Here is a 144,179-nt window from a genome sequence, read left to right on the forward strand (position 1 = left end):
AAATGGCTCTACTGGAATTAGTGAGAAAGGTACTGAATATATTTCTTTTGCTCTAATATTATTCTTAAAAAGGCAAATCTAGTTCAGGGTTTTAATGTTTGCCTTTTTAGATATTTAAAACGGATAGAGGGTGGAGTCAATTTCAGGTAACGCACAGAGCACGCACCTGGATATGGGGGGCCAGGCAAATAAGGTGCTTACTGCCACCTAGTGGCAACCTATGCTTATCGCAGCGAGGCCGCCAAGAATACCAGGCCTCCAGGCGCAGGTGCTGCAAAACCAAAACTTGGGAAGGTGGAATCTATCAAATATCCCAAGTATTCACTCCTATTTGCAGAGGTTATTGCCAAATCAGTGTGATGTGAGAAGTCAAGACAATTTTTCAGTGGCTCCACCTTCCTCCCTCATCCCTGCCTTCTTGGGACAGTTTGTGGCTTCTTGCTTCCACACTCGCAGGGTATGCTCCTCCTAGGGTACACACATTACTGATGGCAATCTGCTTATCTGTACCCACCCAGAGGGGCTGTGAGCATCCTGGCCAGGGGCAGAGGCTTGTCTTACTCATCTTTATGAATAAGCCAGTGAATGTTTGTTGAACAAATATGAGCGGATGCTTTTGGCCCAAACTTGTCATCACTCTGTATGATTCAGGCAAAGATTAAGCAAAAGTTTATTTGAACACTCTAAATAATAAACATTTGAGAGGGGTGGGCAGAGGAATGGTAGGAGCTGCTCAGGGAAGTGTCCAGGGCAGGGCAGGGGGTCTGGCCAACTGGCCCGCTCACAGGGCAGTGGAGAACCAGAACTTCTGGGTCAAACAGAATACAGCAGCTGTGAGGGCCGTACACTGACGGGCCAAGAGTTTCACACTCAGGTCATGGTAGCCTCTCTCACAGGTGAGCTTAGCGGCCTCCACAAACTGGTGGTAGGTGTACACCACATCCCTCAGGTTCCCCGCTGCCTCTCTGTGTCGGGTGGAGCAGTGGCTGCAGGCTGTGAACTGGAAGCACAGGCCGGCCAGCTGGACCAGGTGCTGGAAGGTGTCGCGCACAGCACCCTGCATCTCCTCGGGGGACTGGTCCATTCTGATCACGTGCTGACAGCTCAACAGGAGCTTTTGGGAGCCCATGCAGAGGCGGCTCCGGCTTTCAGAAAAGTGCCAGGTGCACTTCTCGGGAGGGTGCGTGTTCCCATTTCCCCAGGAAGCTTCTAAAATGTTCTGTAATTCCAGCAAGCTCTCCGTGAGTTGGCTGAAGCCCTCCGGGGTGCTGGCAGGGGCAGCTTTCAGCTGTCTCAGAGCCCTGGTGCAGTACTCTGGCCAGATGTGGCTGTTCCTCGACAGGGGCTCAGTGCTGCAGCTGTGGACCCGGGCAGGCCTCCAGGGCAGGGCCAGCTGGCCTCCTGCAGAGGGTGGTGAGGTGAGGGGGGCTGTGGGGTGTGCTTCCAGGCCCCTGTCTTCCTCCTCCGTCTCTGGCTGCAGGCCACGGAAGCACGTGGCATAGGAGAACTGGCAGCTGCACTGCTCCATCCCAGTTCTAGGGGCCACAGTCTCATTCACGCCTGCAAACCCCGAAGATGTGGCCGTCCTGAGACTGGCAGAAACTTTAGGATAGCTTTCTGGGGCAAAGCACAGGAAAGACTTCTCATTAGGAAGGCACATGCTAGGGCTTTTGTCTTTGCTTCCTGGCAGTGAACAATGATTTGAACCTTCTAAGTGGGGCTCCTCTTGGGAACACGGTAGTGGCTCTGGCAGAGAAGGCCCTGGATTCAAACAGACCTGCTGAGGAGTGTCCCTAGGGGTGGTATCTTCCCCTATCACATGGTTAGGTGGCTCTGCCTTGACCTCCTCCAGAGGGAAAGCTGATGAAATGGTCTGGTCCCTAAGCAAGAAACCCAGGTCTAAATCCAGCTCTGCCAATAGTTTTTGTTCTTGGGCCTGGCAGGCTTGGCCTGGGGTTTCTCTGCTTTGTCCTTGGGGGTCTCTGGGGGAATGTGGTGGGGTCTGTTCAGTCCTTGTTACAGGAGCCTCCAAGGAGAGGGAGGCTACCATGCCACCAGATGGAGCACTGACACCAACAGTCTGTTGAACAGCATTCAACACGTCACCCTTGGGGTCACCTGGATCCTTCTCAGATTCATCATGAAATAAGTTGGTGCCATTTTTGTTTGTAACTTCTCTGTCATGTTCCAAAGATAGTTGTCCTTGCTGCTCCTCCTTCGTAGGGAAAGAAGCCATCTTCTCTTCTGAATTTATTCCACATTCACCACTTCTAGGCCTGTCTCGAGGAGACAACAGAGACCCTGTGTCCTGGGGGGCAGTTTCTTGCATATGATTTGTAAACAGAGATCCCAGTCCTCTTTCTATCTGGACTCCTCCCAGCTCTAGTGTGTCTCCTTGAGAGATATTATGTGGCCCTGGGCTGATGGTCAGGCAGACTCTGTCTGGGTTCAAGTCAGCACTGGAGAGGGAGGAGGTGCTGTCCCCAAGCTCCATGGCAAGTTCTCGGGGGGCACTGCCATCCGAGTCTTGAAATGGAGATGAGGTCTGGGGAAGCTCTACCTGAGCCGTATCTGGGCCAGATAAGCCTGCGTTGGGACTGTGAGGAGTGTTTGCTGGGGAACTGGCAACACTGGCGGTCAGAGGGGCAATCCCAGAATTCTCTTTATGGCTGGGGTCAATCCGGAGGCGAATGGCAGAAATAGAAAACACTCGAGAGTCGATGACCGACTTGGTTTCCATGGTCTCAGGCTCCATCTCCATGGCCCGGGAGGCTGGGTTTTTGCTCTTGGTCTCCCTCAGGGGAGCCAGCAGCCCCAGGGCCTTGGTCTCCAGGAGGCCAGGCTCACCCTGCACGTCTTGCAGACAGGACACGGTTGGGGAGGGTGCACTGAGGGCCAGGTAGGGCTCCCGGTCATAGTAGCACACGTCGTCCACGCTCTCCAGGGAGGCTGATGGCATCAGGGGAAATGAGACCTGACAGGTGTAGTCGGTCTTTAGGAAAGACCTTTTTTTCCTCAGGGTCTTGGCATACTTTTTCACCCCTCCCCTTCTGCTTGGCTCTCTTCCCCCTGGCTCAGGATTCAGGCTGTCCTCAGGGCTGCAAGTGCTGGCCTTATTCTGTGAGCTTGTGGCACTGGTTTCTGCAGCAGAAGCAGCTCTGAGCCCTGAGAACCAAGAGAGAAAAAAGAACATGAAAAGCACAAAAACAAAGAGACTTGTAGATCTTGGGCTCAGGACTCAGGATTGCCTGGGTTCAAATCCTGGCTGGGCTGTGTAACCGTGGGCATGTTAAATCTTGAGCTCCTCAATTTCCTCTTCTGAAAGATGGGGATGATCACCGTGGTAGACCTTTTTTGGTTCTTGGTTGCCCAAGATCCATTGCCTTATCTTTTGGTCACAGTACCCCAACTTCCTTTTGGGGAATGACATCTCCCCAGTAGTTACAGTCTGCTGGAACTATTAATGAAGGGGCCCTATCCACATCAGCCAAGTGGTCAGATTTATGACCTAGAAAGTCAGTCACAAAATTTCCTAAAATTTCAAACTCAAACACATTGATTAAAAAAAAAAAAAACACAAAAAACAGTAGAGCCCGTTCTTCGCAGCCACAGTATCCTGACAGTACAATGAAGAATCCTGCTACCCCACCCCCGATCTGGTTGCTGCCTGTGTCTGAACCAGCTCTTCACCTCTGCTGGCAATTCTCTAAGCTATCTTACATCCTTTCAACACTTTCTCTCTGTGCTTACATTAACCCAAGTCAGTCAGTACCAGTGGTGTCGATCAGCACTGCCATGCCGGTTAGATGACTTAGTACGTATCAAGCTCCTGGCACAAGGCCTGTGCCTAATGGGTGTGCACTAAAGGGAGCCAGTGCTGTCATTGTTATGATTGTCACTACATGGGTGAGGGTCCCAAGCGAGCTTTCTTTTGACAAAAAGTGGCTGTGACTCTCAGTCATGGGCATGAGGGGTCTTGCACATACCAGGATGGATCTTTCTGCAAGGAGATGCACTTTTGTGAAGAAGTCCTGGGAATCAGCCAGAAGGAATTAAGATCACAGGCTAGCACCTGAGAATCAGAGGGCTCTTAGACTCAGACCAGTGTTTTGCACCCTGGCTAAACTTTATTAAAAACTTCATCAAATCCTAGGCTGCTCCTCAGACCTCCTAAATCAGAAGCTCTGAGGCTGAGATCTAGGAATATACAGTATTTTAAACAGGTCCCTTGGGTGATTTCGATGTTTTGGAATTCCAGCCACGTTTTGGAATTGCCGCTCTAGGCCACCTACAGCCACTGACCAAGGGTGTTTCTGAAGCCTAAAAAGGGAGAGGCTCCCACACTGAGTCAGGGGCCAGACCAGACCCCAGGCTCAGGAGTCCCAGGTCTGGGCTGTCTCCCCAGCACCTCACTGGCTCTCTGTAAAAGAGGGAGTGTCCAGTGTGGACCTTATATCCCTGACTGGACTCCCATAAAGGAAGGCCTTGACTGATGGTCTGTCTCATGCCCATCTTGCCTCTAGCATAATGGCTGAGCCAGAAGGGCAAGGCTGGGGGCATGGATGGCAGTTGGCTGGGTTCTGTGGGAAGCAGGGCACAATCTGGCCATAGGTTTCTAGGTCAATTAACGAAGTCAGGGTAGATGGTGGAGAGTGCATTCATTTATCCATTTAGCAGCAACCGCCAGGCACTATGTGCCAGGACACAGAGATGAGTGTGAAACGCACAGTTCCCACTCGAAGGAGTTTTCGGTTTAGTGAAGGAGAGAAACATCAATACAAAAATCACACAAATAAATATGCAACTACAGGCAGTGCTAAGTGCCAGGCAGGAAGCACCCAGGGTGTGTGACAGGGATGGGGAGACCTGCCCTAGTCCTGGCAGTCTGGTTAATATTCCCAGAGGAAGTGAATTTGAGGCCTGATAGATGGATGGGCATCAGCAAGCAAAGATCAGGGTGAGGAATGTTTCAGGTGGAAAGAGCAGCATGTGCAAAGGCTGGAAGTAGAAAAGAACTGGGCACTTTCAAAGAATGGCAAGGAGGTCTGTGTGGCAGGAATGCATGGAGAGGGCTCAGGGGGAAGGAGAGAAACAGGCAGAGGCCATGTCACAGAGGGCCTCAAGAAGCCTTGCAGGGGCTGCTAAGAAGCTGGCCTTTCTCCCACGAGCAACGGGAAACCACTAGAGGGCAGGGCGCAACAGGAAAGGGCTGGAACAAAGAAAAGGGCTGCAGCTTCCCCAGCTCTTAGTAGGTCACCCCTAATGTCTGTGTGCTATTTTCCAATTTTTTTCTTCAGAGTTCAGAGTGAGTGAGTGAGTGTGTGTGTGTGTGTGTGTGTGTGTGTGTGTGTGTGTGTGTGTGTGTGTGTGTGTGTGTGTGTAAATGTCCCGCAAGGATCTCTGGTCAGCTTAGGAAGTCATTCTGTGTGGAAAGACACCCCACACCCTTTGTGGAGGAAGGGATGAGGATCCGGAAAGAAACATGATCCCCCTGCCTTATGTCCGGGTCCCTTCGGGGCCACCAACAGCCTGTCAGTTAGGTTCTTTTTGTTTCAAGGCCTCATTTAAAGCTTTGGGGTCAACAATGGCACAGCTGCTTCCCTCTGCTGGGCTGTCAAACCCTTTTCTTTCTGTGTAAATTCTGTCCATCTTACAACGCCTGGCCCATTTGCTGCCTCTTCTGGGAAGCCTTCCCTGATTCCCACTGTTGAATTAATGCCACCCATCTCTGCCTGCCCACAGTTCTCTGAACCTCCCTTGCAGCCCTTACTTGAAGTCGGGATGCCCGTAATGTGATCCACTGAGCCCAGCTGGCCCACCTCAAAAGAGAACAAGGACCGTGCTCTACCTACCTGTTTTCCCATCAAGCTTGGCCCCTGACCCCGGTGGGTACTGAGGAGCTGCCTGCACAGACCTGCGAGGGAGGGCTCACCTGAGAAGGCATCTGGGGGTGTGAGCTTGTCAGCTGCATCATAGTATTCCTCATCCGAACTGCCATCCTCCAAGGCCAGCGGCAGGCACAGGGCCAGCGCTTGCAGCGTGGAGCTGGGCTGGGCCTCAGGCCCTCCCTGCTGGGCCCAGGCTGCCAGGCCCCGACCCTGCCGGGAAGCTGTGCTGTCCGAGCTGTCACTCAGGTGGCTGGCGGGGGAGACATTGGTGCACAGGTTGTAGTAGTCAATCTGGCTGCCCTCGTACATCCTGGGGTCCAGCCTGACCGCGCTCAGTTCCGGTCCCCAGCTGAAGGTCTCAGGAGTGGGACTCTCAGAAAACTCTGTCTTCTGGCACTCAGGGTTGGCTCTCCGAGCCAGGTCCAGGAGACAGAGAAAGCCACTGGTTTCGATCCTGCTTCTCTCCTCTTGGCTGTCAGAATCAAGATTCTCTGGGAAGCCTACTGAGCCCAGGTGGAAGAAGCCGGAGCTGCTGGAGGAGCAGGCGTCCAGGTCATCCTCTTCCAGGGCATCCATGGACTCGCTTGAGCCACTGGTCCTGCAGCCTCGGCTCTCAGCGTTGGCCGAGTCCGATGCCTCAGACTCAGCACTGTCTGTTTTGCTGCTGGCCCCGCAGGTGCTTGGGCCTTTCTCGGCCACCTCAGGCATGGAGCTGTCCCCAGGAGGCTGCTCCTCTTCTACAAGTGGTCTGCAGGGGCCCAGCTTCAGCAGGTGTCTGTCAGAGAGGGGCTCCAACACGCAGTCCACTTCAGAGGACTCCTCGGAGTCACTGCATGCCCTGGATTCGTAGCCTGAAACACAGGAGACACCAAGGGTTACAAGACAGCATTTGGGGACAGGCAGATGCTTATGTATCCTCCCGCCCCCTCTCTGCCTGCCCTCCCAGTTTCCAGATGAGAGGACTGAGGTTCAGAAGGGTGGCAGGCCCAGGTCATGCTACACTGACTGACACAGGGTCCATGGGACTCCAAATTCCATGTTCTCCCCACAGTGTCAAGTCTTCTTTCCCACATCTATCTGAACAACCACTAAAGGAGACAGGATTACCTCCATATCCAAGGAGATCTATCTGTCCATGGAAACATCTGGGTATTTAGTTGGTTTCCTAAGGCCCTCCTAAAACTCTCAGCTCTGTTGTCCTGACTGGGCATCAAAATCAGATAGGGAATCATATTTAAAAAAACAAAACAGAATAGATCCCTGGACCTAGCCCTGATGAACTGAGTCTGATATCTAGGGAGTGCGGCCCAGGAATCTGTATTTTAGCAACTTTATTGGAGGTTCTGAGGCTGCTAGGCTGGCACCATTCTGAAGCCTGGCCTAGGGACCTACTGGTGCCACAGGGCTTTTAGGAAAGTTAAAAGTCATCCACTGCTGGTACTTGGGAGGGATTCATGGTGAGAGTGTTGGGGGGGCATTGAGCCAGGTCTCCAATTTCTCATGTACCATAAGCCTCCAGGTGTGATCCTTCTAAACTTCTCTCTGATCACATTACACTCTATTTAAACCCTCTTTTGGTTTCTCTTGTCTACAGGGAAGCACCTAAGCTCTCCTACTAAGGTTGGGGCCTCTCACAGGATGGCCCTGATCCCCTCAGCAGCCTGGTCACCCTCTAACAGGATGGCCCATACCCCTCCTCAGCAACTTTGTCACCCTGTCACAGTGCAGCCCCCACCCCTTCTCAGCAGCCTGGTCACCCACTGCAGCCTTCCCATGCTCCAGCCACTACAGGGAGCTTCTCACACATCACGACCTTACCCTTCGTGTCATGCCTCCATTGTGTCCCCTCTGCTTCAAAGGATCTCTCCTCCCTTCTTTGCCTGGTTAACTCCACCATGTTCTTCATGACCTCTTTCAAATACCTCCTGCTCTGGAGGCCTCCTGTGACCACTGCCGCCTGCCCTGCGCCCCCAGCAGGCCTCCACAACAGCACCACTCCATGGGGGCGCTGTCTCCCTGACCATATTCAGAAGTATCATCCCTTGTTCATAAATTGTGTGAAAGACAGAGGTAACAAGCACACAAAATCTTCACTTCCTAATTATTTGACTTTAGTCTCATCCAGTATCTATGATTACTTATGCCTATTTTATCCACATGGAGGAAATGCCATGTAATGGTGCGCTACTGAGCACCTCTCCCCACCTTCATGTTCAGTGACAGCACATCGGGGGCTTGAAATTAGTCAGTGGGGAGTGTTTATGCCATGGAAATAGGCAATTGCTTCAAATTAGAATTCTGTTTTGTTTTGTTTTATCCCTGCAGAGACAGTTGCTAAACATTTACCAGCAAACCACTGGGAAAATGCTGCATCAATAGTGCTGAAGCACCAAGGGAGGAAAGGGGGGGGTGGGATGAACTGGGAGGTTGGGATTGACATATACACACTAACTAATATGTATAAAATAGATAACTAATGAGAACCTGCCGTAGAGCACAGGGAACTCCACTTTGCTGCGCGGTAGAAGCTAACACAACATTGTAAAACAGCTATACCCCAATTTAAAAAAAAGTAGTGCTGAAGCAAAGCCTGGTAGAAACTGGGAGTTGGCCTGGGAGAATGTTCATCTCATCTGGCCTCCTCTACTTCATTCCTTACATCATATGATTTTCCCTTCTATCTCCAGGGACCCCCTTCTTCTAAACATGTGAGGTTGAGAATTTTTATTATAATTCAAGAAAATGCAAAAGAGTGCCCAGGAATGGGATGAGAAACTAGGTCAGCTGTATTTTCTGAACAAATAACTGACATCTTGTTTTACTGGCAAAGAAAGATAAAATGCAGTGGATCTTAGAGATGATTTTAGAAAATACTGCAGGGAATCAGAGACCTTCCAAAGCCTTCTTTGGCTTTAGGGGACTCTCAGGTACAAAGAAAGCTTCTCTATTTAGGATTTTGGAAAGATCAACTGCTTACTTCCACTTGGAGTCTCAGCTCCATTCAATGTACCACCTCCTTTTAGGCTGCCCTGACCTACAAGGCAGTGAAGTGGGCCTGTCCTTACTGGGGCAAGCCTCAGCGCCTCACCTTCTTCAGCGGATACCCGGTGCACCTGTTGTTTGTTTCCCGGCCAGAGGAAAACGGAGGTAACTGGGTCGACATATAGCCTGTAGTACCCAGCAATCAGGCAGGCTAGGTCTTTTGCACTGTTGGATTCCAGCAGCAAAGTCAGAACCTTTGAAAGTAAAGAGAGCTCTTATGTTTATAAAGGGCTAAGGGATAGTCTGAAGACTGGCAACAAGGCCATGTGGCGCCAGTGAGAGATTCCAACTAAATCCAGCCACGGTCCACAGGCAGGCCCCCTGGTGTCCCATTTTCTCATCTACAAGACTTGAAATGAGTGTGCACACGTGTGCACACCCACAACCACACATGCATGCACACACACTCACACATGCACAGTGGGATCCTCCCATCCAATCTCCACAGTGTCTCCTGTCCCCCTATCCCAACCACCCTACCCTGTTCATTCATACCATGGGGCCCCTTCAAGACCTGACCTGGAAAAGGAAAAGAAGCAGGAGCGAGTAGAGAAGGAGGAGAGGGGGATAAGAAGAATGAAGCACCAGCCCTGAGCATGTTGGGATTAAATCAAAGGAAGGCAGGATAACTGTAGGACCTTCCAGAGAGGCTCAGGAAGCACCCCACGCCATTTACCCATTTTAACTGCTGCCACCCAAAATTCTGGGCAGCCATTCTGGTCCCATGCATGTAATAAAACCCTCTGGTGCTCCCATCTAAGTTTCTGAACCCATCAGGAAAGTACATGGTCCAGCTCAGTTTATATAAAAAACCTGTCCAGGAAAATGCATCACTTTCCCTTTGGTGGGACAGGATGGACAATTCCACCTCTTAAGCAAATGTTGGACATTAGACTTTCTTAATATCCAAACTCATATAAACTACCCTTGAATATTTAGCCCCAGATTCCAGAAGCTGGATTCAAAAATCTCTTCCCCATGTATTACCTTGATGTTCTGAAGATGCACCTTGACCATGCTCACTTTCTCAGACTCTTCTGTCAGCTCTACACGACTGATGTTTGCGAACTCTGCCAACGTGGACATGATGTTGAGTTTGCTGTTGATAATGTGGCTAATGCCATACTTGGCTCCAACTAGAAGGGCAATGTAGGATTCTCTATCCTGTAACTGCAGAAGGCGGGAAAGGGAATTAGTTTCCATTCACAAGCTAGTGAAAAAATACATTATACATGTAGGACATGATACCTCTCTCTGCAAACCCCTTGATTCTTATTTCAGGTCCTCACCACCACGCCCCTAGACTACCAAGTTAGGTAGCCTGGGCCCCATCTACAGATAAATTAAGTATAACTTTATCTCCCATAATACACTTCACAATAGAGAATCAAACCACAGGACTTTGACCTGTTCCGTAAACACAACCATATAGTTTCACACCTATGTACCTATATTCATGCTGTGCCCTCCTCTTGGAATCCTTTGCCTGTCATCACTATCTACTGAAATCCTGACCCTTCTTTAAAAGCTTCCATCAAAACCTACTGCCTACAGAAAACATTGGCCTGACCTGCTCCTCAAACCACAACAGTCCTTTTCCTCTGTGTTGTTTTCACACCATATCCTCTGCACTTCTCTGATAGCACTGAGGTAAGACTTCTTACTGTAATTTTTTGTATTTAAGTCATATTCCATGCTAAGGTCCCTGACAACAGAGTCTGCATGTATCTACATTTGTAACCCCCAGTGCCCAGCAAGCACCCTGAGCCAATTCAACGTGGTTGGTTTCTCCTCCCACTACCAGCTCTTTCCTTAGACAGGAAAGGTAAAGAGGAGCTGGGGATGGGACCTAGACAGTTGGCAGAGGGCAGGTTTAGCCCTTGGGAAAAGTGGGCAGTTTTTCTTGTACTTTCAAGTTTCCTTGCTGTGATCTAGTCTCTTTTCTACCATTTAGTCCTCTACTTGTACAAAGACTCAATCTATAGTCTCAATCTATCAGACTATCTGATGCTCTTCCTTTCTCTCAAAACACTGGTTCTCTTTTTCCATTTACATTGTTAGGTCAGCAGTCTGATTAAATTGACCCATCACTGCTGTAAATGACTGAGAGGCACACCAAATGCACTGAAAGGAGTTTTGCTATTATAAAATATATATATAAAACTGGTAAATTGTCTGGCTTTGTGCTGGAGAGTTCTGGGGCTGACTGAGTGGTGAGGGAGAGTTCCCTTAGGCCACACCCCCCATCACTGACTGCCGCAAAGCACATAGCTCTAGGCCTAGGCTCCAAAAAGCAGGCCAGGGGAGGAATGGGTAACACAGCAGGGGGCTCTTTTGCTTCTCTTTTCCCTTCTCACCCTTCCACCCCTTACTTCTTCCCTTCTTCTGAACAATCGGGGCCCCAGCATGGCAGTCAGTCTAACATTCTTATCTTTCCTTCGTGATTTCCATTTTTTCCTCTTTACCTTCATATACCCAAAGCTCCAGGGTAAACTTCTTACAGTACCCTGCCCTCAAAACGCCTTTCCTCTGTACTGAAATCTGGCCAAATCCAACCTTCTTGCCTTTCCTTAACCCCTTCTTCCCCACTCAACCTGAAGCTAGCAGTGGTGGCCTCTGTCATCAAACCCCACAGCAATGGTCCTGTGCCTCTTGTGGCTTTGCTTTGTCTTGTTGGGTGCCTTGCTCCATCATTTTAGGGTGGGAATCACATCTCATTCAGCTCTGCCTCCCCCAGCATCTGTCAGAGGGCTGGCTCTAAGCAATGTCTTGACAGACACTCCCTAATGGCATAATATTTAGTTTCCCAAACAAATTCTAGTCCATGACCCAGTCCTCAGGAGTTTTAGGCTAACAGATACATTGATCTTCAGAGAACCTCTTGCAACCTTTATAAGGGTAGGACCCTACAGTTCTTTAATACATACCATTAAAGTAGCATTAAAGATTTTCCCACCATATGTCTTGAGTTCCCCAAGGATCTGTAGATAATTTAAACGTAGCTGGGCAGCAGAAATAAGTTGCTTAAGTAAGGAAAAAAGAAAATGAAAAAGACTGTTGAAGTCAGAGTTTTCATTTGTCTAAAATGCAGTCAATGTTGAAAATTCTTTCCCTGAGGTTTCACAACAGACAGCTGTGTGATCGACAGGGGCCATGGCTACATTACCTTCTGTCTGGGTTCCAGCAAATTCTGGTTCCTCTTCATGTGGAAGCTGATGGCTTTCTTGATGTCTTTTCCTTTCATGTTTCGTAGCAAAGTTGGAGATATAAAGTTCTCTATTCCCCAATCCTTCCTGCCACAAGACATTGGAGACAAGGAGGCCCATTTTTACAGTGTACTTGACTCTAATGAAGAGCATAATTATATTTGATTCAGTACTTAGTGATCTAAGAATACTGTAATTGTAAGCTTCTTTTTCAGCAGAAGATATATATGGCTGGTTTTGTGGAGTGTATGTAAATATATACATGAAGAGTGTGTGTGTGTTTGTGTAATTATCTATCTATCTATCTATCTATCCATCCATCGATTCAAACACACACACACTCCACAAAAACCAGCCATCAGGAATTAAACCCCATGGTCATTCTAGGAGCTCATTACTCATCACACCTGTATAGCACACTCTCATGGGGCAACACATAGCACCTGTGAATCCTTGAGGCCATGCTTCAGAATGATGCCAGCCTAACAGCCTCAAAACCTCCCAACAAACTCATTAAAAATACAGATTCTCAGGTACCACTCCCTAGAGATTTGACCTAGTATATCAGGGGTAAGGCCAAGGATTTGTTTTATTTTTTTAAATATAATTCCCCATCCGATTTTGATGCTCAGGCAAGAAGTTAGCAAATCGGGGTGACACCACACAGAGCAAGGTGAAATTTTAAGCTGAGAATCAGGAGGTATCAGAACCTCAGGACTTGAAACTACCCTAATAGGAATCTAAGGCAACACGACTGGTTCACACCAAATGAATCTTCAAGGCATTCCTGCCCTCAGAAGAGCTTTATGCTGAAGTTGTCAACTGATTTCCCGAGACATCCTCCCAGGAACTGGGAAATTACAAAGGGATCCTGTGTTATTCCATCTGGAGTTGGTTTCTGCCCCAGAGGGAGCAGCCAGGTTCTGATATCTGGGGAAGCCAGGCTGGGTTGGACAGGGTGGAGAGGGAAATGAATGGGAAGACAACAGACAGATGGGTAGGTGGGTGACTATCAGCTTTCTGTGAATCCGGCCATCCTGGCCCAGGGCCAGCCAAGTTACAAATGCAACACAGCTGTTGCTGGCGGGACACAGAAGTCCCCTGCCACTCACTCTATGTATTTCAAAGAGATCTTCTGTGGCTGGGCACATGCGTAGATCCGCTCCTGGATGTGCAGGGCCGCGAGCCGGAGCGCAGAGCTGCATTTCATTTCCACGGCAAAGCGCTCCTGGAGCACATCGCTGCAGCTCTAGGAGAGATTAGATCAGAGGAACTGGGAAACAAGAACAGATTGTGTTCCTTGTTCTCTCAGGTGAAAGGCAGCTTTGAGACCTGGCTCTGCCAATTCTGGGCTGTGTGACCTTGGTTACTTGACTAAGACTATCTGCGCACTGGTGTTTCCCCTTGATAAATGAGGATAGTCGCATCTACCTTACATGGCTTCTCTGAGGTTTAAATTAGATAATGCATTTGAAAGCAGGTATAGGGACGCTGCGTTATTCAAATATAAAGTACTGCTGCTGTTGTTGTTATTATTTGCTGCCACCATTTTTATAAGACTTTGGACAATCAATACACCTAGTTATCTCATCTGTAAAATGGTGATGTCTCCCAAATGATTTTTTCATCAGAATAAAAATGACATAATAAACCTCACCTAAGGAAGTAGAGCAGGTGGAACACCGGGCTAGGAGGTCAAGGAACCCATTTTTGGCTCCACCACCAAATGGGGAACCCAGGCAAATTATGTGACCTTTCCAAGACTCAGTTTCATCATTTCTGAAGTAAGGCTCTGAAGTACTAATGCCCCTTTTAGCAGTAAAAACTGTAACTCTAAAGATCCTAAATGGTATTAGAAAATGTATCATCTACATTGAGGACTAAGTCTTAATTTCATTAATATATTGCAAATCTCCTAACATAGCAACTCAGTAACATTAAAAGGAACGCTGAGGGATAATCAGGCCCACTCTCCCTCAGATAAAGATAATCCCTACCAGGGAGCTGCTTAATTGCCTTGAGCTCATGTTCAAAATAACCCAATGTGCCCCCTTCGAGAACAACCACTGTTATTTTAGGAAGGGCAGACCGGGTCACCTGCAGATAGAGGTATTCAAAGGCTACTGGGTCTTCTTTCAGGAGGTCCAGGGGGTCCTTGGGAACAAAACACACCCTGAAGAGGCAGCGGTAGTCATGTGACTCTTCCCTTTGTACCACCTGGGATGCGTAAGAGAGACACGATTCACCTTCTGCTTTTGTTCTCACAGTTATTCCACAAAACAACTTTTTTAAAAAGACAATGAAAGTCCCCAGAGATTTCAGTTTTAGTGCTTCCCCAGTCAGTGCAGACCTTTGCCGCCGATTTAACTTTCCCATGGGTATAAAATGTAAAAGGCTCAAAAGAGCAAAGTTTCCCATTGATCCCATCAACCCCTTTCCAGAAGAAATCTCTGGGTCTGGTTTCTTATATACTGTTCCAGAGACAGTCTATGTGTATATATGCTCCTATAAATGTACATTCTTTTCTTTTCCACAAATAATAGTATATTATACATTATATATATACATATCTATGTGTGTGTGTGTGTGTGTGTGTGTGTGTGTGTGTATATCTCTCTCTCCTGTACCTTACTTCTTTTTCACTTCAATGATCTTAGTGATTTAACTTGATTTCTTTTTCCAATGCTAATGGAACAGAAGTGATTTAAAAACAGGTTTGTAAGCAGCAGTATTAGAAGATGAGTGACCACGGTAGGAATTCATCTGCAGTGAAGAACGCTCAGAGCGGCTTTCATGAGCTCGTGCCTTGCTCATGCTGTTTCTCTTCTTAAAAATTATGGAACTGACCTGTGTTTGGCTTTAAAAAGCTAGTATGACAAATCACTGAGTGGCTGAAAGATTGAGTGGTACAGGTGGACTGACTGTGTTAGCCCTGTCCTGCCGTCAAGGACGAGCTCAGAGGGCAAGTCTCACAAAAAGGGCTTAAACACAGCAACAGATGCTTCCCTGACATCTCAAAGGCAGCAGGTTCAGAGGAAGGTCATCAGAATTGGAAGCAAAAGATAGAGCTCTATTGGCTGTGTTACCTTGAGTAAGTCACCTTACTTCTCTAAGCCTCTGTCTCCTTGTCTGCAAAATAGGGGCCTGCCTACCTCATACAAAAACCAGGCTGAGTGAGCTCTGTGCCTTCTGGGCACAAGGAAGCGCATCAAACCTGCAGATGCACTCAGCCCTCTACCCAAAGGTTCTGGCTGAGGCGTGCAGCTTGCCCAGCCCAGATCTCCTCACCAGGAGCAGAAGCAGGTGGTACCTGCTGGATGAGCTCCTCCTCGTGCAGCAGGTGCAGCCGTGAGATGTTGTACTGCTCCTCCAGGGCCAGCGCAAAGTACTCCATACTTCGGATCGACAGCTTCTCCTTCACCGTGAGGATGATGTCCTGCAGGCACAGAGGCATAAGGGTCACCGAGGAACAGGCCAGCCCTCACGTTCAGGCACAGAGCAGGGAGGACTCCCTTCACTTTCCCTCTGCTCCTCGGTGCAGCTGGGGAGAGAAAGGCCTACACTGACCGGGTCCACTGCCAACGCAGGCAGCCAAATCTTGACGGGCCGCATGTGGGACTTCTCATTGCCCCTCAAGGTCCTACACCCACCGCTCCCCTTCCCTCAAGGCTCCAGCACCACCCATACGGCCACCCTCTCTGGCTTTACTCGAAAGGCTGAAGCTATCCTTTGGGGCCTTATGCCTCTCTTCAAGGTCTCCAGATTCATCCTCTCTCTGGAGTCTGCATCGTCAACTGCTTACCAGACAGAATCACACCACCTACTCTCTATGTAACTATGGGAAATCAACCTGATGCTCCTGAACCTGTTTCCTCCTATGAAATGGAGGATAAGGATGCCTATTTAGAGGGGCTGATGGGATGACATGATAATTAATACTGTGCCACCAGAGTTGCCATGCCACATTTTCCTCGTTCACTACAGTGGCCGCTTGTCATCACAAGGTCTTTGCTGCCTCAGGGCATTCACAACGCTGTTCCCTCTGCCAGGCACACTCCTCCCACACTCTTCACAAGGCTGTTTCTTTCCCTTCAGAGAAAACTTCTCTGGACGCTGTATCTAAATGGGATTGCCCCTGTTATTCTCTGTCCCAGGTCCTGTTGATTTCCTTCCTCACTACTGGATATGATTTTCTTCAACGACAGCTCTGTTCTCTAGTAATAGATAAGACAGTACAGTAAAGTTAAGTGAATGGGCTCTAGACCTAGACTTCCACTCACTAGCTGTGTGTCCCTGGATGAAGTGCTTACTCTCTCTATGCCTCAGTGTTTTCATCTCTAAGATGGTCATAATATTCACACCTCTCTCAGGGGTTGTGTGCGGTAAATTAATTTCCCCATATATGGCATTTAGAATCGCACCTGGCAGATGGCAAGTGTTCAATACATGCTAGCTGCTGCTATTTGTTTTCTTGCTTATTGTCATTTACGCCGCTAGATGCTAACCTTCCCCAGAATGTGAACCTTGCTTGTCTTGTGCTCCATTATATCCCCAAAGCTTGGCACTCAGTGATGCTCAATAAACTTTCACTCAGTGAATAAATAATCATCACAGACTCATCATAGACGTCCTGCCAGAATCTCAGATTTAGTAAGTGCCACACCATCAGGTGCTACCTGCTCCTCACAGCTCCCGATTCCGAATCCTCTTCCCACTTGCTCCATCGCCCTCCATAACTGACCAGTGACAAAGTCCTGAAAGGTCTATCTGCTTCTGTAACTCAACATTAATTCAATGCCTACTGTGAGCTGGCCATGATGGACAGCCCCTCACTGGACTCTGTCCCCTCTCTCCATTCTCCATTTGGCTTGAGTTCACACATTTCTCCTGGCTTTGTGGAGTGGTGCCCTAAGGACCCCACCCCGCCACCCATCTGACCTCCACCTTGCATCTAGAGCAGGGGTTGACAAACCATCACCTGTGGGCCAAATCTGGTCCACTGCTTGTTTTTGTAATTAAAGTTATATGGGAACACAGCCATGCCCATTCTCTACAATGGCAGAGTTGCGTAACCATGACAGAAGCCCCATGGCCTGCAAAACCTAGAATATTATCTGCCTCTTTACAGAACAAGTTTGCTGACCCCTGATCTAGAGGAACTTGTCTAAGCCTTGTACTTCTCATGCTCTCCCTGGCTCAAGAATATTCAGAGGTCCCCATGGCCCACTAGCCCAAATCCAGACTCCTTAGCTTCATATTCAAGGCTCTCAAGTATCAGGTGCCAGCCCACTTCTCCCACTTTATCTTCTGCTGCTTCTTCCAATGTACCCTGCTCGCAAGCCCCATATACTTGCCAAACTTTCCCATCACTGGATCTTTTGTTTGTTTGTTTGTTTGTTTGGGTTTTTTTTGCGGTACGTGGGCTTCTCACTGTTGTGGCCTCTCCCGTTGCAGAGCACAGGCTCCGGACACGCAGGCTCAGCGGCCATGGCTCACGGGCCCAGCCGCTCCGCGGCATGTGGGGATTTCCTGGACCGGGGCACGAACCCGCGTCCCCTGCATCGGCAGGCAGACTCTCAACCACTGCGCCACCAGGGAAGCCCATCACTGGATCTTTGTTGGTGTCATTCCACATGCCCGGGAAGCTGTCTTCACCTACCACTCCTGACCCATTCCTGTCCATCTTTCCAAGTCGGCCTCATAGGCCATCACATCCTGGGGGCCTTTCCTTGCCACTCAGCTGGAAGCTCTCTCTTCCTAGAGCCCACACCACACCATTTTCATATCCCGATTTCCTGGTTCTGAGCACACTGTACCCACAACAGTCTCCTTGTGAAATAACCCCAGGTCTCATCTCCTCACCCCAGCCCCACCCCAAGACTCTAGGCTCCCTAAGGGAGTGACCTGGCATAAATTATTTCTGTATCATCAACAGCTTTGCCGGCACACACACAAGAGTCACTAAATATTCACTGGGTCAAATGACATGTTATTTTCCTTGATTTAGAGAAAGAGGTTTTCTAATGTAAGAAATTTGCTTCTCTTGATAAGGCAGTGGGGAAGAGAAGTCACTGATGAACTGACAATGGTTTTTCCCTTTTTTACCCATTTGGGGATCTGTTTACATACCCCCCTCTTTCTCTGTCATAAAGAGCTAAAAGACTTGCTTTTTAAAAATTTGGCTACTACAGGGAAGTAAAATTAACCAGTATTATGCCAGCTAACTCCTTGCCCATTTCGCCAACTCCATCTGTCATCTTAGCTTTAATTCCCCTGCGGTGTGTGTAAATCATCTCAAAGTCTTTTTGGCCACCAAAGGGGGACTCACTTTAAATAAAGCATCCCCTCCATTCCAATGCACTTTGCTCAAAGATGACAGAAGTAGACACCTTGTCTAACGCATTTGCACAACCTTCATGCAGAATGGCAGTGTGGCCACCTCCAGTGCAGGGTTCAGAGACAACAGACCAAGTTGGAAGCCAGCTAGGAGCTAGCTGACCTTGACAAGTTTGGGATCTCTTGGGCCAGTGTTCTCATCTGAAAAGTAGGTTAATAATTGTCACTTTACAAGGTTACTGGGGGCATTAAGTGAGACAGTGCATGAGGAAGTACCCAGGGAAGTGCCAGACATGTAGTGAACACTGAACAAATCCATTCCCCCCCTCCCTTCCTCCATTGGGTTTGAGCTTCCCAGGGTCAGACAGGCTTTCTCCAGCTTCTCCTCAGTCACACCAAGATAAGAACGGGATAGAGCATTTGGGGCAGCCCTAGGAACTGCCAAAGGGAGGTGCCAGGGAACACTGGTGTGTGTGCGTGCATTGAGTATGCACGTGTGCACTCAAGTGCATGTGCATGTGCGTGCGTGCGTGTGTGTGTGTGTGTGTATCTTGGCTACTGTCTGGTACCTATAGCTGCACTTGCCCACCTGAACCTGCTCTTCCCCCAGTACCAGAAGAGCTGGGCTCAGTGCTGACTCTTACACGATTTTTAATGTTTGAACAACTCCTTTCTTTGCTTCTTCCCTGGTGCCTCCCTCTAACACTATTTGCTTCCTTGTTCAGAAACTATAGTGCCATCCCTTATTGTCTATGGATAAAATCCAAACTCCGTTGCCTGCCATTCGAGGCCATCCCCAGCCAGCCTGTGCCATCTCCCACTCCTCCCATGAGAAAATGGCCTGTGTTCCAGTCCTGTGGGATGGTTTACTGCTTCCTGGGCAATGCTTGTCTTACTGGCTCTCTGCCTTAGTTCATGGGACTTCTTCAGATTGATGTGCATCCTCTAACCCCTCAAAAACCCTGTCCCCACCTGTGCTTGTTGAAGTCTTAGAAACCCTTCGAAGCTCAGCTCAGGTCTAGCTTCCTTGCAAAGCCTTCTCTGATGTCCTGACAGGACAGAACATGGTCAGATAGAAAGATGGTGCTCTTTCCCTTGCATGCTGGGCACTTCCTTGTCCCTCTCCCTACAGCCCTTACTTCATCCTGCCCTGGACTACTGCGAGTTCCAAGAATGTCCATCTTCCCTCAACTAGACTGCAGGCTCCTGGGAGACAGAGACCACTTTCTACCTCATTCTGTACCACCTGCCTCAGAGTATCTCCTCTGCGGGAACTTGTTAAATGTAAGTCAAACTGACTTCCATCCAGAATAGAATTCACAGGGGCCTGGACCTGCCCGCACACTTTGCCTGGGATTTTAGCGACTCTAGTCTTTTGGGTAGCAGGTGGAGTCCCATACAAGAGGCAGGGAATCCCAGTGGCTAAGGGTGAAAGCTTATGAGTTGTATTGGGTACTTCATCTCTCTGAGCCCTGATTTCCTCCCCTGCAAGACGGTGATTAAAATACCAGCTTGCTGGGTGTTTGTGCAACTAAATGAGATAACACAGTGCTTGGCTTACTGCAGGCGGTCAGACCATGGTGGTTGTGAGATCACCAAGGTAGCTGCCTGGCAAGATGCCCCCGGGGTCCTGGGAGCCAGCAAATTCTCACTGGGAAAGAGATTCAAGTTTATTCCGAATACCTTCACAGTCGTGTGTGCCTCAAACTTGAAAGCTTTGGTCTGTCCATTCTCCAAGTACACCTTGAGCACGTTGGGCATACACAGCAGAGAATTACCCTGGAAAACACAAGAGTAGTGTTGAAACTGTCCCTTCCTGTCCCTGGGTGTGACAGATCCTCAGCTTCCCTGGCCCTGCCTGGTGAAGAGAGCAGGATTTTCCCCAACCTCCTCACCACATTGTAGATTGATTCTTGACATTTGGAGATTTGTCCAATGGATGAGGTCTATGCCACACAGATACAGGCATGCTTTGTTCCAGGGATAGCCACTAGAACTGGAAGACGGTGAAGAGTGAGCCCTGCCACGAGCATACTGACAGCAATGTGTGAGCCTGTACGATGTCACGCGGCCATCAGCTGACACTTCACTGCTGGTTGCCGCCCTTATGGGATGCAATTTGGCAAGTCAGGTGACAAGCATGCACATCGTCTCAGATGGGCCTTCCTGAGATTCTTGCACTGTGCCTTGTGGGGTTGGGTGAAATGGGGGGTAGGTTGCTCCCTCAGAGCCCCCTCAACATTTTACTATTTCATTCCCTACAGTAAAGCAACACCAAAGGGCAGAGGGCTGCTCTCCGTCTCTACTCATCCCAACCATCACTCCGGATTTATGAGAACAACTGCCCCCAATTCTAATCTCTGCAAAGAGTTTGGGTACAAAGCCCACCTGGGTTAGAAGCTTACCATCTTTTTTCAAAAACCTGACAGGCTTTTTCAGATGAGAAGTTTGTATCTCCTAAATATAAGGCCACTTGTATCGTTTAAGCAAGACTCACATTCATCACTCTACATAACTCTTTTTTTTAAACCACAGTACTTTTATGGAAGAAAAAGGAATATGGTCATATCCCAGTGCCATTTCACACTCAGTCAGGGATGAGGGATTTCACATCGCGCATGTTGTCATCTCACTACTCTGGTTTAGGGTATTTAGAAATCTTAATCTTTGGAATTCCCAAGTATGACATGCTTTCCTTGATACTTTATTATTTGTGATTTACCAAAAAATACATCCATAACATCATCACATAACTAAGGCTTTTCTCTAAGGCTTCTTCCAATTTTTATCTATACCTGTAAATAGCTTTTAGAGAGCCGCACTAATAGAACATGCACGATTCTATGTGCATTTTTACTCAACACATATACACTTCTTCATGTGGGTTTAATGTTTATAATTTTAATGGACTTATAAAGAGTCTGTTGAGTTGAAATATCAGAATTTCTTTAACCATTCCTCTGCCCTAGACATTTAACATTTTTTCAAATTTTTTGCAATTTATCTATCAGTAAAACAGATATCTTTAACTACATGGATTTTTGCATTTAAATTATGTTATAGACTTAAATTAATGAGAATGTGGTCCTTGGCCCACTTTTATGGCATTCATTAAGTTTTGTTTTCTTCTACTCCCAGAGATTAAATCAATTTACAAAGCCACCAATTAGTACATGAGTGTAGCTACTTTCTTGGCATCAGGGCTTACATTTTTCTTTATTTGTGCTCATTTACTAAGTACAAAGTAGCAGTTCTTAATATTTTCCTTTGCATTTCTTTAACGGTTAGCAAAGTTAAGCATATTTGAAGTGTTGGTTTCCTTAAGTCAGACAGAGAAAGATAATACTGTATGATATCACTTATATGTAGAATCTAAAAAATAAAACAAACTAGTGAATATAACAAAAAAGAAACAGACTCACAGATATAGAGAATAAACTAGAGGTTACCACTAGGGAGGGGGTGGAGGGGCAAGGTAGGGGTAGGGAATTAAGAGGTACCAACTACTATGTATAAAATGAATAAGCTACAAAGATATATTGATCAGCACAGGGAATATAGCCAAAATTTTATAATAACTATAAATGGAGTATATAACCTTTAAAGATTGTGAATCACAATGTTGAAACTTATATTGTATATCAACTATACCTCAATAATAAAAAAACCCCAAATCCCCAAATGTTGGTTTCCTATTTCAGATTCTTCTAGGGTCTTAGTATGTTTCAAGGGAGAAAGTTTAGCAACTGTTTTTATCATCTTTTAAATACTTGAGAGGATGAAAATGCAAGTCACAATGATGAACTCTCGCTGGTTTGCCTGTCTCTGCCTCACGTGGCTGATACAGAGACTCGGTACCCTGAGCTGCAAGTCTCCCCAGGGGATCTGGTTCACATCTGCAGAACCCTTATTCTCTACCTGTTCTGTTAGTTGGTTCTAGCTTCTACTTCTCTTTACTATGTACTACTCTTTTTTTTTTTTTTTTTTTTTTTTGCGGTACGCGGGCCTCTCACTGTTGTGGCCTCTCCCGCTGAGGAGCACAGGCTCCGGATGCGCAGGCTAAGCGGCCATGGCTCACGGGCCCAGCCGCTCCGCAGCATGTGGGATCCTCCCGGACCGGGGCACGAATCCGTGTCCCCTGCATCAGCAGGCGGACTCTCAACCACTGCGCCACCAGGGAAGCCCTACTATGTACTACTCTTAAAAACACACGTTGAATCAAAATTCAATTTGCTGAAGAGGTTTGATCCATTTTCACAAACATGGACACACAGAGACTCAAATATTTCAGACTGACAGGATCTCAGGTCTTTTCTGATTAATACATTAGGCCTCCCACTAGACCTTCCTGAACAAATCCACCTTTTACTCTGAGGTCTAACTGAAGGTGGAGTCTGTTAAGCAGCAGGACAAGAAGAAAATAAGGGCTCTCCAGATGTGAACCAGATCACCTGAATCTGGTGTTACAATGGCCGTGACTCCCCATTCACTGGTCTCTATGCTAAGAAAACCAGATAAGGACAAGCTCTGATTTGAAAGTTTCAAAATCTATTATTGATCACTGAATTCAGAATGGTAATAGTTACAGATCATCGGGTGGAAAATATTTAAATTATGAATATATGAGTCTTTAACAGTCCACATTGAAAACATCAAACTCTAGCCAACATTTTCCCTTTACAAACTTGTCTTCTGAACCCTCATATCCAACCACACCAATCCTGGGTATTCCCATATCAAAAAGGACTAGACAGCATATCACAGTGGAAAACAGAAGAACTGAAGTCACACAGACCTGTGCTCCTGTATTTCTAGCTATGTGATCTCAGAGGTTAATTCTCTTAACCTCTCTAAGCCTCTGCTTCCTCTTTTGTTAAAATACCTCCCATGCAGGATATGGTGATGACTAAGGATTATGTACCCAAAATTCATGCAGTAGAGGTTCAATAGATGATGGGCTGTTTAAAAAAACCAAAGCCACCCCCCTCCCCCGGCCCCCATCACTACTATCAATATATCACCTTCAGAGGGAATACTAAGTTTGAAGATTTAGAATGAGAAATGAACAATTGGAATCTGTTGAAATTTCAAGGGCAGAAAAATGGAGTCACAGAATGACAGAGCCACACCCAGTGCGTCTCTCCCTGTCCACCGTTTGCAGGTGCCTCACTAAGGGGGCACAGAGCCTCAAGCAAGCCCTCTGCACTCCCTCTGCATCCCCTCCATGCTGCAGATTCCAGAGTCCTCAGGAGATACATTCCAGGAGGCAGCTCACCCACTTGATGAAGAGTCATTTCAACCTCCTGACCAGTGACGCACCTGGCTGTGTCCGCTGACGAGCACTTCCTCTGCAAAGTGCACCTTCACGGGGTTGGTCTTCAGCCTGGCTCGCTTCTCCTCCGTTAGGAAGGAGGACTTGGGGACTCCCTGCAAAACATTAACACGACACACTTTAGAAAAACGTGGGACTTTCATAAAAGCCATGTACATCTTCTCGTTTCTTAAAAACAAAAGCAAAAGCTTGACAGCTGTTGAGAATTCAATTAAAACCCACAGAGAAGGACGACATCCCATTAGAGATCTCTTTTCATAAAATTTAGGGATCTCAACCCAATGTTCTTATGTGTCTGAGGACAGCTCAAGATTCAATACAGTGGCCAAAGGCTGTGGTATGATGAAGACAAAGAGAACTGGCCCGTGAGCAAAGAAACCTGAATTCCAACCCAACTTCAGCTACTCAACAGTTCTGAGAACTAACACAAATTGTTATGGAAGAAAACCAGTTGTGTGTATGTGTGTGTGTGTGTGTGTGTGTGTGCACACGTGTGTGTATGTGTGTGTGTACACACTCCTTTCTTTGGCCTTCAGTCTTCTCTTCTGCACAGTATTGGAACTGGACCAGGAGGCAGAAACAGCATAATTCTAATGAGCATGGGTTCTGGAGTCTAACTACCTGAAAAAAGCCCAGCTCTACTGATTTCTGCATGTGAGACCATGTGCCTGTGAGGCTATGGTGTCCTCATCTGTAAAAGGGGGATAACCAATATATCTACCTTGCAGGATTTTCTTTTGGCACAAATTAAATAAGACATTAAATATTAGTATTAATATTATAATAAATAATGTATTATAATTAATAGAAATACAGATCTATACAATTAAACCAAAACATATTTTAATCATAAAATTCTGTGTCCTAGAGAAGCAGTAATTAGTATTCCAACTTAGGATTTTATAATTCCTAATCAATTTCAAATCATTTGAGGACTCTAAGAATCCACTTGGAGAAAGATGAGCATTCTTGTTGAAGTAAAATATGTATGATCATTTGTCTTATGATCATATAACTTCTGGTGAGAGGCCCGAGTGGGCTAGACGATATTCAGGGCATTTCTCAGGGGCACAGGGGCCATCACCTGGGCTAATATCAGCTTTCCCTGCAGGATTTCCTAAGTACAGTATTCATACTCCTCTTTTCTTGGCAACCTCATAGGAATCTTAGGAATGGTACTGGAACATGTTAATTTTCCTCTCCCTATACTTTTTATTTTTTAAAAGGAGGCAGCTATATGCTACTTCCCTCTCTCCTTACTTAACAAGTGCTATCTTTTGCTATCACTCTTGGAAATAGAGTAGGAAAAGAACTACCTAATTAAGATTAAGATGTTCTCCACTGAGATGATAATCAGCTAAATGCAAAGAATCTCTCAACACCTGCATGATCATTTATAGCGATTACCTTTCAGTATACTGTTTTTTTATGCATTGGTTTCACACTATTTCATAGGTAAATTCTTCTATTTAGAATAGAAGAATCTCCTTTATCTGTGCATAAAACACTTGGTCTTTCATATTTATGGCAAACATCCTAGTCCTATTTAGGTGGGTTTTTTTTCCTGTTCTACTTCTAAGAAACAAACAAACAAAAAATAACACTTCAAATAAGGAGAGGAGGCAACAATTTCTTTGCTTTTTAGTGTTATGGAGTTTTTGGACCACAGAAATTTAATTTTTTTCCACATAATGAAATAGCTGTTTGTTCCACTGTACCTTCTCCCACTCCCTAAATGCTTAGGAATTCTTTCTGCAACTTACGACCGAATAGACACCCATCCATATTGTTGACATTTTTATGGTTTGTTTTTTATATTTAAGTCTTTAACATCAAATGGTGCGAGATATGTCCCAGTACAATTTCTTGAATAATCATCTTTTCTCCCACTGATTTGGGATGCCATATTTATCATATACTTAATTCTTATACTGGTATCTATTCTTGGACTTTTATTTGATTAGATTGATATATCCAACATTTCATCAATATCACACTGTTTTAATTACTGCAGCTTTATTAGTTTTAAAATCTAGTATTTCAAGGCCATCATTATTCCTTTTAAAAAAGATTTTCTTGATAAGTCTCACCTTGATATACTTTGTCAAAATCCAAATAAAAGTCCCACAGGGAGTCTGAATTTTCCTTAAGCATATACATTAACATGAGAAAATCTGACATATTAGTAGTCTTCCCATCAAGGAACATAATAGGTAACTCCTTTTATATTAAAGAAAAATTTTACTTCCTTCAGTATTATTCTAGTTTCCTTCATGTAAGGCCCACATATTTCTTTTCCCTAAAGTTCTCCTATTTTTTAAATTTTTCCCTGTAAAGAACTAGCCCTTGGATTTATCAACTTTCCAATTTTTTCTGTTTTCCAAAGCATCATTTAGATTTAAATTTTTATCATTTTCTTTAATCTGCTTTATGCTTGTTTTATTAGTCTTTTCTTCCTACTTCTTGCACTGAATATTTACTTAACCTGTTTTCTTGTTAAATAATAAAATCACTTTTAAGGTTATGAATGTTACTCTGAGTATAGCTTCAACTGTATATAAGTTCTAAGAAGTAGAGTTCTAAATTTTAATTATTTTCTATCTAGTCTATAATGGTAATTTTTGCTTTTCCATTTGATTCTGTCTTTACTTAGGAGATTGCATTTTTATTCCAAATGACTGGGTGGTTTTAATTAAGTTTTTTTTTTTTTTTTTTTTTGCAGTACGCGGGCCTCTCACTGTTGTGGCCTCTGCCGTTGCGGAGCACAGGCTCCGGACGCGCAGGCTCAGCGGCCATGGCTCACGGGCCCAGCCGCTCCGCGGCATGTGGGATCTTTCCGGACCGGGGCACAAACCCATGTCTCCTGCATCGGCAGGCGGACTCTCAACCACTGCGCCACCAGGGAAGTCCCTTAATTAAGTTTTTGATAGCTATCAATTTGTGTTTTATTATATTCTGGAAAAGAGACTTATACAGTTGTTTCTTTGGGGAATTTAGTTTTTTTGGTGGTCTGGTATGTGGTCACTTGGATTAGATTATTAAATGCATTATTAAAATTCTCTATGCCCCTATTTATTTTCTTGTCTATTTGTGGCCAAGGCTAAGAGGTATGTACTAAAGTTTCAAAATGAGAATTTTCTGTCAACTTTTCCTCCTTGGTAGTTTTCTCTTACAATCTGATTATATACTTTCCCTTGTATCACATATAAAGGACTCCTAGGCTTACAGTGGTTTAGGATGGCTGGTGCCTTTCTGTGCATCATCTGTGCCACACCTTGCCTTGAGGCCGATAAAACACGTTCACATTCAACACCTTGTTGGGTCCTCAGAACAACCCATTAGATAGACAAGGCAGTTACTGTCCTCATCTCTGTTTTACAAAAATCAAAACTGAAACTAAATGACTGCTCCACGGTGATATCACTCAGGCCTGTCCTGAAACTCCTAGTTTGGTACCCTTGTCATCCCACTCTGCATAATCACAGGTCTGTCTCCTTAGCTGGACCATGAGTTCTTGAAGCCTGGACCCACATCTGTGTCCTCCACAATACTGGCACACAGGCTGTTTATTCTACGGGGGATATTCTGCTGGGGGTACAGGGTCTTGGGGCCAAGAAGAGTGAAACTAACACACAAGACATAAAAAGAGATATACCGATGTGCAGCGAACAACTGTGATTGAAAGAGAGTCTTCAGCTTCCCTGAAAAAAAAGAATAAAGGTAAAAAAAGTCATCATTCTGGGTGATACACGTGTGTGTGTGCGTGTGTGTGTGTGTGTTAGGGTCAAAAAGACTGGTAGAATTACAAAGCAGCCTCTCTTGCCTCAGCTTCTTTGGCTCAGCAAAATTGAGGACACTGAGAAAGCAGTGATCTGTGAAGGAACTTAAGCTGTCCCAGATGCCACTGCTACCTTAAGAAAATCTTCAGATACTTCCCTCTACCATCTAGTCCATACCTACAGCCACTAAATTAAGTCACTTATCTTTCTTTCTTTTTTTAAATTTTATTTTATTTTTGGCTGCATTGGGTCTTTGTTGCTACGTGTGGGCTTTCTCTAGTTGCAGTGAGCGGGGGCTACTCTTCGTTGCGGTGTGCGGGCTTCTCACTGCAGTGGCTTTTCTTGTTGCAGAGCACGGGCTCTAGGCGCGCAGGCTTCAGTAGTTGTGGCACATGGGCTCAGTGGTTGTGGCATGCAGGCTCAGTGGCTGTGGCACAGGGGCTTAGTTGCTCCGCGGTATGTGGGATCTTCCTTGACCAGGGATCAAACCCATGTCCCCTGCATTGGCAGGCAGATTCTTAACCACTGCACCACCAGGGAAGTCTGTCCCCACTTATCCTTCATTTAGTCTATATGATGGAAAACTCATCCGGTTGCTATGACCACTAGCTAGGTTTACGTCCAGAAAAAAATTTTAAGAGAAAACAGAGCACTAACACAGATAACTTACGTTGCTATTTCAGAAAACTGGCTAAACATTCATGAAATAGAATAAATGAATGTGGATAACACTGATCAGATAAAAGCCAACAAGTTTACGGTGTTTGGGCACACAAGTTTGGTGGGTCCAATCATTTAATCAAATACTAGACATTTTTGTTTTGTTATAATCTCTTAGGTTCCAAAAGTGATCAAATCAACCAGATAAGTGCCAAACTTCCACTTTGCATTAGAGGACAGAACTGAAAAGTCAATTCATATTTTCCTTTATCTCTGCCATTGCTAGAGAAGCAGTTTGCAAAATAATTTCATTTGATTTCTTGCAATATGAACATTTAGGCCAGCTGCTGCCAGTGTGTTACTTCCTCTAATACATAAACTCAACCTGAGGTTTCTAAGTGCCTGGGGATTGCCTTTTCCATTTTATATAAGAACAGGTCTTTTTCAAGAGAATTCACAACAAACCAACGTCCAAGTACTCTCAAAAGGACAGTTTGGCCTCACAGATAGATAATCAGAGGAATTAGAGAGATTTTGTTGGGTTTTTGTTTGCTTGGGTTTTTACTTTTATAAATGGCAATGACACTGGGAATTAAGCTAAAAAAGTAAGCAGTTCCGGGATTCCCACACAAGGCATGGAGCTGAGAGTGCAGATGCAAGCATACATCAGGTCACATCCCTGCTCACAAGTCTTCAGTGGCTCAGTCTTCCAGGAGGAGAATAACCCCTGAACTCACTGTATCAGCACCAAGACCCTCCATCATCCGGGCCTCACTTACCAGAACTTTTCTCTAGGTATCCAGTGCCTTAGACAAACTGAACCGCTCAGTATCCCTACTCCCCAGCCAGTCACTCCTCCTTGTCACTCTGCATGGATCATCCTTCACCTCCATCTTTGTAGCCCAAATTCTACCCAGCATTAAAGGTAGAACTTGGCCAGCCGAAATACTTCTGTACTCTTCTCTGTTTTGTCAAACCACAACTTCCCCACAAGTTGGAGGAATCTCCAGCATTTACAGCCCCTTTCCCCTGCTTCTCTTGAGACACTGTCTGCCCTCAATCTTAGCGGGGCATACACGAGCTGTCTCTGTACTACCATCCTGTAAGTGTCTAGGGAGTGGAGCCCCTTTGCCCCCCAGGGTTCCTTGCCCATTGAACAGATCAGGGTTCAATGTTACCTAAACATTCAAATTTTGGTCTACTGTTTTAAATTGTGAATACTTTTGTTTATTAGTCAGAGTTTGATCTAGCCTGGCAGAGATATTAGTAGCAGTGAAAATCTAAAATTCATTTGCTGGAATGGAGAAATTCTTTGAGAAAACCACCCAGTAATTGGGAAAGCAAACTTCATGATTTCCATAACCATATTTCATTTTTTAAAATGAAATAATCAGGGCTTCCCTGGTGACGCAGTGGTTGAGAGTCCGCCTGCCGATGCAGGGGACACGGGTTCATGCCCCGGTCCGGGAAGATCCCACATGCCGCGGAGCGGCTGGGCCCGTGAACCATGGCCACTGAGCCTGCGTGTCCTGAGGCTGTGCTCCGCAACGGGAGAGGCCTCAACAGTGAGAGGCCCGTGTACTGCAAACACACACACACACACACACACACACACACACACACACACACACACACACAAAGAAATAATCAAATCCTTTCCTGGCTGCCCCACCCACTCACCTTATTCCCTAGCAATCTTGAAGCAATATTGGGCATGGCTGAGAGGATTCTATTTTCTACACTATGATGGATTCTCTGTAAATCTTATGTTTCTCCACAGCGAGATTGTGGACTTCCTGAGGGTGGAGACTGCATCCTGCATTTTCATTTTCTCTTTCTCTGACTTTGTTATTGTTGCCGGTTATTCAGTGTGTGCTGCACATGATAGGCCCTCAGAAATGAAAACCACCACTCACAAAAAGGCACAGACTAAAGTACAAACTTGACGTATCTTCAAGCTGGCTTTCCTCTAACTCTATTTCTCGTTTCCCTTTATTTATATTAAAGTCATTAAAACAGTGTTGGGTGAAAGTTTTAAAAGACAAAGGACTGCACGTGCCTATAGAACATCTGTCAGGCCTCCTCACTCCTGTCACTCACTTCCTCTGTCTTAAAACCAGGGTCGCCAACTGTCAGTGCCAACCACATTCACTCATTCCACTGAGCACCCACTGTGTGCCTGGTCTTAAGGAGGTCATGGTCAAAGCAGAAAGTGAGACATTTACAAAAATCACCAGGACACCAGGTAGAAGTTGGTAGGTGCCATACCAATGGAACTACGTATATGCCTACAGGCTGCACCAAGAACATTTAGGAAGAGATGTTAAAAGGGTTAAAGAACAATAAGCAGACTTAGTGTCAATTTAGTCTAATTTTGGGCATATGTTACAACAACCCTATACATCCTAAAGGGGTAGGGCCTATGTATTACTCATAATTACATTCCCCGCAGCGCCTAGCACCGTGTTTTGGGCATTGCAGGGGGTTGATAAATAGAGCACCCTGTGCCTCCCCATCACTTCTGTAGGCAGGTGAAAGAGGGCAGATAGTAACCGAGATGGAATTCTAAAACAAGGCTGTTATTGCTGCTTTAAAGGAGCCTGCACTTTACTTAAATCCCAGGGATATCAGTTATGCCCTTTCTGTCTCCCACCCTTGCTCTATAATAATCTGTGCAATATATATAATAATACATATAATAATTCTGTGGATGATGGAAGACAATTTAGTACCTCAGAATATCGACCGCTCGTTCACAGGAAAGGTCTTCAGCAGGCTCGTTGTTTATCTGGAGGATCTGATCACCAGGGAAAAGCTTGCCATAAGCAGAGCTTCCTGTTGAAGAGAAAAGAAGTAACTGATGTTCATGCCAGGAGAGCCAAGACCCCACGTGTCACAGCAGCTCACCTGAATGGCAGCCTGATCCAGTCCCCAGGGCACTGGCTCACCCACACCCCTGGCCAGACTTGGGCTCACATGGATTTCAGTTTTCCTGTTTACAAAGCATGGATAACGTACCTACCATTCATCACCTTCAAGGGATGTTAGGAGACTGTCCAGGGAAAGAAGACTAGCAGAAACTCCCTGAATCAACAGAGCTGGCCAGCCAATCTACTACATTCATTGCTAAAGAACTCTGGTGTGTGTGTGTGTGTGTGTGTGTGTGTGTGTGTGTGTGTGTGTGTGTGTGTGTGTGTGTGTGTGTGTGTGTGTGTGTGTGTGTGTAAATTCAAATTATTAGATTTTAACTAGTCCCAGATCTCACATCAACACATAGCTGAAGTATGACAAAAAACACTACACATTCCCAGCCTGCTCATCTTCACCCTGATACAGCCTATATTTTACAGACTCAAGTGAAAACAAATCAATAATTTCTATTACTGTCTGCCCAGAAACTCTCCCCAGCTCAGAGCATGTAGGGTTCAGAGAGGACGGCTGGTCCCAATACTGTCACTGCCCCTGAGACTGGCCAGGGGGCCACGGGTGGGCAAATCCCTGCCTGAGGCCAGTGGACCTGGGGTGCAGATCAGCAAGTGCACTTGAAGCTCCTCCCTCCCAGCACCACAGGAAGGTGCAAAGCCCTAGACAGAATTAGGTCGAAATTAGATGTGCCCTGTCTAGCTTTCTGGGGTAGCATTTTCTACATTATGTTATAGCACAGATAGATGGGAAGAGAACGAGAGATATTTCTCCCCAAGAAGCCAAAATCCTTTCTTGTTTCCCAGTCATCCCCTACCTGCTGTGACGGCCACCACTGTGAGGGGAAGGGTCTCAGAAATGTGAAATCCATAGTCCTGGAGGAGATCATCTTTGTCTATTTTTACTGTGTGTTTCACAGGGATGATGGTCTGGGTTGGGATCCCAGGGGGTCCATCAGCTGCAGCATCTTTAGCCCTGGAAGAGAAGGAGTGTGTAAAAAAGACAGAGAGGGGAGTCTAGTTGGTCGCCACAAACCAGGTCAGCCCTAGGCATTCTGGAGAGGAAGATGCAGAGCTAAGTGGACACCAACTCTCCTCTTGAGAGAGAGACGACACAAACGCCAGTAGATAAGACAGCGGGACATAGCACCGTGCTCTAAAAGAGAGGTCGTGAAGTGCTGTGGGTACTCAGAGAAGAGGTAGAGCAGTTTTAACTTTGTGGGCTAGAGGAGAAGGAATCAGGGAAGCATTTGCTACCTAGAAGAGGTGGCATCTGAGAGATGTCGAGGGTATATCTATACAGCCCAAATCCTGGCACACAAAAGATATTCAGTAACTGCTGCTGAGTGGATGGATGCATAGATGCATGGATGGGTAGGTGGATGGATTCATGGATGGACGCATGGATGGATGGATGGGTGGGTGGATGGATGGACGGACAGGCATTCCAGGCAGGGGGCACTGCTTCAGCAGAGGTACAGAAGAGGAAAAACATGGACTGTGAATAGGAACAAGGAATTGCTCAGTTTAGATGTCTAATGATGACTAATTTTTATAGATGAGTTGTTTCTTTGGTGATTTTTTTCTTTTTTGCTTTATAATGAACATTGCTTCCCTTCAACTTTGTAACTGTGAGGATTCCAGTATAAAATCCCAGATATTGCAGACTCCCTCTATATTAATTGTTAAAAACATGTATGTTCTCTATATATCTAAAAGCAGGTAAGTTGAAAGTTATATTTTCTATCTTTCAATACCACAAAGCGAATTTATGAGCTATTTTTCATTTGTCTGTGGCAAATGATTTTTTTCCTTCTAAGAGTCAGTGGTTCTTTCTGGGGAAGGTCAAATAGTGATGGGATAAGGTATTTATTGTCATTATAAAAAAACAACAGAAATGTGGAGGAGTAACAGCTCCCTCGGGGCTCTGCAGCTAAGGTTCATCATTTATTCTCATCTATTTACCAAACACTGTCAGGAACTCTGCCCAATGCAATAGGACCTCGGTTATCTGAAAATCACCTCTCTGTCATTTATAATAATCTCAAGTTTCAACAAGGACCAGGAAATATTAAAAAACTGCTTCGTGGAACCAAAATGCAGGTGACAAGTCCAAGCCTTATTACGCACATTATCCATCAAGGAGCTCTCTTAGGAGCGAGGAGAGGATTTCTCCTAGGTGAGCATATGGGTAATACTGAGAAGTGTTAGAAGACAGACTTAACAAGAGGGAAGAAACAGAAAACTCTGATAATTTATACTGAATAAAACCTATAGGTATTCCTGATTTTTTTAAAAAAAAGAAAACTTTAAAGCTCTGAAAGGACCTTTCTAAGTAAAATAAATAATATAGTGCACTGAAAGGCAAAAATCAACATCTGCAGTCCTTTGAAAAAGCAACAGGAAGGACACCCTAGACACTACTCCTATTTAATGTGGCAGGAGAAATGCCTGGAATACTTATCAGAGAAGGAAAAATGATAAGAGGAATAATAGCGTACCTTTTTTTTCCTAAACAGTTGATGATCTACACCTAGAAAATGAATTCACAAAGAGAATTGCTAGTGCTTAAAAAATAGGTTTAGTGGAGTTGCAGGATAAACACATAAAACACAGCCACAGAAAGCATCCAACAATTCATTAAAAACAGAGTAGCTGAATGTGTATTAGGCGCTAGGCATTCTTAATAAGCTGATGCAATAAAGGAAGACACAAGTAAAACTGAGGCTGGATTCCTGGTTGGGAAGATTACATATTGAAAAATGAAAGTAAGTACTGAACGAAAATATAAATTTGATGGAATACTGGTTAAAAATCCTTCCAAATTAAAAAAAAACTTGATAAATTGATGACAGTAATAGTAGCAGTAACGACAACAACGATAATCATTTGTAACATTTATTGAACACTAACTATGTACCAAGGAGTGATCTAACTTGTTTTCATGGCTCATTTGACCCTTACAACACACTTGTGAGGTAGGTATGATTATTATCCCTATTTGATAGATAAGAAGACTGAATCTTGCTTTGAGAAACTTTAACCTGCTTAAAGTCACATAGCTGGGGAGGGAGTTTCAAACTGGGGCTACTTTCTTCAAAGGCACTGCAGCACAGCTGTATAATGCAAACCACATTTGTAAATGTAACTTTTCTAATAGCCACCTGAAAATGGGGGAAGAAATGAAAAAGAAACAAGTGATTTTTAATATATTTTTATTTAACCCAATATATCCAAAATACTATCCTTTCAACATGTAATCAATAAAAAAATTATTGATGAGCTATTCTGCACCCTTTTTTTCATATTATGTCTTCAAAATTCAGCATGTATTTTATACTTACAAAGCATGTCAACTTGGATGCTATATTTTCAGCAGAAATTCTCAGATTTCATAAAATTTACAGTTAAAAAGTAAATTTTCAGGCCCAAGTTCTTCCGAACATACTTAAAAGTTTTCCAATAACTGAATGATCAGTCTTTACATTTAAATTAATTAAAATCAAATAAAATTAAGTATTTAATCTCTCACTCATACTAGCCACGTTTTAAGGGCTTAACAGCCATCTCTGGATAATGGCAACCATATTGGACAGCACAGATCTAGAGCCTATGACAATGTATGAAAAATATACGAGACTCTCATATACAAAAAGAAAATTTCTAACTTCAAAATTGTATTAACAGATGTTAGAGCAAATACCTTAAAAGGTACTTTATGTCAATTTGTCAAATCTTATATAGTTATATAAAATATTTATTGTGAGATGTGGGTACCTTTTAATGTAGAGTGGGTCTCCAAAATATGAGAAAACTTGAAGCCTAGAAGCCTTAAAAGAGTTGTGCTTCGGGGCTTCCCTGGTGGCGCAGTGGTTGAGAGTCCGCCTGCCGATGCAGGGGACGCGGGTTCGTGCCCCGGTCCGCGAAGATCCCACATGCCACGGAGAGGCTGGGACTGTGAGACATGGCCGCTGAGCCTGCGCGTCCGGAGCCTGTGCTCCGCAACGCGAGAGGCCACAACAGTGAGAGGCCCGCGTACCGCAAAAAAAAAAAAAAAAAGAGTTGTGCTTCAACCTAGATTATTTGACCTAGGAGCCTGGGCTCTTGAACACTAAATACTGCTGCAAGAATGAGGGTAAACAAGATGTGCAAGCACACACTCACGTGTGGGTACACTTGGGTGTGCATACACCCACCTTCCTCTCTTCTATAGATCACAATCTTAATCTGCTCCTATCAGACAGAGGCGATGATCAAAACTGCATGGCGTGGTCTTCACCAATGAAACGGAATAGAAACTTTAGAAAATCTTTTAAAATATTAGGTGGCTAGCCAGAAATAACTCAACATGGTGACATAATCACCACATTGCAGTACTAAACACCATAAGAAGTATTACATTTCAAAAAGGTCAAAAGAGAGAATTATAAAAACTAGAAATAAATATGGACAGTTTATGCCAGCTTCTGGAGAGGAGACACATTTTTAAGGATTAGAAAATTAGAGACAGGCATAAGATATAAGATGGATGGTTTGAATGTGAACTTCAATAGCTAATACATAAATACAAATAAATAAAAGATTAGATAACAGAATAGGACACAAGGAGAAATATTAAATGATAAAAGTTTATAACTTCATCTTGTACACAAAAACTAACTCAAAATGAATCACAGACCTAAATACAAGAGCTAAAACTATACAACTCTTAGGAGAAAATATAGGAATAAATCTTTGTGACCTTGGTGTCATATTAGACATGCACAAGTAACAAATGAAAACATAGATAAACTGAACTTCTTCAAAATTAAAAACTCTTCTGCTTCAAAGGACACCACTCTGGACTTCCCTGGTGGTGCAGTGGTTTAGAATCCACCTGCCAATGCAGGGGACTCAGGTTCGAGCCCTGGTCTGGGAAGATCCCACATGCCGTGGAGAAACTAAGCCCATGCGCCACAACTACTGACCCTGTGCTCTAGAGCCCATGAGCCACAACTACTGAGCCTGCATACCACAACTACTGAAGCCCGCACGCCTAGAGCCCATGCTCCACAAGAGAAGCCACCGCAATGAAGAGTAGCCCGCCCTTGCCACAACTAGAGAAAGCCCACATGCAGCAACAAAGACCCAACGCAGCCAAAAATAAATAAATAAATAATTTTATTTTTTAAAAAAAGGACACCACTGAGAAAGTGAAAAGACAACCCACAAAATGGGAGAAAATATTTGCAAATCATATATCTAATAAGGACCTTGCATCTAGAATACATAAAGAATTCTTATAATACACTTAAACAAAAAAGACAACCCAAATAAAAATTGGGCAAATAATTTGAATAGACATTTCTCCAAAGAAAACATACAAACAGCCAATGAGCACAAGAAGAGATCATTAGCCATTATGGTAACATAAATCAAAACCACAGTGACATAACACTTTATATCCACTAGGATGGCTATAATCAAAAAGATAGGTCAAGTGTTGGCTAAGGTGGAGAAAATGAAACCCTCATACAGTCTTGTAGTTCCTCAAAAGACTAAACATTGAGTACCATATGACCCAGCAATTCCACTCCTAGGTATATACCCAAGAAAACTGAAAGCATTATGTCCACACAAAACTTGCACGCAAATGGTCACAGCAACATTATTCATAATAGCTCCAAAGTGGAAACAACCCAAGTGTACATCAACTAATGAAATGACAAAGACAATATTCCATACTAGACTATTATTCAGCAATAAAAAGGAATGAAATACTGATATATACTATAACATGGATAAACCTTGAACACATTATGCTAAGTGAAGGAAGTCAGCCACAAAAGACTACAAATTGTATGATTCCATTCATGTGATATGTCCAGAATAGGTAAATCTATAGAGACAGAAAGTAGATTAGTGATTGCCTAGGGCTGGGGAAGGAGGGTTTTGAAAGGAAATGGAGAGTGACTACTAATACGTATGGAGTTTCTTTTTGGGGTGATGAAAATCTTCAAAATTCATTGTGGTGATGGCTGTACATCCTTGTGAATACACTAAAAACCAGTGACTTGTACATTTTAAGTGGGTGAACTGCATGGCATGTAAATTATATCTAAATAGAACTGTTGAAAATAAGTAAGTCAATTAAAAAAATAAAATCCTAGAGGGAAAAAGCTTACAATAAAAATATATGCAGAATGGGCATAAATACATGCAGTAAATACCCAGATTTCACGTGCTCAAAGCAAGTGAATTGACAACTTGCACATGAAGAAATAAAAGCTGGTAAATAACAGAAAATGTACAACCTTAGTCACTGAAGAAGCACAACTGAAAGGACTACAGAGAACTATTACATGTCTACTAAAGCACCAAATATGAATAAAAATAATAAAGCCCAACATGTGTGGGCCCTGGTATTTAAGGTTGACTGTATAAATTGGCTATTCAATCTCTCTGGAAAATAATCAGGGAAATTATAATATGAATTTAAAATTTGATCATTTTCTTTGATCTTCTGTTACCATTTTGACTGACATTCCTCAAACTAATAACTGCCCTCCCCCCAAATAAAATATTATTTGCACTAGACTATGAATTCCTAGAAGATAAGGGTGACTTTTATTCATCTCTGTGTTCCCTGTGCCATAAAGTCCTAGAACAGAGTATGAACTCAAAAGACCCTAGCTCTTGAATATTCAAAAATATTTACCATAGCTTTATTTAGAATAGTGGAAAAACTTCAAACCACCCAACAGAGAACAGATAAATCAAGCACAGCAAGGAATTGCCCCAAGACTCTACATCAATGAAGTACCACAAGCCTGTGAATCTTAGACATACGTGGAAACACAGCTTAGAAAACACCCTTCCAGAGCATCTTCTAAACTGTGGTTCAAACCCCCTTCCTAAGGGAGAGATCAAATTATTCTGTCCCCACAGCTCCCCATCACCCACAGGATAAAAGTTAAACTCCTCAACCTTACTCTCATGTTCCTTTGTCTTTAAGTCTCAGGCCCTGGCCAACATTCCCTACCCACTCTCCTTCCCAGGCCATCACTCCAGCCTAATCTTACCTGCTGCACCAGTTTTGCATCTGGGCCTCAGTTCATGCAGCTACCTCACAGGAAAATGTGAGGCCAATCAAAGCCCAGCTCAAACGCTGCCTCTTCCAAAATGCCTTCTCTGATTTCCCAGCTAGACACAAGTTCTCTCAGCTCTGAGCTCTTCTGGCCTAGAGCACCTCAACTTCAGTGATAACTGATCCCATATATCATCACCCCGAATAGACTGTAAATTCTCAGGATGCAGGAACCACTTTTTACCCACCTCTGTATTTCTCACCGTACCGAGTGAAGAACTTTGCCCACAGAAAGCATCTGTGCTTATTAGGTGAATACATGAGCAAAATACTATATAGAGAGAGCATGATGCAAAATAGTACCTCTAATATGATTAGCAAAGGTGGAAATGTATATTTAACCACTAATAAATAGCAGATAATTTGAATGTGACAGAGTTCAGTGTTTGTCCTTTGTTTGTTTAATTTGAAATATAGCTCAGCCCTATGACAATCGTCCTAATCAAGACCCATCTTTTCCATGTCCCAGAGCTCAGTAAATGGTATCAGGACGAGGCTCAGTTGCTCAAGCCAGACTCCTGGGAGTCATCTTTGACTTTATCCTCCTCTCACCCCTAATATCCTATCCGTCAGTACTACAAAAGATCTCCAAGATGTCCACTTATCTCTATATCTCCATGACCACCATTCTATTTCAGGACCCTGTTACCTGTCCTGAAGAAGATTGCTGTAACAGTCTCCTAGCTGGTCTCCCCACTTTTCATTCTTATCTCACCTGAATGATTCTCCATCCAGCAACCAGACTGATATTATAAATGCAAACCTGCTCATATATCTGCCCTGACTAAATGGCCTAATCCAAAATCCTTAATATGGCTTAATACAGCGCCTGCCCACCACTGAAGCCTCTACAATGAAGCCATTTGTTCTCTCGATATTTTTGTTCCAGCCAGACTAGTATCCTTGGAGTTCCTCAAATACACAAGGTCTTCCCTCTGCCTAGAATACCCCCAACCCCTAACATAACACTCTTTAGAGATTTCCCAAAACACCCAACCATACACTATCTGCCCAGCTCCTACTTGATCTTCTGGTTTTGGCAGAAATATTCCTCTCCCTCTGCTGAACCTGTACACCGAACCTGTACATCCCTTTTTGAAACACACATCACCTTTGAAATGACCAGTGTGAAGTCTCTTGTCCTTTCTAGACAACAGCTCATATGGCAAAACCGTGTCTCTCTTGCCCCATGTGCTGAACTCAATGCTAGGCATAGAACACGGCTTAATAAATGTATGGAGACCAAAAGAAAACCACCGACCTTACCATATTTAGAACAGAATCCATTTTGATGCTTTTCAAGTGGGCAGGCTTCATTTATCTGACTTTTCCATTTGGAATGGTGTGCTCCTCAACAACGGTAGACAAATGAAGCCCCCCTGTGCTGGCTAATCCCTGGATGGCATCAGGAACTTTGGCCCAAAGTCTGTTTTTTGACATTTTCCCCAAAGGCCACATTTCAGCTTTTGTTTGGAAAGGGATTGCTTAAGAACAGGACCAAACCGTGGCCTCTCCTCACAAAGAATGTTCAATATTTGACAGAGAACTGAAGGAAATGATCTCTGTAGCAAAATTTCCTCCTCTGAAGAACCTTATAAATATCAAACTAAGCACCGACAATCCAAAAACCTATGTCTGATGCCTCTGTAATGGTTTCAAATCATAAATCTGAGGTCATTGCTGCGATTTCACTTTGGAACAGCATAAGACCTGGCGACACTAATAGAATTCCTGTCAGATAACTGGATCAAGCCTAAGGTAGAACTAGAAAAAACATGTAAAATTTATCATGAAAATAGCCTCATGTAGACTAATTCTGTATTTTATGGGTCATAAGTTCATACTGAGCTGATCAATAATGCTGAGAAGAAAAAATAACAGAGATAGATTAGGTTTCAAATATTCTCTGGCTTTTTATCTGCTCTCTAATAGGTTGGAAAATATATTTTGCCCCTATCTTGTAACAACAAAGAATTCACCTTTGAGTTCCAGCAGGATGTGAAGAAACTACTTTGAATCTATGGTTAAACACTGTATTATGTTCAGCTTGAGTGATTTTCAAAGCTAACATCTGGTATAAGCTGGCTTTTTAATCCAAAGTTTATTCAAAGAAAGAAGAAATAGAAGTAGCAGCTTGTACCAGAAAGAAATTTATCATGTAGTCATAATCATAGGACTATGCTTGTGGCTGTGAAAGTTTCTAGGGGACCACTGAATGTACATATTGTGAGTATAGTGCAAAGGCCTACAGTTGAGAGGAGGAGAAATTATTCCACTGTTACTTTAAAAAGGAGGTTCAGGAGACAATGGCAACCCTGCAGATGCAGCACAGGAGCCTTCTAACCTGTTCTGTTCCAGCCTTTCTGCTTTTGCCCATGGGTCAAAGAGCAATAAAAAATTGGTACCTGAAATGGTCTTTCTACATCATTAGGAGTATTATAAAGGTCAAAGATACCATCCCTATAATTAGTAAACAGACTATGGTTATAATGAACAAGTAAATTTGTAAAGAGTGCAAAACCAATAGCCAGGGCTCTGATACCATGATGCCATGATGCATGTGTGTGTGCGTGTGTGCATATGTATGAATATGTATGCCTGTGTGTACATGTGGGTGTGTGCACATGTGCGCAAACATGTGCATGTGTGTTCACTAGTATTAAGATTCAAGATGAATTGAAGGAAAGAAATCTTTTTAAACCCTGAGGGTAAAACCAAGCACCAAGAAGAAGGCATCAAATCCATCAAGCTCTTTATTATTTTTAAGTCTTGCTCTATAAAACTATTTCTGATTAAGCATAAGAGAATTCAGTAAATCTTATGCAAAATTATGTTAATAATACAATAAAATTATTCTAAAGTTCACATGGAGGAATAGGTAGGTAAGAGTAAAAAAAAATGGAAAATGAAGAATAATAAAAGTCTAGTTTAATAGATAATAAATGTAAATAGTTTTAATACAGGTGTGTGAAAACAGGCCGTTAGATCAATGGAACAGAATAGCTAGTCCAGGAGGAGATACAATTTCCCACTCACAGACACAAGAATTTCATATATAATAAAAGTGAAGAAAGGAAAGATCACTCACAGTTAATGGTGATGCAAACATTACTTATTTTGGAAAAAACCAAGTTAAATCTACATCTCACAACCTATACAAAAATAAACTCCAAATTTAAAAATTAAATATAAAATACCTTAAACTATCAAATTGAAAATTAATTAAATTACTTATTGGGTGAGGATTTTCTAAGCTTAGAAGCAATCAAAGAAATCACCAAGAGAATATCATTTAACTATATAAAAATTGAAAATTGTAGGAGACAAAAAAATGGCATAATTAAGTGGAAAAGTATTCTATAACATGTCATTCTCAGTTTATCACCTCCCTAGTTATACAAAGCTGTTAAGAAGATGACAATTTAGTTCAAAGCAAAATGGTTAAAAATTAGTTTATAATGTAATGTCACTATGTTGCAGCTTTTATTAGGTAGTTTGTATTACACTATTTTTACAGAAATTCGAAACATGTTACAGAGACCACTTGGGGGGGTTAGTTATTTCTAAAAAAGCACTGATATTGTAAATGTTATTTTTATATTGGAATGTGAAATTAAGTGGTAAGAGAGTAGTCATCTTAATAATATCTGAGTAATTCTGTATTTCTACAATTATAGGTATCACTAGGCTTGCAATCTACACAAGCATACACACACATTCAAACTGAGTGCCACTATCCGAATTTGACTAGTGATTGTAACAATAACCACCCACTGAAAATTAATTTAAAATTGAAGAAATCAAAGCAACTTTAAAAGTTGACACTCTTCCCCAGAAAAACGTCCATTTTAAGACACATTATATAGCTCTAACATTACCAAGGTTCATAAAAGTTAACAATTTCTTTAATAATGTTTGGAAATGGTAATTGTTATTTTTGACTAATTTCCTCCTAGACAATTCAATTAGTGTCAGAGATAAAGTTTAACTTTTATGGAAAAAATGGCAATTACAAGTAAGCAAGTACAACTGGCTGAAATGAGTGGAAGCTTTTAAAAGTCTGAAAAAAAAGCAGGATTGCTAAAAGATGCATGTAAAACTATATGACTACAGATTAACTTCTATGTTTCCTTTTTTAAAAAATTTATTTTCTTTATTACTTTTCTTTATTTTTGTCTGTGTTGGGTCTTCGTTGCTGCGCATGGGCTTCCTCTAGTTGCTGTGAGCCAGGGCTACTCTTCGTTGCAGTACACGGGCTTTTTATTGCAGTGGCTTCTCTTTTTTTTTTTTTTTTTTGAAGTACGCGGGCCTCTCACTGTGTTGTGGCCTCTCCCGTTGCAGAGCACAGGCTCTGGACGCGCAGGCTCAGCGGCCATGGCTCACGGGCCCAGCCGCTCTGCTGCATGTGGGATCTTCCCGGACAGGAGCACGAACCCGTGTCCCCTGCATCGGCAGGCGGACTCTCAACCACTGTGCCACCAGGGAAGCCCCTGCAGTGGCTTCTCTTGTTGTGGAACACAGGCTCTAAGCGAGCGGGCTTCAGTAGCTGTGGTACATGGGCTCAGTAGTTGTGGCTCGCGGGCTCAGTAGTTGTGGCTCACAGGCTGTAGAGTGCAGGCTCAGTAGCTGTGGCACAGAGGCTTAGTTGCTCCATGGCATATGGGATCTTCCCAGACCAGGGCTCAAACCCGTGTCCCCTGCACTGGCAGGTGGATTCTTAACCACTGCGCCACCAGGGAAGTCCCTATGTTGCCTTTTATCTGGACTATAAAAAACACTTCAGTGTACTTCTTTCATTTCTTGACCTGGCTATCAGGAAACTCAGAGCCAATGTTAGTACTCAAATGCTAAATCCTACATCTAATTGGTTTGCAATCTATTTACAAAATTTCCAGTCTTTATTTAAAAGTTTTTATGTGTTTTAAAACTGTAAGCCATCAAAAATTCCTCTTGGAAGGGGCTTCCCTGGTGGCGCAGTGATTGAGAGTCCGCCTGCTGATGCAGGCGACACGGGTTCCTGCCCCGGTCTGGGAAGATCCCACATGCCGCGGAGCGGCTGGGCCCGTGGGCCTGTGGGCCATGGCCGCTGAGCCTGCGCGTCCGGAGCCTGTGCTCCGCAACGCGAGAGGCCACAATAGCGGCAGGCCACAACAGTGAGAGGCCCGCGTACTGCAAAAAAAAAAAAAAAAAAAAATTCCTCTTGGAAGAAGAAAGGATGTAAAATTTAAATATATTTTAAATAAATAATATAGTCCCTTACTATGAAAGCCCTTAATCAATAAAAATTCATTGAACATCTACTACATACTATGTATGCACTCTTCTAGGGCTGAAGATACTTTGTAAAACAAGACAGTCATGGTCTTTGGTCTCATGTGGCAGGAGGGTTGGAGTAGAAGAGTCATATAATAAACAGGTGGGGGAGGGTAGACAAAGAACAAGTAAATAAATGGATATGTTATTATAAAGTGTGGTGAGAGGGGTAAGCACTCTGCCAAGGAAGCAGGAGGAACAAGATGAAGTTGGAGAGTTAGATCAGGAACAGATCATAAAGGGACTTGCAGGCCGTGGCGCAATGGCAGGTGGGCCACTGAATGGTTTGGGGTCGGGTAGAGCCTGGGGCGAGCATGTGGGACACGAGCAGTTTGTATTCCGAAGAGTCCACTATGGCTTCAGGGTGGAGCAGAGAAAGAGTGAGTGACCACGGCGGTGCCCCCCAGGGACAGAGAGGTGGACAGATCGGAGATATGTTTGAAGGTGAACTGACAAGAGTTGCTGATGGGGTGGAAACAGAGTGTGAGGAAGAGAGGAAAATTCAGTTTGACTCAAGGGTCTCCTGATTAAGCAACCGGGTGGCAGGCGGTACCATTTACTCTACTCCAGGGAAACTGCAATTATTTATGCTTTTCAGTTCTTGATCATTTTTGAGTAACCTGAGGACACCAAGAACCCAGTCTGAATCAGGGTTGCAGGATTAGAGATGAGAAACAATTTAAAGAAGGCTACATGTGATTTATCCTAGAAACACAGAAATGATGTCTTCCATGGACACTGCCAGGAAGCTTTCCCTCTTTTTCTGCTCTTTCTCAAGCACTTGGAAAGCAAACTTCCTACTAGACTCATGGAAAGATGCTCAACATCATTAGCCATTAGGAAAATACAGATCAAAACCACAATGAGATACAGTACCACTTCACACCCACTAGTATGTCTATAATAAAAAAAACGGATAATAACAAGTGCTGACAAAGATGTGCAGACATTGGAACCCTTACACCCTGCTGATGGAAATGTAAAATGGTACAGCCACTTTGGAAAACAGTCTGACAGTTTCTCAAAAGGTTAAACATCAAGTTGCTAAATGACCCAGCTATTCCACTCCTAAGTACAAACCCAAGAGAAATGAAAACATATGTTCAAAGAAAACCTTTTACACAAATGTTCATAGCAGCATTATTCATAATAGTCCCAAGTGGAAACAACCCAAGTGTACATTAACTGATGGACATAGAAAATATTCCATAATGGAATATTATTTGGCAATAATGCTACATGCCAAACATGCTATAACATGAGTGAACCCTGAACATTATGCTAAGTGAAGAAGCCAGTCACAAAGACCACATATTGTATGATTCTATTTATGTGAAATGTCCAGAATAGGCAAATCTATAGAGACAGAAAGTAGATGAGTGGTTGCCTAGGGCTGGGGGAGGGGCAAACGGGGAATGACTGTTAACAGTTATGGGGTTTCTTTTTGGGATATTGAAAGTGTTCTAAAATTAGATTGTGGTGATTGTTGCATAATTTTGTATATACACTAAATAAATCTGTACATTTTAAGTGGGTGAATTTTATGGTATGTGAAACATATCTCAAAATAGATGTGAAAAAAAAAAAGCTTCCTAGAGGCCAATGTTGCCTTTTATTTACATTCTGTGAGAGAAGGTAGATATTAGAGAGTTCCAAGGTCAAATATTCAGGCAACATAAAGTTACACAGGTCTTTTTCTGCAGGACTTCTCAGAGCCTTTAATGTGCTAAAATGCACTATGAATCACCAAGAGTGGGTGGATAGGAGTGGGATATAGGCTGCATCACTTCCTAAATATATCTCTGGCCATGGAACATTTTTTTAGTAGAGAGCATCACATAGGAGTAGGTTTTGCAGAATCCACTTTAGAAAACAATGTACCTAGGAGTTTTCCCATTCATTCACCAAGCACTACCTGACTACTTGCAATCTCCTGGAACTCAATCATCTCTGGGCTATGAGATGTGGCCGGTACTTTCCCTGCCCTCCATAGAGCTTGTGGTCTAGAAGAAAGAAAAGGGATGTGCTCAAATTTAAGTTGAACACACCGGAAGAAGCACAATGCTGATGCTACAAACCAAATACTATGGGGCCCCTTGGGAGAGATTAATTCTGACTGTGGGCTGGGGAACACTTCATGGGAGACCCAGCATTTCAGCTAGACCTTGAACTATGAGTGGGTTCTGGACACATGGAGATGGGAGGAAGAGATGTGGCACAGAAACCCAGGTCTAAGGGGTGGAAGGGGAAGTCGGGTGCTTGTAGTAGGGGAATAGCAAGTAGATCATTGCAGCTGGAGTATGATGTTGATGAAGCAGAACAGTAAGACAAATAGCTGTAATGGATTGTGGGTCAACCATGGAGCGCCTTGAATGTCTAACCAAAAAATGTTTAAATTCATACTGTAGGAGATGAGGACCCATCAAAGGTTTCAGAGCAGGGGGTAGGGATGGTCGTAAACTAGTCACTCTCTGAGCCTCAGGGTTTCACCTGTAAAATAGGGCTAATTCTCCCAGCCTTATCCCATCGTAGTGTGTGAGGATCTGAGCACTTGGCCGAGGGCAGTGCAGCCCCGAGCAAGGTTTATTGCTCAGCAGCACAACAGCTGTTTCCAGTTCCTCTGGAAGAATATGTGTCTCAGAAACACCTGACATGTGATATTTCATCTCCGTGTCAGCTCCAGATGGGAAATCTGAGACTGAAAATGAGCGCTTTGAAACAGAACATATTTTAAGTTCTCTTGTAGCAGTCAAATCAAATCTGTATTTGATTTCATTTCATTTTGTTTAGAATGAAATAGGGACTGGAAGGAAGGAACAGCTGCTGTAAACAAAGACAGGGAAAGAGTATAAACAGCAGATTGCCTGACATCAAGTACTAAGACAAGGGGCGTGTGTGAGACAGCCAGAGACAGGGACAGTGATCATGTGTGAGTGTGGATTCAAAACAGTGTGTGTTCCAGAGTGTATAGGCACATGTGTGAGAGTATGTGGGTATGAGTGTGTCAGTGTGTTTAAGTCCATCTGTGTGTGAATGTGCATGTCTCTGTAAATGCATGTATGAGTTTGGTGTGAGTATCTCTGTGTGTCTGCGGGTGCCCCTTGAAGGATGCAGGGGGAGGATTTGGAAAGGGACAGAGAGAAAGGCACTCCAGCGAAATTGCTGACCCACTTACACTTCTTCCATCACAGGGTGTTAAGAACAAAGCAAGCCGGAGACAGTGATCCCCAGACGCTGCCAAGACTGCAAAACTTCCTCCCACGGGGACACCGAACCCTTACAGACAGAAATCTCTGCCAACCCAGGAGCCTTACCGGGCCGAGCTGTCCCGGGAGCGCCGGAGCCATCTTGCCACCATTTGTTCTATTCTGTGTGCTTTCCGGGTCTGGAATAAACTGGTCTCCAGCATTTCCATTTACCTAAAAGGAAGAAGAGTTTTCTTAAGAAGCTAACCAAAATATTTGGAAGAGGATTCTGACAAATCACTATGATGCTTCCTCTATTTGCCAATTTTAAGACATGCTGATCAAATAACTAGGGTTCTCTATCTGAAATTAACATACACAGGTGCTCAGTGTCTACAGAGTGAACAACTTTAGCAGCCCTCTGCCCTAAGGAGTCCGTAGTCTTGTGGTACACAGATAGGTTTTACATCTTAAACGGTTCAACGTAAGGATTAGGGAATAAAATAGATAAGCCTTCTCAAACTCTGACTATGACCCACTGTCAGAGACACACCTTCTGTGTGACACCGCCCCCCGCCACCTCAACTATGTGTGCATCCCTGGATGGCACAGCTCCATTTTGCCTGCATCAGGAACTGCATGGACATGGAAGCATTCTAATCCCATTGTGCCCACTCTTTGGAGTGCTGCTTCTTTTGCTCAATATTTTATATATAATTTTTGAATAGGAAATTCTAATTTTTGAATAGGTAATTTTGAATTTGTATAATTCAAACCCCAGATTGTAAAAAAAAAAAAAAAAAGGATACACAGTTACTGTATTGTGCACTTAAAAATTTGTTAAGAGGGTAGATTTCACATTAAGTGCATTCTTACCATAATAATAAAAATAAGATTTTTGTACAGTGAACGGTCTCCTCTCTATCCTTCCCTTCCCCCAGCCGCTCAGTTTCCACACCCATACATAATCACTGCTCTCCTACTTGAGATATCTGTCTTTCCAGAGTTTCTGTATGCCTATACAAGCAAACACAAATATAGATTTTATGTGTCCTCTTCTTAACACAAAGGATAGTACACCATACACATTGTTCTGCACCAGGCTTTCTTCCTCGATATCTTTCCACATTAATACAAAGAATGCCTCTTCATTCTTTTTGACAGCTACTGAGTATTACATTGTATGAATATACTGTAATTTAAAAAGTAGTCTTCCCTTGATAGACATTTGGGTTATTGCCAATCTTTTGCTATTGTAAATAATACCACAGTGAGTTATGCTGTACAAATATCATTTCTGCATATATGCAATTATATATTTGGATAAGTTTCCAGATACTGAATTGTGAGGTCAAAATTTATAAGCATTTGTGCTTTGACAGATATTATCAGGTTACCAAGAAAAATAGTATATATGCTTGAGATTAAATTTTCCTAAAACAATTTATATTTTTCTATTTACTTTTTAAAATACTGGTCTCAACTCACCCAATTAATTTCACAACCCAATAAATATTCACATGAAATAAGATATGACATAGTGAAATAACCATGGATACAGAGAAAATAAAAAAGAATTATAAGAGATTATGTTGCTTAACACTACACAAACACATTTGGAAACCTTAATAATACGGATGGTTTTCAAGGAAAATATAAATGATATAAGATGACCCTAGAAGAGATAGAAAATCTAAAAAGACAATTATCATAAAAGAGAAAATTGTTAAAGAGCACTCCAAAAAATTCCAGGCAGACAGGTTCAAAGGTGAATGCTTACAAATCTATAAGACGTAGCTCACCCAGACAATTTTTTTGTTTTATTTTAAATAGAAACTTTTAATTTTGGAATAATTTTAGACGTTTAAAAACGTTGCAAAGATAATACAGTGAGTTCCAATATACCCTTCATTCAGCTTTCCCTAATTTAGCATCTTACATAATCATTGTAACTTTGTCAAAACTAAGAAATTAACATGGGTACACTAATATTAGCTAAGCTATAAATTTTATTCAGATTTCATCAGTTTTTCCATTTATGCTCCTTTTCTGTTCCAGGATCCAATCCTGGATATCATGCTGCTTCTAGCCAGCTTAGTTTATCTTCCCCAATGCTATGTTAGCTCTTCTAGAGCATAAAGAAGGAAATCTTCCAAATTCTTTTTAATCAGTCAGTCTAACATTGATACCAATTCTGATAAAAACACTATAAGGCACAAATACAATCTCCCTTATAAATATCAAAGTAAATATCCCAAATAAAATATTAGCAACTAGAATCTATCAGTAATCAGCAGAATAATAGTGGGATCTATACTAGGAGTGCACTAACCATTTTCATATAAAAATGAAAGCAGGACACCCAAACTCATCACTTTAGAAACCCAGAGACGTACACTTTTCATCAAATGCAGCCAAATACAAATTAATGGGTGTAAAACATAGGCTGCAACCAAAAATAAATTCCATTTAGATCAAGGGATGTATCAGTCTAGCTTTTTTCTACAATGGAGACAGCAGACCTGAATACTGTCTTCAGTTCTGTACAGCTCACTTTTTTTTTTTTTTTTTGCGGTACGCAGGCCTCTCACTGTTGTGACCTCTCCCGTTGCGGAGAACAGGCTCAGCGGTCATGGCTCACGGGCCCAGCCGCTCTGCGGCATGTGGGATCTTCCCGGACGGGGCACGAACCCGTGTCCCCTGCATCGGCAGGCGGACTCTCAACCACTGCACCACCAGGGAAGCCCACATTTATATCATTTTAAATTGCTACATAGTATTATTTTCTTTGTCCATATCATAATCTATTCAATAAGTCTATCATTGGATGTTTGTGCTGTTTCCAATTTTTCACTATTATGAAAGCTTTACAATGAATATGCTTATTCATAGTAAATGGCTACTTCCCAGGTATTTTCTTGGGATAATTCCTAGAAATGTAACTACTGGATTTAAGCATATGTTCATTTTTAAGAATTTGGAATGTGTACTGTCAAGTTGCTTCCAAGAAGGTACCAATTTGCACTCCTGCCAGGAGAGACCTTTGCAAATATTGAATACTATCATTTTAAAAATATTTGCTAACAGGATGGAAAATAGTGCCTACGTATGATTTAAATGTTTATATTTTGAAAAATACAGAAGACAAAAGTAAATACAATCTACATTCTCATATATATTGGATATTATTTTTAAAATATTTGTTAATGGGATGGAAAGTATCATCTAATTATTAGTTTAAATATATATTTCTTGAGAAATATAGAAAACAAAAGTAAATGTCACATATAATTCCATCACATTAAAAATTATATAAATTGAGTATCTTTCTTCAAACATCCAATCCAGTTCCCAGAGATTATCACTGTTAACAATTTGGTGGGTACTCACTCTCACTTTGCCCTAAATCTATAGAGACCTATATTACGTATGCTAAAATATATAGGCCACAAAAATACAATCATGGTATACTCAGTGGTCTGCATCTTGCATTTTTTAACTGGTGAATATATCACGGACATATTTCCAGATCAGAGCTCATTATATCAATAGTTTTGATTTGAAGTTATTTGATTACTCATATATCTGGACATTTTTAATGCACTATGGCCATTTATGGTTCTTTTTTGTTACTTTTTTATTTCTGTTTTTTCCTTATCTTTCTACTAGAATGTCTGCCTTTTTGTTATTGCAAAAGCTCTTTTATAATAAGGATTACTTAATGTCCTTTTGCCAAGGACACAAAACCACATCATATTTCTGTGAGACTTACTAGGGAGGGTCAAGAATGAAGATTCTAGTGTCCTGACAACACAGAGACTAATCACAAAGGATACAAAAATAAATGTCCAGTAAAGCCTACAGCATATTGTTTTCAAGTATCAATTGCCTCAGTCAGGCCCTTAACAGGAGTGAGTCAGCTAGCAATTATAGGATGTGGAGGTTAACTTTGTTTGCCTTATGTCTGAGCATCACACTTTCAGCACCTTCCTGTAGGGGTCTGGGATGCTAAGGAGCCTTAAAACCAAGTCATATAAAGACTCACTGAAAAATCAGAGAATGTTTATTCAGCAAAGATTTGGAGGTGGCCTATATGATCATGGTTCACAAGTGGCCAAAAGGCCACCAGGTAGAAGAGACATACGCCATATGTTTCTGGGGTGCAGAGCCAAGATTAATGGGGGAATGCCACAGAGAGGGAGACTCCAGCTCAGGCTGAGGCTAGACCTCTCTAGTGTTCCTAGTGATCCAAGAACAGGATGAGTTTTCTCAAGAATTAGCAAGATCCTGGTCACTGAAGGCGGTCAGGCAGAGGCTGGATAACTAACTCTGCATGGATGTAGAAGGGACCTTACAGTGGAGTTCAGGGACCAGATGACTTCTGCAGTTTTTCCATCCATGTGACTTGAGGTCTCTACTAGATCTAAAAAGCAGACAAGATGATATTTGTTGTGCTCTGTCTCAAAACTCAAAGACCCACATCCCCTGGCGTAGCTGGAACTCCTGAAGCCACCACATCTCTGGAAGATACAAAATCTCTGACCACTATGTTGTTTCAATCTCCAAATGACCGCAGTGTTGCCAAGGATCTCAGACTCATCCATAATGATTTTCCATTCCTTTCAAAGGTCATCAAACTGCAGTGGTTACTTACAGGGGATTATTACAAACACAAATACAGCTTAGCTAATTGATTTCTGTAAACATATATGGCTCTAGTTAAAAGAATTAATTTGCATTATATATCTGGACTGTGGGTAGGGACATGCCTTCATCTAGGAATCCCCAAAGACCAAACAAATGACATCAGCCAAGCCATTATAAGTGCTCCCTGACTCAGCAAAGCCTGAGCAGGACAGTTTAAAGTCAAGAAAATGACCTGCTAATGGTTTTAATATTTGCCTCTGGATTGCTGAGCCAATGGAAGAAAATAAGAGCCCAAATAATTCCAAAACATTTGAATCTTCTCTACAATCCCATTGCCAAGAAGTCATCCGGCCTCTAATTGTTCTGTCATTCATTGTTAGACCAGCTGCTTTACATAAAGCTAAATTCCACACCTCCATCTCCGCAGCTTCAGTCCTCCACAGTAATGTTGCCCTCCGAGCACTCCTCCTCGCCCCACCACCAGCGCACCCTCCAGAATAAATCATCTCCCTCTTCTATACATCAGTCTTTCTGGACCTGAACATAGCAATCTTGCCTCCTCTGCCCTGGACTAAACATCCTCAGTTCTTTCACCAGGTCTTCATAAGACAGGATCACTTTAGATCACCCTCCTGTGGGCACACACCAATTTGGCAAAATCCCTTAAAGAGTGCAAATCCTCAAACGGAACACACTTCTGGTTGTCTGGAACAAAATACTAAGAAGAAACAAGCTCAAAATATTTTGCAAAAGGAGAAGAAGACCAAATACATTCGGGTGATAGCTATCTTACAAAGTAAATAGACAATTAAGGATGTAAACCCTTCAAAAGGGATACAAGAGGTGATAACAAAGAACTTCAGGAAACCATTAACTGCTAATGAGAAATGAAAAACATCAAAGGAGGCAGCAATGGATAGAAGAGAAAGTGAAGAGTTAAAAATCATTTACACTAAATTGAAATTAAAAAACAGATAGCAATTTAAGTGAAACTGTCAGAGCTACAATCAGATTGAGGATATTCAACGTACAAATAATAGGAGCTAGCAGAGAAAAGAGAAAAGGAATGCACAAAACTGTAATCAAAGAAAGCGTTAAAGGTAAATTTCTTGAGCTGGAAAATATGTTTCAAATATAAAGAGCACAAAAAGCAGCTCTCAGATATATGCCTCAAGGAAGGTTCCTTACACATCAGCTCAAGTTCTTAAATGTCAAAGACTAAAGAATCAGCCTTAAAATCAGTTTTACAAGGGGGAAAAGGGCTTCCCTGGTGGTGCAGTGGTTAAGAATTCGCCTGCCAATGCAGGGGACACGGGTTCAAGCTCTGGTCCGGGAAGATCCGCAGAGCAACTAAGCCCGTGCGCCACAACTACTGAGCCTGCGCTCTAGAGCCCACAAGCCACAACTACTGAGCCCACGCGCCACAACTACTGAAGCCCGTGCACCTCTTAGAGCCCGTGCTCTGCAACAAAACAAGCCACCACAATGAGAAGTCTGCGTGCAGCAGGAAGAGTAGCCCCTTCTCACCGCAACTAGAGAAAGCCCGCATGCAGCAACGAAGACCCAATGCAGCCAAAAATAAATAAAATAAATTTTTTTAAAAAAGTAAAAGAGACGGGCTTCCCTGGTGGCGCAGTGGTTGAGAGTCCGCCTGCCAATGCAGGGGACACGGGTTCGTGCCCCGGTCCGGGAAGATCCCACATGCCGCGGAGCGGCTGGACCCGTGAGCCATGGCCGCTGAGCATGTGCGTCCGGAGCCTGTGCTCCTTAACGGGAGAGGCCACAACAGTGAGAAGCCCAAGTACCGCAAAAAAAAAAAAAAAAAAAAAAAAAAAAAAAAAAAAAGTTAAAGAGGAAAAGAATATGATAATTTGAAAAAGATTAGGTTCATATGCTTTGTAGCATATTATTTAGGTACAGATGCAGGCTCCGTTCATTATTTCTCTCTCTGGGGAATGTAAAAGCTTTACAAGAGTCTGTTCTTGAAAGATATCCCTGGGAGTCATTCTGTGATTTTTTTAACCTACTAGTGAAGGTCTTTTGTCAGTTTAGTGGTTTTTTTTTCTTTCACTATTTTTCCTCTTATTATACTGTCAGAAACCTGAGCATAGAGAACATGTCTTATCCCTTTTAATTCTCTCTCAGGACCTGTAACATAGGCTCAATAAATGTTTGTTGAATGACTGAAGGAACAAAATTAAAATAAAAGCAGAAATAAACTGGAAAATTAGAATAAAGTTTCACTTAATAAAGACAAAATTAATGTGGGCTCTTAAAGATTGAGAAAAACGTAAACCACTCTGATACAAGTTATTATTAACAAAATGAGAAATGAGCAAAGACAAACATTAGGGAAAAAACACGAGAGAGTGTCATACATGTTGTACACAATTTAGATAAGCTAAGTAATATGGGTGGTTTTGGAAGATATATTTGGAATGCATCTTTCTAGAGTCTTCCTGTTAAGTCCTTCAATTTTCCTGAGGGGCAGACTCCTGGCTAACAAGGTCAGCTTCATAGAATGGTGCCTCCCAAGACTTCCATATCAACTCTTTGGTATGAAAGTGCATTCATACCTGTGAAGGGATTTTCCTAGACCAGTTCCTTGGACATAGTGGAAGAAATACTTTCCACGTAGGGTGTTAAAAGGAGAAGATTCTAAGACCCATACTGAAAGGTGAAAATAGGATTCTCACCAATGAAACACCCTGGTTGTAGCCTCTGGGAATCCAAGATGTTGATCTTTCCTGGATGTGCTGAAGAGTCCATTTGTTTAAAAATAAATCTAATTCACTAAACATATATTAATTGAAAAAAACACTCACAGGGAGATCAGCTTGGTGCTTTGTGACCACCTAGAGGGGTGGGATGGGGAGGGTGGGAGGGAGACACAAGAGGGAGGAGTTATGGGGATATATGTATATGTATAGTGGATTCACTTTGTTATAAAGCAGAAACTAACACACCATTGTAAAGCAATTATACTCCAATAAAGATGTCAAAAAAAAAGGAAAAAACACTCAGTGCAGGTGACCAAGAATGAGCGATGAGTAAGATGCAGCCCCTACCTCAGGAAAGGGTCAACCCCCTTTCTGTTCTCTGCGTGCTGGTAAGAGATGCCTGGCAAGGTGGTCAGTGTTTTGGGCTCATTTATTCTATGGTTTCCACAAATTACTTTCATCTGCAGCTATCCTAAGGCCGATCAGCTCCAGGAAACTGAGGTAGTTCAACACCTTTCCCCCGCAAAGCAAAGAACCAGAACTAAAATTAAAACTTTGAGTAAATCTATAACTGCAGAAGAAATTCTGAAAGTGAATTTTTCAAAAATCTATTAAAAAATCCACACAGAACCTGAAGGTTGCTGTGTTTATCAGAGAATTATTTCAAACTCTCTCTCAAAATTAATAGACAAGGCTTCCCTGGTGGCACAGTGGTTAAGAATCCGCCTGCCAATGCAAGGGACACGGGTTCGAGCCCTGGCCCGAGAAGATCCCACATGCCGCAGAGCAACTAAGCCTGTGCGCCACAACTACTGAGCCTGTGCTCTAGAGCCTGCGAGCCACAACTACTGAGCCCACGTGCCACAACTACTGAAGCCTGCATGCCTAGAGCCCATGCTCCGCAACAAGAGAAGCCACGACAATGAGAAGCCTGCGCACCGCAATAAACAGTAGCCCCCGCTCACTGCAACTTAGAGAAAGCCCGTGCACAGCAACGAAGACCCAACACAGCCAAAAATAAATAAATAAATTTATTTAAAAAAAATTAATAGACAATATTCTTCAACAAAGAAAAATGATAGCATGCTACCAAGTTCTTCTAATAATGCAAAGGTAGCCCTGAATTTAAAATCTTACAAAGCTTACACTAAAAAGTAACATAGAGGCCAATCTAACTCATGAAATACAAAATTCCTAAACAAGATCCTGGCCAGAAGATGTTAATAATTCTTGAAGCTAGGAGGTGGGTATTTAAAGTTCATTTTACTATTCTCTCGACTTTTGTGTACTATAAAAATTCTTCTTAATAAACTTGTTTTTTAATTAAAAAAATTACCTCCAGCAAAATCCAGCAACAACACATTACAAGGATAATACACCATAATCAAGTTGGATTTATCCTATGAATGAAAGGTTCAATTTAAGGAAAACTATTAATATGTTTTAGCTTATAAATAGAAAAAATAACAAAATAGGTGAGCATATCATAAGATGCTGCAAAATCATTCGTTCTATGTAATTTAGGCTCCTTGTTTTGATTAAAAAAAACAGAAATACCAGGCAGTTCAATATTATTTTAAAATGAAATATAAAAGCATTCCACTTAAAAGGGAAAATAAAATTACAGTGTTCATCACAACACTATGGTAGCCAGCAAGTGTGATACAACATGAAAGAGAAATGAGAGATAAATACAGCAAAGGAACTTAAACCACCGGTGCCTACAGGTGGCATGCTTGCACATGGGCCTCAATTTCAACATATTGGAGATAGTAAATAACCTGGGCAAAATTGTAAAGTTGTGAAGACTTAGGAGACTTTATGGACAATCACAAGTATTGAAAAGGACTATATGTGTAAAAGGAGTCTGGACTTGTTCTGAATGAAACCTAAAGTAAAAATTTATCTAAGTTCAAGAAGACAAATTCGATTCAATGTAAACATCTTTTCTCTTTAATTTTTCTTAAGGGAAATTTTAAAGCATACACACATCAGACAGAATGGAATCATGAATCTCCATGTGCCCATGGAGTTAGCTTTAACATTTAACCATTTTGTCCATCTTGTAGGGACATCTTGTAGAAGACTTTTCATAATCAGAGCTATCAAAATGGCACCGGGCTACCCAGGTGAAGAGAGAGCTTTTCATCACTGAGGTGTGCAAGAAATACAAAAGATATTAGCAGGTCAGGGATCCTATAAGGGACAGTCAAAATTGGCTGGGGACTAGATCAATATGTGCCTTCCAAGCCTGAGAGTCTATGATTTAGGAGGTGAAATGGATCCAAACTATGTGCTGGCCTGGACCAAATCATAAACAACTTGAAAGCAGGGTTTCTTCTCTTAGTCATTTTTGTATCTCCAGTTCCCAACATAAATAGATATTCAATAAACTTAGTGTTTGTTAAATGAATAAATGACAAATGAATGAACGGAACACAAAATGCAATGGTGGAACTTCTACACACCAGTAATAAACAAACAAACTCTCTCTCTCCCTCTATATATCTTCTTATAACATTTAATCTCCAATATACCCAAGGTCTGAGGATATAAACCAACTGATGACACAAGGAAAAAACCACAAACGAGAAAACAAAATGCATGGCAAACATCCAGCCTTTTGAATAATGAGAGAAAATAAATGACCAAATTAGCATTTTCTCTTAAACTAACATAAATAATTGCTAAAATGTCTTGACCTTCCTCCCTTGGCTCCTGTGACATCTGTCTCCTCACTCTCCTCCAGCCTCTCAGACTACACCTACCCAGCTACTCCTCTTCCCTCCATCATCTAATTCTAGGTTCCTGTTCTCAGCTCCCTTCTTATCTAATTAAATGTGACACCTATTCTTTCTAAACCAGAAGTTCCCAAACTTCATGGCACATTAGAATCACCTGGGGAGCTTTTAACAATCCCAGATCACACCCTAGACCAATCAAATCAGAATGTCTGAAGGTGCAAGCCAGATGCTGGTAGTTTTTAAAGACCCCCCCCCCACAACCCCACCCGGTGATTCCAACCTATAACAAAGTTTGAGGTTCACTGCTCTAAACACTCCCCACGGGCGATGTCATTTACTCCCCCAGTTTCAGCTGCTTTGAGAATCACCTGCCTCTTTAGGATCTCTACCAAGACGTCCCATAAGCACTTGAGCCAGTCATATCTAAAATAGAATTCACCATCTTTCTTTGCTCCGCTCCTCAAATCCTCTCCTCCAAGGTGGAACATTTTGTTGAAGGAGACCACCATTTAATTTTTCTAACTGCCCAAGTCAAAAATCATTCTTGACTCTTTCCCCGTTTCATGCCCCACAGTGAGCCAGTCACCACGTTCTATTGCCTTTGCTACCAATTACCTTAATCTCTCACCAACTCTCTTTTCTTAGTGCTACAGCCATTGTCCAAACTTTGATCCTGTCTGAAATACTACGATAATCTCCTAGCCAGTCTCTATGCTTCTAGACTTCCCCTCCATCAATCTATCCTCCGTATGGCTGCCAAAATGATATAATATAATTCTAATCATGTCACTTTTATTTTTAAAATCCTTTAGTGGTTTCCCTTCATCTTTAGGATAACATCTGAGCTCAAGAATTACAATAATATTAAAGACCCAATTACATTAACATGCTATCATTTACTATGTGCCAGACACTGGGCTAAGTAATTTATATGTGTTTTCTTATTTAATGCTTATTACAATCCTCACTTACAAAAAGGAAACTGAGGCATGAAGAAGTTAAGTAATTTGGCCAAAAGTACATAGCAAGAAAGTGGCAGAACTGGAATTCCAATCAGATTAGCTTGCTTGTCTCTGGAGCTAGACTCAACCACTCCCTCCCACTGCCTCCCTTCCAGCCTTGGAGCAGCAGTCAAAGCCTTCTGTGATCTGGCCCCTGCCTACCTGTCTGTCTCATCTCCCTTCCAGCCTTGGAGCAGCAGTCAAAGCCTTCTGTGATCTGGCCCCTGCCTACCTGTCTGTCTCATCTCCCTCACACTGCACACACCATCAGCTCTGAATTATCCACTGTTCCCCAAACAGGCCCTGATTTCTCACACGGTCATGCCTCTGTAGATGCTGTTTCCTCTGCCTAGTCCATATGCCCTGCCTGTCACCCACCAAATTCCTACTTGCACTTCAGTGAGCGGGCACAGCAGTACACTGGTCGAGCACCAACACTTCCCTCTCTGGCTTGTTTTCTCATCTGTAAGAACAATTACCATGATCCCTGCCCAGCTGGGTTCCAGGGTTGGTGAAAGGTTTACATTCCATTATATCGTGACAATTCTTTGAAAACTATAAAGTTCTATGCAAATGTGCCCATGAGAAACCTCTTTTTCTGAGGTAGTGTAAATGTCAGCTGTATGACCAAATCTGAGACAAAAGTTTGAAGTATAAGAAGTTCATCTCTGCCATAAAAAGGAATGAAGTCCTGATACGTGCTACAGCATGGATAAACCTTGAAAACATTACACAAAGGAGAAGCAGCCAGACACAAAAGGCCACACATTGTATGATTCCATTTATACGAAATGTGTGAAATGGACAAATCCATAGGGACAGAACATTGATTAGTGGTTGCCAGGGCCTGTGGGAAAGGGGAAATGAGGATTGACTGCTAATGGGTAAGGGGTGTATTTTGGGGGTGATAAATGTTCTGGAATTAGACAGTGGTGATGGTTGTATAACCTTGTGAATATATTAAAAACTAACATAAATAATTGAAAGAGTGAATTGAAAATTGAAAATAATATAAAATATTTTTAATTCAATAAAATAATTGAAAAGAGTGAATTTTATGGTATGTGAATTATGACTCAATTTTTAAAAAAAGTTTCTCTCTGGCACCTAGCTTAACCCTTCTGCCCCCTTTCCCTTGGTGGTAAGTAATATCCAACTCCAATAAGGAACCCGTTTTTCCTCATATCCTTCCCCCCATTCTTTCTTAGTAAAACCCAGAACACTGGTTCCCTAAAAGCATTAGAAGCATCTGGAGGGCCGGTTAAAACACAAATTGCTGGGGCCCCAGAGTTTCTAATTCAGTAGGTCTAGAGTAGGGCCCAAGAATTTGCATTTCTAACACCTCTCTAGATAAAAGCTAGGGAATTTTTTTTTAATATTTATTTATTTATAATTATTTATTTTATTTTTTTGGCTGCTTCCGGTCTTAGTTGCGGCACACAGGATCTTTGTTGAGGCACTCAGGTTTCTCTCTAGTTGTGGCACACAGGCTCCAGGGCATGTGGGCTCTGTAGTTTGTGGCATGCAGGCTCTCTCGTTGAGGTGCGTGAGCTCAGTAGCCCCGCGGCATGTGGGATCTTAGTTCCCTGACCAGGAATCGAACCCGTGTCCCTTGCATTGAAGGCAGATTCTTTACCACTGGACCACCCGGGAAGTTCCAAAGCTAAGGAATCTGAAAATACCACTGAGCTGAAAGTCAGGAGACCTGGATTCTCTTCCTGACTTTGACTCTAATTAAGCCTGGAATTGTACAAGTCTCCAAACCTCTGGTTATCTCTTTTATCTTAAACATTGAATTTCTCTAAGAATCTGCCAATTCTAAAATTGTATCGTCTCATCAGTTCCCTTCTTATGTCCTCCAGTGCTTCCCATCTCTAATATCCAACCTCTGCCCAGATGTCCAACTCAATTTCTCACCTGACAAGTTTGGAAAAGGAAGGGAACTAACATATGTATAACTGATAGCATGTTATTTACTTCTCATGACTGTCCTGCATGGTGGGAATCCATAACTGCATTTTGAGGACCAGGAAGCTGAGTATTCTAGAGGTTAAAGAACGTCCTTCGGGGCTTCCCTGGTGGCACAGTGGTTAAGAATCCGCCTGCCAATGCAGGGGACACGGGTTCAAGCCCTGGTCCAGGAAGATCCCACATGTCGCACAGCAACTAAGCCCATGTGCCACAACTACTGAGCCTGTGCTCTAGAGGTCGCAAGCCACAACTACTGAAGCCCACGCACCTAGAGCCCAAGCTCCGCAACAAGAGAAGCCACCGCAATGAGAAGCCCGCGCACCGCAGCAAAGAGTAGCCCCCACTTGCCTCAACTAGAGAAAGCTGCGCGCAGCCTTTCTATATGCAGCCAAAAAATAAATAGTTTATTTCTAAAAAATTATTAAAAAAAAACTTCCTCCAAGTGGCCAAGGGGACCCAAGGCCCCATCTTCCTCCTATCATGTTATTTCTGTTCCAATGCTTGTCTGTCCCTCAAAAAAGCCCTAGGTGGCCACTCCTGTACATTTGTTCATGATATCCTCACTTTCTGAGACTTACTCAAATCCTATCTAATCTTCAAAACCCAGCTCCAGCTCCACCACATCCAGGGTGGGTTCCTGCCTACCAGTCTACCATGAACCACGTGGTTCCCCAATCGCAGAGTTATTGTGTTGTGTCTTACCCTCCATTCAGCCCCTGACTTCCTTGTCTATGCTCTTGTCTTGTGTTTCCTAACTTCATATGGATTCAGATCTTGTTTTTTGCCCCCTAGTTAGTGAACTCCTTAAGAGCAGGAGAAAGGCACCCTATTTCTTCACAATCCCTGCAGGGTCCGGCAGAATGCCTTGAGCTCAACCAACATTTGTTAAATTAATAATGCAGGTTATAGATGTCTGAAATGCTACGGTAAGCTCAGAACACTAGAACAATAAGCAGTTTCAATTATTGAAGTTCTAGGCCAAAAGAAAAAGTTATTTGCAAATATTTTAGGGAAACGCATATTTATGTTTCTATGTCAACATTTGATGTTGCCTTGGTTCAATACAGTGATCATAGCTCAGTGTGAGAGAATGGGCTGCTTCTCACACCTGCATTAATTTTCTAAAAGGAGGAGACTTCCCTGGTGGGCCAGTGGGTAAGGCTCTGCACTCCCAACGCAGGGGGCCGGGTTCGATCCCTGGTCGGGGAACTAGATCCCACATGCATGCCACAACTAAGGAGTCCGCATGCCGCAACAAAGATCCCGCGTGCCACAACTAAGACCCGGTGCAGCCAAAATAAATAAATAAATAAAAATTTCTAAAAGGAATTCGGATTAAGATAATGCTTTATCAGAAAAATGACAGGTCTGAGAAAGTGTGAAAGGCAGGGGGACCATGTCAGCAACTGCCAGACTACCACACCTGTAACATGCACAGTCTGCATAAAAAGATGCTATAGTACAGCGCCTCCTACTTTACCTTCAGCCTAAACGATAATATTCATCAAATCACAGGTCTGATCATGCTAGATATGGGTTTCTTCCTGACACACATTAAAGTAAATATACAACTATTTAAAGAAAAATGTTTGTTCCTGTATCACCTAAAACCATCTTGGGTTCCATGTGGTACAAAAACAAGCCTTTGGAAAACATGGGTTCAAGGCATCACCATGTCACCCAGATTTCACATCTGCCTAACAGGATTAGACGTCTCTCAGAAAGGGCATAGCCTCTTATCTAGGTCAGTGCAGATGGCCTCTGCATGGCCCTCTGGGAGCGACAGGGTGGCAGCAGGAACAGTCAGCAAGATGGGGCCCCAGGCTGTGCCTTTCTCTTGCTATAGATCTAAGGGCCCCAGGACCCAGGAGACTGGAAACTGGTCACACAAGTCATCTACTTTATCAGATGGACAGTAAGCCCTGGAAAGAACGTGGGAAAAAGCTGCCACCAACAATAACACTCTCTGCAAGGCCTTACCTCACCACGGCTATGCTTGAAGGGGCCCTGTCGGAAGCCCCAAAGGTGGATGGCAAAAGGACATTGCTGAGTTGGCTGTAGCTGCCAAGCCTCTTGGTCCACCCTCGGCAGGAACAGAAGCACTTCAGGGAGACAGAACACCTGCAGTCAGCCCCATCAGCAGGACACATGACCCAAGTCAAGTACATTCCCTCTCTGAGTTTCAATTTTCCTACCAGTAAACTTAAGGGTCAAGCATGGATGTACCTTGAAAACATTGTACTAAGTGAAAGGAGCCAGTCACCGAGGACATATATGTTATATGATCCCATGCATATGAAAGTCCAGAAGAGGCAAATCTGGAGTGACAGAAAGGAATTAGTGCTTGCTTAGGTCAGGGGACTTCGGGAAAGAGGAGTGTAGCAAAATAGACAAAACTGACTACCCTCATGAAGCTTATATTCTGATGGAGGCTCCCACTAGACAAGAAATGACAAACATAATAAAGGAAATTAATTAAGGATGTTAAAAACTGGTAAGTGCTAGGGAGAAAAAAGAGAATTAGATTATCAGTGTCGTGGAGCTGGAAGTCAGGGGTCAGGCCAAAGTTTGTTCACTTTTTGAGATCCCCTTATGGGTTCTCCCATTCATATCTCCAGAAGGCCACAGAGTTCCTCTCTTTCTTTCCAATTCTCTAAGTCAAATCTCTAGTCAAGCCCTTAGCTGTGACATACACGGACAGACATCATCTTGGCTCCTGTTTCCCTTTCGTCCTGAGTCAAGGCTAGCATCCACACATTCACTCAGGAAACACTCACTGATCAGCAGCAATGTGCCAGGTACAGGGGCTGAGGGGGACACTGAGACAAGTGAGCACAGTTCTCACCCTCAGGGAGTTTGTAATTCACTGGGGTAATCAGAGCTATAAACATCTAATTGTAATCCAGAGCAGAATGGAAGTAGTGATCTGCTGGAGAGACATGAGCAAAGTTTGTGAGTGCTTTGCAACGTCCTCTGCAGTTTTCAAAAACGTCTCATGGGCATGGAGATCTCATGTGGTGGTCACATCCTCATCCTCTCCTTCTGTGCTTTGACAGTGCTGCTGGGCTCAAGGCTCTTCCCCAGAGACCTCTCATGTCAAGTGCACAGGCCTGGACATGACCTGGGTTCCAATCCCAACTCTCACTAACTTGTGCATCTTTGGACAAGTACCTTAGCCTCCCTGAACCTGTCATCTGTGAAGTGGACTGACTTCACCTACCTCACAGTAAATTAGATAATATAATTATCTAATTATATAGTACAGGGGCTTGGGGGAGGAGGGAATAGGGTATGTTTGTTTGATGGGTACAGGATTTCCTTTTGAGGTGATGAAAAAATTCAGGAACAAGATAGTTGTAATGGTAGCACAACATTGTGAATATACTTAATGCCACTGAACTGTGCACTTTAAAATGATTTTTTAAAGGTAAATGTTATGTTCTGTGTATTTTGCCATACACACACAAAAGAATATGTGACCAACCATTTCAAATACAGTCAAGACAGCCAAAAGATCCACCCTGAAAAGGGGCCTTGGGGATTGGGACCTTTATGATAATACGTTTTCCCTGGGGCTACCTGCTGCTACACAGGTGCACAAAGCATCCAGGTGCTGGACCAGAAGCCCATCAGGGTGTTTCCATCTCAGAGGTCATAAGATCCTGAAGCTTTTCGTACCCCCTTTACATTCAACACGAAGTTCTTTCCCTCTCCATAGACTTGTTGGTTATTACAAATGCTCTGAACCTGTGAAGAAAAATTCTCTTGACAACCATCTGGGTATCATTTAACAAAATTGTGGAATGTAGACTCAAAGGCTAGACTTGTTTTTCTTACTATCAAATGAGTCATCAAAAGTCATTACATGCCAACTCATTTCAATATCCTCTGGGCACGTTTGGAACCACAGGCACCAAAAACAAAACTCACAGCAATTAGAGTACTTGGGAAGTTCAGACTGAAGACTCCCAGAGTGGCTCAAATGAAGCAGCTTGCCAGCCTGGTGGACTGAGATGTGACTCTATGTGTCTGGGTCTGGGGAAGCAAGGCAGGATTCCAAATCTATCAAGCTAAAAAAAAAACAATAACAACCACAACTATAGCACAAAAAACTAAGAATGGCTTCCAAAGCTGGGCCTAAGACATGCCTGCCGCATGACCTGTTACATCAGGCTCTGTCCTGGCCAGAGAGATCTTGAGGTCTTCTTTAAAAGTCTTCACCCTTCCCACAGACTTGGCACTGGGGGCTTGTGGGCCCCCATGTCTCTGCATTTCTCAAGTCTAGTCTCTGCAACCATCTCAAGCCAAGGGATTTGGTCCAAAAATCAATGCTTTTCATTCAATTCATATCTAGCACCCTCTTTTCTGCTGGGCCCAGTGCTGGGTGTGGTAGAGGAGGTTGAGGTTAGCCAGACACAGCCCCTGCCCTTGGAGAGTGCACTGTGTTATGGAGAGGATAAGACACCTAGATAAACAACTCACATAACAATGTGAGGCAGAGCCTGGGGCCCATGAGAAAGGGATGTCTAAAACGCTCCAGGGAGTCTACAAAAGGGCTCCTACCAACCAGAGTGGCAGTGTGTGTCTTGCTCATTTCTGCATGGGGCTTGGGAACAGCTGATAGCTGTCAGACAGCCAAGAATGCCAGGTGCCGCCTGCCAATCAGGACCCTGTACAAGGGTTCAAGCCAACAGGCCACTCTGGCCGTCTTAATTAAGCCTTGATTAAGCATTCTGCCCATAAACCTCGTCTCCCTCCTGTAGAATTGCCCAGTTTACAGCAAACGATTCAGGGAATCAGGTCAGCTGTTCGGAGACGGCAGCCATTAGGAGCGGTGCCGACAACTGTGAACAGATGCCAACTCGAGCCAGAGATCAGTGAAGACGGTAGGGCCCAGAAACCCAGAAACTCAGCCCTGATTAAGCTTTCTGCCTCTGTCCCTGACCTCAGTATAGAAAAGGGCCCAGTATGGGCCACTCCACTTTATTTTATTTATTTAGTTAACATCTTTATTGGAGTATAATTGCTTTACAATGGTGTGTTAGTTTCTGCTTTATAACAAAGTGAATCAGTTATACGTGTACATATATCCCCATATCTCTTCCCTCTTGCGTCTCCCTCCCTCCCGCCCTCCCTATCCCACCCCTCTAGGTGGTCACAAAGCACCATGGGCCACTCCACTTTAAAAGGACAGAGGGACTATCCTGGCTGGGAGTTTTTCCTGAGGGGAGAAGGAAAAGGCCATGCAAACAAGATGCTCAGTGAGACACTATCTCTAAACAAGAAAAACAAAACAGCTGACAACAGAGAGTGGGTAAGTTACAGCACATCCTCTTTCTTGATTCCTTAAGAAATGCTAACCAGAAGCCGTATAACATTCCAGGAAAAGCAACTGTTTTAATGTAAGGTGTAAACCATGGGCTACAAAGTCATATCTGTGCTCTGGGTACAGCTGTAAAAGTGATGCTGGGCAGATGCAGGCAGGAGACATAAAACAGCAAGTTTGATCTGATGGGTGATGGGTTTGGGCTGTAAATTTATTCCGTTTTTATTTGAATTCCCATTATTATTGTTTGCACACAATGATACCTCTTTTTAGGATCAGAGAGACGATTTCTGAGAAGAGAAGCAAAGCTCTGGGGAGTGGCAACGTGGCAAGCGAATGCAACCAGCCTGAGCGTCAGCAGGGACACACCTCATTCTGCCCCCATGCTGCCCCCATGTGACCTTCAGCAAGCCCCTTCTCCTTCCAGGACCTCCATTTCCACCTCTAGATCTAGGAGGATTCCAAGGCACCTGCCACCTCTGATTCCATGATTCTCGCTGGCAGAGAGGTCAGAGGTCTAAACTACTCCCATGTGACAGACACTAACCCGCCCACACTGGGGCACCTCTGTGGCATGGACATCATGGGCACCATTAAACCCCCCACTACCCCAGCTTCCCAAGCCCAGAACCCTGGCATCCATCTGAGAGTCTCTGTACCCTCTCTCCAAATCCAGCCACTCTACAACTCCTGTTAATGTGACCTCCTAACTACCTCTCAAGTCTCTGCCTCTTTCCATCCCCACCACCATCGCGCATGCTCAGGCTAGCATGCTCTCCTATGTGGATCACACGCACGTGGTCTCCCTTCTTCAGTGTTGCTCTCCTTCCAATCCATTTTCCAGACCACAGAGCAATCTCTTTAAGATGTAAATATGCCCTTGTCATTTCCCTGCATAAAACTCTATGTCACCCCATACCTTTCAGAATTATTTGCTAGGATCTATCATGTGAGCTCTGGAGTCAGCCCTCCTGGGCTCATACTGCAGCTCTGTCACTTACTAGGTCTGTGACTATGGGCAAGTTACCACTTGGTGCCTCAGTTTCCCCACTGGTAAAATGCAGATAACAATAGTACCTCCCTTACAAGACTGTTGTCAGGATTAGTTAATGCACGCAAGCGGCTTAGAACAGTGCCTGGCGTATGATAAGGAGTCCATAAATGGTAGCTGCTGTTTTTATAGATTCGTAATTTTTATAGACCTTCAAAGCCCTACCTGTTCAGGTCCCACTCAGCACTCCCGCCTGTTTGCTTTCCTCTGTCTCACTGCTCTCTACCTCCCAGGGAGTCCAGCCCTACCAAACCTCTCCCATGTTTGCTCTTGTGGCTGAACCTTTGCACGTGCCATTTCATTGCCAGGTACCCTCTTCCCACTCCTGGCTTGTCTGATTGATTTTTTTTTTAACAGCTTTATTGAGATATAATTCACATACCATAAAATTCACCCACTTGAAGTGTACAAGTCAGTAGTTTTGGTATATTCAGGTCACCCCCATTTTCCCCTCAACAATCCCTTCCCAGCCCTAGGCAACCACTGGTCTACCCAAGTTGATTTTTAGGTCTTAGTTTATATCCTACTTGTTAAGTTTTCTCTGACCTCCAACTCTGGGTTGGGTGCTTCCATATATCTATAGTTTTTCTCTCTCAGAACTATGTATATATATGTCCCCTGCTAGACTATAAGCTCCATGTCAGCAATGACCATGGTTGTCTGAGTCACTGCGACTCTTCGGTGTTTAAGAGATGTTCAGTAAATATTGGTTGAATGACTGAAACCAATGGTGCTGACTTGCCAAAGCCCAAGCCTTATAAAGATAGCCCTACTGAAAAAAATCAACAACAGAGCCTTCTCAATAAGTACAAATACTAGAAGTAACAGCACATTAAAAAATTTATGACATTCAAGTTTCCTACAACTATTCCTACTAGAGCCACCATTGGAATAAGGCAGATCCTTGTAAAATGAGTTTGATTCAGGTGCATTAACAAAGTAAGGCCATGAATGAGAGGGAAACTGCTTTAGAGGCTGAGTAAGAAGAAGCAAGAAAGATCCACATTTTAGGAATTCGGTATTTATACATTTTATGTGACCTGGCATTACTGGGTCATTACTGAGTAACATGAATACAAATACTTTTTGGTAAAAAGAAAATGTTAAGAAAGAAAACAAGACTTCCCTAGTGGTGCAGTGGTTAAGAATCCGCCTGCCAATGCAGGGGACACGGGTTACAGCCCTGGTCTGGGAAGATCCCACATGCTGCGGAGCAACCAAGCCCGTGCACCACAACTACTGAGCCTGCGCTCTAGAGCCCGCGAGCCACAACTACTGAGCCCGTGTGCCACAGCTACTGAAGCCCACGCACAAAGAGCCCATGCTCCGCAACAAGACAAGCCACCACAATGAGAAGCCCACACACCACAACGAAGAGTAGCCCCCGCTCAGCCCCCGCAACTAGAGAGCCCGTGCACAGCAACGAAGACCCAATAAATTAATTAATTAATTAATTTTAAAAAGAAAGAAAGAAAACAAAGTAAGAAAGGAGTTCTGGAAGTTCTCTATAAAGCTACTCTGTTAAGCAATTTCTATTTTCTTGCAGATTCCTCATTATAAAATCAGAGCTGTGTTCCCCTGGACAATAATCTATGCCCTGGGAGCTTACTTCAAAATCCAGTGAGTAGGGCTTCCCTGGTGGCGCAGTGGTTGAGAGTCCGCCTGCCGACACAGGGGACACAGGTTCGTGCCCCAGTCCAGGAAGATCCCACATGCCGCGGAGCGGCTGGGCCCATGAGCCATGGCCGCTGAACCTGCGTGTCCGGAGCCTGTGCTCCACAATGGGAGAGGCCACAACAGTGAGAGGCCCGCGTACTGCAAACACACACACACACACACACACACACACACACACACACACACACACACACACACAAACCCAGTGACTATCATAAGAAAAGCAATTACTTCCTAAATAAACATTGAGATGATTTTTCCAATATATCACCATACTGCTGTAAAATAGTTACAGAATAAAAACAAAAGCCTCCCCTACTCCCTCTCACACATTTCAATCTACTTCATACACTGATGGCAGATTAAACTTTCTAAAAGCACAGCTCCCGTCATGCCTTGCCCTCATTCAAAACCCTTCAATGGCTCCCCATTGCCTTCAGGATAAAGAACAAACTCCTAAGTGTGTGTTTGAAGATCCTCCTCCTTTTGGCACTGACCTACTTATGTAGCCTCATTTCCTCCTAGTCACCTTCACATAACCCCTGATGCAGACAAAAATGCACTGAGAGCCCTTTCCATGCCTTTATCTTTTTTCTACCTCTGCCTAGAATGTTCTTTACCCACCCCCAAACTCCCCATGTCAAACGCCTATCTCCTTTTAAGACTCTTTCAAATGCTACCTCCTCCATGAAGTCCCCCGTGATGTCCTCCTCCATAACACACGCTCTCTACCACCTCTATGCTTCCACAACCCTTTTACTGGAGATGATTCTCATGTATTTATCAATGGCTGACATGTTACAGTTATATCTGAACATAGTCTCTACTTCCTGATAAACTATAAATTCGAATACATTTTCCCCTCACACTTACCACATGCCATGCAAATAGAAGGTACTAAGATATTTGTTGAATGAATGAATAAAATAACAAATTATAGAAAACACAGCACAATATGGTCAGCAGTAGTCTAGTTTATCACTGTCCTTAGAGAGGCAGCAAGTCTTGAAACTTAAGAAATATACCTCAGTGGTTGGGACATTTTGTCTATTTACAAACCTGCTGCTATTGAAATCCCCTATTTACTTTCATTATTTGCCCACAGATATTTCACTCCTGCTAGATGTGTGTGTGTGTGTGTGTGTGTGTGTGTGTGTTTTGTGATGATGAAAGGAAGCAGAATGAAGAAAGGGAATTATTATTAAAAACTGGCAACAGAGAAGCTCCTTCTTCGGTGAAGAAAACTCAAAATCTACAAAAGAGCCAAAGTGTGTCATTGCACTGGCTGTCAAACGTGGTGGGCGGGGGTGAGGTATGATTTAAGTCCTGTCAGGCAGTGCTTCTCTGACTTAGTGCTGAGTATAGGATCACCTGCAGGGCTTGTTAAAAGACAGATGGGTCCCACCCCCACAGTTTCTGTGTCTGTAGGTCTGAGGGGTGGGGCTGAGATTCTGCATTTCTAACAAGCTCCAGGTAATGCTGAAAGGGACCACACTCTAAGGATCACCCATGCAGACTGGAAAATGAATCAAAGGATTTAGGGGAGGAGGATCCTCTGCGGCACATGGCACAGGCATTCCTAAAGTTAGAAAATTCATCTTTAACTAGATTAAAACACACGGAAAAATTAAGTTGGAGAGTGATTTTTTTTTCCTTCTCACTTGTAATTCAGAAGCTAAATTCTACAGGATAAACTAGAGAGTTTTGGAGAAGGGAGTCAGGAGACCTGGGTTCAAGTCCTGACTTTGTCACTAGTTAGCTGTGTAAGCAAAGACCACTCATTACCTTCTCAGGACATCACTGCACCATGTGAAACACCCCAAAATCTCCAGTGTCCTATGATTTCACAATTTTGAAAAACTGTTGGCAGTTTAGTTCCAAAAGTGTTTAATGATTATCCCATCTATATATGAAACAATTAAAGACACTGCAATTTCAAAACATAAAACATCAGAAATAATTACCAATTAAATTTGAGAAGAACCTATACCAAATAAAGTACAATTATGAAGACTGAAAGAACTTTTACTTAAATAGCTTTCATGTATAATAATAAGTGCTCAAGAACAAATATGCCATAAAAATAGATTAAAAATATATAGTAAAGATATTACAATAAAAAAAAAACCATTCCCTTTCTGAGAACAGACTAGAGAAAATAGCACAGGTTACAGAATGAGAAAACATCAACTCACCAGTCGAGCAGAGGTAAAGCAAGTCCTCCAAGGAAAGAAATCGGCCCCTCTTCCCAATGCTGGCACCTCCCTCCCGTCCCAGGACACTGCTCCTGGGCCTCCCAGCACACAGTTATTTTTAAAGATAAAAGGCCACATTCCCAAGATTGTGGCCACAAGAATGTGACTATCAAATGACCTTCCCAAAGCTCGTCAATGAGCCGGAGTAAAACAGATCGCTGGGCCATGTGGGCAAAGTTGGATGGTTCTCTGTGGCACGGGTCCCACTTATCTGCTGATACTGTGCAGCTGCAGCTATGCCCTCAACATGAGTCTGGCCTCTCTCCTTTCAGCTCAACAGGCCCAGAAGCCCTCCAGATGCCATCGTCATCCTCAAGACCTTAGCCACTTGAGCTGGCTGAGAGAGGAAACCCTAGAGGTTCTTGAATAGCAAACTGGCCTCTGTGCCAAGGGCGACACAGAAGGTGACGCCCGAGGTCTCATGAGGCGTCTATTGGATGGCTGCAGAGTTTATTCTGTGCCTGGTCTCTCACTGTTTCTGCCCAGCTGTCTTCTGTTCAACTTAATAGCAACAGCATTAAGTCGATAAGTCTCACAGCATCCCAGGGAGGCAGGTCACCCTCAAGCACATTATCCCCCCTTAACAGACGGGGAAATGACGTCACAGGAAGATTAAATAACCTGCCCAGTCTCAACAGCCTGCCACAGGTGGAGCACGAGACGATCCCAGCCCCCGTGCCAGCTCATGAACAGAGATGCTCTGGATGAAGACCTTTGAGGTTCTAGGGTCCCGGGCAGTGTGGATGATTTGCACAACAGAGGTCAAGAAAGAAATAAGCACAGAGGTAACCTTAAAACCACTCCAATTGTCTCTCTTCCTGTGTCTCCCTAGAAGGCCATGAGAGAAGAGTGATTTTTAATACACAAGTATTAGCTGAAAGATGGTGTGAGTGTGGGTGCAGGAAGAGGACAGAACAGGCCTGTAGGCAGCAAGGGGCCTCAGTGGTTAGGATCAAAGGAGGGGTCGGGCCAAGCAGGGTTCTATCAATGACCTCTGTCCTCTGTACCCCACAGGGCCCTGCACAAACTGGTGAACTCTGGCCTGAAATTATGCCCATTTCGTTCCTCTATACAAGTACTTGTACATCTAACATGGGCAAGTCACTGAGAGAGACAGAAAGATGAAATGGACCATCTCTGCAGTCAAGAAGCTAGAAATGTCATTAAGGAGCGTACATAAATTACTAAAATACAGAGTAAAAATCAGTAAGGACCACAACAGAGAGGCTGGTAGAATGCCTGGGTTTGATGGTGGGAGGTCACATCCACCTGTGGATACAGGAGGATGATATCAGGGCAGGCTTAGTGGACAAGGTGACCAGGCTGCGAAGCATAGGAGAGTGAGGCTTGCAGGGGTGGCCAGAAGGGCACTGGGGACAGTGGCTGGAGAAGGGCAACGAGAGTGCATAGAAGGGAAATGGCACAGGGCTATCCTGGAGACCAGCTCAGGAAGAGGGATGTGTGGGACAAAGGGTATGCGAAGTAGGGTTGAGGGATTTAGGGTAGTATCGGCAGGTAGAAGCCATCTCACCGAAGGCCTGAAGTGTGGGATTAAGGAGGTTAAATTTCACTGCTAGCCGTGGTGCTCAGCACTGTACCTTGCTCACAGTAGGCACTCAAATGCTGGTGGAACAAAATGCAGGAAGGCAATTTAATCCATGGAAGATGCAGGATAACTGTGAAAGAAGATGCCAAAAAAAGATGCTTCAACTTTTAAAATCAACTGATATCTAGTCAGGACAACTCCTAAGTTGAACTAAAATATATGCTATATTCTGCCCCAAATGGAGCCCACAGTACCTGCCATCAGCTTCTCACTCAAGAACACCATGAAAATTAATGATGAGGTAATGTTTGTGAAATGCTCCAAGCTCTTTGGAGATGTGTGGCAAAAGGCATCACTAAAATTAATATTTAAAGAGATTCTACCCAGCTCTGATCTCTTTTTCTGCAGACTAATGTTACGTCCACAGGATAAGGTGATGCCAGATTGGCCTCTAAATAAACCTTCCCAACAGACAGCACCCAACACAGATGCCTCCTCCTGAGTCCCTTACATGCGGCTGATGGCGCCCATGACCACAACAAGGCAAAGGTGGTTTCCGACTTGGTTATCTGGGGTTATCCAGGGTTATCCAAGGATAAGGGGGCAAAACATTCAAAAGGCGGTCTTTCTTGGGACCCCATTTTTTAAGCATGAGAGAGAGTCTAGTGAAGACTTCAAGGGGGATCATTTTAGCAAAACCCACATCTAAGCCAGTTAACATTTTTAGATCTAAAGCAGTGCCCAGGAAAGGAAGAAATAAGAATAGCTCCCTGGGCTCAATTACAAATGGAGTGGAAACAATAATTTCAAAAGTTCAAGGGGAAAAAAAATCAATCTATTTCCTTCCCCCAAAGCTTTCACTTCTATAAATACACTCACATAAATGGACCTAAGACCACTCTTCCTTATGAAAACACTACCTGTCTGGAATTTGCAAAATAAACGATCTGCCCGTCTTGCTTTCAACCCACTGAAGTTCAGACAATGCTCTCCAAAAGCTTCTCTTTTCTTCTTACATAACATTCATTTCCCCCCTCTGATAATTAAAGTGATATGTGTGTCTGGTAGAAAATTTTGAAATTTTTCTTGTTTGGAAAGAAGAAAATAAAAATTGCCCACTATAATCTACAAGTTGCTAATTACCCTTCTGGCCTTTTTGTGTGAAAAGACACATTTCTGACATAATTGGGAATTTACTGTATATACTGGTTTATAGCCTGATTTTCCTCTTAGAAGAATATGCTATAAACATTTGCATGTCTCTATTATTCTACAGCATTATTTTTTATTTCCTGTAGAGAGGAGTGTCATTTGTAAAGCTAATCCTCTACTGCTGGACATTTGGTTTATCTTGTCAGTGTCTGTATTACAAATAATGTTGAGATAAATATCTTTGCATAATACATCTTCAGTTATTCTCTTAGGATAAATTCCCAGGAGTGGCACTGCTGGGTGAAAGCCTGCTCAGGTTTGTAAGGCTTCAGATGCAGTCAGATTGCCCTCCAGAAAGGTTATCCCAGGCTCACTCCCCAGCAGTAGGAGAGCTACTTCCTGCAGTTGCTCACTGATCCCTCATTTAGTAGATTTATGAAGGGGGTGTTGCTGCTTTTATTTGCAGTCCCTTGACAGGCAAATTTTTCTCCAAATTTTTGTGTCTACAGTATTTTTGCAGAGTTTTTTTTTTTTAACTGTGTGCTTCTATTCATCAGAAAGCCACCGTTCTATTCCCTCTTCCAAAGAGTACTTTTTCCGCCACTCCACCTCCAAGGGCAGCCCCAGGGTCTCCCTGCTCAGCACCTGCCACACACATTTTCACCTTGGTGCCCTTCACTCCTTTCTCAACAAACATTTTACAGTTCCAGCATTAAGTCAGACTAAGAACCCAATAATCAGTCATTTATTCACTTATCCATCTATTCACCTGCTGTCTCTTGGGGGTCTGTAATGCTCTAGGCACCGAAGTATAAACGAAACACTATGAGAAACCAGGAGAGGGAAAGCCAATGAGGCCCGGAAAGCATTAGTATACTTAAATTGAAAGGTAACTCATAGTTTTGCTGGTAGGAGAGGGGAAAGAGCAGCCTAGACAAAAGGAACGGCATGAGCAAAGGTCCTGAGGCATGCTAAAGCATCATGTGTTGAAGGAATATTTTCATTATTATGGCATGAGAATGAGGGGCTAAGGATGAGACTGAAAAGTTAGCTCCTTATGTATAGATGATTCACTTTGTTATAAAGCAGAAACTAACACACCACTGTAAAGCAATTTTACTCCAATAAAGATGTTAAAAAAAAAAAGAAAAGAAAAGTTAGCTCCTGCTGAATTCACCTGCTGAACTGCTCTCTTCCCTGCGTCTCAACTCTGCTTGTACTCCCTGGCCCATCTCCAATGCAGACAGACTCCTCCAAAAGCCTTCTTGAGAAGCATCCCCACCATCCATTTCTCCATACCTCTCTGCTTGGGACAGGAATCCTGGCCCTCACACCAATCTCCTCAGCAACCACCAACGAATAGATGGCTCTGTTCACTGATTCCTGAGTGTAAGACTTATCAGTCCAGCCAGAAATAAACCTCTGGATAGTCATATATTCTCTTGTATCCCTAGCTTTTCACCATGGGGCTTAACTTATAATTGGCAATCAATATAAGCCTATAGAATCTAACCAAATTAAATTGGGCAGAATAAATACAAAAGAAGGGATGAGAGTGCACACGTATGCATCTAACTATCATCCGGACAGCTGGGAAATGGAAATTGTCTTTGAAAATTAGCTTCTGAACACAATCATGGCAAAAGATGGATTGATTCTCTTCAGGCCTGTAATTCTGCATCTACCTAGACATTTCGCAGGCACACAAACAGTACTTGTTAAACGATGCTGCATATCTTAGAAGCTTCTGTGCATAAAGGTCAATATATGGTGGAGATTTGGATTCTTTTTTTTTGCAGGGAGGTAGGAGGAGAAGAGAGAAAAGAAGGCCCCTACTATATGCCATCTCTGCTAGGATTTTCCATACTGATAATTCCCATTCAAAGTGAAAATCCTAATGCCACCTGGGAGGAACTAGCCTCCATCATTCATGCAGGCAACATTTCTAGATAAGTCTTCCCTGAGGGCAAAGAGCCCATACATCCAGTGGCTGGTCTCTCCCTGTTCTGGTTCATATCCCCCCAGCTCTGAATTCACCTATAGCATTCACCACACTGCTTTGCTTGTTTGTCCCCACGCTGGGCCATGACCTCTACAAGGCTGATGACTTTTTTTCCAGCCCTGTGCACCCTGAGGCCTAGAACATCACCCTCCACTCAGTGGATGATCAATCTCTGTTGTGGAATTAAATGTCATGCCAGGGCTGGAAAGGACCGTAGAAATAACTCAGTCCACATATAGGAAGTGGAGGCCCAGACAGGGGACACAGCCTCTCTAATACACCGAGAGCTGGTGGTAATTGGCAGGTGGAAGAGAGAAAGCAATCAAAGATATTAGCAATGCTTGAGAAATTGGGAGCCTGAGGGGTTTGATGGAACTTGGGAAGGATGACAACATGGGGGAAAACTAAGTTTAGTTTTGGACAGCCACTAACACACAGAACAAGTTTTCTCTCTCTTCTCCGTGACAGCCCTTCAGATAATATAAAAAGGAAATTAACATGTATTGAATAGTTACCTCTTGCAGGTGGAAAACAGCAATCCTGTCCTCCCTGTGTAAGGTTAACACTCACAGATAATCAATTACATAAACAAGTAAATAATGTGCCTCAGGTCACATAGCTAGTAAACCCAGGTCTGACAGAGTCAAAAGCCCAGGTGCTTTCTCCTGCACCCCACTGCCTCTCTGACCCTAGTCCTGAGGCTACAGGGTACCAAAGAAGAGCCAGCTGGACAGAGGGAGGTCACAGGTGGCCTTGGCCATGTCCCAGGGTGACAGGCAGCAGCTCCAGAGGCTGAATGTTAGGTCCGCAGCCTCCCCACCCTCTGAAAGGGCAGAGAGCGGGCACCACCCCTCGCTAGCACTTGGCTGACAGGCTAGACCCACTGCAGAAACAGGTATAAGATGGAGAAACATAGAGGCCCACATTTGCCCTTCACTCAGCTAGGATATCGCTGATGACTGTAAAAGCAATGAGGGCAGCTGGGAGCCAGATGCAAGTAAGGCAGTCGTCATAATCACAGTCCTTCATTTCATTAGTCAATACTGTATGCCGAGCCTCTGCCCAGGACCCAGCCTCTTCTCAGTTCTGGATTGAACCAGGCCTAGTCCCTGCTTGGGAGAAACTCACGGTCAAGTGGGGCAGGTTACATGGAAACACCCCATGACCACACAGCCTGGGGAGTGTTATCATGGAGGGATGACAGGGTGGGGGAAGGGAGCTCTCCCAGCCTGGAAGAAATTTCCCAGACAAAGCAGGACATTTTGATGTGGGGATATTTCCAAGCAGCTACATTAAACAAGCCTTGTCAAAATGGGAAATCTTTGTTCTTTAAACCCAGTAAGCAAAATGAGAAGCAGAAATCTCTGAACTGATCCCCCACCCCTGCCCTTAGGGCTCCGAGCAGTGCAGTGGAATATCTGCTTTACTAGATATTAAGGTCCCTTTCAAACCTGAGGTTCGTCCAGGTCAGGTCTGGTGGGGTGACCAGGAAGGGGGCAATCTGGGGCCCTGGTGGGGACACAACTGAGGGCAACTTTGGGTGGACTGCTCTATCCGCCTGTCCCCTTAGGGCTCAGTTCAAATGCCAATCCCTCCCGGAAGCCTTCCCGGATCTTACCTGAGGCATGGCCAGCCCTCTGCTGGGCTCCCATTAGTCTCTGTAACATGCAGCACCCTGCGCCACACTGACTTGCTGCAGGCCAGGCAGGGACCATCGGATTCATCTGTCTCTTCCCTCCTCCCCACCCACTCCTGTCCCCATCCCTGTGCAGGCCTTTCTTAGCAAAGCATATTGAACTGAATGGAGGAGCGGTCTAGGAGGATGCTCTGGGCAGTTGTGAGCCGGTAATCCCGGAGCAGCCCTGACAGCCACGAGCAGAGTCTGGAGCTGCTTGGTGCCAGATCCTCTCAGGTCACTCTCTTCGCTCTGCTTCCTCTCAGCTCCACCACCTGCTTCACCAGACCCAACACGCCCATTTGCCCTAGGCCTCTCTGGCACTCTGGAATGTCAAGTGCAAACAAAGTGGTACACACACTTTTTGGAGAAAAGCATATTTGATTGTGTATTGCATTTGGAGAGCTCATTAGCCAGCAGCAGATGGAAGACCCCACTTAAAGGACCATGAACTTCAGCTAGCTGAGGGGCAAGAAGATCACACTACAATGCACTTTCAGGGCTACAAAGCATTTCCTCATCTCTTACAGAAAGAGATATGTACTTGGGCACTGAGAATATAAACAATTTCCCTCAAGTTCAATGAACCAATCTTGGACTAAATTAGAGGGGAAATGCAAGGACATTAAGGCTTCCTCTATATGTCCCTTCTCTACCCAGAGCACATTCACTGTGGGATCTCCCATAAGTCTAAGAACTGGTAATGAATATTTTAATAGGCACAGCTTCTCCTTCCCATTGATAAAAACTCCACTGACCAGCCAGAGCACGCTGGTGAAGATGAGGGTGTGGACCAGAAACACCTGCGTTTTCCTGGGCAGCCTAATCCCTGAGCCCCTCCCACATCTGTGGGGCAGGGATGATTAGAGCAGCCTCAGCACCCTCAGAGAAGCAGCCACCATGCTGCAGGAAGTAAGAGACGTGAAACATGCAGACTGAAGACCCAAGGCTGCCCCTGGAGAGCTGGGTCCAAATATGATTTAAAGAAAAGACAGTCACGTAAGTAGAAAAAGGAGAGCCAAAGGCTGAATGGTGGCCCACTAAAAAAATATGTCCACACCCTAATCCCAGGAGCTGAAAATGTTACCTGATTTGGAAAAAGGGTCTTTGCAGATATAATTAAGGATCTTATCCTGGATTATTCAGGTGGGCCTTGAATCTAATGATGAGTGTCCTTAAAAAAGTGAGGCAGGGCTTCCCTGGTGGCGCAGTGGTTGGGAGTCCGCCTGCCAATGTGGGGGACATGGGTTCGCACCCCGGTCTGGGAGGATCCCACATGCCGTGGAGCGGCTGGGCCCGTGAGCCATGGCTGCTGAGCCTGCGCGTCCGGAGCCTGTGCTCTGTGATGGGAGAGGCCACAGCAGTGAGAGGCCCGTGTACCGCAAAAAAAAAAAAAAAAAAAGTGAGGCAGAGGGAGATTTGACAGAAGAGAAGGAGACAATGTGACTAAGGAAGCAGAGACTGGAGTGATGCAGCCATAAGTCAAGAAATGCCAGCAGCTACCAGGAGCTTGAAGAGGCAAAGAAAGAATTCTTCCTTAGAGCCTCCAGAGGGAGCGTGGCCCTGCTGACACCTTGATTTCAGACTTCTGGTCTCCAGAACTGCGAGAGAATAGATGCCTGCTGCTTTAAGACAAGGTTGGGACGGTTTGTTCCAGCAGCCACAGGAAACGAACATAGCACCTTACAAGCAATGGGATTGATGAGGGATCTGAGTCCCAGAGAGGGGGCCGACTCACCCAGAGCCACTCTGCATCAGACACTCGTCCGGGACACTCCTCCACGGCCCACCAGGTCTCTGTGACACTGACATGCACACAGGTCCCCAGTTGCCCAGTGTAGAGTCCAGAAGAGGAAGCTGAGAGCAAACTCTAGGGGGGCCCCCCAGGGGGCCTAACTGGTCTGCAGGCTGTGCTGATATAAGGACAGACTCTGAAGTCAGGCTCCTCAGACCCCACCTGCACAGCTGTGTCCAATTCTTAGCTCTGTCTTTTTCAGGGGACTGGATCAATTGGGGGCATTCTGACTGAAGAAGTGAAGACTCGGGGACCTAATCCCCGTGTCTGAATGTCCAAATGGTTAAAAAGCCGGTCATGGGGAAGAAGAAATAGATTTTTGTGTGGGGCTTCAAAGGGCAGAATCAAGGCCGATGGGACAGCCGTTGCCTGGAGGAAGAGCTTGATTCAGCATAATGAAGAACTTTCTAATAGTCAGAGCCAACTAACAAGGGACTAGGAATGCCTGGGGGATGGGCAGGTCCGAGCACAGAGGCTGGGTGTGCTAGGAAGATTCCTGCACCAGACAAAGGCTGCACTTGATCTCCTCCAGAGTTGGCAACTTTGTTTGAAGGTCTATGCCTTTTGGCTAAAATATCCTGTGTGAATCTAGCTTTTCAGCATATAGACAGGGAATGCTCTCACTGAAACTTATGACACAGCTTTTTGTGAAGAACTAAGTACTGCAACTACCCAGGAATGAGCTCCAAAAAGAAATCATTCCTCCTGTTTCTATATTCAAAATGTCCCTCATCCCCAGGGAGGAAAGGAAGAGGAAAAGCATATACCTCCATACGGACGTCACCTCTAAGTTGGCCAGGAGCCAACAGCACACCGGTACCAGAGGAGCCCTGGACAGCCTGGCCTTGATGTCCCTCTCCAGGGAAAACCAGAGAGAACACACACTCCAGCTACCAACTGAATTGCTTTCATAAGAACAAATCAATGGCACCCTCATCTTTATTTTGATAATTGCTCTTCCTTTTGCATCCTTCTGAATTCTACATGTGGAACAAAGTAAACAACAAAGCAGTAGCTCAGAAGCTTAACCACATGATGCTTACACGTTAGCCTTGGAGAGGTTATTTGCAGGGATGGCAGTTGCTATTGTTGCCACTGGTTGTAACAGGTTCTAACCTACACCCTGCATTCTGGATACTCAGAGAACAGGAAGTGCAGCATTTTGCATCTGCCTGCACATCTGTCTTCTCTTAAACTCTCAGAGAACTAAGCACTGTTGCAGCTGAATGAATTCCTCTGAAGCTCTTTCCATTCAGGATTTTGAAAGTTTGCCACGTTACCCTTTTACTGAAATGGTTGAGCTTCTCTGATCATTCGTCAAGAAAGGTCAAAAGAACACACTTTCATACTTTTAGATAAACCACCGTACCCATTTCTAGCTTGTAATTAGAGTTTTCTTTTTTTTTTTCCATAAGAACCAGTGTTAAGCGCACACATCATTTAGCAGCCAGCTTGTGAAATGATCGGAAGCCAGAAACATTTCTCACCACTGGCAAAAAGGTCTCCAAACATCAGGTGGGTCCCTGAAATTACTGTTTCACTTTAGTGAACATAAATGGCTATTACCCTTACTTCAATCGGCCAGGCACTAAATCAAACTTCCTATTGTCCATCAAGCAGATAGTTATTATTTTTTTTAATCCTCCCATTTGCAGAGCTGCATAATGTAATCTGTAGTTACCAAAACAAATTTAAGACTGCATTACCCTGCTTCCATGAATGTGTGGTAAGTCTGGTGTATATCTCTGACTATGGTAGAAGTACAGCTATAACAGCTGTGCATAAATCAGAATTTTATATACTGATTGGTATTAAGTATACAGGCATGTTTGGTATTTGAAAAGCTTTCCATACCAAATCTTTTTGGTACAGGGCAGAATCCTTCTACAATAGGAACAATTATTGCCAAGTCTGTCTAGCTTGAAGGTTCAAATTTTACATAGCATATTTATTAAAATAGGTCATCTTGAATAGCTAAACTCAAAACTCAGACTCATCTCTGAGGTTACATCAACTCTTCATCAAATGAAGGGCCTACCTTTCGAGGCACCTGAATGCCGCAAGTGAGTTCAGCCCCTCTGCATTAGCAGCATGTTTCTGGCCTGACTCAAACCATTTCAGAACTCAGGAAAATCACCAGCTTCTGTCACTCCAGTACAGCAAACGCATATCACTAGGGCTGGGCTCTGTGAGAAGGGCTGTGGGGTAGACGTAAGAAGGGTGTTATGCCCACCCTCCCAGGGAGTTCTCAAGGCCATGGCTCCCTACACAAGTGGCCGCACACAGAATCCTTCAAGGTTGACAGCGATGCTGCTCCATGAGAGGTACTAGGTGCAGAGGTGGGAGGTCAGGTGAAGATGAAGACCCTGGGACAAAGGGATCTGGAAGACAGTTCCCAGGGCACATAGGATTTGAGCTGGGCCTTCAGGCATGGGCACAACCACCATGGCTGAGGCATATGCTAGGCAGAGGGGCCAGATGGATGAGCAAAGCCCTGGAGACCTGGGGGGTGGGAGGGATTAAGTGCGGAAGACCAGGTGAGGGAGGAGGGGGACTGAGAGACAGGATGGAGACAGCCCATGGTGTCTGCCAGGCTGAGGACCCTGGACTTCATTCTCCATACACAAGGGACCCACTGAAGGCCTCTGGGCCACATGTTAGAAGAAACAAGCCTAACATTGAGAGAGAGAATGGAAAGAGAAGGACATGTTTGGGAGAGATTTTAGAAGTAAAAATGACAGGACTTGAGTGATTAGATTTCAAGGAGGAGGGATCAAGGGAGCGGGTAGGTCACAAATGACTATGCTCCCCTGCTGTGACGTTCCCAGCATGGAGTGGGAGGGGTATGCTGGCCATTGGGTATCCCACAGCGAGCGGGCAAGGCTAGCTTTGGTGGCACCATGGGCTCAGCCTCACTCAAGCTTCCCTTTGGCACATCAATGAGCATCTCCACGGGCACTGCTCTTCAGGGTTGCAGTGAGAGAGAGGGCGTGAGGGGAAAGGAGAAGAGGGGAGGGAGGAACAGAGAGTCAAGGAGGAGGGGGCAGGAAAGGGAAGGCAAGAGAGGGTTTGTTTTTTTTTTTTTTTTGAGGTGAACTGTCAACAACTTTAATAGACTTGGATGGTGTCCACCAAAGCAGACCGACTTGGGGATCCCCGAGGGCTCCAGCTTCTGTAGTTCAGTGTGGCCAAAGTTCTCTTGGACCAGCTCCTGCCTTGCCTGCAGAACTGGGTCTACAGTGAAATGTCCCCAAAGCAGCAGCAGCTCACCATACCACTCAGGGCCTGATCCTGCAGGTGGGAGTGCTGTGGCTGGGTATTCCCCTTTTCAAAACTCCTAAAACATAGTTTTGTACTGAAGAGGCAGAGTACCTGCTCCAGCGTCTCCTCAATAACTGTGGGGATGACACCCACAGTTACAGGGCTGTACAGATAGCCCGCCTGGGCCTAGAACACACCAAGCCCTTTCAGGCCTCCAGGCCTTTGCATTGCTGTTCCCTCTGCCTGGAACAGACCTCCCCCAGCCCCCGGCTCATTCCCCTTAATTTAACTTTCATTTGGTGCTTGCTACATACCTGGCTCTATTCTAAGTACTTTACATATAGCAACGCATTTAATCCTCATAGCAACCCTATCAGGTAGGGTTATTATCCCCAGTTTACAGATGAAGAAACTGAAGCCCAGAAGATTAAATAACCTGACCGTGGAATATATTTAGTTGTCGGAGGGGCCAGGATTCAAATCCAGGTGGTGTGGCCCCAGGGTCTGCATACTCATACGCAGAGTTGCCCAGCCTCTTCCAGTGCTGGGCTACCCTCCCTCAGTTCTCGGCATGACTGGTTCCCTCTCTCTACTTCTCCATGGTTCAGATAGGCCTTCCCCGCCCACCCTCAAGTGGAGCACCCTCCCTTACCTTCTCTCACATTACGCTGCTTATTTCCTTCCCAGTCCTTTGCACCACCTGTAATTATTTATGTATTTACTTGTTTATTACGTTTCCCCAACTAGAATCTACACTCCAGGAATGCAGGGATCTTGCCTTTTGTTCCAGTGTATTCCTGGGGTACCTGGAATAATTCTCTGGCACAGAGTAGGTGTTCTATGAATAACTGTTGAATGAACAAATGAAGGACAGTACTGTGGATGCTACATGGTGCTACCCAGGGACGTAAGGTATTGCAATGTTGTTCTTTACCCCCCGTCCTACTCTCCTTCCTTGGCTACTACAAATGCCCCTGCCTACACTAAGGCAGACAGGAGCGGCACCCAGTTTCCCAGTATACATGGATAAGGCTGATCTATTTATAACTGCGTCTAACTGTCAAATCCCCCAGACTGGGGTCCTTGAGCACTAATGATAAGCTTGTGGAGGCAGGGATTCCATCTTCCAATTAACCCCTCTGTGGCCTCCCACCACTTAACAGTATTTACAGGGCATTGGCTGCCGTTGATGTCAGTGTTTGGTCTGAGCACGCACCATATAACAAAAAGCCCCTGCCCCTTGAATCAAGAGGCATCTTGAATACAAATCACACTGTCACAGGAACTCCATCCTGGTGGTGAGGTTCTAAGTCAACACGTATTGCTAAAACAAAAGTACTGTTTATATACTCCAACATTTAGGGAGCTTGCCTGTGAACTTGCTAATAAGAGGAACTAACTTATCAAACACCCATTGTATGCAAACACTCTGTTAGACACTTTTATACCCTGTGATCTCATTTAACCCTGTGAGTTTGGAATTATTATTCTTCCCACTTTACAAATGAGAAAAGTGAGGCTCAGAGGTCCAACATCCCCAAACCAGTGTGGATTCCAGCCCAGGGTCAGAGCCTCCTGAACCTCTTTCCACTGTCCTCTGAAGTGTTCTGCCTTGTCTTGTGCTTCCACCAGATTCGCTCTTCTCCATCTGGGTCCTGTGCTTTCCTGCCTCCGTACCTTTGCTCATTCTAGTTCCGTGACCTAAGGTGGCCTTTCTGCTTTTCACCACCTGTTGAATCCTCTTCTTCCTTCCACCTTCCATGGTGCAGACTTCCCCAGTCTCCCCAGTTAGAATTCACCCCCGTCAGTGTTCCCAGAGGTCCCAGGGTTTAGCTCCCAGAAGGCCCTGTGGTATAATCTTCTTTATTCCTCACTAAAATCTGAGCTCCTTGAGGGTAGAGCCTGTCAGTATTTTTCCTGTTTGTTTCCTCCTGAATAAGTTGAGAAAATTCTTGCTGAACCATTGAAGAATGAAGAGGGGAAAGACTGGTGGCATTTGAATGCATCTGAGAGATCAAAGGCTCTGGACAAATTAGCTTCAACTATATAGTTCAGGAAAGGCAAACTTATGTGCCACAACTCTGCCATTTTCCTGCTCCAGTCACAAAACACTTTCACTAGTCCTCTGATTTCATAAAGCTTGAAACTTAAAACCAGGAAGTCTAGGAAGGAAATAAAATAATAAAATCACTTCCATAAGAATCATTTCATAGTAATGGATTTCACCCACACACTGGGCAGAAACTAACTGCAGCACAAGGGGGATAAGAGATTGGACAAAAGCACAAAGTTCACCTTCTAGGATGTCACAGTTAACTACCTTGTGTTTGTTCTGCTGTCGCTGCACCAGAATTCACCTGTCCTAGAAAATATGCACTTGCTGAACTGTTGGCCTCTCCAATCACTGCTATGTTGAACACCCACCAAAGGATGCCTGACCTGTAAGTTATTTTGATTCGTCTTGATTAGAAAACATCTCAGCCGTGGCTTTAGACTAGATATGAGGAGATGCTGGCCTCTGGGTGAGGACCTCTAGATCAGTGCATTACTTTTTCCCTAAAACAAGTATTTTGAGGTTTTTACTAAAATAACTGACTCACAAACAGAAATGCTTCCTGATCTATAAGCCACTTTGAAAACAAATCATTATGCCGTTGAATATTTTATGATGGGCCAAAGCACTGAAGGAGGCAAGGAGAGCGTTCGCCAATCCTTACCATGTCTATTTCGGGATTCCCAAAGCAAACTGCAAATACCTCCTTTATTTTCTTAACGCCCATTTTCAAGTGCTTGGTGGATTCTTGGTGAAATATTGCCTCTGCGCAAACTGACCCCAAATTCAGAGACCCGGACATTTCACTTCTGCACGTTTACCGCGGATGTATCTCAATGATGATCTAGTGCACAATGCCTCCCCGCCCGCCCCATTTTATAGGTGGCAACAACCGGGAGGGGTACTTGCCCAAGGTTACCTAGTCAGTGGAGGGCAGAGGAGCCGCCAGGAGCCAGGGCCCCAACTCCAAGCCCTGGGAGCATCCTTTATTTCCAGAAGCTGACTCAAAACCCCTCCTGAAGCTCAGCCAAAGCTGCTGCAGGTAAACGACGTGACCCCCGATACTGACTTCTGTAGGTCCCAACATTCCTCTCCACCCCCAAGGAGCTGTGGAGCTGAGACACTCAGGGGTGCCCCTCGACTCACAAAGTGGCAACACAGGCAGGGCGGTTCAGGTGATCGTCCCTGGCGAACCCCTCCCGGTCCAGGTGTAGCCGTCGATATCCGGCAGGGCAGGCTGGTCCGAGGTCACTCAGAAAGTTGGCTCTGGCCGTGGCCGCACCTGAACCCTGGTCTCCCACCTGCCGGTTTGCCGCTCTTTGCACTATACCATGCAGATCTCGAAATCTTAAGCAATACATTGATGCCGTGTAAAGATTTAACCTTTGCAGGCCCTGAGCGAGACCGCGGACGCGCCCCGCGCCGGGAGTGGGGGCACGAGGACTGGAGGCGGGCGCGGGTCACCGGGGGCCGGAGGTGCAAGCGGAGCGCACGGCGGAGGGCGGCGCGGACTAAGCCGCGGGGCAAGCAGTCTGCAGTTCCCGGAGGCGCAGGCCCGGGGCGTAGGGACCGGCAGTCCCCCCAAAACTTTGCGGCGCCGGGACCTCGCCCTTACCTGCAAGGAGGCGCCAGCCGCGCGGACGCGGACCTGGCGGACTTGACGCTCTCGGCTAGGGGCGGCCCCGCCCGGCGGCGGGCACGGACGCGGCCAAGGCTCAGCCAGCGGCTCGGCTCGGGTTCGGCTCGGGCTCCGCCTCCCGCGCCGCGGCTGCAGCCGGAGTGGGGGCGCACAGCCAGGCCGCGCCCGCCCGCGCCGTCTGGCCGCGGCAGGTGCTGAGGCTGCAGCTGCGGGGCCGACAGCTGCCTGCGCCGCGACCCTCGCCCCGGGGGAGGAGCCCCGCGCGCCGCCTCCGCGGGCCCGGGAGGTCCCGGCCCGCCGCAGTGGGCGGTCCCGCTCCCACCCGAGCCCTGCCTCCGCCGGCCTTCCCCAGCTCCCGCGTGGGCACGCAGCGTCCGCCGGTTACCCACCGGGAGACTGAGGCCGGGAGAGGAAAGGGCTCCTCAAGGCCACCCGGACCGGCGGCGGTGGCGCCAGAACAGGAACTCAGAAGAGTCCCAAGGAACGACCCCCCTTTCTCACATCTCCCTTCCACTGGCTCTTGTACTCCAAGGCGTTTTGAAGAGCTCCAGCTACACGGGACTCTGCGAGATGAAGATGATCCCGACTGCCCCCCCAACACACACCCCACAACACACACACAGCCCCTCGGGCTGAGGGGAGGTGGAAGGGGTGGGCCCACATATGGCACTATGGTCCACCTACCCTGCCTCTGCAAACTCCTGCTCTGGGGCACTGGTTCCTACAATCTCTCTAGCCACTCCTTCCTAGTCTTCTTGAGGGCTTCTCAAACCCTAAAGCCCTAAACTGTTGGGGTGCCCTAAGGACTCTGCACTCAGCCCTCTTCTGACTCCCTGGGCTACCCACCCACTCCTCTGGCTCCTGTGCTACCACCTCTCTATCCATCCCCCCCTCCTTTGCATGCTTCTGTCCAAGAATTCTTTCTTGTCGAAATAGCTACTCAACACCTACTAGGTCTCTGTACTGTGTTAGACGCTAGAGATACAGCCTCGAATAAAACACAGTTCCTACCTTCACAGAAATGTACTGTCTAGCAGACTGCTAATACAGTGCAGTTCCTGTAACCATAGTGTGATCCTAGGGGGCCAAGGGGGGCATGGCAGGTGGTGCCCACACCGGCTGAGGGAAGACTGCCTCCTGGAGAAGATGCCCTCCAAACAGAAACCTGGGGGCAACGGGGTTGCCAATGAAAGGGACCAGTGTGGAGAGAGCCTTCTAGGCACAGACCACAGCAACAAAGACCCCCCAGGTGAGAGAGAGCCCAGTGGGGAGGCTCAGGAGCCCAGAGCTGAAGCAGCAGAGTCAGCAGGGACCACGGGAGGAGTTTTTGAGTAGGGAAGGGGTACCATCAATGTTAGATCATTTTGCTGGTGGAATGGAGCACAAATACAAGTTCACAAGTGTGTCCTCATTTCCCGCCCCAACCCAAAAAACCCCAAAAAACAAAGCAGCAGCATTGCAGCAGTTGGAGCTGGAGCCCAACTGGCCTGGATGAAGAAAGGCCCTCCAGCACCCACCTCCTCTCATCCTTCATTCTCAAATCCAGACCTCTATCCAAAAAGGGTCTCCTGAGAGGCTCCATTTTTAAAAGGCCTCCTAGGCACCTCCACCCAAAACTCCCTTTTCTCTCAGTGCCCCAGCCCCTCTGCACCCAGATCTATGCGCTGAGATAGCCCTTCACTCCTTGGGGTCTGCTTCCGTCACCTGTCTCCTCTCTAGTTAGAGTGTACAGAGTTCTGCCCCCACAATAAGCACCATTAAGGAAAGTGAACAAAAATGGAAAATTCTGAAGCCATGAGGAAATAAAGTCAGCTTCTAAAAAATTAAATGTTGTACCTCTCCATATTGTTGCTTATAAAACTGCGTGTGAATCTACAATTATCTCTAAATAAAGTTTAAGTTTTAAAATTATGTGTTGTAGATAAAGATTAATAATCAAATTACTCTCCCAAATGCAGATTAAAGACCGAAGAGTTCACTTGTCAAAAAGGAAAATAAAAACTCAACCCTCTTGTCCAGTGAGTACAAATTTCGCCCATGGAATTTTGTCCTGTCCTTCACAATGTCCTAGCTGCCCATGCCAGAGGTGTCTGCATCTTCAGGTGCTTTATGTATATTTGTGTCAACAATTTCACCTTTGGCCCCTGAGTTCCCACTCAGCCATTCTGATCCCTCATCCCCCTTCAGCCTTCCTTGTCTGCCTGCTGCTTAAATACCAAGGTTGCTTGTGTCCCCTCTTGGTCTCTTTTCTCTCTTCACTCTAACTGAGCAGTTCTATCCACTGCAATTCTGTTCGTCAGCTCAGACCTTCTGTGCTCCAAACCCAGAGACACAACTGGCTGCTGCAACTCCTGAATGCCCCTCAGGTGCCACAGTCTCAACAGAGCCAAAACCAAACTCCCATCTTCCTTAAACTACCCCTTCTGCATTGCTTCCATATCTCAAATGGTAGTGGGACTTAAACCAGAAACCAAGGGAACATTCTAGACTCTTCCCTCTTCCTGGCCCTCATATCCTACTGGTCACTAAATACAGTCAACTCTGTGTCCATAACATCTCTTATACTCATCCCCTCCTCTTTATCCTGCTGTCCTTGCCTTAGTTGGAGCCTCCCCATTTCTTGGTGAAGCTGTGGTAAAAGCCTCCAGTCTTGCCTATTGGCAATTCATCTGCCACATGCTGCCTGTAACCTTTTTAATCCATAAATCTGACAAGTCACTCTCCTGCTGAAGGTAACTCCATTGTTCCTTCTTAGCCTGGCAATAAAGCTCTAACTCCTTAGCATGACATGAAGCCCCTCAGCTATCCAACGCATTACTGCTGCAGCCCCATCTCCACCTCACCCCATACCTGCACACCGAAAACCTCATGTTCCTAGGGCAATGGTACTTTACAATAGTAAAAATAGCTATAACTTATTAACTTATGCTACAGGTCACTTTTTTAAGTGCTTTACATACAGTATCTCATGTAATAAAAGGCATGGAACACTGTGCTAAAACAAACAGTCTCAAGCCAAACTGCCTGGGTTCAAATCCTAACACAGCCACTTGTTAACCTATGTAATCTTGGGGAAGTTCCATAAGCTCTCAGTTCTAGGTATCTTCCTCTGCAGAGGGAACATAATAAGACAACTTGCAACCTAGGCATGTTCTATAAAGAGTTATTAGAGATGAAACAGCATTTATTACCTGCTAGCCAGCACTATTAGTCATGCTTATAATCAGTATATGCAGTGAAGATTACTATGCTCCTTTTACAGAGAAGGAAACTGAGGTTCCAAGAAGTAATGTCACTTACCTACAAAACCACGGCTTTAAAGTCGCTGCACTGGGATTCATCTGGGATTCTAAATCCCATACTGCCAAATACTTTGCATAAGCTACTGCCTCGCTCTGGGAGCCTTCCCCATTTCCCCATGTTTACCACAGCCTGCCAGACAAACTCTTCTTCCTCCTTTAAATCCTGGTCAAAAATATCTTCCCCTCTCTGAGGTCTCCCCAGTCCCTCCTTTGTGCCTGGGCTGTGCTTGGTATATTCTTTTTTTATATAAAAGAAAAACGTTTATATATTTCAAAAGCTTAGATAAAATCAGCAGAACCAAAGGTTGTGCTTGGTATATTCTTCACACCACACCTCACCACAATGGTTTATTTACGTCTGTCTTTTTTGAGACCTCCTTGTAAAAGACATTATCTTCTTTATTTTCATCTTCCTAGAACCCCATAGATACTTGTTAAATGAATGAATAAAATCTACATTAGATTCTCAAAAGAGTTTTACCCTAACAGCTGTCATTTCAATATAGATCACTTTTAATCTCTGTTTTTGTCATTCTGAAGTCATTTTTGGTGAGAGGATAGCATCTAATGATCTAATATTCATATAGAGCAAGACACAGCAAGACTGAAATTTCTCATACTGCTATTTGGTCATGTCTTGTCCCTCTCAGATGTCTGTCCTTTTTTTAGTGACACTGTGTAATAACCCATGATGAGAAGCTGTGTTGCATCCTAATGAGACTTCCTGACTAAAACATCTGAGGTTTGAATTTATTTCCCGTAAGTACCATTTCAGCTAAAAGTTTGCTTTCCCTATGGCATGAATGTGTTATTATTTGTCATCTGCTAAGTGCCCCTACCTTCCCTTTATCTGTATTAATCTCCTTTGCATTCAAATACTTTGGAGAGCTGACTTATTAGTAAGCTTTTCTATACAATTTTCTTCTTAGAATGCCTAACTCTTCCTGACTTCATATCTATTGTTCCCAAAATAGAATAGTTTACTGCTTCAAATTTCAGCTTTACTGTCTTCAGTGATTTAGGACAAGTTTCTGCTCTTCCTCAGAATGATCAAATTCCATACAATTCAAACAAACAAACAAACAAGCAAAACCCCAAACCTGCCCTGTCATTTTGTATGGAGTAGTGTTTTAAAATTAGATGTTAGAAGCACTTCTTTTGTATACCAGAATACAAGTAAATTGACAATTTTAATGCCTTTGTATCAAATTAACTGAAAGCAGTGCAGGTGGAAAAAATAATGCTGGTCTGGGAAACAGAAAAAAAAAAGGGAGGGGGTTCCAGTGCTGTTCTCCAAATCCCCTCACTCTTCAGGCTGCAAAAGAAAGGAAAGGAGTGGGACAGGATGACCTTCAAGTCGTCTTTCAGATATAAAATGGCATGGTTCCTTAATGAGACTCCAAGTGGTCATTCATTCAACATTGTTGAGTGCCCTCCTATGAACTTATGCCTTTTGAAGTATAGTGATTTAAACATCAATCCAGACTGGACAGATAATGGAATGTTTTGGTTAAGGCAGTATTACTATACTACATAAACTGATGACATGTTTTTAATATTCAAGCTCTAGTTAATAGTGAACTATAATGAAGACAGTTTCATTGAGACTTTGGTGAGCCAAGATTCATGGACTGTTGGAGTATTGCAACAAGACCACTAGGAACATCCATGCCAGCATTCGTGGTCAGCTGCTTGTAGAAAAGCAGTGCCCTAGAGTTCTAGAACCTAGTTCTGTCCTTAACCTTGCCACGTGGCTATGGGAAAGTCACATGACATCTCTGGGCTGCAGTTTACTCTTTTGTAAAAGGAGGGAATGATACCTTGTAACTACCTTAAGGAAGTAAAATATTAAGTCAGAAAGAGAGGTTCTGCTGTTGTCTGAAAAAGAGACTGGGTGCTTATCATGAGGATTATATTACCTCTTGAGGACAAGTAAATTAACAAAAGTATATTACCTCTTGTTGCCCTACAGGGAGAAACAATGGCATAACAACAACATGTTCTTACTCCCAAGATTCTAGGACACAGAGGCAGACATTCACTGCTCGCATCTTAAAAATGAATTGTCCAGTTCACTGTAAAATACTAAGAATAGGGAGTTAGGCTAGAAAGTCCATTGTCTGTGTGTTAGTGAAGAGAGATCAGTCTCCCAGTACTTTCCAAACCTTACATGATCACCTGTCACAGTCATTCTCTCAAAGATGACCTATTTTCCTTTTGGGGGAGGGTGAAGGGTGGAGGTGTGGAAGACACATCTTTCTTCTGGATTGCTTCCTTAGCTCTCATATAAGCCTTGCCTGCTTAATTTCTTTTCCTGTTCCTAATTACATTCTCTGCTCCTTGATAAAACTGGTATTCTAATCTATTGCTAGTGCAATAGACTTAATGACTTGGTTGGAAACAGAGGAAAAGGATGGGATATTTGCATAGGGTTGGGAATGGTTATCACAATTAAAAAATATATATTCGAGATCTTTATGTCTCCTCTCAGACGTTTTTATCTCATTCTTTACCTGATAAATCTTTCAGTGTTCTGAGGGACCACTTTGAAACTATATGAGTGGCTTTAGCATCTTTTACTCTTTCCTTTTTATCTCTTTTTAAAATTCTCTTTTCTTCCGCTAGTTCAGCCTTTGAAAGATCAGCTCCTAAGAAGAAAGCATGCCCTTGAGGTTGTGGCCAGTGTCTGGCATGGCCCTACTCTGGTCTTGCCAACTATGTCTGCTCCAATTCCCAGAGGCTTGATCCTGCTCTGAATCTACTGGATGACTGCAACTTCACATCACCGCTCTGCTCCCCATGGCCCCAGAAGCGGATGCCACCATCTCTCCATCACCATTTTATTCATCTCCTTTACCTTTTCATTGCACTTTACCGTTTGGAAAGCACTAGACAGAGCAATCGTCTCATTTTATTCTCTCAATAGCTCCTTGAGTTATGGAAGACAAACATTATGACCCTCGTTTTACAGACAAAGAAACTAAGACAAGCTCAGAGAAGTCAAATGATTTGCATGAGGTCATAGAGCTGGTGGTAAATGGGATCCAAGTTCAGGTTTATCTGGGTAATACGGCTCTATCCTATGGGGAAAAATGATGACTGCAACAGAATTTTGATATGGAAAAATTTCCTAAATGATCTTAGGATGACTATCCAAGGGGATTCTCTAAAGATGGGGGCTTGCACCTAGAGGTGACACTTGTTTCTCTCACTCAGCTCTCTGTAGAAGTGACTCAAACTGTGAGACATACAGTGAATAGAAAGGGTAGGATGCTAGGGCCTACAGCTGGTGCCTAAAGGAAACCTCACACATCCTGGGGAGACCGAGCCAGTGCAGGACTGGTGAAGGATGGTGTCTCTGCCACACTGTTTAAAATTGCAGGGAGGACCAAGGCCCAGGAACCTGGGAAGTACCTGCTTCACTAGTGAGCCTGCCACAAAGGCTTTCAATTCTGAAGCTACCTGAGGGGCCCAGCTAGCCTCAACTGAATGGGACCCCTTAGCAGGTGAGGAGGAACTGTCCCTGCCCACTTCCTGCACATAACCCTGAGTGAAGGCCCCGATTCCACTGGGGCTCACCTCCCTAGAAGGGAATGCCACAGGTGGGCCAAACTACCCCTCCCAGGGCCACTACTAGCTTGTACAGCATCTTAATGTAGATTAGAAAAAGGCATCCCCTTCAGCTGCTCTTGTGCAAATGAGGAAGTAATGTTTCCTTCTTTCAGGCAGATGTAGCTCCACACCAGGGTAAACAGCTCAGCAAGTAGATTTTAGCTCTTAATATTCTCTCAACCAGGTACCCTTGTGTGGCAAACAACTTACACATTGACGCACAGCAGCCCAACCCTTTCCCATTCACACCGGGAGTGTCTGAAGATCCTAGAAGCCTCTCCCACCATCACCTCAGCCTGAGGGACCCAGCTGACCAGCTTTGTTCACCATTAGGTCACTGGAGAAAAGGCATCTTTCTTTCCTTTCACAATTGCTCAGCTGTTGCTATCCAAGAGGCCACAAGAGCCTGACTTGCCCAGGTGCTGGTATGAGTAGCCAAAGCAGATCAGAGATCAGTTAAGGGGCTCAGTTGCTTAAAGGAGAAAGACCAAGCTAGATAACTAAAAGAGAGGACTCATGTTCAGACAGATTTAAAATAAGAAAAAGTAAGCTTTGAAAATAAGAGTTTTAAGGAGATTCAAGTAGAGATTGCGGGAAAAGTGATAACAATGAGGGAAAATGGTTTTTGGAAGTAAAAAAAAAAATTTCTAAATTTAAACATTTCAATTGTGGAAGCAAAGAATAGAATGAACACCACCAAAAATTGATTTAATGGTCTGAAAGATGAAAAAGGAGAACAATCCCACAGTACCAATCCAAAAATACAAAGAAATGGAAATTATGAGGGAAAAATTTTTTTAAAAAAACCATAGATGAAGTATCTAGGAGATATGCAAATAATAGGAGTACCAAATGGAGGAAAAATAAGAAGAGAGCAATGCAACAACCAAAGAAATAATAGGAGAATTTTATAGACTTTCAGAAAATTGAATTTTCAGATAGAAAAGACTCATTAAATGCTACAGAGTAGTAATTTAAAAATATACATCTAGGAATTCCAGTTCTGGACAAGATGCAGGACATACATTTCTCCCTATTCCTCCTGAATCCCTAGACATAACATATAAAACAAAGGTAAGAAAACTCTGAATGATGGAAAAAGCAGACCAGTTAGGGACCTCAGGACTCAATGAACAACATGACCATGAATTCCCTAGATTTTCTTTTTGCCTCCTATACATCCCAGACTGGGCACTAGAGAAGCCCACAGCTAAGAAATGCCAATAGGTACAGATAAAAACAGCCTCAAGAAAAGTCTGATCTCCATTGTCAAAGGAATGTGAAAGAGCAGCCTAATAAGACAGAAGCCTTTGTGATAAAACCAACCCTATTCCAGACAAACACCCCAGAAAAAAATGACACAAAACACTCCTACTCTCCTACCCCTGGTCAGTAGAGGCTAAATGGGGAACTTAGACTTTCACTGCTGCCCATGAGGTAATGAGGCAGTGTTCCCTTTCCCCACCAGTACAGTGTCAATTGAGGCTTGCTAAAATAGAAGATACAAATAAGATCCAGAATCCATAACATGATACCTAAAATGTCCAGGATACAGCTTTTAAAAATCACTCATCATACCAAGAACCAGAAAAATCGCACCTTGAATGAGAAAGAGACAATCAACAGATGCCAAAATGGAGAAACTACAAATTTTGGAATTATCTGACAATGCTTTTAAAGCAGCCATAATAAAAATGCTTAAACAAGCACTTATTGATTCTCCTGAAACAAATGAAACTATAGAAACTATCAGCAAAGAAACAGAAGTTATAAAAAATAACCAAAATAGATATTTCATAACTGGAAAATGCAATAAAAGGAGTGAAAAACTCATTGGACAGGCTCAATAGTAGAATGGAGATAACAGAGGATAAAAGTCAGTGAACTTAGGACAGATTAATAGAATTTAACCAGTCTGAACAACAGAGTGAAAACAGATTGGGGGAAAAAATTGAAGAACAAAGTTAAGCTAAAATTCATATCATCAGAGTCCCAGAAGGAGAGGAGAGAGAGAGAGAAGGGGAGAGAGGGACTGAAAAAGTAGTTGAAGAAACAATCTCTGAGGATCCCCCAAATTTGGCAAAAGGCATAAGCCTAGATTGAAGAAGCTGCACAAACTCCAGAAGGGAGAAGCTCAGAGAAAACTAAAGAAATCCACAGACTTAAGTCCTAACATTTCAATAATTATAGCCATCGTAATTATACTTCTAAAAGCTAAAGACAAAACAGAGTCTTGATAGCAGAGAGAAATGACACATGACTTAGAGGGGAACACCAATTCAAATGACAACAGAATTCTCATGTGAAATCATGGAGGTCAGAAGGAAGTGGTGCAATGTTTTTCAAGTGCTGAATGAAAACTGATGTCAACTCAGAATTCTATATTCAGTAAAAATATCCTTCAGGAATGAAGGTGAAAAACTAATATAATTTGTGACCAATAGACCTACCCTAAAAGGATGACTACAGGAAATTCTTCACACAGAAAGGAAATGATAAAAGAAGGAAACTTGGAATATCAACAGTGAAGAAAGAATAACAGAAAAGGTAAAAATATTGGGTAATATAATAGATTATTACTTTCCTCTAAAGTTTTTTTTTTTTTTTTTTTTTTTTTTTGCGGTACATGGGCCTCTCACTGTTGTGGCCTCTCCTGTTGCGGAGCACAGGCTCCGGACGCGCAGGCCCAGTGGCAATGGCTCATGGGCCCAGCCGCTCTGCGGCATGTGGGATCTTCCCGGACCGGGGCACGAACCCGTGTCCCCTGCATCGGCAGGCGGACTCTCAACCACTGCACCACCAGGGAAGCCCTCCTCTTAAGTTTTTAGATTTATGTTTAGTGGGAGCAAAAATTATAATATTGTCATAAGTTCTTGGTGTATATAGAGGTCATATTTAAGACAATTATATTTAAAAGGAGAGAGAGTAAATAAAGGGACCTAAATGCACGTTTTACTTGAAGTGGTAAAATGTCAGCACCAGTAGACTGTGACAGATTGTGTTTGTATAGTTTAATACTTGACCAACAACTAAAAAGCTATACAAAGAGATATACTCAAAAACACCACTGATAAATCAAAATGGAATTCTTAAACATGCCCAAGTAATCCACAGGGAGGCAGAAAAAGAAAAGAGAAGTGGAAAGTGGGGAACAAACAGAAAATAAGTAATAAAATGTCAGACTTAAGTCTTAACATTTCAATAATTACATTAGAAGTAAGTAGTCTAAATACACCATTTAAAAGACAAAAATTGACAGAATGGATTTTGCCATGTCCTGGTAAATTTTCTGAACTCCAAGAATAAAGTATAAATGTCATAAGCTTCTAGACAATGTAAATAGCTTACTTGTGACAGAAAGAGAGCTCTCCAAAATTATTTTGTTGACCCTACTGTCCTTGTTAAGATTTATTGAGACCTAATATTTGTTGGTCATAAGCAGTTTATGTTATCTCATGTTAACATAATTCTATGAGGTATATATTATTAGTAACTTTATTTTATAGATGAGAAAACTAAGGCTAACTTTCCCAAGGTCACTTAATTAGTATGTGTGGCAGAGCTTAGATTCTAACCCAAGGAGTCTAATGAAAGAAACTAAAGAATAAGTACAAGTTAGCTCCCTGGGGAGAAGAGAGAAGATAGACCTCATAGGCAGAGAGAACAGCCTATAGGAAGGTTCTGAGAATGGGAAGGAAAACCTATTATGTGCAAGGTGTTTTAAATATAATATTAGGGCTTCCCTGGTGGCTCAGTGGTTGAGAATCTGCCTGCCAATGCAGGGGACACGGGTTCGAGCCCTGGTCTGGGAAGATCCCACATGCCGCAGAGCAGCTGGGCCCGTGAGCCACAACTACTGAGCCTGCGCGTCTGGAGCCTGTGCTCTGCAACAAGAGAGGCTGCGATAGTGAGAGGCCCGTGCACTGTGATGAAGAGTGACCCCTGCTTGCCACAACTAGAGAAAGCCCTCGCACAGAAATGAAGACCCAACACAGCCATAAATAAATAAATAAATAAATTTAAATATAATATTAATAATCACAAAACTCCAATAAGCAGATATTAGGGTGTCTGTTATGCAGATGAAGAGACTCAGCAAGGTTAAGTAACTTGCTCAAAATCCAGCTAGTAGGCAATGAAGCCAAAATTTAAATCTGGGTCAGCCACCATCCCCTATTCGGTCAACAAACTGGAAAGGCTCTTGGAACATACCTCCCATGGTGATTGGCTTTGTCACCCCAATAGTTACCCTGTAGTAACCCAGCAGTTAAAACCTTAAAGAGAAAAGAGTCTGTCCTACCTTTCTGGGTGATTTTGTTCAAAGCTGCGCTGGGTCTGAGTGTCTTCATCTATAAGAGAGAGAATCGGGCTACATCAGTGTTTGTCTAACTTTGGCGGAGGGGAGACAGTGGAATCCTTCATTCAGTGCAAATCCTATTAAACGGAGCCCAATGTGGAAGACAGGTAAAGGCAGAGCAAACCTGATTGAAGGGGCAGTGCTAGCCTGGACACTCTTCAGTTAAAACACTCCTACAAACCTAACTTCTGGAAATGGTGCATGGAGAGGCTCCAGGCACAGAGGAAAGTCTTGGAGGCATTCTCTTCCATCTTTAGTGTAGGCTAGGGAGAGAGATGGATGACCTAGATTTTCCTAAAAACAAGGCTTTATTCATGTTTTGTTACTATGTACTGTGTACTGCAACATTGTGTTTCAGTCTGTTTTGAATCACAGGGATGTTCTGGGAAGGATGTGTGGTAGAGGCTTGAATTCCCAATTCTGTCCCTTGCTAGCTTTGTGACCTTGAACAACTAATGTAACCTTTCAGTTTTCTCATCATAAGGAGGAGATAATACTGACCTTGAAGAGTGTTGTGAAGACTAAATTAAATAATAAGGAAGGACAAAGTATGTAGCATATGATTAGGGGTGTTGTAGACATTCAATAAAATGCAGCTATTATGCACATTGAAACTCCCAGATCCTGATACTTTAAGTCTGCTGTGGAGCGTGGGTCTGTGTTTTTTCTTTTTTCCTTTTATACGAAAAAATTTTGATATGAAAAGAGATATACTTTTTGCAAAGGAATACTGGAGGTAACAAATTTAAGGTGGTGAATTATGAAAAACTGTACTTGTTAATGACACTGAAGATATGTGTATTTTCATAAGCTGGACCCTGAGTAATGACCGTTACACATGCTAATTAGCTTGACACCAAACAGCAAGAACATTCACAAAATAATCCATTATTAAAAAATACATTTTTTTAAGTAAAAGATGACTTTATGAGCCTAGAATTGACAGACAAGGATAACCTGACTTTACAGACTTTGTCTTATGCATCATCATGTAGTTGGGGGCATGGCCTGACCTCCCAGAGCCTAGGAGATCTAGGAGTGTGTTTTACTAGAGTCTAAAGTCATGGCAGGTTTCCTATAATGGACCATGAATTCCTGCTATTTCCCATGGAGCTTAATGGGAGAACATTTCAGAGCATATGGTACTTTGTCAACTGATACTAATGTGTCCATTAGTGCGGCTCCAGAGGGAATTTCAGTTTATGCCCAGAGAATGAACACTTGGGGAACAGAAATATCTACTTATAGCCCCTGCCTTCCCCACAACTCTGTCCTCTGTTCAGCCTCCCCCTCTTCTTTCAGTCCTACCAGAAAAAGATGTTTAATAGGGGTGTGCTACTAGTGGTATCTGCAGTATCCACACTTGAACCATAATCCCTTAAGGCACACCATCTTGATGTCCTTCAGAGCCCTCATGCGGACAAATTCTCATTTGACCCTCACAGTACTCCTCTGAGCTATGTATTGTTATCCCATTTCACAAACAAGGAAAACAGAAGCTCACAACAGTTAAACTATTTGCCTGGAGGTCAGAGGTAAGTGGCAGAGCTAAAGCTTAGTCCACTGTAATAGCCCAACCCCATGCTGGATGTGCAGAGGTATCAACTTGGCCTGACTGGATCCTACGAATTGCTCACCTGAATCATATATGGCCCAAATTAAGTATATGCAAATTTATTCATTTATTCAAATAACATTGACTGGGAGCTTTTGGGTAAGGCACTGTGCTAGATAAGGGGGAGTATTGTCCTGGCAAGTGCAAGGGCTTTGGAATCATTCAGCACAAGGACATCCTGGCCCTAGTAGGTGCTCATTAAGTGCTAGTTATTATTAGTGAGAGACATTTTGGAGCATAGAGAGATGCATCAGATGTGGTCCTGACCTTCAAAAGGCTCTAAAGTTTAAATAAATTCTATGACCATCTGAAAAAATTTAAAAACTGAACCCCTTACTTGCTATATCTTACACTTTATTCCTAAATAAAAGCCAAATGAATCAAATATTTAATTGGTGAAACCATAAAAGTACTAGATGAAAATATGGGAAAGGTTGCAAGCATTAAACAGAAGATGAATAGATATTATTATATAAAAATAAAAAATCCCACATGGAGGGGAACACACTATAAACATATTCAAAAAATAAATGAAAAACTAGGGGGACTTCCCTGGTGGTCCTGTGGTTAAGAATCCATCTTGCAATGCAGGGGACACCGGTTGAATCCCTGGTTAGGGAACTAAGATCCCACATGCCGCGGGGCAACTAAGCCCACACACCTCAACTGGAGAGAAGCCTGCCTACCGCAACAAAGAGCCCTTGCGCCACTGTGAAAGATCCTGCATGCTGCAACTAAGACCCAACACAGCCAAAAATAAAAGAAAAACATTTAAAAAAGAAAAATTAGGAAAAATATTTGCAATACATGTGCCAAACAAGAGGATAATATCCTTATTATATATCAAGTTTCTAAAAATCAATAATAAAATACCAACAACCCAGTGGAAAAATAGGCAAAAGATAGGAATAGATAATTTATGGTAAAACAATTATAAATGGCTCTAACATCGATAGAAATGCTCAATCTCACTTGTGAGAGAAATTCAAATAAAGATAACATTGAGATGTCGTGTGTTACCTATCATAATATCAAAGATCAAAAATGTTCATAATACACTGTGTTGTTGAAATGTGAAGAAACAAACTCTTATACTTTATTGGTGGAAGTATAAATTGTTACAATCTCTGTGAAGAGCAATCTGGCAATATCTATGAAAATTTTTAAAATGTGCATTTTAAACAACCTAAATGTCCATCGTTAAAGGACAGGTGAGTTATGATACATCCATTTAATGGAATGCCGTGTAACCATAAAAAAAAAAAAGAAAGCTCTTTCGTACTACTGACTGAGAACGGTTTTCATGATATATTGTTAATTTTTCAAAATGCAAAGCACAGAATCATGAATATAACATGGTACCATATGTATATGAAAAAGGAAGGAAATGTTTAAGAATAGATATGAAACTGATAACACTGGTTGACTCAGGGAATAGAACTAGAAGGCTGAGGACAGAAATGAAAGTTAAACTTTTCACATATACCCTTTGAATCTTATGAATTTTGAACTGTGTAAAGGTGTTAAATATTTTCAAGTTTTGTTTGTTTTCCTTTTTTCTTTGTTTTTGTTTTTTTTTTGGTTGCACCGGTTCTTATTTGCAGCAGGTGGGCTCCTTAGTTGTGGTTTGCCTACTCCTTAGTTGTGGCATGTGAATCTTAGTTGCGGCATGCATGTGGGATCTAGTTCCCTGACCAGGGATCAAACCCAGGCCCCCTGCACTGGGAGCTCAGAGTCTTAACCACTGCACCACCAGGGAAGTCCCAATATTTTAAAGTTTTAACGCTGAAAAAAAATCTTTTAACTCAGGAATTCAATTCTAGGAACTAATTCTATAGATGTATTTACATGTGTTCCATATGTACAAAGATATTCACTGAAGTATATTATATAATGGCCAAAGATTGGAGACATCCTAAATGTTCGCTAATAGAGGAGGGCTTAATAAACTATAGTACAGTCACACAGAGAGTTGCATGCATTCATTAAAAAGAATTAAAAAAAAACTTGGTAGCACTATGTGGGCTGATAGAGAATAATCTTAAACAGTTTTGAATGAAAAAAGACTATGTCGAATAGTCTGTATTATCTGCTTATGGTATGCTTGCATATGCATAGACTATTTATGGAAGAATATACAAGAAATTGCTAATCTTGGTTGACAGGGAGGGGGACTGAGTGGCTGAAGGACAGATATGGGAAGACAATTTTCTTTTCACTGTATATCCCTTCGTAGCTTATGAATATTTTACCATATGGCAAATAAGACTCAATCATCAAAAAATGTTTAAGCACATTATGTTCAAAAATAGGGGAGTGTCTGCAGGACTTCCCTGGTGGCACAGTGGTTAAGAATCCGCCTGCCAATGCAGGAGACATGGGTTCGAGCCCTGGTCTGGGAAGACCCCACATGCCACGGAGCAACTAAGCCCATGCGCCACAACTACTGAGCCTGCGCTCTACAGCCTGCATGCTACAACTACTGAAGCCCACGCACCACAACGAAGAGCAGCCCCCGCTTGCCGCAACTAGAGAAAGCCCACGTGCAGCAGCGAAGACCCAATACTGCCAAAAATAAATAAATAAATAAAATTAAATTAAAAATTAAAAAAAAAAATAGGGGAGTGTCTGTATTGAGTTGAATCTTGCCTCCCTGTGGGTTCTGCTTGTTGATTCAGATTCTATCATTAGAAACATATGTAAACCAACTTTAACCCCTCTCCTACTAGACTCTCTTGAGACAGCTGGACACTCTGAGTCTTCACTGCCCCGGCCAAGCACCCTCAGAGTCCCAAACTGTTTGTTCTACCAGAGGTCCTTCCTCATCCTACTCTCCATCTTTGGACTCTCTCAAGTCCTAGGGTTTCTTGGAAAGAGCATTACCCAAAACCAAGCACGGCTCTTCATGCAATGTAGTGGGCTGCTAATTTTGTAGGTAACAAAATGGAAATTTCATTTTTTAAAAAATGCATTTGCATTTATTTGATTGTAAGTGAAGCTTAAATATGTTTTCATGCATTTATCAATATTTAATCAATAGTTATTAGTTTAAGTTTGTGGTCTTGGGTCCTATTTGAAAATTGCTCAGATTTCAGGAAAGTTGGATCAAGTACCTGCTCAATATTATTGCTGTTAGAACTTAAGTTAATCAGGCAACATTTTGATTACTGTGTTTTTATATAAGCACTTCACCCAGCACTTGCTTCTCCATGGAGCAGCAGCATGAAACAAACAAAAGGTGTCTAAACAGCTGCTCATATATTTAAAAATACAGACTTCCATTGCCCTCCATTATCTTATGAGACTAATTGAGCCTACAAGGATCCTGGTATGGAATATCAGCATTACAGAAAATGAATCCCCATGTTCAGAATAATTGTTTTATAATACATGGTTCTCGGGCTTCCCTGGTGGCGCAGTGGTTGAGAGTCCGCCTGCCGATGCAGGGGACACGGGTTCGTGCCCTGGTCCGGGAGGATCCCGCGTGCCGCGGAGCAGCTGGGCCCGTGAGCCATGGCCGCTGAGCCTGCATGTCCGGAGCCTGTGCTCCGCAGCGGGAGAGGCCACAGCAGTGAGAGGCCCGCGTACCGCAAAAAAAAAAAACAAAAAAAAACATGGTTCTGTAAAGGCAAGGAAGGATTCTTTCTATTTCATTGTGTGCGTGTGAGACCAAGCTAGGAGGCAAGAGGCACATGCCTGGCCCTGGGCTGGGAGTTGGAATGCCTAGAATTCCTCCATCAATCTCTGACTCTAGTCTCACTTGCCCTGGATCTTGAAACAGGTCCTGGGTATCTTGAGAACATCTCCCTCAGCCAAGGTGATGAGTTTCTTTTCCATGGGAAACAACTGTTTTGAGAAGGGAAAAGAATGGGTTATTTGGTCTATATGACTGGCTACAGCAGCTGGTGTACTAGAACAACTATGGATGTAACTATGCATCATTTTCTCATCCAGAGAGCACCCAGATGATCCCTGGGGTTTCTTCTAAGCTCTGATACTCTGTGAGTCAGTTATGGGAAGGTTATCTTTGTGTCCCGTGCATGGGCTGAGTCCCATTCTGGGATAAGAGATTTCACAGACTGTAAGTCTCTGGAGGAACTAGTCTGTGGATGTTTGGATATAGCTTCTCACCATTACCAGAAAAACAGATGAAAGTTTCTGTTCATCTCATGGTGTGCCACCCTCACAGTGTACGGTGAGCACTTTTAGATTGCTCATAAACTGCCCTGCAGCTTTAAAATCTGGACCCAAATTAGCAAAGGAAGCCTGTTCAGCAAACCCAGAAAAGTATGGGGGCTCTCCATCCATGGGCCTTCAGCCTCTGCAGAGGCTGCTGCAACATTAGCACCCTCCATTCATGAGACTGTGCTCCTAGGAGGTATGTAAAGTGACAGTATTGTATCAAACCCTGCAGAGGCTGTTTCAATCTTCAGTGAACATCTGCAGATGTCCTCTGTTATGGAAAAGCATTATTTCAGTCAGAGGGGAAAAGTCAGAAATATGAGGGAAGATGATGGCTGTTTTCAACTCTTTGGAGTCCCATATGGTACAAAACAAAATCATGTTTGTTCTATGAGCCTCACAGGGCAGAGCCATAACCAATGGGATGAGGCTGGGAAGTGGGGCTGGAATCAATGGATGGAAGACTTCAGGAGTTAAGTCAGCCTTCTGTGTTCCCCAGAGCATGTTCCTTGATGGGGCACATAGAGAAGGCCACATCTTGCTTCCTGGGCCTCAAGCTCAGGCACTAATAGCAATGCTCTGAGAATGGGGGCTGTGCTAGGGTTCCTCCTCTCATAGACTGGCAAATTTTCAACCAACGAGAGCAAAATGGGGCCCCATCAACTGCAGTGTTGGTAGACACAATAGAGTATTAGCCCTAGAAGGGAGCAATTTGATTGGCATCCACCTCTACTCAAACCTGAGTCCCCAGGAATCCCTGACTCTATTTCCTTCTCTTACAAGGAAAACTGATGATGTGCAAGGTCTCCCTGAGCCCTACCGTTCTCAGTCTACAATTCTGTGTGCTTGTAGCTACACCATCCATCCCCATCCACAGACAAATTACTGTATTACCCTAATACTGCTGCATTCCTGAAACACTTGAACAATACTACTCTAATAATCTGTGTCCAAATTATTAAAAGAATCTCTTGCCTCAAATTTTTTGATGACAAAAACCAAATCATTATGGGAGATGGGGAGAGAAAGTGTAGAACATTGTTCTTTCCTAAAGCCAGATGGAGAGCTTTGCTCAATTGTTTACTTTTCTATTAGATTTCAACACTGAATTTTCTTCACAACATAAAAATGTGTTTTAGAAAGGGTCAGAAAGGAAATTTCATTAAGGAAAAAAGTATGCTAGTTTGTCTTTAAATTATTAAGAAGGCAGAGAGATAAAAGTTTTTTTGACTAGGAACACTTAAACTTCCTTAGATGTTGTCTAGTCCAACTGCCTGCTTTTCCAGATGAGGTCTTAAGAGGGAATGTAAGGTAAAAACTGCTCATTGCCTACCCAGTATCCATTCTGTACTTTCTCCTTAGTAGCAGAGTCCTGGGTATTGTGCCTAACCAAAACCTTACATTTCCTAGCCTGTACCTCAGATAAAGGTCCGCATTAGGATTTAAGAAGAAGTCGTGGGAAGAGAGTCCTAGGAAAGATCTTTAATGGCATGCTCCCTTTTGCCCTTCCCCCTTTCTCCTTCCCATTGCTTGGGATGTGGATATGATAGCTGGCACTCTAACAGCCATTGGGACCATGAGGTGACCTTGAAGTTGGAAACCTATGCTAAAGACTGTGGAACAACAAGATAAAAGAAGTCTGGATCTATAAGAAGTCGAGGTTATATATTATAATCTCTAGGGTAGTCACTAAAATGAAAGAATGTATAATTAAGAAATTCAAAGAGGGAAAAAATGGATCAATAAAAAATAGTTGATTAATCCAAAATAAGGCAAAGAAGAATAGGAAAAAGAATATAACAGGTGGGGCCAGTGGCATAAGAATAGTAAAAAGGTGGCAATAAACTCAAATAAATCACAAGCCTAAATGGCTGGAGCTATCATACCTACACACGGACGTAAGATGGGATAATCGAGCCTCAATAAGGATAATAAAAGCACTGGGTTGAAACTCACTCAATGTGTTTAAATCCATGAATTCATAATGATATATTTTAAAAACCTATTTAGTCACCTTTGGATGATGCTGGAGTAAACAAAGAGGAAGAATCAAGTACTTATCCTGCCTTTCCTATATGAACTGCACCAGTTATATGCTGGTGAAGGTTTAACAACTAGCTCTCTAGGGATGAAAAGCCCTGATTTGCATCATTTGCCAATTTCCATGGTGTAAAGCCTACCATGGCCAATTTCGAGCTAGCAATGTGACATAGGTGAGCACGGGGTTGGGAAGAGATGTGTACAATCGGATCTCATGAGCTGGCTGACTCTATCTCTGAGTAACAAAATTCTAGTCAGTGAAGGAAAACATCCTTTATCAAAAATATGCCAACCTATAAGTGAAAAAGAAATGATGGAGTTAGAACATCACCATTTTGCAGCTTCCAGTGAATTAGTGGATCTTGGCATTTGGCTCCCACAGCTGCTAACATCACACTGGGAGACACAACTGAACATTACATGCCTCCTGATGAAAGAATCCTACACTGCTTAGGGTCTTGCCAGTGGGAACAAACCCAAGTCTGTAGAGCCTCTGGATCCAGCTGCCAGTTTTGCAAGGAATGCAAAGAACATTGCATACGGGAATACATTGAACTGCACCATGAGTATGCAATAGGCAAATCTAAGCTGTGGGAAACTCGATGGGTCAAATGGTCTAGGTTCTTTAACAGATAAATTGTTAGAAAAAGAAAGGAATGGAAGGGAGGCTGGTAGATTAAAAGATTTAAATGACATAACCAACTTCTTTTAATGGGCAAGATTAAAATATAGTGTCTAGGGATGCAGAGTTGGGTGACAAAACTATAGGAAGTGCAAGGACATGGTCATTCTAAAATCAGGAGATTGATTATTTATGGAGGAATGGCGTTCAAACTGCAGCAGGGCACAGGGAGGGCCTCTGGGTTGGCTTGCAGAGTTCTATTTCTTAGCCTAGGTCATAAGAACTCATTGAACTACATATTTGTATGTAGTTTTCTGTAGCTATGTATGGTTTTACAATAAAGAGGTTAAAACAGAAGCCAGACAAAAATAGCACATACTAATAATTTCATTTAATGAAGTTCAAAACCAGACAAAACTAATTCATGTATGTTAGAGGTCAAGAGAGTTGATACCCTTGGGCAGGGCTAGTGTCTGGCAAGAGGCATAAGAGGGGTAATGTTCTGCTTTTATATCTGGTTGCTGGACACATGGGTGAGATCATTTTGTGAAAATACAAGAGAAAATTAATCCATTGTGTGTTAATGCCACTGTTATTTTGGAATGTCTGTTATACACAGCTGAACCTAATCGAAAATCCCAGGATGAGTTAATTGCAGGGTATACTCTCTCCACCACTATCATTATGATGCACCTGCTCTGCAGGTCCTAAATGACTAAACACAGCCCCAGTTGCTAGGGTTTGCATCAGTCTCCTCTCCGGAAAGCAGAGCACCAGGTCTCCCACTGCCTCTGAGAATCACTCAGTAATTCCACGAGTATTACCGAACCTGGACTTCTAGAATTACAGAGGTGAGTGACAGAGTCACCGTCCTCATGGGCTCAGGAGTTAGTATAAAGAAATGCAAAATCCGTGACATTATTATTTTAAACTGTGCTGTTCAAAGACCCTGATATTAAGATACACTTTAGAAATTCCTTAGAGTTTAGTACTAGGAAAACAATTTGTCTCTTTTGAAAAACTGACATGCTTCCCTTTATCAGTTAATGAAAGCTATCTAACTCACCATGCATTTCTTTCTGCCCGGGCTGCCAAGAAAGTTAGAGTTACATTTAGTGCTAAATGACAGCAGCTTTTCCTGCCCAGTAGCAACAACTCCCACAGCTTCACAGACCATCCTGCCTACTTCCAATCTCTGTTTTCTACTCAAAGCTCTCTCCTAAATTTCTGTCCACTCAAATTTCTTCGTAAAACAGATAAAACTTTACAATCTCATTAACAACCAAACGTTTTGCCTCATCTCTTACCGCTCACACAAGCACCCTCTTTGCTTGTCATTTCATGATTTTCTCGTCATTTCTCAAATGTATCCTGCACTTGAGGCTCTAAGCACTTTCCTTTAAAAAAGTTTTTAAACAGCTTTATTGTGCTATAATTTACATACCATAAAATTCACATTGTCAATGTACCCAAGTGCTTCTGAACATGCTGTTCTTTCCTTCCTTTTCCATTTAGTCATCTCCCATTCTTCTTGAAGACCTGGGCAGTGTCACCTCCTCTGTGAAGTCACACCCCGCAAACCCAGACAGACTAAATTTCTCCCTTCTGTAGAAGTTTATATTTGCCTCTATTATGTCATTTAGCCCATGACATTATTATTGTTTGTGGACATTGATGTTGTGTCCACTAGTATGTGAGCTCCGCGAGGGCAGGCTGGGTGTCAAGGCCTTTTCCACCCACTACACTGTCTTCCAGAACAATAATCATTCCCCAGAAGTGGTCAAGTTGCCCAGAGGAAGCTGCTCACCCAGCACTGAATATCCTAGGGGCCACCACAGCCATGGGAGCTTTACCAAGAACCAATTGGATACCTTCTGCTTGAGCGCAGGATGCCTGAACTATGGTGCACACTGCACATGAATTCTAATTCCAGACACAGGGGTTATAAGAGAGTTTTAGACTTCGGAAAAGGATAGGGGTGAAAGCCTGACACAGAATGACTTCTAATGAACATCAACAGTGCCAACAATATACTATATTTCATCGGCTCTAAGGCACCATCAATCGTAAGACACATCCCAATCTCAGAGGTAAAAAGATGTGCTTTTTAGAGTCTGAAAAGTATGGTAAGTTACTTACTGCAAACCTCAAGGAAAAGCAAAGAGAAAGGCAGGGCAGGATGGAGAACTTTAAATACCCTAAACTTTGAAAAGGTTATAAAGAGCCCACCATGTCCCCATCCCTACCTTGAGAATTTCAAAATTAAAAAAAAAAAAGCCCTAAGCACCAAACTAAACATAAAGAGGTCTTAACAGTGTTCTGATCTTTTCCTATGAGGACTATGTACTTAATGCTTTTTGGAAAACTTGAGATATCAAATTTTCTAAACAAAAATAACATTGGTGGGTGCTTTGCTAGTGCCCTGGGCATGCACTTAGTGTGCCTGCGATGGGCCATCTGGCACTGGAGGGAGGGAATGATGGGGCTGTGACTCATACACAGCAGCCTCACGACACTCCACAACCAAGCAGCTGCGCATTGGCCTAGAGCACCGACATCTGCCTCAATTGCCTGCATCTGCTTTGCGTGTGCTTCAATTACTTCATTTACAGAAACACAGAATAGTTAGTCCCGTGGGTCTCAAACTTGAGCACGCCTCAGAATCACCTGGTGGTCTTTTTAAAAGACATAGCTGGGCCCCACCCCAGAGTTTCTGATGAAGTAGGAATTCACATTTCTAGCAAGTTCTCAGATGATGCCAAGGTTGCTGGTTCAGGGACCACACATTTAGAACTACTGACATGGTCTAAACTACTCATCTTACGCAGAATAAACTGGAGCATTAAGAAGGGAAGAGGCTTGCCGAAGATCACACATTAAACCACGGTAAAGCCAGGCCTGGACCTTACCCCCTTCTCCTTATTATGCAAACGCCATGTAACTGCCCCTCATGTAGCTACATTAGTTGCCAACCCAGAGAATTAACTGATAAGCACTTTGTATCTACAAAATTTGTTTTATATTTAAAGTTTTAATATAATTGCTAATAATCAAATGAGACTCCTGTGTCATTAGGTTTATTAGTGAAACAAACACATCCAGTCTAAGCTATTATTTCTGTTTGCTTTTAAAACTTCATTTTTTCTTCCTTGCCCTTTCTTTTTCTCTGTCCTCCTTCTCTCTGTATACATTCTTCAGAGCACTTTGCAGTAAGATTTCCCCCAAGACTAATATGTTTACAAATTCTCTTTTGTCTAGATTCCAAGTGTCTCCTTCACATTTTCCAGTAAAACTCCATCCTGCCGCAGCCCCATCCATTATCGCGGAAGTGGAAGGAAGACAACCAGGTCTGGAAGTAATGGTGCACACAGCCTTGCAACATAAAGCACTACAAAAACCGTTCTGTGAAACCCAAATTCACAGCAACAGATAAAAAGACATATAATTGAAGGCATGTTAGTCTGAAAGTTATTTTCTTCGTTTAACAGAGATTTCTCTTAAGTGACTACTATGAGCAGACGAGCAAGCCTCATTAGTAATTAGGATCTACCCGTATTGGGTTGTCCTTTTTGTCTGAGCTTATGCAGCGTTTAACTGCGCCATATGTCATGGTCCTGTTCCTGAGCACCTAATAATATACATCCTGTTCGTTGTTTAGGCTCTCAATAAATGTTTATTTAATTGAGTTGAGCTTAAGCCTGGTTGAACTCTGCTGATAACTCTTAGGAACCTGCTATTCTTCCCATTATTTTGAAGCCAGAATAGGCTATATATTTTCCCAACCAAAATCTGGCAACCTTGTGATAATGCCTGAGTACTTATCCTCCTCCACCCAGCATTCCAAAACTGGAGAGATTAGAAGTCACCCACTTTGGGGGAAGGCATGATGAAATAAAATGAGTTGTTTAAAATGGAAATGATATAGCTGATTCCTAACACAACATTGTGAAGCAATTATACTCCAATAAAGGTGTAAAATAAATAAATAAATAAATAAATTTTTAAAAATGGAAATGACTGGAGATGAAAGGAGAGGGCTCTGAATCCTAAAACTCTCGTGGACAGTGATGTGGGAAGATGCCACTGATATAAAAGTAAGAAATAAAATTTTGTCAGGAGAATTATTATTTCAGAAATTGAAGAAGGCAGAAAACAGAAAAGAAAAACTTAAAAGTTTCTCACGGATTTAATGCAGCTCTTTAGACAGGAGAAAAACCAGGGAAATCCTGAAACTCAGGGAATTGAGATGAAGGGATTGGGCTAGAATTCAGAGGACCTTGAGACTGCAGCTTCAAACTGGGGTTGAAAGCGTGGAGAGTGAAAGAACTATGCTTTTTTGGGACCATCAGAGCTGAAATAAACAACTCTGGGCAAAGGTAAGAAAAACTGGATTAGCAAAGGTGGCCTGGAAGATGGAAGAACTGACAATAACAAGCCCAATTCTGTCTGAATCTCTGTTATGCTAAAGGGAATGAAGACAAACTTACAGTCACCTCTCTGCATATGATTTTACCCTCAAGATCTTCACACTCTTGGGCAAAGCAATCTCTACATCCTCAACCCATGCCTCTCAAACTTTAAAGTGCACACAAAACCCCTAGGGGCCTTGCTCAAACACAAATTTCAGGGCCTCGTCTCCCAGGGATTCTGATACGGTAGGTCTGTGGCAGGCCCGGAATCTGCATTTTTAACAAACTCCAAGGTGATGCTGATGGTGCTGATGGATGGACCGCATTTTAAGCAGCACTGCTCAGACAGCCAACTTAGTGGGGTGGAGCATTCTGGGCTTGGAGTGCCAAAGCTGTGGGCACAAGAAGTTGTCCTCTCTTTGCAGGCCTCTCACTGTTGTGGCTTCTCCCGTTGTGGAGCACAGGCTCCGGACACGCAGGCCCAGCGGCCATGGCTCACGGGTCCAGCCGCTCTGCGGCACGTGGGATCTTCCCAGACCGGGGCACGAACCCGCGTCTCCTGCATTGGCAGGCGGACTCTCAACCACTGCGCCACCAGGGAAGCCCAGAAGGTGTCCTCTTTGAGGGAGACAGCCCCCTCACGCCCCTCATGCCCAGAGATGGCTGCAGGGTGAAAACCACATCATCCTAGTTATCTCCCACATACACCCCATCTTCATGCTCCACACCTGCAGTTCCTTTAGCTACTTACACGTTTTCTCCAGGTCCTTTGGCTCTGGAAGCAATGATATCAATAGGCCCTGGGGCAGGTCTGTGGCCAGGAGACCCCGTAAGCATTTAGGAGCTGCCCAGGGTTCAGGAGGGGTTTATTCGTGCTGATGCCGGAGACCAGCGATGGGGAGCACTCCCAAGAGTGCAGGAGTCTCCCGACGCTTGCCGGGCCAGCAGTCACAGGCCTTCCCTTAAATGACTTCTTGGCAGGCAGTTGCCTGCCTGCATTTCATCTAACAGACTTCAGCAAAATCAGAGCTCTGAATGCAAAATCATAAGTACTGGAGATGGAACCAGCCTAACATCTCATCTAGGGTCTATCCCTGAGGGCCAGACTAAGAAAAGCAATTACAGTACAAGAACTGAGTCTTTTCACACATGGGATTTAGAGATTTCATACTGTTTTGAAGGGCTTTTCATCTTTCAGACTGTACCTCCTCCAAATCACAGTGTGTGCAGCGGTTTTAGGCTGTGAAAGGAAACTAGTAAATTCAGGGAAGGATTCCTACGTCCAGACCTGGGATCCTTGGTCAAAGCTACTAAAAATACTCACTCTGAGAACATATGAAGGAACTTTCCCTTGGTGGAGTGAAGTTAAATATTTTTTAATCATTTTAATTCTGAATGGCCTTTTTTTTTTTTTTTTTCCTGAGCTGCGTGGCATGTGGGATCTTAGTTCTCTGACCAGGGATCGAATCCATACCCCCTGCGTCCTAACCACTGGACCACCAGAGAACTCCCCTTAGTTTTTTCTTGACAGGTTATTAGAGGAATAGAATATGTTGAAGAAGGTAAAAAGTCCCACAGTAACAAGGTTGATTGAAAGAGATTGTGCATGAATCACGGGAGAAAAGGGATGTGTTCAGAATTCAAGTTAATTCAATGCTCTAAGTGTCAATGGAGCAGCCCCCTGGCCAGACACTGTGCTATGGAGTGGAGAGCACCAAAACTGAAAAGGAACGATCCCAGATGATAAGAACAATCCTTCACATCTTTCAAGTGATTTATGTCAAAAATTAATTTAAAAAACACTTTTACAACCTTTATCTCACTTTATTTTCATAGTTACCTTACAGAGTAGGCGAGGCAGGAATTATCATCGTTCTACAGATAAACTGAGAGTCAACAGTTAAATTATATGCCCAGGCCCTCATCTTTCATTATTTAGATTTTATTACCAGCTTTTCTTATCAAGTGTGTAGTAACAATCATATTGAAATCAGGTTTCATAGTGAAACCCCTCTGTTTGAAATCTCTAGGATTTAAAAAGCTCCAGGACACTAAATATCACCTAACGTACAATACAGTTTAGCACTGTATGTTATTCTCCACTTGTCCCCCCTACTATCCCCTGTCATTATTTCTGCCCATGTTTCCCCCTGCTCTGTGCCCTGAGAGGTCCACACCTGTAACTGCATTACCTAGGCACCTTTTCAGTTGAGTTTGGCCAATGAAAGGAGCCAGCAGACTAAAGTGCAGCAATGGGGAGAGGTAAGGGTATTTCTTTCCTGCTCCCTTGTTTCTCCTTCCTCCATGGCTGCAGCTCTCATTGGAAACTGGGAATACTATTTCCTCCCCTTGCCCTTACGGGTGTTAAATCTTCCTACTCTTGCTAATCTCTGGGTGCCTCACCACCTCTTGTTGGTTCCCTTAATCCCACCCACGCCTCTGCAAGTAGTGCCTTCATTAAAAATCTCACCTCAGTTAGATACTGTTTCCCCCTGGGACCCTGAATCATACACACCTCTCTCCCACATAGCCCTAACCTGTACAGATAACTCTAATGCCCAGAGGAACACAGCGAGCCTAAAACAACCACAGTCACAAACTCATGGATTTTTCCCTTTGAATAATTAATGCTTGTTTCTGCAGTGCTTATTTGCCACAATCCTACCTTGGGTCCTTCTTTTTTCCTGGCCTGAACTTTTGCTATGGTCTCTAAAGCCTCCCACCTCCAATCAATTCTAACTAGAGCCTGCTAATGGATTAAATTTCCTGATGCACAATTCTGCTCATATCATCCCTACCATGCTTCCCAAGTGCCTATGGCATAAAGTTCAAACCTGGCACTTAGCATGTTGAACCTCTCAGTATTGTAATGGGTGTCTATCTGATCCCACACCCTATTCTAAGCAGCTTTCCCAGCAAAGGCTGTCTGGTTCATGGTGGTCCCCTAATGAAAAGCATGGGATACAGCACAGAGTAGGTCTCAGCAAGTATGTGTTGGATGAATGAACGCACGAATGGATTCAATTTAACATCCACTCAGCACCTGTGTGGTTAACCTTTAAAATATTTGAATAATCAGCTGAACAAGCTGGCTAATTTATGCTAAATGTCCTATATAAGATGCTGTATACAAACACATCTGCACATTTGCCGATTTTATATGACTATCTCTTAATATGGATATATACATTTTATCATATGCCATTTTGAAAAGGATCTCTCTTTGGAGAAAGTGGTACCACACACATAGGCATCTTTTAAAAAAAAAAATCCTCAAGGTTCTAAAGCTGAACAAGGTCCTAGAAGAGGTTTCTGAAGGGCAATTGAATGCGTGCAGCTTTGAAATATTCTACTTCTCTCTCATTTCCTATCAGTCAGCCCCATCCTCTCCTTGCATCCAATTTTGTTTAATGAGGCTACTGCAATGTATTTATTTTGGGGTGATTGAATTTAGAAAGACATTCATCTAACAGTCAATTGCTGTCACAAGCTGAATGGCTGAATCATAACAGGGGTGATGGCATTAATCCGAGGACAGCTGTTTCTTATCATTTCTAACACACAAAAAAGCTCAGGCCAGGCAGGAGGTTTTGCCTCAGTTGCAAGGTAAGACTGATAGGATCTGAAGCAGAAATGCCTCTGGACAGGTGGAAGTAGACAAGGAGAAAGAAAAAATACCTCGTGAGGGACTAAATCTTTGGTTTCCAGAACTCTGTCTGTCATGATGTATGAGTTGCTTCTGTCCCTTTGGGATGCTCAAGAAATTCCAGTCAAAAGGAGATCATTTGGTAAGGACAGCAAAAGCATCTCTGTGGGTAACTAATCTTTTAAGAAGAGCTTACAAGTCTGTTGTGAGTAGCTGCAGCTATTAAAGAATAATGATAATGCTGGCTCACTTTTGCATGGTACGTTATAGTTCACACCACAATTTCACATTCCTCATCTCAGGCAAGTTAAGCTGGAGTATGGTATGTACTTGGGCAGCCGCCCATGTGTGCTGAGACCAGGTTCCCAGGATGCTGAGGAGCCCCTCCCCAAAGAAATCTTGGTCAACATTTGCCTTCTGCAAATGCCCCAAATCGTGCCACCAAGAAGGCATCACTTCTTTGAACTCAGCCATTTCTACTACTAAAGCAAAAATGCCCCTGGAAATAAGCACGTAGCCAACTCTTGACTCTTCTACACCTGATTGTGAATGAATTCTCCGCACCTTCTCAGCAGAACAGCTGGCTAAGGTTTTGAGCAGGAAATGAATGTAGTAAGAGAGTAAAAGGAGGTGAGGGACAGACATTGGTGACCCACTTCACTTGCTACAGCTTTTGAGGTAACAGGAAACAGGTAGGGTGGTGTTAATTTCAATACAGGACCTCAGTATAGCTAAGAGCTACAGTAATCTCCACCTACAACCATACACCTTCCAAAGGTGATAAAATGTTACAAGAATTCAATTTTTAAAAACCCCTAAGTTTGAATCATAGTGCATCCTAATATAAACTTATCCTAATATAAACTTATCCATTCATTTTTTTCATCTGTTCATTTATTCATTCTGTAGCTGGTATGTTGAATGACCAGAATTCATGGAATCTAACAAAAATACTATTTTAAATCTTCCACCGTCCTTTAAACTTATCAGGGGTGGAATGGGGACAGAGCTTCCTCTGTCACTAGATATAAACTTAAGCATGCCCCTAGACTTTGGTGGCCACTCCTAAGTAGACACAAGTCCTAGTTCACTTTAAGTCACAGTTATAAACAGCTTCAATTCAGTAAATTAAAATATCCACATCCATGTAATAGTAATAGAAACTTCTAACTTCATTCAGGGGGCTTTCAAGTGGGAAACCAGGATCTAAATCTTCTCCTCCCTTCCTGTTACACTCCCATCTTGCCAAATGAGATTTCTGACTCTTCCTGGAGAAAGAGAGGCGGAGAGGGAAGGTAGGCATAAAGGGCTTGCTTGATTGGGACCCTGGTGAGATGGTGGTGTCATACTCTCTAGGCCTGGCAGTTGTCTCAAACTGACTTTCTCTTATGTGATATTATTGTGAGTTCCTCAGAGACCTTCTCTCCTCCCCCAGCCCTGGTGGTCTCTCACTTGAGAGGGTCCCTTACCCTGAGCAAAAACATTCTTCTCAGGCAGGAGTTTCTTCCCCCAGCCCTAGAAAATGCTGCAGCCCTCATCCAGCTTCTCTGCTGGGGCCTCTTCAAACTCCCTACTAAACGGGTCTAAGGGGCATCCCACACTGGCTCTCCCCTGCGGGGTCCATATCTGCTCCTTGGAGCATTCTTTGCCTGAACCAGTTCTGGGAGTGTTGGCCAATCCGGAAGCAGCAGCAATCTCCTTTGCTCTGCTGCCAAAGCATCAGCCAACCCTGCTCTTTTCCTGTAAATTTATAGGGAGGGAGTCAGACCTGGTCCCCGGGGCCCATAACGGCAGGAAACACAGCTCAAGTTCTGAGTGGTCTTGTTGCAGCGAGGTGAGGGGGGCACCCACATCCCTTAACCCCTGGGGCCACAAGTGGCACTTACACTCACTGCTCCCTCCAAAGAAATCCTCTTCAAAAGCTTTCAAGAGTAGCATCTTTGGACCCTTGATGGCAGTGACAGTGCAAGAGTCATGAAACCACTTTTATGCTAAATTTTTCTGTTGGTTCTTCTGGATGGTCTGCCCCACAACTTTGGATATCTGATAGCTATTATGTCTTGCTTCTCTGTGGGAACTTTCAGTCTAATGCTCTGTTACAATTCATTCACGTATCCAGCCAGCAATTGCTGAAGGTCTACCCCAGTGTAGACTCTGCTGTTCCCTACGTCTTTCCCTCTTCATTTATTCTCTTCTTCACCTTCCTGCTATCAAGTGTTATGATGTTATATGGATCATTCTTTCTCCCTTCTTCCCTCCCCACAAATTTCCAGCTATCACTGTACATACACGTGAGAAAATGTTTTCACTTTCTGTACCAAAATGGTTAACAAGCAAACTGAGAAAAATTAAAATGAAAAACTGCAATAATGAAAATACTGCATGTCAGATTATCTTACAAGCATAATAATGTTTTTAATGCAAAGCCTAGAATGTTGTCTATTTGGATTGGAGTTCTTCAAAGTTCAAGTTGCAAAGTTCTTGCAAAGCTCTTGTAAACACCCACTCTTAAAAATGTTATAGAAAGAAGGTGCTTTATCATGTGTTCCTAGTAGGGGCTGGAGTAGGGAAACAAGATGAGGATAAACCGGGGTCAGGAAGGAATTTAATTATTGCTAAAGACACAACGTAACTGTGCCATACTTTCTGTAGCATATAAATACAGGCACAGGAATGGGATAAAATAAAAAACGGGGGTGAAAGGAATACCAAGGGTTCTAAAACGACCCCACCAGACAACTAGAACATCTAACAGGATTTCTGAAATATAGAACAGCTGTCTACTTCATTAAGCCCTTGAATCCTTACCCCAAATAGCTTTTTAAAATAATCATGATGATCAATAGCTAACATTTACATCGGGCTTTCTCTATTGCGGGTGCTGGACAAGGTATTTATGGTACGTGTTACTTAATTCTCCCAACAGTCCCAAAAGAAGATAGTATTTATTCCTATTTTATAGATGAGGAAAATAAATAAGTTTCAGTGATTAAGGTACTTTTTTTTTAATAACAGTGAACATTCTTTCCTTTTTTCTTTTTTAAATTTATTTTTGTTTTATTTTTTTTGGCCGCGTGGCATGTGGGATCTTATTTCCCCAACTCGAACCCACGCCCCCTGCATTGAAGTGCGGAGTCTTAACCAATGGACTGCCAGGGAAGTCCAAAGCACTTGTCTTAAGCTGTGTGCCTTGTAAGTGGTGAAACTGCTAGTCATGCCCGGCTCCCAGCAATGCCAGAGCCACTGCTCCTTCCACTATGCTGTGGCCCTCTGACTGGAGGCAGATAAAAGTGAATGTTCCACTCCTAATTTTGCCTATTTGTGTAAAAGCGAAGGGAAAGGAATTTCAGCATCAACTGGAAGCGGTTGATTTTTTTTTTTAAGAGCTACCTTAACTTTAATGGCCATTTGACTGGTCTTTGTGTTAGTGAAAGCTCCAGCAATCACAACGACCCTCTGTTACAGAGCAGGCATGGACTGCAGCTGCCAACAGCCTCCTAATTATCTTCTATTGAGGAAAGTACCACAGTGCCAATGCCAGGATGTGGGGAGAAGAGGGGGACAAAAGGATCTTGGAATACAGGTTGGTTTTTTTTTTTTCCTTATTTACTCAGTGCCAATTAGCACCTACAAAAAGCAGTATGTGAGAAGTGAGCACCTTCATTATAGTATCAATCTAATCCACCAAGACAATTTGGCAGGGTCCCCACATATGACTGTATCCCTTTGGATTCAATTTCTTTGTAGCCTTCACCTTCCCCCATCTCTACATGAATAAACCCTCCCTTCCCTCTCTCCCACCCTCTTTTTCCTCCCCCTACAAATATTTATTGAGCACCTACTATGTGCCAAGCTCTGGGCTTGGTACAAAAATATAACAGGGATTAAGCCTTGGTCCCTGCCCTCAAGGATCTTCTAGTCTAGGAAATATATCAGACATATAAGCAAACAATTACAATACTGGGTTGTGAATACCACCATGGGGGCTGGGGGTGGGAGGTGCAGGAAGGACACAAGTCACAGAGGAGGAGAGATCACGGAAGGTTTACATGAAAAAATGAAAACTTTCCCAGTCTTTCCTGCTTGGAATATATTCATCCCCACTCCAACGCGAATTTTATTCCACTTTGGAGCTCTGTCATAGAACCTTGTGGCATTTTGGCTTACGTTAGTCACTTTGGGCTGGGTTTATCTCCCCCATTCCATTCAGTATAATTCACTCTGCATGAGGATCATGCTAGCTATGCTGTGGGAGAGGAAAATGACAAAGTCAATCCCGGGACCGGTTCCTCGGGAGACTGGCTGGAGGAAAACTCAGACGTGAGAGAAGGATAAACCAAGTGCAATGCAGGATAACATGGGATTGATGACATCGCAATAGAGGAAGCCAACATCATGGGATGCTTTAGGGAAGAAGTGGCACTGGAGACAAGTTTTGAAAGGTGGGCAAGATCTCTCTATTCAGAGATGGGAAGGGAAGCCATGCTGTGCCTTGTAACAGATTCAGGGAAACAGGAAGATGAGGAGAAAACAAAGAGAGTGTGTTTCAGGAAACTGTAGTAGACCAATAAGGCTGGCATGGAGGAGAGCAGTAAGTTAGAGGAAAACCTGGAAGGGTTAATCTGGGCCAGTCTGTAGGGTCTTTAATATCGGTAAGATATTGGTACTTAATGTGTAGGCAGTGGGAAGCCATTTTGAGTGAAGTGTTATACGACCAAAGTTTGTTTGTATGGACTGTGGCTGAGGAAACACAGGAGATGGGGAGACCAGTTAAGAGATGATTACAATAGTGCATGTGAGAGGAATTGTAGGTACCGATAAGAAGTGGGAGTAGAGATGGAGAACTGACACCCTGAGTGTCACGCATTTGTGTCCCCATAATGTCCAGCACTGTTTCCTGCCCTAATTGTTTCACAAATATCTCTGAAATTGAACTGTATTAAAGATTCCATTTGAAAGTATGAAGTTATATCTTACAGGTGGTTGTCCTTTTTGTTTTAATCCTGTCACGTAAGTTATCCAGTTTCAAGTCATAGAAGGTTCCGGCCCAAGGCTGTCACTATCCGGCATGTACTGGCACCTCAGGGAAGTGGCACCTCGTTCACAGTCCTTAATTAGCTTATGCACCATTTTAATTGGTCTGTAGCTGTCTGTGTGGACAGACCTAGTTTCCTTTCTGGACTCAACTGGGGCTGCCCCACCCTTTCCTGCCAGCTCAGGCATCTGGAATGTCACTGGCTGAGAAGACTTGGGAGTCTGCTGAGCTACAAAGCATGCAAGGAATGGGCTCTCTGGGGAGCACTAATGACCTGTGGGCTGCTGGCATCACGTCAGGGCAGATCTCCAGTAAACTCACCAGTCCCTTTAGACAGGCATTTCTAGGAAAGGAGGGAGGAGGGTACAGCAGAGGCAAACTGTAGGGACTATCCATGGTATGACCCTAGAATTCTAGATGAAGTCTGATATTTACGTCAGTAGGGATCTGTTAAAATGGTTAAGATGATCCCTTAAAATAGTTCAGATGACCCATCCAGAAAGTAACCCACCCCAACAGATGACTGAGAATTATGGAATTAATGAGGCTGCAGTGTCTTCCACATCCAAAGAAGGGGTCAGACTGGATTGAGGTCAAGATCTCAACTTAATCAAAAGATATTAATGGCTAATTTTATTGAGCATTTACTATGTGCCAGATACTTTTCTAAGCACTATAGTTATATTAACATATTTGGTTCTCACAACAATCCTATAAAGTGAGTACTATCATTTTTTTTTTTAGGTAAGTACTATTATTTTCCTCATTTTACAAGTGAGGAAGAGAGGCACAGAGAGGGTATGACTTGTCCCAGGTGACACAGCTGGCAGGTGGTAGAACCTGAATTTGAGCGCAGACAGTCTGGCTCTAGCATGTAATGAATGCAACACTTTTCCTGCCTTTCTTTTGTCTCTTGTTCTCACACTCTAACCAGCAGGATTGGAGGACAAAAAAGGCCTGAATTATAACAGCTCATCTGAGACATGAATGTATTGAGGGTCAGCATGGCACAATGGGAAAAGCTTGAGTTTTACATCAAACCAAACTGCCTTAGAATCCATTTCCAACATACATTAGTGAGTGACCTTGGTCAAGTAACTTAACCTCTAAGGGTTATAGTTTCTTGGGTGGAGGTTGGAGGCAATACAATCTTCAAGCTTGTTAGGAGCAAAATAATATTCCTAGCTCCGACCTGGCACAAAGTGGTACTCATTAATGGTCATTATCACAAAGGGAGGTGTTCTCTGTAAAGTCTGGGGCAAGGAAGCGAAGAGTGAGAATGTATCCTCCTATATCCAGCAGTGCTTAGAGGAAAGAGTGTTTTGATTCCAGAAAGACTAAGAGAGGCCATTCATCCCATCTTCCCTGTGGCTTGGTGGCAACATCCTCAGGGATACCAGCCCCCTCTTTTCCAACTCTGGGCTCACCCATGGGCCTTCCAGTCTGTGATCTGGTCTTTGTTCCTATTCTCCTGCCAGCTCTGCCCACAGGGGTCTGTCTAATCCCAGTGTTCTGCCTCCTTGAGGTAGGGACAGGATTGGGCATTTCTACTGCTAATCAAGCCCTGGTTCTGACACTAGAATTCTCCATCATGGTTTTCATGCTAAACCTCAACACTTGACTTCTCTGCGCGACCTTCAAGTGGATAAATTAAACATTAGTGTAATACGATTTTTCTTTTCAATATATGTGGAATTTAAAAGAAAACTCTTCTATTACATGGTGAAGGAGTGGAATATACTAGAAAGTGGCCTGGGATCTGAGCTCTGTTTCTGCCTCTTGTTAACCTCTTGTTTACCTCTTGAGGTAAAGAATTTCATCTTAGAATGATAACAGACATGAATGTGTGTTTTGATTGCAAAAAAGCACATGAATGGAATGGAAAGGTTATTATCACTGAGGCTTTATCTAGTTTGTGACAATCTGACAGTGTTAAATATAAGATTGTTCTAAGCCATTGGAGTCTTGGTGTGCCCTAGAATCTCGAGACTGGAAAGTGTTGTCAGTACTAGGGGCAACAGTGAATGATCCTGAAAGAATCAGAAATGAGATTGTCCTCTTAAGAGTTAAACTGGGACATCAACACATTGATTACAGCAGAGATTTGCTAAGTCATCCTAAAGAAACAGAATGGTTCTCAGACCAGGAGAACTTGATGAAATCCGATTGGAAGTGTTAATATAGTTAAAGAAGGCAAGTATCAGTCAGAAGGGAGGTTGACCAGCCATGAAAATGCAAGGAAAGGAGGTCAGACAAGCAAACCTTATCACTGTCCATCTAATACCATCCAGGGAAGAGGGGTTCTGGTTTAAAAGGTGACCTAGGTAATTATGGTGACAAGTACCTGCCTATTATAGAGGACTAGGTTACATGTCTCTAAACATTCTTTTAATGAGTTCCCCTTGTCCTAAACTCCAAGTTTATCAAGGAACTGATTATAGTGTGGCTTCTCATGTAGATCCACCTATAGGAAATGACTACCTAGCCATTGGACTTGGGCATCCTTGGGCAATATATTTCTTGTGAATTAACAAACTGACACCTAATTATAATATGACTTCTTATGTGGTCTGCTTACAGGGCTCTAGTCATAGGACTTGAGCATTTGATACCTTTAGCAATGCTAGTTTTCCTTGTGAATTACTAAATAAGCATCCTGGTTATATACAGTAGCCTTGTGAGATTAGGTTAACCTTTGAGTGTGGATAAACAGATTTTCGAGCCTGACAGACAAAGGGCCAGAACCTGGACCCTATGAGATCCCTGGTAATTACACCCCACTGTGAGGACCTTTAGGAAGACAGCGAGCTGGCCTTCTCCTGGAGTCATGCAGTCCTTGTCACTGTCCACGCTCTATCTTTTGGAACACTGTGAAAGGAACTGACCCCCATGCAATGCAGGGATCCCCTCTATGGCAAAGCTTACCAACAGATGAAGAAGTCCAAACACTTTATCCTGCCTGTCTCAGTGGGATCCCAGCCTGCTTTCCCCATGTTATGTCCCATCACTCCTCTACATTCACTCTGAATTCCAAACTTGGTATCTTTGTTCATGCTGTTCATCTCTGGCTAGAATAACCTTTTCACCCTCCACCCCTTAGTTCCACATGCCAAATCCCATCTTTGATTTGGTACTCAGGTCAGGTGCCCTCTCTTACATAACCACTTCCACGATTGCTATTCCATCTCTGAAGTCCCATAGCTCATTTCCTGTTCACTTGCATTTCTACCTTATGTTAGAATCCTGCTGTAAGTGAGATCTCCAAGAATTCCAGAAATAAAAGTCATCTCTCTGCTCAGGGAATTTTTCCCTTATAGGGAAAAATCTTCCTGGAATATCAGATTCATTCTGTCTTTCATTTATTTATCCAGTCGTTTAACAAATATTTACTGAGTACCTCTATGTGCCAGGCAATGGGTTACAGGGATGAATAAGACTGACACGTCTTCTATCCTTATTCAGCTTCTGGTCTAGTGAGGAAGAGAGATGCTAAGAAACAATAAATTACAGCTGTGATAAGTGCCGTGTAGGAGAAGTACATAGTACTGTGAGAGTACAGGTGAGGCTTTTCCAGGAAAGTTACATTTAAGTTAAAACCTGACGATAAGTAGGAGTCAGGCAGGAGAAGAGGAAGAGGTTCTTGAAAAGAGTATGAGTTAAATGATCTCAATAGCCAGTTTCACTGAGCTATGAAAGCCTGATGTCCTCAGTCCCTGGTCCATTACCTTGTATTCAGACCATGCTAGGAATAAATTCACAAATATTCTTCCTTGGACTCCCTGTCTTCTAGCTCCGTGCAGACCACCCGCTTTACACTAACAGTCATCACAGTTGCCAAAGCATGTTATGATTTGTTATACTTAAGCTTTCCTACTTATACTTATATCCCCATTAGCCAATTGATCTTGTTTCATGTTAACTTTTCCTAATTTCAGTCTCAAAGGCTAACATTAATTTCATGCTTTAGGAGTTCTTATTGGCAATCTCATATACCACCTGCAAGACACGTAAGTCTTTGCTTTGTTCAGTACTGTAGAGCACTCAGTGCTATGATACCTCAATATACAGTCAGCCCTCTGTATCTAAGGGTTCTGCAGCCACAGATATGGAGGGCAGACTGTACTATTTTATACAGACTGTACTGTCCTATCTTATACCAGGAACTCGAGCATTCTCAGATTAGGTATCTGTTGGGGTGGGGTGTGGGGCAGAGGTCCTGGAACTAATCTCCCATGAATACTGAGGGATGACTATATATTCATTGGATGGATGGATGGATGAATGGATTTTATCTTCCCTCTTACAACTGTGCTAAAAGCACAGTACTTGTCTAGTTCACATTTGGGTTCCTCCAGCACTTAGCATAATGCCCCACATAGGGTAGGTAATCAATCAATAAATTATTTGAAAATAAAAAGTCATCTGGCCTTTCCTTGAACTTTTCCATGGCCAGGAAGAACTCCCTGCTTTTTCAGGCATTGGTTCCATAGTTGAACTGCTCCAGCCGTTGAAGTTCTTCCCACTCTTAGGCTAACGTCTGCCTCCCCATTTGTCCTAGTTATGCCCTCTGGGCCCATGAAGAACAAATCAGCAACTTCTGCCCCACGGCAGCCCTTCTAGTGCTGGAGACAGAGACCAGGTTCCCTGCAATCACAAACAGGACACCTTTCCAGTGTGAAATCCAGTGCTTTACGATTCTTTGGAGTACTCCTAACATACATCAAAGGAGGACACAACCCTCATAGGTTTGTGGGGTGCTCTGAACCCACACAGAGGCCACTGTGCGAGCAGGTTCTCTCTCCAGGTCAGGAACCCAGACCAGAACTGACCTTGAAAACAATAATTAATGTTTACTTCACAATTAATTATAGTTTACTGGTTAATTCACACAACACCCCTGGGATATAGGTCAGGTTTCTAGTCTATAAATGGTCAAGGGAATGATGCAGAAGACAATTGAGTGCTGGGGTTTCAGGGACCCAAGAGCCCATACCCAGGCTGACCCACCTGCAATCACTGTTGATCTCTCTCCTTGGCAAGAGAATCACTTTGGGTCCAATCTCATTTCACAGCTTGCTGATCTGTGAAATGCTACAAATTCTAGGATGAGGGGTAAGGTGAGAAGAGCATACAGAGACAGACATCATTACTCTATGTACTGAAACATGTAAAAAATGTTTCCAAATATAATACCTTACACATAACAGGCCCCAAACTGTGCATATAGGTTTGCTATTATTTAAAATAAGAGAACTGTTAGCTAGAGGCTCAAACATCTATTTGTTACACATAGATTTTGTTGTAGCCTGATTTACTCTGAATCCTCTTAGAACTGATACACTTGGGTCACAAAGAATCTGCTAAAATAATTAAATATATTTAATTTCATTGTATTGTGAATGCACAAGACATTTTCAATGATTCCTTTTGTTAAATAAAGAATCCTTTCCGGGACTTCCCTGGTGGCACAGAGGTTAAGACTCCACTCTCCCGGGCTTCCCTGGTGGCGCAGTGGTTGAGAATCCGCCTGCCAATGCAGGGGACACGGGTTCGAGCCCTGGTGTGGGAAGATCCCACATGCCGCAGAGCAAATAAGCCCGTGCGCCACAACTACTGCAGTCTGCGCGCCTAAAGCCCGTGCTCTGCAACAAGAGAAGCCGCCGCAGTGAGAAGCCCGCACACCGCAACGAAGACACAACACAGCCAAAAATAAATAAATAAATTTAAAAAAAAAAAAAAAGACTCCACTCTCCCAATGCAGGGGGCCCGGGTTCAATCCCTGGTCAAGGAACTAGATCCCACATGCATGCCGCAACTAAGAGTTCACATGCCACAACTAAGGACCCTGAAAGCTGCAACTAAGGAGCCCCTGAGCCGCAACTAAGAAGCACATGTGCCAAAACTAAGAAGCCCATGAGCCACAACTAAGAGTTCACATGCCACAACTAAGGAGCCTGCCTGCCGCAACTAAGACCCAGCATAACCAAATTAATTAATTAATTAATTAATTATTTTTTAAAAATAAAATAAAGGGTACAACTCAATGGTTTTTTTAAAAAAAAATAAAGAATCCTTTCCAAATCTTTATAATTTGAATAAATGCCTTCTTTAAATTGGATTTTCAAGTATGACGTTTCCTCCAAGCAGTGATTCTTAAGCTTTTGGGAGATTTTGATTCCTTTGAGAATCTGATGACCACTACATAGACTCTCCCAGAAGAACACACAGATTCACATACGCACAAAACACTGCATAAAATTCAGGGTGTGCAAACTCAAAGTAAAGATCAGAAAAGAAGCTGGCCCCTCGTGAGGGTTTGTAGCCATTGTAAGGGCTTTGATTTCCACTCTGAGTCAGATGAGAAGCTGCTGGAGGGTTCTGAACTTTCATTTTAACAGGGGCAGTCTGGCTACCTGGAAGAGAATAGAATTGAAGGGGGCGAGGGCAGACGGAGGTCACAGCAGCCATCCAGCTGAGAGAGGACGGTAGTTTGAACAAGGTAGTAGCAGTGGAGGAGTGAGAAGTGGTCAGATTCTGATACAGTTTGAAGGTGCAGCATCAGAATTTGCTAACCAGATGGGATGTGGTGTGTGAGCGAAAAGAGAGGAGTCAAAGACGACTTCCAGGCTTTTGGCCTGAGCATCGTGAAGGCTGGAGTTGCCATCACCTTTGATGAGGAAGACTGAAGGGGTGGAAGTTTGTTGGAAGAAGGGGAAGGAGAAGACGAATGTTAGCAGCCAAGTTTTGGACACTTTAAACTTGAGATGCCTATTAACTATCCAAACAGAGAGGTTGAGTAGACAGTCGATGTCTGGTCAGAAATTCTAGAGAGAAGTTGGGCTGTAATAATATTCATCTGTAAAATTAGAATAATAATATAATAATGCCTACGTAAGAATACTTATTATTGGGAGTATTAAGCAAGACAATGCATGTAAAACTCAGGGCAGGACGTGGCACACAATATGCCTTTGATACATTTTAACTATTGTTTTTATTCAAACTTAAATACTCTCAGTATTTCTATCATTACTATAAAGTTATGAGTGTCGTTGCTTCTCCGATTGACAAGTTGTTTCTGATGACATTTCCCGGGCATGATTTGCAAACGAAAACAAGGTTTTGCGCAATGGCAGTGCCTTGGGATTGGTTTCTACCCCCAGAGTTTAAAATTTGGAAGGCTTCTGCACACATTCAATAATCTTCACAGGTAGGTTATGCCACATTTCTTAAATGATCAGTGTGTTATTTCATCAACCCAGAATTTACTTCGTTTTGAAGAGGATTTGATGTGAAGAATGAGGCAATTTATCAGAGGAAATTGAGTATCAGCAAGGACCCTGCAGGGAAACATTCCCAGCCCATTCGTGTGGCCCCTGTGACATGAATGTGACATGAAGGAAGCATGAGAATTGACTGACTACCCTGTCTTGACTTCAGTAGCTACAGATATTATCACTGGTCATAAGCTCATCTTGCTCCTTTAAAGCTGATTCACAAAACCCATAGTGCACGTCTTCCTGAAATGGCGAGCTTCTTAGGGGAATTTTCCTTGAGGAAGCACACCCTTACTATCTCTTATTAATTTATTCAGTGATCTTTAGCTGTTTTATGTTGGGAAGGTGGAAATAAGAGCTGGCATGGTTTTCTAGAAAAATGGTACAGATGAACCGGTTTGCAGGGCAGAAATAGACACACAGATGTAGAGAACAAACGTATGGACACGAAGGGGGGAAAGTGGGGGTGGGTGGTGGTGGTGGGATGAATTGGGAGATGGGATTGACATATATACATTAATATGTATAAAATGGATAATTAATAAGAACCTGTTGTATAAAAAATAAATAAAATTAAAAAAGAAAAGAAATAAACACATGTTAAAAAAATTTTTTAAAAAGAGCTGGCATGGTTTTATCACACACTCCCAGATCTTTGAAACAATGAGCTTCTAACATCAAAACCTAAGCAATGTCTCATCCTTTTCACGTCTCTTTGAATTTTGACTATAATTTCTTGACCCTGTAATTCCCTTCAATATCTATGACAGGCCTAATGCTCAATAATTGTCTATTTACATTCCTCCTAATCTGCATGTGTATCCAAAGGAATGAGGTGATGAAGCCATTCAAACAGTCCAAAAATGCTTCTGTAACAAACAGATGACTAAGGTTGAGTACAGTCACAGGTCTCGTTTGATGGCTTTAGCAATAGCAGCACAACAACACAGACACAGGTAGATGGACCAGTGAGGGGAGAGAGAGCAAAGGACACACAAGAAAGGCTCCTTCCCCAAATCCTTGTTTTCCTCCATCTGTAAATGTGGTCAGATAAACTAAAGAGCAGGGCAATGCTCAATTAAATTTCATGAAACACCAATTTCATTCCTTCTCCTTGATTCTTTCGCAAGTTTCTACTAATCACTACAGTCACAGTGACTATGTTTCAAGCAGATCTCCAGGGATGAGAAAACGACTCTCCTCCCTCCCTTCCCTCGGGAGTCAGGAGATGATACCTCAAGGACTAGGGTCCTATAGAACAGCAGGACACGTGAGAGGCTGACAGGCTCCCCCCTACATCTGTGGTTCCCTACCAGCACCCCACTCCAGCCTCTGTCTGGCTGTGTGCCGCAGAACTCTAGGTGGAGGAAAGCTAAAAAATTCAAGAACTGATATCTCTAAATGGAGCCAGTCAAGTAGATCTATGGCAAAAACTTAATGAATTTGTACCCTGTGTCTGTTTTTCTATTTTAAAGGAGATTGGTGGTGGTGATGGGGGGTGTTCTATTAATTTTTAGAGTAAATTTTAGTTTTATATTTTCCAGCCAAGCTAAGGGGGAAAGGACTGACTTTTGTCCATATTCAGGCATGGTGGTAACAGAGGAAAAGGCTATCTAGCAAGAGATGTTTATACTCCAACATCTCTTTCGCTTTAAAACTCAGAACTCAAGCCCACCAGAAAAATGCAGGTGTTTTTTTGTCCTTGGGCAGCATGACTATAAAATTTATCATCCAAACCAGGATACTTTTTAGAGTGAAACAAGGCAATTTAAATAATGCCACCAGTATAACAAGCATAAACTGGGACTATCCAGGCAAACCAGGCATCACCTTCATTGCTCATCACCAAATGAATCCTAGCCTACCAAAATTGCTTCATCACTCAAGAAACTTGACCCCAAAGCCGGTTCCATGGCTAACACAGAGAATAAATGTTCTCTCCTCCCTACTGGAATAAATAGGTCCTAGTGTTATATGAACATAAGAACAGATGTCTTTCTTTTTCTCCTTTCTCTTATCCAGCAATCTCTCTAGCCATTTCAATTGCAGAGTCCTTTCCCAAGTTCTGTCTACCCAGCCTTGCCACCACTTTAGCCCTACATTCTTTTTTTTTTAACATCTTTATTGGAGTATAATTGTTTTACAATGTCGTGTCAGTTTCTGCTGTATAACAAAGTGAATCAGCTATACATATACATATATCTCCATATCTCCTCCCTCTTGCGTCTCCCTCCCACCCTCCCTATCCCACCCCTCTAGGTGGTCAAAAAGCACCGAACTGATATCCCCGTGCTATGCGGCTGCTTCCCACTAGCTATCGATTTTACATCTGGTAGTGTATATATGTCCATGCCACTCTCTCACTTCGTCCCAGCTTACCCTTCCCCCTCCCTGTGTCCTCAAGTCCATTCTCTACGTCTGTGTCTTTATTCCTGTCCTGCCACTAGGTTCTTCAGAACCATTTTTTCTTCTTTTAGATTCCATGTATATGTGTTAGCATACGGTATTTGTTTTTCTCTTTCTGACTTACTTCACTCTGAATGACAGTCTCTAGGTCCATCCACCTCACTACAAATAACTCAATTTCGTTGCTTTTTATGGCTGAGTAACATTCCATTGTATATACGTGCCACATCTTCTTTATCCATTCATCTGTCAATGGGCACTTAGGTTGCTTCCATGTCCTGGCTATTGTAAATAGAGCTGCAATAAACATTTTGGTACATGACTCTTTTTGAATTATGGTTTCCTCAGGGTATATGCCCAGTAGTGGGATTGCTGGGTCATATGGTAGTTCTATTTTTAGTTTTTTAAGGAACCTCCATACTGTTCTCCATAGTGGCTGTATCAATTTACACTCCCACCAGTGGTGCAAGAGGGCTCCCTTTTCTCCACACCCTCTCCAGCATTTATTGTTTGTACTTTTTTTTTTTTTTTTGCGGTACACGGGCCTCTCACTGCTGTGGCCTCTCCCGTTGCGGAGCACAGGCTCCGGACGCGCAGGCCCAGCAGCCATGCCTTACGGGCCCAGCCGCTCTGTGGCATGCGGGATCCTCCCAGACTGGGGCACAAACCCGTGTCCCCCGCATCGGCAGGCGGACTCTCAACCACTGTGCCACCAGGGAAGCCCTATTTGTACATTTTTTGATGATGGCCGTTCTGACTGGTGTGAGATGATACCTCATTGTAGTTTTGATTTTCTTTTCTCTAATGATTAGTGATGTTGAGCATCCTTTCATGTATTTGTTGGCAATCTGTATATCTTCTTTGGAGAAATGTCTATTTAGGTTTTCTGCCCATTTTTGGATTGGGTTGTTTGATTTTTTGATATTGAGCTGCATAAGCTGCTGGTATATTTTGGAGATTAATCCTTTGTCAGTTGCTTTGTTTGCAAATATTTTCTCCCATTCTGAGGGTTGTCTTTTGGTCTTGTTTATGGTTTCCTTTGCTGTGCAAAAGCTTTGAAGTTTCATTACGTCCCATTTGTTTATTTTTGTTTTTATTTCCATTTCTGTAGGAGGTGGGTCAAAAAGGATCTTGCTGTGATTTATGTCATGGAGTGTTCTGCCTATGTTTTCCTCTAAGAGTTTTACAGTGTCTGGCCTTACATTTAGGTCTTTAATCCATTTTGAGTTTATTTTTTGTATGGTGTTAGGAAGTGTTCTAATTTCATTCTTTTACATGTAGCTGTCCAGTTTTCCCAGCACCGCTTATTGAAGAGGCTGTCTTTTCTCCATTGTATATTCTTGCCTCCTTTATCAAAGATAAGGTGACCGTATGTGTGTGGGTTTATCTCTGGGCTTTCTATCCTGTTCCATTGATCTATCTTTCTGTTTTTGTGCCAGTACCATACTGTCTTGATTACTGTAGCTTTGTAGTATAGTCTGAAGTCAGGGAGCCTGATTCCTCCTGCTCAGTTTTTCTGTCTCAAGATTGCTTTGGCTATTCATAGCCCTACATTCTTGATCCAGAAAGTTCGAGAGACCTGAAAGTTATATAACCCATCTTCTGAATCCAGTTAATGGCAGTGAGCTGAATTTTAAAACTCCACAAGAGAGACAATAGTATTGAGAATTAATCTCGTCTGGCCCTACAAAGTAGGACAGGGGTCCTAAGGCAATTTTCTGGCTCCTATCAGATAGGTAGCCTTTCCCAGTACTAACATGGAGCTCCTCCAGGGCATGGAATGTGGACAATACAACTCTGTATCCACAGTGGCCAGTGCCCAGTACAGGGGCTGGTGGCAGTGAGTTCCTGTAAATGCTATGGAACCAGCAGGCTGCTTCTTCACACCCCCAGCTCTGGGCTCCTGTGTACCCATGGTTTTCCTTCCTGTTTCTGTTCAGGGAGAGGGAATCCTGCCCACGATCCCACATCAGCTGGCTGGACTGGGCTTCTGCTGCCAGCCCCCAGGGACTGGCTAGCATTCTGCTCCTCTCAAGTACTGTGCTGAGTCAAACAGAGCCTCCCACAGACTCCAGGTGGGCACAGGCTGAGTCTGCTTGGTTCCATTCAGTTCAGGAACACTCAACAAAGCCCATTACCTTCCCAGCCCCAGACCGGATGCTGGAGATACAGAATGAGAGTTGTATATGACCTTGAAAGGTTAGAGATGCACCAGGGCACAGGTAGTTAACAGCAACGACTTTGCAGCCCAACTACCTGAGTTTGTATCCTGGCTCTACAGTTACCACCTAATTTTCCTTGGGTGAATATTTAACCTCTGTACCTGAGTTTTCCATTTAGAAAATGGAAATAAGAGAGCCTGCCTCAGAGGGCTGGTGTGAGAACTATTAATAGTATAATTCTGATTATGATCATTATGATTTGGAATCCTGCTTGACACAGAGTAATACTCAGCAAATTTAATTATTACTATTTTTGTGTTTTGGCTCCTCTTCCTGGAGGCCCATTTCTGCATCTGGCTGGTCCCCTCATTTCTCAGGAGGTGCTTTTCTTTGCTCCTGGCCCACCTCCATTCTAAGAGCTAAAAATGGCACTTCTCCACACCAACATTTGGCTTGTGCTTTGTCCACTAGGATTCAAATCCAAACACCTTCAAGAAGTTAAGCGATTATGCATCTATCTTTTCAGAACCAAAGTGAATCATTACACAAGCATTTTTCTAAGAAGCTGAGGAAACTCTTGGTCAACACAAAGGAAGGACCAGATTTGAAAGGAGTCACCTTGAGCCAGAAGCTCGAGTTCCTGAGCACACCTTGTACTCATGTATTTCCAGTTCTTTCAGGGACAAAGATGGGAGTTTCCATACACCTCTCAGAAATTCTGACACCAGTGAATCATGACCAAAAAGAATATTCCCAGGATTTTAAAAAATCATAATGTTATTTTTTTCTTTATCACCCTAAGTTCTCTGCCAAGTACTAGAGCTAATCAACTAGAAACAGTTGGTTATGAGTATTTATTCAATTAAACACACATATATATATATATATATATATACTTTTCTTTATGCTTCCCAAGGAGTCTTTAATACAATTATTAAAGCCACTACCACCCATTTAAGAATTCAGAATAAACTGGATTTTTTTACTTGGCTAAGGCAAATCTGAATTTCTATGACTTGATGGTTCATAGCCTCAAAAAATCTCAATTCACCCACTTAACAGTTCCGTTCAAAAACACTGCACTGCTGTCATGCCTGCCTCAGCTAAGTTCCAGGTGGTACTCTTTGAATCATTTCCAACACTTAAACTTTGGATAATTTCAATGCAAAGAAAATGATCAAAATTATTGGTCAATAAACATAAAAACTTTCCCCAAATGTGGTAATTTTACTGTTAAGTGAAAATTAACACTTCTCTGCCACCCACCTACCCCCACTCCAATCCTTGGAAACGCTTCCTTCTGACAGACCTGACTTAGAGCCTTAAGACACAATGGTGAGCTACTGCGCCCCAGAGGTCTCTACATCCAGGGTGACTTAAAGCAAATCTCTGTCCTAGCTTGGCTCCCTTTTGCTGAAGACTGCTGAAGGCCTGGAACCGGTGGGTCAGTTGCCACATGCTCCTAATACACACTTACCTGCTTCCTTCCACTGAGATCTGCAGTCTTCACACTGATCACAAAATCCCAGAGCATCAATCCTGGAAGGGATTTTGGAGCCCAGCCAATCCAAGCCCTCATTGACAAGTATGGACACTGGAGCCAAAAAGAGGAAGACACTTGTTCAAGGTCACACAGCTCATTAATGAAAGAGCTGGGACTAGAATTGCTGAATGGGAGATTCATCTCCCTGTGGTGTCATTCTTCTTCCAACCGGTTCCCATGCTCTCTGCCCTAGTTGGCTTTCGTGCACTTGACACACAGTCCACACTCTCCTGAGGTGTGCCAGCAGCCTGTAAGGCTCACCCAGAGTGAACTAACCTAGCTCAGCTGGCCCAGGGCTCTTTACCTGCAGAGGAATGAGTGTCATGTGACTCTCTTGGAAACACACACTGTGTTGGGACGCATGCGATGTTCATGTGTATCCATCATTGCATGTCTGCCAAGTCCATCAGGTTGAGAAGCAAGCAGAGCCTACGAGTCATTTATAATGTCTGAGACTTTTAAGTTCCTTTTCCAAGCCTATAATTTCAGGTTACCCTACAACAAAAGCTTTGGTACTGTTTCCCAAAATCAACTTATTTAACAATAAACATAACTTAGGAGATACTTACTGAACAGTTCCCATTTGCTAGGCAGTATGCTAGCATCAGAGATTTAAAAATGAGCAAGACATGACTGCTATCCTTTTTAAGTGGCAGGGAAGTACACAATGGCAAGATATTGCACTAAGTGCTTTGACACCTTGATGGGAGTAGGAACAGGTCATGTAGACACATAGAAGTAGCAGCTAAGCCAGCACAGGAGAGTTAGTGGAGGCTTTTTAAAATTTTATTTATTCTTAATTTATTTCTTCCAATTTTACTAAGATATAATTGACATATAGCACTGTATACATTTAAGGTGAACAGCATAATGATTCGACTTACATACATCATAAAATGATGACCAGAATAAGTTTAGTGAACATCCATCATCTCATGTAGACACAAAATTAAAGAAATAGAAAAAATATTTTTTCATTGTGATGAGAACTCAGTATTTATTCTCTTCACAACTTTCCTATATAATGTACAGCAGTGTTAATTATATTTATCATGTTGTACATTACATCCCTAGTACTTATTTATCTTATAACTGGAAGTTTGTACCTTTTGACTGCCTTCATCCAATTATCCCGCCTCCACACTCCACCTCTGGTAACCACAAATCTGATCTTCTTTTCTATGAGTTTTTTTGTTTGTTTTTGAAGTATAATTGACCTATAAGACTACATTAGTTCCTGTTACACAACATAGTGATTCAATATTTCAAAATGATCACCACAATAAGTGATCTGTTCACATACAAAGACATTACATAATTATTGACTATATCCCCCACTTTGTACATTTATAACTGTGACACATTTATTTTACAAAGGAATTTTGTACCTCTTAATATCTCTCACCTATTTCTCTCCTCTTCCAAACCCCCTCCTCTCTGGAAGCCACAATTTGTTCTCAGTGTCTGTTTTGTTTGTTTTGTTTTTTGGATTCCTAAATGAAATCACATGGTATTTGTCTTTTTCTTTCTGACTTATTTCACTTTGCTTAATACCCTCTAGGCCCATTCACATTGTCAGAAATGGCAAGATTTCATTCTTTTTATGGCTGAGTAATATTTCATTGTGTATATATACCACTTCTTTATCCATTCATCTATCAATGGGCACTTAGGTTGCTTCCATATCTTGGATATCGTAAATAATGCTGCAATGAACATAGAAGTGGATATATCTTTTCTAGTGTCTTCATTTTCTTCAGATAAATACCCAGAAGTGGAATTGCTGGGCTGTATGGTAGTTCCATGTTTAATTTTCTGAGGAATCTCCATACTATTTTTCATAGTGGCTGCACCAATTTATATCCCCATCAACAGTGCACAAGGGTTTCCTTTTCTCCATATCCTCACCAACACTTGTTATTTGTTGTCTTTTTGATAATAGCCATTCTTTCAGGTGTGAGGTGATAGCTCACTGTAGTCTTGATTTGCATTTCCCTGATGATTAGTGATGTTGAGCATCTTTTCATATGCCTGTTGGTCATCTGTATGTCTTCTTTGGAAAAATGTCTATCCAGATCTGCCCATTTTTTAATTGGGTTGGTTTTGCGGGGGTGGGGGGGATGTTGAATTGTATGAGTTCTTTGTATATTTTGTATATTAACACCTTATTAGCTATATCATTTGCAAATATCTTCTCCCATTCAGTAGATGGCCTTTTCATTTTGTTGATAATTTCCTTCACTGTGCAAAAGATTTTAGTTTGATGTAGTTCCCTTTTTTTTTTTTTTTTTGCTTTTGTTTCCCTTGGCTGAGAAGACATATCCAAAAAAATATTACCAAGACCAATGTCAAAGAGCATACCACCTGTGTATTCTTCTAGAAGTTTTATGGTTTCAGGTCTTATATTTAAGACTTTAATCCATTTTGAATTTATTTTTGTGCATTGTATGAGAAAGTAATCCAGTTTTATTCTTTTGTATGTAGCTGTCCAGTTTTCCCAACACCATTTATTGAAGATATAGTTGATTTCTAGTCTCATACTGTTGTGGTTGGAAAAGATACTTGATATGATTTCAATCTTCTTAAATTTATTGCGACTTGTTTTGTGGCCTAGCATGTGATCTATCCTGCAGAATGTTCCATGTGCACCTAAAAAGAATGTGTATTCTTCTGCTTTTGTATGGAATGTTCTATATATATCTATTGTGTATTTGGTCTAATGAGTTGTTTAAGGCCAGTGTTTCCTTACCGATTTTCTGTCTGGATGATCTGTCCATTGATATAAGTAGGGTGTTAAAGTCCCCTACTATTGTTGTGTCACTATTAACTTCTGCCTTTATGTCTGTTAATATTTGCTTTATGTATTTAGGTAGTCCTATGTTGGGTACATATATATTTACAATTGTATATCTTCTTCTTGGATTGATCCCTTAATCATAATGTAATGTCCTTCTTTGTCTCTTATAACAGTCTTTGTTTTAAATTGTGTTTTGTCTGATATAAATATTGCTATCCTGGCTTTCTTTTCACTTCCACTCGCAGTGAATAGCATTTTCCATCCTCTCACTTTTAGTCGTGTGTGTCTTTAGATCTAAAATGAGCCTCTTGCAGGCAGCAGTAGCATAGTCTCCAGAACTCTATGCTCCAGGGGTGCTTCCTCTGTGGGCTGCATGGGCCCTTCTGTCATGACAGGTTGACTGCTGTTGTGGGGGGTGTCTGGTAGGCATGGCTGGCCCCCAGTCCAGTTTGTTGCCAGGCCCTGCCTGTGCCATCTGCCAGCTACTGGTGGGTGGGGCCCAGTCATGAGGTGGCTGACTATAGAGCCCCCGGGGGTCCCAGGGCTAGTGCTGGCCCAGTGGTGGGTGGGTCCCATGGGTGGGTGGTTGTAAGGTTGGGGGGTTCCAGATCTAGTGTTAGCTAGCTGGTGGGCAGGGCCAGTTTCTGACATGGCTGGTTGTGAGGTCTGGGGTGTCCCAAAGCTGGTGTTGGCTCATTGGTAAGTGGAGCTGATTCCCAGGGTGGCTGGCTGAGGAGCCCAAGGTGTCTTGGAGCTGGTATAGGCCTGCTGGTGGGTAGAACCAGGTCCTGGGGTCTCTGGTTGCATGGCCCTGGGGGTCCCAGAGTTGGGGTCAGCCTGCTGGTAGGCGGGGCCAGAGCCCTGGGGGTCCCGGGGCTGTTGCTGGCCTGCTGGTGGGTAGGCTGGGTCCTGACATGGCAGGCTATCACGGTGCAGGGCTGCAGTGTTCCTGGGGCTGGTGTCCACCCACTGTTGGGTACAGCCAGGTCCTAGGGTCTTTGGCTGAAGGGACCTGGGGGTCCTGGAGTTGATGTTGGCCAGCTGATGGGCAGGGCTAGGTCCCAATGGCTGAGTGTGTGGCCCTGGAAGTCCTGGAGCTAGTGCTGGTGTACTGGTGAGTGGGGCCAGGTCCTGGGCATTGTGGTGTACAGCTCTTGGTCCTGAGGTAACTCAGGGCTCAGGGAGTCCTAAGGCAGTGGACCTACTGATGGGTGGGGCTTTAACCCCTCCCTGCTAGCAGCTTGGCCCGCGGTGTCCCAGTACTTGTTCCTATAGGCTGAAGGGCAGGTCTGGGTTCCGTGCTAATAAGCTAGAGAGAGGATTCCAAAATGGCACTTGCCAGCACCAGTGTCCTTGTGATAGCAAGAGGTAGGGAAAAGAATTTTAATCAGAAAGAAAAGCATGTGCAAAAGACCCAGAACTAAGAGTTTGGTGAGTTCAGGTAACAGCCAGTAGCAGTATGTGCGGATGGAGGTGGGAGATTTGGAGGGAAAAGAGAAGATAGGGAAAGAGTAAAGAGACACCAGGTGGGGGAAGGAGAAGGGAAAGAGATGAGGTTAGTGAGGAAAATGGGACAAGATCAAGAAAAGGCCTTCTAAACAGGGCCCAAAGCATTTGTATGTTTTCCGAGGGCAACAAAAAATAAAGTATTTTATACAGGAGACTGACATCATAAACATTATATTTGGAAAGATCACACAGACTGTAGGGTGGCAAATGTGCCATCAGGGATAAGACAGAAGAAAGAAGACCAGCTGCTGGATGGCCTGAGAAAAAGCAGTGGTGGAAGGTATAGAAAGAATATAATGAATTTCAGAGATATTAAGGAGATAGAATTGATAGAACTTGGTCGTTAAGTAGATATAGAGCCTAAGAAAGAGGGAAGAATCAAGGTTGACTCCCAGATTTTTGGCTTTGGCAACTGGAGGGAGTGTATGGTGGTGTCAATCATTAAGCAACAGAGCATATGAGTTAAGCTCGATTAGAGGGGAAGATAATTGGTTCCACTTTCAACAGTAGAGTGTGAAGTACCCATGGGACAACCAAGGAGACAGTGAAGTCAAGAGGTTGGTTGGATATACAGGTCTTTGTTTATAGAGAGAAGTATTCACCACACATGTGTGGTAAATTATTAGCTTAAGGATGGCAATTGAAGACAGATTAAATTGCCCATGAGCCTAGAAGAGAAGAGGGTCCAGGAAAAAACTTTAGATTATGCTACCATTGAGAAGATGACCCTAGCAAGGTGTGGAAGGAGGATATGGAGCATCCAGAGAGGAAAACCAGAAGAATGTGAAATCTCTTAGGAGGGGAGAGCTTTCCTGAAAGGGTTGTGTGACCAATAGTGTCGAGTGCTTCAGAGTGATGGAGGCCTATTTGGGTCCCTTGGATGTGGCAATAGGGACTTCCCTTAAAGGATGCAGTTTCAGATAATAGGTGAGGCCAGAAGGCTGATCTGTTCTCGGGCTGCAGATTGAATAGGAGGTGACAGAGTACTGTGGGTATAGGCCATTCGATAAAAACAGTTACCATGAATCACAGGCCAGAGATAATTCAAATGGGACAGACGACTGATAATAGATACCGTTGTAGTAAAAAACTACTTGTTCCACTTAGAGTATGACTAAGCCACAATTTTCCTAGTGAAAAATTATTTCTTATGATTAGTAGCAGCTATCATTTATAAAATGCCCACCGTAAGCCAGACACTTGAAGTACATTATTTTATTTAGCCCTTAACATGACACTCTGCAGTAGATATTAGATGCCTCTGTTACAGACGAAGAAAAAAAAGCCCAGAAAAGTTAAATATCTGGCACAAGGTCTCAAAACAACTTCATAGAGGAGCTGGAACTTAAACGTAACCTTCACTCCAAAGCCTATGCTTTTTCTACTGCAGCCACGCTGCCTCTCCTAAATACTTCCTAGAGCTGCCCTTCACTTCATAGAGCAAAAGCCAGGATATAACATGGATGGTCAGGGAATTCCATCCACCACTGTGAGAGACCTGAGGGAACAGACAGATAACCCAGGCACACACTTCTTGTTCACTGACAATCTCTGAGTAAGGAGTAGAGAGTCTCTGGCTTTGAATCCTATAGGTCCTTGACAGGGACCCAATATGTTCCCTTTGGTTGTGGGGAGGGGGAAGCGGGAGGGGGGGCGGGACGTAGGGTCAGAGAGCTCAGAGTAAATCAGTCCATCATTGCTAACTAGAAAAGTGAAGGCTGTGGGTAAGGGAAAACTGCAAAGTTTTAAGAGAATTTTTCAAAAATTATTTTTATCCTGGAGAAAACAAGTATCAAAGAAGACCCAAGCTGCCTTTACATATTCATGAGGAAGAATGATCAGATTTGCTTTTGACACTCTGGAGGACATTACTGGGACCAGTGAGAATATGGTATGGAGAGGCAGATTTTGGCTCTAACAAGAAGAGCTGCCTATCCAAAGATGAATGGAACTGCCCATTAAAGTAGTGAGCTCTTCATCACTAGAGATGCTCAAGCAGAAGCAGGATGTTAGAGGTGGGGGCCCAGCATCAGAGAAGGCATGGATGGCCTTACAGGCCATTCCAGACCTGAGATTTTGAGACTCTCTGGAGAAAATGGTTAGGATAAGTTTTCACAGATTAAGGCCTGGCCTTTATTCTCCCCAAATGAATTCTAAGTATTATACATGGGTAGATTGGCATGTTCCTTCACTCACAGTTTGTACAAACAACATATAGCAATTCAACTTTGATATGCAAGAACAAAATGTATTCCTACCTTCAGGAAGCTCTGTGTTTTCTAAGATGAGAAAATATGCTTGTAGGTATCTACTTGTTGGCTTTGATCAGTCAGGTGTGTCATCTTGAAAATGCTGGGGACAGGGTGTGGAGAATGGATATTGGTAGCCTCATCTTTCTTTCCTGCAGGGGTTAAAAATAAGGAGCTCATTTCCAGCTTTTGCAAAGGTCTTCTGATATGGGAAGAGGGCAAATCCAACAAAGGTTGATCTGTGATCACTGAATCAATAAAAGATTCTTTCTTCCCTTCTACCTCTTTCTTTCACATGATAAATATTAATTGAGCACCTATTATACAACAGGCACTGCATATTTATTGATAGGCAAGAAACTACATCCAGCTGTGTATAAGCACATTTCTACGACATACTATGTGTGTTTTTGTGTAATGGGGATGAGGTGGGAGTGGTGGCAAAATCAACCCTCAAACCTCTGCAAGGAGATGGCTGGTAATTATTATGCACTCTAAATACTGTCAATGCAAACTAAACCCTAGAATACATTTTACTTTTCCTGCTGCAAAATAATAAGAACTTAAAGCACAAGGAAGAAAACCTCTTCTGAAGACAAACAAAATTTCCCATCCCATGTGTGTAGTTCCCAGAGGTCTAGAGATCTCACACATACACTCTTGGCTAGAGAGTGCTTTTTTCCTTAGGAAAAAAAAAAAAGGGTCACTGGGAAAAATTGAGAACTCTGAATTTAAGGTAATAATTATAATGATCAAAAAAATTTTTAAGGGTGCACAAAAAGATTGTGTTACAAGGATGTTCCTCAGAGTATTATTTATAGGGAAAATATGGACACAATCTAAACACTCAAAGGTAGAGGTTAATTAAATAAATTATGGTACTTCCATATAAAGAATACCATAGAGCCATCATTAATGATATTTAGAAGAATATATAAAGATATAGAAAGATAGTCAATACAGCTTAAATAGAAAATGTAAGTTAAAATAGTATGTACCCTCCTCCTTCATCTTTGGGATGTGCATTTTGCCCAGTTTCCACAGTGGGAGCTACTTCAAGGAGGCAGCCCTGAGAGAGCACTGTGGTGTTGAGACCATCTGGACACAGTACACATGCCTCAAGGCAGCCGTGTGGCTGACAGGGTCTTGGTGATCCGGCCTGGTGTCAGGCCTGAGCCTCTGAGGTGGGAGAGCCAAGTTCAGGACATTGGACAACCAGAAACCTCCCGGTCCCATGTAATATCAATCGGTGAGAGCTCTCCCAGAGATCTACATCTCAACTCTAAGACCCAGCTCTACCCAATGGCCAGCAAGTTCCAGTGCTGGATGCTCCATGGTAAACAACTAGCAAGACAGGAACACAACCCCACCCATTAGCAGAGAGGCTGCCTAAAATCAGAATAAGGTCACAGACACCCCCAAAACACACCACTGGACGCAGCTCTGCCCAGCAGAAAGACAAGATCCAGCCTCATCCACCAGAACACAGGCATCAGTCCCCTCCACCAGGAAGCCTACACAAGCCACTGAACCAACATTACCCACTGGGGGCAGACACCAAAAACAACAGAAACTACGAACCTGGAGCCTTTGAAAAGGAGACCCCAAATGCAGTAAGTTAAGCAAAATGGGAAGACAGAGAAATATGCAGCAGATGAAGAAGCAAGGTAAAAACTGACCAGACCAAACAAAAGAAGAGGAAACAGGCAGTCTACCTGAAAAAGAATTCAGAGTAATGATAGTAAAGATGATCCAAAATCTTGGAAATAGAATGGAGAAAATACAAGAAACATTTAACAAGGACCTAGAAGAACTAAAGAGCAAACAAACTATGATGAACAACACAATAAATGAAATTAAAAATTCTCTAGAAGGAATCAATAGCAGAATAACAGATGCAGACGAACGGATAAGTGACCTGGAAGATAAAATAGTGGAAATAACTACCACAGAGCAGAATAAAGAAAAAAGAATTGAGGACAGTCTCAGAGACCTCTGGGACAACATTAAATGCACCAACATTCAAATTATAGGGGCCCCAGAAGAAGAAGAGAAAAAGAAGGGGTCTGAGAAAGTATTTGAAGAGATTATAGCTGAAAACTTACATAACATGGGAAAGGAAATAGTCAATCAAGTCCAGGAAGCGCAGAGAGTCCCATACAGGAAAAATCCAAGGAGAAACACACCAAGACACATATTAATCAAACTATCAAAAATCAAAGACAAAGAAAAAATATTAAATGCAGTGAGGGAAAAGCAACAAATAACATACAAGGGAAACCCTATAAGGTTAACAGCTGATCTTTCAGCAGAAACTCTGCATGCCAGAAGGGAGTGGCAGGACATATTTAAAGTGATGAAAGGGAAAAACCTACAACCAAGATTACTCTACCCAGCAAGGATCTCATTCAGATTCAATGGAAAAACTAAAACCTTTACAGACAAGCAAAAGCTAAGAGAATTCAGCACCACCAAACCACCTTTACAACAAATGTTAAAGGAACTTCTCTAGGCAGGAAACACAAGAGAAGGAAAAGACCTACAAAAACAAACCCAAAACAATTGAGAAGATGATCATAGGAACATACATATCGATAATTACCTTAAATGTACATGGATTAAATGCTCCAACCAAAAGATATAGACTGGCTGAATGGATACAGAAACAAGATATATATATATATGCTGTCTACAAGAGACCCACTTCAGACCTAGAGACACATACAGACTGAAAGTGAGGGGATGGAAAAAGATATTCCATGCAAATGGAAATCAAAAGAAAGCTGGAATAGCAATTCTCATATCAGACAAAATAGACTTTAAAATAAAGACTATTAGAAGAGACAAAGAAGGACACTACATAATGATCAAGGGATCGATCCAAGAAGAAGATATAACAATTGTAAATATTTATGCACTCAACATAGGGGAAATCGACAGTAACACAATAATAGTAGGGGAGTTTAACACCCCACTTTCACCAATGGACAGATCATCCAAAATGAAAATAAATAAGGAAACACAAGCTTTAAATGACACATTAAGCCAGATGGACTTAATTGATATTTATAGGACATTCCATCTAAAACAACATAATACACTTTCCTCTCAAGTGCTAAAGGAACATTTTCCAGGACAGATCATATCTTGGGTCACAAATCAAGCCTTGGTAAATTTAAGAAAATTGAAATCATATCGAGTATCTTTTTCAACCACAGCGCTATGAGACTAGATATCAATTACAGGAAAAAAAAACTGTAAAAAATACAAACACATGGAGGCTAAACAACACACTACTTAAAAACCAAGAGATCACTGAAGAAATCAAAGAAGAAATCAAAAAATACCTAGAAACAAATGACAATGAAAACACGAACACCCAAAACCTAAGGGATGCAGCAAAAGCAGTTCTAAGAGGGAAGTTTATAGCAATACAATCCTACCTCAAGAAACAAGAAAAATCTCAAATAAACAACCTAAGCTTAAACCTAAAGCAGTTAGAGAAAGAACAAAAAATAACCAAAGTTAGCAGAAGGAAAGAAATCATAAAGATCAGATCAAAAATAAATGAAAAAGAAATGAAGGAAACAATAGCAAAGATCAATAAAACTAAAAGCTGGTTCTTTGAGAAGATAAACAAAATTGATAAACCCTAGCCAGACTCAGCAAGAAAAAAAGGGAAAAGACTCAAATCAACAGAATTAGAAAAGAAAAAGGAGAAATAACAACTGACACTGCAGAAATACAAAGAATCATGAGGGATTACTACAAGCAACTATATGCCAATAAAGTGGACAACCTGGAAGAAATGGACAAATTCTTTGAAAAGCACAACCTCCCAAGACTGTACCAGGAAGAAATAGAAAATATAAACAGACCAATCAGAAGCACTGAAATGGAAACTGTGATTAAAAGTCTTGCAACAAACAAAAGCCCAGGACCAGATGGCTTCACAGGCAAATTCTATCAAACATTTAGAGAAGAGCTAACACCTATCCTTCACAAACTCTTCCAAAATATAGCAGAGGGAGGAACACTCCCAAACTCCTTCTACGAGGCCACTATCACCCTGATACCAAAACCAGACAAAGATGTCACAAAAAAAGAAAACTACAGACCAATATCACTGATGAACATAGATGCAAAAATCCTCAACAAAATACTAGCAAACAGAATCCAAGAGCACATTAGAAGGATCATACACCACAATCAAGTGGGGTTTATCCCAGGAATGCAAGGATTCTTCAATATATGCAAATCAATCAATGTGATACACTGTATTAACAAACTGAAGGATAAAAACCATATGATAATCTCAATCAATGCAGAAAAAGCTTTCAACAAAATTCAACACCCATTTATGATAAAAACTCTCCAGAAAGTAGGCATAGAGGGAATTTACCTCAACATAATAAAGGCCATATATGACAAACCCACAGCCAGCATCATTCTCAATGGTGAAAAACTGAAACCATTTCCTCTAAAATCAGGAACAAGACAAGGATGCCCACTCTCACCACTATTATTCAACATAGTTTTGGAAGTTTTAGCCACAGCAATCAGAGAAAAAAAAGGAATCCAAATCAGAAAAGAAGTAAAGCTGTCACTGTTTGCAGATGACATGATACTATACATAGAGAATCCTAAAGATGTTACCAGAAAACTACTAGAGCTAATCAATGAATTTGGTAAAGTTGCAGGATACAAAATTAATGCACAGAAATCTCTTGCATTCCTATACACTAATGATGAAAAATCTGAAAGTGAAATCAAGAAAACACTCCCATTTACCACTGCAACGAAAAGAATGAAATAGCTAGGAATAAACCTACCTAAGGAGACAAAAGATGTGTATGCAGAAAATTATAAGACACTGATGAAAGAAATTAAAGACGATACAAATAGATGGAGAGATATACCATGTTCTTGGATTGGAAGAATCAACATTGTGAAAATGACTATACTACCCAAAGCAATCTATAGATTCAGTGTAATCCCTGTCAAACTACCAAAGGCATTTTTCACAGAACTAGAACAAAAAATTGCACAATTTGTATGGAAATACAAAAGGTTCCAAATAGCTAAAGCAATCCTGACAAAGAAAAACAGAGCTGGAGGAATCAGGCTACCTGACTTCAGACTATACTACAAAGCTACAGTAATCAAGACAGTATGGTACTGGCACAAAAACAGAAATAAAGATCAATGGAACAGGATAGAAAGCCCAGAGATAAACCAATGCACATATGGTCACCTTATCTTTGATAAAGGAGGCAAGAATATACAATGGAGAAAAGACAGCCTCTTCAATAAGCGGTGCTGGGAAAACTGGACAGCTACATGTAAAAGAATGAAATTAGAACACTTCCTAACACCATACAAAAAATAAACTCAAAATGGATTAAAGACCTAAATGTAAGGCCAGACACTATAAAACTCTTAGAGGAAAACATAGGCAGAACACTCCATGACATAAATCACAGCAAGATCCTTTTTGACCCACCTCCTACAGAAATGGAAATAAAAACAAAAATAAACAAATGGGACCTAATGAATCTTAAAAGCTTTTGCACAGCAAAGGAAACCATAAACAAGATGAAAAGACAACCCTCAGAATGGAAGAAAGTATTTGCAAATGAAGCAACTGACAAAGGATTAATCTCCAAAATATACCAGCAGCTTATGCAGCTCAATATCAAAAAATCAAACAACCCAGACCAAAAATGGGCAGAAAACCTAAATAGACATTTCTCCAAAGAAGATATACAGATTGCCAACAAACATATAAAAGGATGCTCAACATCACTAATCATTAGAGAAATGAAAATCAAAACTACAGTGAGGTATCACCTCACACCAGTCAGAATGGCCATCATCAAAAACTCTACAAACAATAAATGCTGGAGAGGGTGTGGAGAAAAGGGAATCTTCTTGCATCGTTGGTGGGAATGTAAATTGATACAGCCACTATGGAGGTTCCTTAAAAAACTAAAAATAGAACTACCATATGACCCAGCAATCCCACTACTGGGCATATACCCTGATAAAACCATAATTCAAAAAGAGTCATGTACCAAAATGTTTATTGCAGCTCTATTTACAATAGCCAGGAC

General features: G+C 43.1%; 1 protein-coding gene and 1 long non-coding RNA gene across 2 annotated transcripts; one reads left to right on the forward strand and one right to left on the reverse strand.

The window, feature by feature from the left end:
• Positions 1–738: 738 nt before the first annotated feature.
• On the reverse strand, positions 739–47,018 carry FRMPD1 (FERM and PDZ domain containing 1). Its single transcript, XM_060153390.1, has 15 exons — positions 46,918–47,018; positions 31,983–32,140; positions 30,976–31,078; positions 27,460–27,505; positions 23,792–23,899; positions 20,156–20,251; positions 15,447–15,572; positions 14,234–14,353; positions 13,249–13,385; positions 12,097–12,223; positions 11,858–11,953; positions 9,918–10,100; positions 8,977–9,124; positions 5,933–6,739; positions 739–3,165 (listed from the first exon to the last, which is right to left on the reverse strand). Exons 1-15 carry the CDS (start codon positions 47,016–47,018, stop codon positions 782–784), a joined length of 4,740 nt encoding a protein of 1,579 aa, XP_060009373.1. The 3' UTR covers positions 739–781.
• Positions 47,019–64,599: 17,581 nt separating this feature from the next.
• On the forward strand, positions 64,600–66,442 carry LOC132522842 (uncharacterized). The gene is made up of 3 exons (XR_009541351.1): positions 64,600–64,757; positions 65,023–65,185; positions 65,471–66,442. It is a non-coding gene; the product is annotated as an uncharacterized LOC132522842 (long non-coding RNA).
• Positions 66,443–144,179: the final 77,737 nt, after the last annotated feature.

This window comes from Lagenorhynchus albirostris, chromosome 7, assembly GCF_949774975.1.
Source record: "Lagenorhynchus albirostris chromosome 7, mLagAlb1.1, whole genome shotgun sequence".
In the NCBI taxonomy this organism is placed as follows: Eukaryota; Metazoa; Chordata; class Mammalia; order Artiodactyla; family Delphinidae; genus Lagenorhynchus; species Lagenorhynchus albirostris.

Coding starts and splice junctions, on each gene's coding strand:
- FRMPD1 (XM_060153390.1), bottom strand. CDS start 47,018: ATGGAAATGCTGGAGACCAGTTTATTCCAGACCCGGAAAGCACACAGA. Junction 31,079..31,982: donor AGTGGTGGCCGTCACAGCAG/GTAGGGGATGAC, acceptor TCTCTTCAACAG/GAAGCTCTGCTTATGGCAAG. Junction 13,386..14,233: donor TTGAATACCTCTATCTGCAG/GTGACCCGGTCT, acceptor AATCTCTCCTAG/AGCTGCAGCGATGTGCTCCA.